This window comes from Channa argus, chromosome 1, assembly GCF_033026475.1.
Source record: "Channa argus isolate prfri chromosome 1, Channa argus male v1.0, whole genome shotgun sequence".
In the NCBI taxonomy this organism is placed as follows: domain Eukaryota; kingdom Metazoa; phylum Chordata; class Actinopteri; order Anabantiformes; family Channidae; genus Channa; species Channa argus.
This window is the reverse complement of record NC_090197.1, coordinates 49,894,926-50,004,280: the sequence shown is the minus strand read 5'-3', so window position 1 is coordinate 50,004,280 and position 109,355 is coordinate 49,894,926. Positions and strand designations below refer to the sequence as shown.

The 109,355-nt window shown below is 40.2% G+C and overlaps 4 protein-coding genes across 6 annotated transcripts; 1 reads left to right on the top strand and 3 right to left on the bottom strand.

The window, feature by feature from the left end:
- Positions 1–8,607: 8,607 nt before the first annotated feature.
- Positions 8,608–16,730, bottom strand: pwwp2b (PWWP domain containing 2B). The gene is made up of 3 exons (XM_067473963.1): positions 16,356–16,730; positions 12,414–14,139; positions 8,608–9,744 (listed from the first exon to the last, which is right to left on the bottom strand). Exons 1-2 carry the CDS (start codon positions 16,493–16,495, stop codon positions 12,414–12,416), a joined length of 1,866 nt encoding a protein of 621 aa, XP_067330064.1. The 5' UTR covers positions 16,496–16,730; the 3' UTR covers positions 8,608–9,744.
- A 384-nt stretch (positions 16,731–17,114) lies between these two features.
- Positions 17,115–23,245, bottom strand: LOC137098131 (leucine-rich repeat-containing protein 27-like). Of its 3 annotated transcripts, none has more exons than XM_067473990.1 (11): positions 22,738–23,245; positions 21,973–22,254; positions 21,651–21,781; positions 21,330–21,388; positions 20,924–21,076; positions 19,950–20,142; positions 19,353–19,493; positions 18,978–19,083; positions 18,371–18,465; positions 17,654–17,774; positions 17,115–17,548 (listed from the first exon to the last, which is right to left on the bottom strand). In XM_067473990.1, the coding sequence occupies exons 2-11, from the start codon at positions 22,186–22,188 to the stop codon at positions 17,435–17,437; spliced, it is 1,329 nt and encodes a 442-aa protein (XP_067330091.1). In that variant the 5' UTR covers positions 22,189–22,254; positions 22,738–23,245; the 3' UTR covers positions 17,115–17,434. The 3 variants fall into 3 exon arrangements, with proteins under 3 accessions (XP_067330091.1, XP_067330100.1, XP_067330110.1); XM_067473999.1 differs by lacking the exon at positions 22,738–23,245 and adding an exon at positions 22,437–22,682; XM_067474009.1 differs by lacking the exons at positions 20,924–21,076; positions 22,738–23,245 and having other exon boundaries at positions 21,973–22,681.
- A 136-nt stretch (positions 23,246–23,381) lies between these two features.
- Positions 23,382–98,557, top strand: LOC137098125 (serine/threonine-protein kinase 32C-like). The gene is made up of 12 exons (XM_067473976.1): positions 23,382–23,952; positions 50,052–50,107; positions 73,971–74,122; positions 80,764–80,937; positions 85,556–85,593; positions 86,327–86,416; positions 86,926–87,029; positions 87,156–87,272; positions 92,280–92,405; positions 92,673–92,801; positions 95,088–95,155; positions 96,566–98,557. Exons 1-12 carry the CDS (start codon positions 23,871–23,873, stop codon positions 96,771–96,773), a joined length of 1,344 nt encoding a protein of 447 aa, XP_067330077.1. The 5' UTR covers positions 23,382–23,870; the 3' UTR covers positions 96,774–98,557.
- Positions 98,558–99,998: 1,441 nt separating this feature from the next.
- On the bottom strand, positions 99,999–106,171 carry LOC137098138 (placenta-specific protein 9-like). Its single transcript, XM_067474023.1, has 3 exons — positions 105,913–106,171; positions 101,678–101,769; positions 99,999–101,269 (listed from the first exon to the last, which is right to left on the bottom strand). The coding sequence occupies exons 1-3, from the start codon at positions 105,974–105,976 to the stop codon at positions 101,120–101,122; spliced, it is 306 nt and encodes a 101-aa protein (XP_067330124.1). The 5' UTR covers positions 105,977–106,171; the 3' UTR covers positions 99,999–101,119.
- Positions 106,172–109,355: the final 3,184 nt, after the last annotated feature.

The window sequence follows — 109,355 nt, the reverse complement described above, 5'->3', positions numbered from 1 at the left end:
TATATAGGATACTGACACACTCTGAGTGCCAGGAATCCCCCTCCCCCCATATACGCACATTGTCCTCTCACACATTTGTGTTTCCTATGTGTCTGCCTGTCACAGTCCTGATGTGCGTGTCGTCAGGACACGTTTGATAGGCAGACACTTAAAACTGCTGAAGATATTATCAATTACAGACCAAGGTTAGAATATATTTTCAAACGAGTTTTATCTGCACACATTAGCACCTGCCCGGCTGAGATTAGTTCATTAAACACGAAATTGCACAACTGGAAAAGTAATAGATCATTTAGCTTAGACAGTATTTTTATTATTGAAGGATGGACATCAAACCAGACAACAGCCCGTTTTTGCTACAGCCAGTGCAGTTTGAACTCACAGCGAAACTGTTTGTTGTTTAAAATTGTAAATCTCTGATAGATAAGCGCGAGGTTGTCGTAGCTGGCAAAATTATATTATGGCAAAATTGTCTGGAATTTAGATTCCTTTAATGCTCTTAGGTGTCTGAATTCCTATCGAACTGAAAGAACCCAAACAAGATCCCGTTCCTGTTAAAAAAAAAAAAAAAAACCCAACAACTTTGAGCATGTTTTCTACAATGTGTCTGAATGTTGGTGTGATACTCGATTCAAAAAAAGGCCCCCGTTCCTCTCACATACTAAAGTTATAGGATTAGGTAACGTACATGTCCTGAATGAGAATGAGATAAAGTGGGTCAACCACGGTTTGATCCCTGGCTCTCGTCTCCTGGCCGTGTCCACATGGCGGACTGTCGAATGGAAAGGACATGAAAACCCCCCAAGCTGCTTCTCTCTTTATTTGTTTGGAATAAAAGCATCTGCTAACTTTGAATGAGGAGATATATTTACACTATCTTCAATTGTTAACGTGCTTTCATATGCTAATTGAACAGTTCCCAAAAGATTGGCCACCTTTGCAGGATGTATCCCGCCTTTTTCAGCGGTTTCATTTGACGGCAAATCCATTTATACTTGTCATTCAAGTATTTCAGCACTGACCATTTGCCCCTCGGGCCAACATTACAATCCCTGCTTCTCCGGCTAAAAACCAAATGTGCCTGTTTCATAAGGAACAATGCAACTTGTTGGGTCAAACTCACATACACAGACCCCCCCCAACTGACATCAGGTAAATTGTGCAATAGGCAAAAAAGTTATTCAATACTCGGTTTATATCTCCGTGGAACTGTTCTGACAGCAAACAGAGGTGTGGCAGATGATATTTCCTGTTTCAAAAACCTTATACAATGTGTGTTCGTATGGAAACCGACTACCGATCAGTGGTGGACAGTTTTCGTTAACTGGTGTGAGCACAACCATCTCCAGGTCCACATCAGTAAAACAAAGGAACTGGTGATGGACTTGAGTCCGTGGTAGCCAGCTCCATCTTCTATGCTGTGGTTTGCTGGGCCACAGACTGGACAAACTGACAAGGAGGGCTGGTTCTGTTCTGGGGGAGAGGCTGGACCCTCTGCATGTTATGGCTGAGAGGTGAATGTTGTCCAAATCTCCTCTGGGCCCTGGACCATCCCTTCCACCCGCTCCACTGCCTCTCTGGCTGCACAGAGGAGCACTTTCAGCCAGAGACTGATCACAGTCCAGTGCTCCACAGAACAACACAGGAGATTCTCAGGAGACTCAACTCATCGCCCTTCTGTAAAAAGGACGGGGACTAAATGGTCCAAATGGACAAATAGTAATGTTTTTATTTCATTTATTTTTACTCCTCTAGCCGGGTTTTTTCCTACTTATCGATCAGTAGTTTGTACTTGTACTCGTTTATTGTCTTGGTTTGGTGGAAGTTCTTTCCTTCCTTTTCTACTTTTCACGGGGGAGAAAAGCAGGGATCAATAACGTTGTTTGAATGTTGAAATAATGGCGTAACTTCACTTGCGTTGCTGACTTAACTGCATGGGGAGGGGGATGGGCAAGAAATAGCCATTCAAAACATGACTGATAAATAGCCCAGCATTTTAATTTTATATTGACTTCTATTATTAGATGGATCTTGCCATAGACACCAGCTACATTACTGTGCTATATTAAACTCATTTGATAAACAAAAACCTGTTTTAAAGCTGCACCAGTGTCCCAGATGAAGCCTAACAGCCTAATGGTTAAGGTGCACGTGTCTTCGGATCAAATCTAGTTCAGGATCTTTGCTGCCCCCTCCCCTACTGCCATACCCATTAAAAAAAAAATGTAATAAATAGATACGCTTTAAAATGTAGTCACTTTTCATTTCAAATATGACTCATAACCACTTATCTGTTCTAGTCTTTTAACATAACAAGTAACAAATTACAGCTTTGGAAAGGACAAACAGAAGGGTTGTTCACTACAAAGACAGAAACCTCCTTTTATTTCTTTGTCAATTAACAACCTTACTTCTGTCTTATTTGTTTCCATTCAAGGACAAATGGTAAAATGTTCTGCACTTATATTGCAATTTTCTACATATTTGCACTCAAAGCACTTTACACTGCTTCTTATTCACCCATTCACACTCACAATCACACACACACATTCATACACTGATGGGGGATCTGCTATGCAGCTGGCCAACACTCACCGGGAGCAACTAAGTTGGGCTTCAGCGTCTTGCTCAAGGACACTTCGACGTGTGACCGGAGGAGCCGGGGATTGAACCAAACAACCGTGAGATTGGTGGACAACCGCTCTACCTCCCTTTGCCACAGTCGACAAGCATCCCTACAGCTTGATCCTCTTTCTTTTTAAAATATTAAGACTCAGCCAGCTCTTGATAGATTCCCTGTGACCTTTAAACTGCTCTGCTTTTTTTTTTTTTTTTTTTTTTCTGTTGCATTTCCTTTAAAAAAAAAAAAACACAAGCTTGATGCATGCGGTTGTTATGCAATCATTAGTCAGCCTGGTGCACATTATCCTGGGAGTCTGTTATTCACACAGACACCACAGACTCTCTTCCTTCCTATGGTGACTCCGACATACTGGTGGTTGAAAACTGGTGGTTTCGCCGCGTTGTGGCTTTAGTAAAGAACAGCAAGCGGACAAAAGACGAGGTGGTAAACAAGAGGTTGAGAAAGAGAAGAAAGATAAGGCCAGATGGGAGGAAGAACACAGGGCTGAGGCAAAGGCCGATTATGGGTAAATGTATTTGGGAACAAGACAAAAAAAGGAAACGTGACGAGTTCCCGTCCACATCTATGAAACCTATTTTCATGAAGAGATGCTGAGGAGTTGCTCATGATTTCTCCATGTTCTATCTCTCTGTGTGAGCTCCCATCCCCCTTCAGTCGCTGCAGTAAGCACAGGCAAGCTAGTGATGTGGGGGGCAGGGCGTCTCTCTCTCTGTGTCTTTCTGCTTCCAGAACCCACTGACAGCTGCTCGGGGAGACCTGGGGCGGCTGCCTCTGGCTGGGCAGAGCCGCAGCCACATCCTGGAAGATTCAGCGAAGAAGTCATGCATGCTCACGGCCACAAACAACCACAGACCAGAGCGAACTGACAGAAAGACGGCCATAACAGAGACGTCCTAGCGCTTACTACAATTGTCCCCTTGTGTTAATATTTGTGGAATCCTTCTGTGGCTGAATGAGCCTTAAAAGAGAAATGACACGCAAACGCAAAGTGTTTAAAGGTTTAAATTCCATCATAAGTGACAGCTATTTCCTGTTTGGGTCCTAAGTGTGATTACCCAGATTACATGGCTTGACCCCCAGGCTGTCATGCAAATTATCAAGTGAAACTGCACCCAGATTCTTAAGAAATAGATGTCATCTCTTTTAGAACTCACGTCAAGCATGTTTCGGAAAAGCTGAACATTTGGCAAGATAAATTCAAGAATTGAGTGATTCAGCCATTGTTTTGGAACAATGGTGCAACAGCCTTTTAACCAGAATTAGAACCACTGTCATAGCTGGAAAACAGATGATTCAAACTAAAGGAAACTTGTAGAAAATTGTGAATTTTCTAATAAACCCCTTTCTATAAGGGGCAGATTGGTTTAGAAAAGCTGATGGGAATAAGGCAGGCGAGTTGCTGCTAAATGCAAATGAGAGACTGAAGTGATCAAACCCCAAAAGACTAACTTGGATCAATAAAATGATCCAACTTCAAAAGCCTGGCCAGCAAACTTAGGCTGTCAATACAGATGACAGGAGTGAGAAATGACCCTGAGGCATCAAGGACAGAGGAAGAGACAGCTCTTCCATATATGGCTCTGGAGACGTGCCAGGGCCTGTTTTTGAAGCCACCATGCCGCTTGCCTAGCAACTCCAGGGACAGGTGAAACACGTCAAATAAACACGGACAAGCCCTGGTGGGTGGTTTTCATTCTGTTTATGACTGTAGCATCGAGGGAGAACATTATCACACTCTAAGAACAAAGGTCCTGTTTAGGGTAAATGAACTACATCATCGGCAACATGCAGATTGTTTCTTCGGGTTCCACGTCTCTTTTATAAGCCAGGGTATAAATGTAATACACTCTATTTCAACGCTTTGTGATTCTGTGGTAGAGGCAAAAATATAAGATGGAAAGAAACAAATCACACATTTTTATAATACTAAGTCCTAATCCACTTACGTGCTAATTTTAATAGCACAATTCAGTGATCTTCCTGGTTAAATTCTATTATCACTGATCTCATTCCTGTCCACATTAACTTGCTAACCTCCAAAATCTAGTAACCTGGTTCATTCAACACACAGTCTTGAATAAATCCAAAGTTTTAGCTAGGTTCCGGAGAACAGTTTCTTTAACATCCACATTGGGTTACTCCTTGCACGGGACCACCCAACATGCCTAATCTGGGGTAGCAGACATGTTGTCTGAACAGTGTCAAGGCAGGTTTGCTTTCTTAGCCTTGGCTCTCGTTTGCTGCGCCTGTTCCGGGCGAGCATCCCCTTCGCGCAGAGCTCCGACAGGCCAGGCTTCCTCCAAAGTTAATTACGGCCACAGCTTGCATGGAGGCATATCATTAGCGGTAATTGCACACAGCATCCCACTGCCATGTGCCTCCCTTTTTCTATTTATTTGTCCCAGATACATGCTGCACTGGTCCACAAAGGAGCAGCTCACTGCTTCACATGCTGCGCATGGGAAAGAGGGGATGGAGCGATGTGACTCCAGGCCGTCTTTGTGCGAGCATGTGTTCACATCTGTCAACGGGAGGAAATCAGTGTCTAAGTCTGGGGCTGGGTTTCAAAGAGGCCGGGGCAAAAACTGCACATGTGGACGGATAGTGAACTTTCATGCCGGCTCCAGGAAATACAGGGATTATTGAGAGGGAGAGTGTTTGTTGTGTAAGCATGTGCATGTGAATAAGTGCGTGTTTTCATGTCAACAGTGAGGCAGTTGTCTCCTTCTACTTGGTTGTGAAACTGGTTGGTGCACGATGAGCCAGAAACTGGAGATTTTTTTTTTTTGAATCCAAATGCAATTAGCTTATTTTATCTGCACAGTCTGGGCAGGCAGATGGCCGAGGTCCACTTTGGAGAGAGCCCCTTTGCAAAGGAGACCACTGCTACACTATGGAGATGGAGGTCTGTGCTATTCATCACAGTAATAAACAGGGCGCAGGGACCATAAGAGCCCAATGCAATAAGGGACAAAAAAACCCATGCAAATAAAGAAAGTCCTAGCAAAAACATGTCGTCTCCACTGACATGGAAACACGTGCCGCATCAAAAAAATAACAATTGATCGTGTGCTCAGTAAAGCATTTGTATGCATGCAGAAACATAGATATTCTAAATACTGATGAATAAAAAGTCACCTCAGAATCACAGATAATGATGTGCACGCACAGATTGTGAATAAATTAGAGCCAGCAGATCCACAGTGGATGGCAACTCTGGCTCCACTTCAATAGAAACTGCCCCCAGCATGACAAATCCCTCCACAGTGGCTGCTGGTGCTGCTCCGCCTGCAGCTCTTCCACCGAACGCCTTCGGTTCATGCATTTTGCGCACAAGAAGAATGTGTTTATTTGCACGTGGGGCCATAGCTCGGTTGAGAAAATGCAGCGTGGCTGCTTCCATTCTCCCCCTACTCTCACCTGCACAGTGTGGAGGGTCAGCACCTCAGATGGTGAGGACCCGACTTAACACTAGCAGGAAAAACCCACACCCCGATGCGACATTTGAAAAAACATACACAAGTGCTGCTTCACTTAAACTGTAAACCAAATTATTTCCACTGAAAGTAAATTGCACGTGTGAACGTGGACATAATCTGAATCTATGCTTTTAAGGCCACAGATGATTTTTTTACTTAGTGTCACTGCATTTTCTCTGTCCAGGTTGCTAAATACAGGAACAACAGCATTTTGAATCATTTTTGGTAAAACAATGAAAGCTGTTCTCCAGGAAGCAGCAGTGACATTATATTTTCATTTGGGGGAAAAAAAACCCATTCACGTTTGGTCCTCAATTTAATACATATTTCAAATGGCATAAGTTATCATGACATGCAGCAGCAGGTCTCTAAATGGCCTAAAATTAGTGAGCCATTTTAACTGTGCCCTTTAAGGGAGAAGGAGTGAAGCTTTCCTTAAATTACCTTTACAAGTATAGCCATCTTCATGCAAGCACTTCTGTAGTTGCCTATTTGTGGACTATCCGTCTAATAAAACACACCCTTTTTTGGCCTACTCCTGCGGAATCAGTCCATTTACTTTGAGGAATTGTTGGTCCAAGGAAAACAAGAGCGGAGACTCATGAACTGTCTGGCTGCAGACACAGGTCAGATGTATGAGAAGAGAATGTACGTGGGTGGAACGCTGCAGCTGAGCCTCTATAATAAAATGATGTGATCAGGAGATAGTCAGATGAGGATCAGCTCAGCGTATTACCCACTCCTGTTTATGAGAGGCTACAAGTCAGCACGCGAGATTCGGCCACAGTGGAGGACAATCCGGGAAGTTGAACATAGGCAACTGGATAACAAGTGGTTGTGATACAGCCTAAAACCAACCCAAGGGTCATGTTGACACACAAGTCAGGCTTATCTTGGAAAGATTTAATCTGTAGTTAGACGTTTTTCTTAGTTACATGACAGCATCAAAGACCCTCCCTTACTTTCCAAGTAAAAACTGACCATAGCCAGCAGCTTAACTTAGCACAGAGACTCAAAACACTTAATACTAGCACATCTACAGCTTGACGACTGAAGGACATTGTTCATTTACGGGTTTTGACTTCATACTAAGCCAGACGGTCACTGGGAATAGCTGTATCCAACCGAAGAGAGATGAGAGTGGAGAAACACTCAATCAATGCAAGAAATGTAGCAAACTATTTCACTCAATATGCTAATACTTAATTCATTTCCCTTCCCTTTCAAATACGCCCATACATGTGGTGACATCCACAAATGTATTGAAGAACCACTTCAGAAATTCGGTTTTGCACTTATAGAGGGCAGAGATGACCAAACCGTAAGTAATGTGACCCCGAGTCCTAAGCAGAGGTTGTGAGTAACAAAGTCTATTTAATCAAGTACTTTTACTTCATTTAAATTCAGAGGGAAATGTTCATTTAACTGCATCACTGTACAGACTACAGACAAACACAATCAACTAAGAAATGTGTTATTACTTTTAAACGAAGTGGCTAAAACTGAAATCTAAAAAAAACAAAAAAAAAACAACAACAACTGTTGTAAAAAGTTGCCGTTTTCATCCTGCAGAGCAAACCGATTGTTAGTGGCCCTTCAAAAAGGGTAAAAGGAAAACTGAGTGATCAACAAACGTCATATTTTTGTCAAAAAGTTTCTAATACAAATAACCTGAGCAGCTACAGTAACACATTCGCTTCTGATCGTTGACAAAGTGACTGATCCAGAACAGGTATTGCTTGTATATTTTATTTTATGTACAGTACATGTAAAAAAAGAAAAGAAAACAAAAAAAAAAGTAGCCAATAACATTGACCATTGTGGGCAACAGTAGATAGCCATGTTGCACATACACGGGAAAAATCCCTCTCTGGCATACTTACATACATACATACATGTAGACTCTACCACTCCTCGTTGTGTAAGTTGGAAACTAGCCGGAATTCACGGCAAACCGTCAAAACACAGATGATCAGAATGGGAGGAGTGTATTACTTGCTCTCCTAATAAACACACTTCTCTCACTGACAAGCAATAAGCCAGTGATGAGCCTGGGTTTGAACACAAGGTTCCCTTATAGGCAGAAGGGAGTCGGGGCTGGTTGGCTGAGCGTGACAAGTGTGCAATCTTCAGTTGCTTTTTTAGAAAGCAGACCGGGGCTGACCTTGACAGTCGAGGCCTCTTGCCTTTGCCCCCCACGCCGCCCGTCCCATTTCAGCAGTCCTGCTTTACAACACAAAGGTCACTAAAGGTCAGCATTACAGTCAGCTTTTGCTGGATGACTCGATAGATCTGCAGGCTCCGACTAGTAGCGAGCTTTACTTCAGCACACTCAGCAGTTGAATTCACAGTATTCTTACAGCATGTTATTTTATTCTCCCAAAGTCACTCATAAAGCTTTAACTGATAATGCATAGGGGACTTTGACAACTTTGTTCACTTATGTCCAGTGGAAATGTTAAAAGCAGATTTTTGTAGTGTGTGTGTGTGTGTGTGTGTGTGTGTGTGTGTGTGTGTGTGTGTGTGTGTGTGTGTGTGTGTGGTAGATCAGCTGAGAGAGAAACACACCCAAGTAAAATGTGAGAATACAGTGTACACAACTATCTGTGTCTGGTGTCCCGAAAAATCGTACAACAGAATAGCATAGAGTTTAAAAAAAGAAAAGAAGAAAGTTTTTTGTTGTATCTCCAAGGCCATGGATAGTCAACTACGAAGACCTGCGGCCTATCAGGGCTGTATCTCGCAATAGTGTTTCAGCCAGTGAGCTTACAGCAGGCCACCAAGGTACAGATAAAGTGCTTTTTTTCAATGTGACACTGTCAATAATTAAAGTGAAGTAAAAATGGTTCTAAAAAACAAAAAAACAAAAAACAGCTGGTGGGGGGTGGGGGGGTGGATTGGGGGGTAAGTACACTGACGTGACAGTCCTAGAAGTTAAAAATGAAATGGAAGAGAGACACAACATGGTTCGGAAGAGGAACAAAGTCCAGTTTAAATACATCCACAAATCCAACTAATGTTGCAGGATGGAACGATGTTCCTTACTAGAAGGAGCTGGAACTACTCGTCTCTGGATGAAGAGGTTCACATTTTTTGAGAAGTTAGGAGGATTCAGGGTGAGACCTTTTTAAAACCATGGTTAAATGTCTCGTAGTCGGACCACATGATGAGTCCACTGGTGGTAAGGACCGAGGTCAGGACAGCAGCAGACTGGGAGGTTTTGAGCGACTCTAGTACAAAGGCGTACATAATGAAAAAATAATAAACCATTATAGATAATAAATACATTCGGGTCCTTGTAGTGTTGTTATTCAGCTCTATTGGAAATCTGATTAAATCTAGAAAATAAAAAAAAAGGAGGAATACTTTAGTTCATAGCAGACCATGAGATGCCAGGCCCTTTTTCCTTTTTTTGCTCCCTTATCCAGTCTTAACCACACTCCACCTTGGCGGCCATTTTCCACCAGCCTTGTGGGGGAAGAAAAAAAAAAAAAGAAAGAAAAAAAAGAAAAGGCATATAAATAGTAGCCGTGGCAACCGCACGTACTCCCTCCTGGGCCTTGATGACAGAGTCTGAGAATTCCGAAAAAACCTCGGAGACCTCGCTTCAGTTCTCGGCATCTACACAATACAGAAAGAAAAAGAAGGGAGAGAAGAAAGGGCACAAAGTGAGGACAATTGGGCAAACAAGGCAGGTCACGTATCCGGCGTAGGGAATTTTTTTTTAACTCAACACTATGAAGCACTGTGTAGTAAACGTCAGCTACTTTCCAGCTGGTTAAACGCTGACAGAGCAAGAAAAATACTTCCTTTATGAGCCCCGGTACCAAATATAGGCTTGTCTTTACCACTCGCTGTGTTTATTCTCAACTACAACCAACCTCTTCTTGGCTCCTGAGCCAACAACAGAATCAACACACGGAGTTGAGAACTGCTTCTTTGTTCCTCATATCACTCAAAGACAATATTTAACCTGTGAGCGTGAGCCGAGGGCCTGCTGCTTGGCTACATGGGGTCAATGCATTCGGAAACCAGGGGAACTGGACTGGACTCAAAGCCTGTTTTTATGCACTTGGACAAAAAAAAGTGGACAAAAATTGCTTTCACTGAGCTGAAGCAATACTGATATTGTCAAATCTTATTATAGAATGACCACTTTCGAAACAAGCGATTCAGCAGTTCAGCCCGTGTCCTCATTAAAGCTGGTATTAAGGTTTGTTTTGCAGCTTTGACACAGAAACTATTTCATGACAGGCTGCAATGTGCAGAACTTAAAGTGGTTGTTTTATAACCAGCTTTGTGGAGCATCAATTTCACTCAGCTCACCCTCCCCAAACTTCAACATGACCATCATTTAATTGAATATTTTTAAGAGGCTTTGAATTTGATCTGAAATTCAATTCATAATTAATAATCCCATTTACGCAGTGACGCTGAGGATGTCTTTACACACACACACACTTCTATAAACTGAAAAACACTGAATGCAACCGTGCATGTGAGAACATCTTAAATAGATTTGATCAGCTTTTGGATTTGGAGAGCAGGGAACTTTTTCCTATTCTTTTGTAATTTTAATCCTCCAGCCATTCACTCTTACGAGCTAGGAGCAGTCTAACAACCAGGTAGCAGCTTATTTCCAGCTGGCACAGCCTGTCATTTACAGCGGTTAAAATGGCAGAGCATCTGCTACTAATTAGTGCCAACTCCATGAATAAATTGATGAAAGGCCAAAATTAAACTTGGTTGTCGTAATTCTAGAGCACTAATCCTTTAATTAGAAAAACAAGAAAAAAAAAAAAAGACTTGAGTGAAAATTTACAGTTTCTAGAATTTTAAGCTGTTAGTTAATCTTCATTCATAATATCTGTAACTGAAGATAATCAACTTTATAGTTTTGAACCACGACTCCATATTTGGAAAAAATGTGTTTCGGCTTGTCCTTCAACTAACATGTGGTTGCTTCTATTCATGCTACGATTGGGCATTTTCCAAATATGTGCACCACAAAATGTGACGACAATTCTGCAAAGTAGCAACTAAATAACATAGAAAAGTGGAAAAAAAAACAAAAATAAAAACTGCACGACCCCATTTACATTTGGTTTTAAAAAAAAAAACAAACCCCAACATCTTTGTAAAAAGTGGACAGTATAGAGTGTAAACGCCCACCAAGAAGCTCTGTGATTCGATCATTCAAATCAGGTGGTCTTGGACACGTGACCACGCATCTTTTGTAATGTGAACGCTAATGGGTTCTGATGCATCCCCAACATGTACGCAAATGCAGAATGTAGTGGTTGTTTTGGTGAGAACACGCCTGAACCGCTGTAGAGACTTTAATCCAAATTTCAAGGTCTTGGTTGATGCACAATTTATTAGATAGATAGATATAGATCAAACATAAAGATAGACATAGATATAAAATATGAATTGACCTTTGGGGCAATCCAGATTTCAGTGTGTCATTTTATTAACATTAACATTTCACATATTCTGCTGCTATAAACTTAACCTTTATTACTACGTACACTGAACAAATTTGGGACACACACAAAACAATTTCATGTCATAAATTTGGGGAGTTTAAGATTATTCTCAGGTTGTAGCTACAGATTGCGAACAGCAATTAAGCAGAGACTAAAAATACTTTGACTCTTCAGCTTTGACATATTAACTTTGAGTCATTTGAGTCCGTTTTTTTTTTTTTAATGTTTAGTTTCTAACATTTAATACAGGATTTGTATGGATTCTGAAAAAAATAAAAAAGTTTGAAGACTGATGCATGAAGCACAATGCACCTTTGTTTTTATTTGGGTCCAAGCATATTTTGCTTCAGTATTATGCATTTTGTATGTTTTGTTTAAGAAAAGTGCCCCACGTTTTCCTTGTGTCACTGAAAATGAATAAAAGTGGTGAGTCCTGCACATGCTTATATAATAACGTTCTATGTCTTTGTTTCGTATGGCCTCAGTGTTTTCCAGGTGAGGAAACAAATGCTACCCCCCCCCCCACTCCCTTTTTTATTTTTTGTTTTTTTTTTTAAATATACATAGCTTTGTTTTGTTCTGTATCATGTTTAATCAGGCCCAAATACAACCACACCACTGTCGCAGATGCCTACTTTTTGTGCCATGACAACTCCTAGATTAATTTTTATTAAATGAGTGACTGAGAATATCTTTGGCAAACTTCCAAATAACTTCCAAACTCCATTTTAGTCTACTTGGTTTCAGTAATCAAACTACACTAGTGAAATATATAAATAAATGTAACTGCTATGAACTAACCTACGTATCGCAGTGGGACAGCAGCGATGTAATCTCCGGGCCCATGTGACCCACAGCCTTGGCTGCCTCCAGAATGGCTCTTCGATACATCCCTTTCTTCTTGCGGTTGAAGCGGGACCTAAAGAGCTCTCTGAAGGGTGACAATTTGGCAACCGAGAGCTGGGAGGTGGTGGGGGAACCGAACCATGCTACCTTTGCCTGGGGCCACTGCGCCTCACAACTAGGAGTCTCCTGTTTGCGAGTGCCGCTGATGCTGAGGACACGTGCTGGCCACCAGGGGAAACCGTGGATCTTTCCCCACACGATGTCACCTACCGCCACGGCGTGACCCTCCTCCGTTACACACTTGGTCATGCTGCGAGTGTGCAGCCGCACTGTAAGTGGCGGCACGGTCTTGCAGTCCTCCCGCGAAGACACGGAAGATGAGGTCACAGAAAGGTCTTCACCAGGAGCCAGATCGCACAGCTCTGGCGAGGTGCCGTCAGAGCTGAACGATTTGGACTCGTCTAGACTGTCGCTGCTGCAGACTGACAGGCTAGAAGAATCTGCCTTACGCTTACGAAAATTGATGAGCAGGGTGAGGTCACTGTGGCCTCGCTCCGCCTCCTCTCCAGAGCTCCCCGACCACAACTCCAGAGAGTTTTTGCCTTCTCCTGAGTCTTCAGAGAGGGGGAGGCATGGACCAGGTACCCTGGGGCTTCGTCTCCTAGTGCCTCCTACAAGTTCTGCTTCATACTCGACCAAGCTCTCCTCCCCCTCCCTCTGAGGGTGTCTCAAGCGAATCTTTGGAGAAGGCAGGTCTTGCCCCACAGTCGTAAAAGGCCTGGTTAGTTTGAGTTTGGGAATGGACACAGTGAGACCAGACCTTGTGGCATCTAGTATATGCCTTTGTTCCTTGGTGGGATCAGAAGGCGCCTTGCCATTTTCTCGCACACCATTTTGCATCAGCTGTTTAGGGCAGAACGGTTTCACTGAGCCGTGGACTCGCGAGGGGATCTTCATGACCTCCCCCTTGCCCTGTGGAGTGCTGTAGGAGATCTTTATGACAGGACTGTGGGGAATAACATCACCTCCGGGGAACTTCTCCACGTCAGCGTCCCCCCTTTTGTCCTTCCTGAGGCGTTTGCTGTCAAGGCTGGTGCCATTTTCGCGTCTTTTACTGTCCTTGGTGGCAACTTCATCCTCTTTTCTTGACAGCTTAGAGGGGATGTCCTTGTCATCGTCATCATCACTCTGTAGTGTGTTCTCTTTTCTAGAATTCTTGCTGTTGCTCATGCCATCTTTGCTGTCTTCGTCACTATTTAGTGTGTTCTTGCACTTTTCACATAGTACCTGCCGAGGTCGCAGACGGATAGTGCTAACAGTCATGCGGCCAGGTTCTCGCGCCCGCCTCCTCTTCCTTTTGATTGGTCGTGGAGGGGGTTGAGGTACCCATTGGCTGTAGCTGTGGCGCACCCATAAGGGCTGAGGGAAGGGGGCTCCTTCAAAATAAGGAGGGTAAGGAGTCTGTCCAGCTGGCACTGGTGTGGGTATTGGGCAGGGAGGAGGTGCAGTAGATATGCTGCTTTCAGGGAGAGTGTTTTCGTCCTTTGGCTGGGGTAGAGGCTGGCTAGGAGATTTGGGAACCTGCTCATCACTCAGAATTTCTGGGATTTCACAACCTGGTTTCGATATTTGACAGTCACTGGATTTTACTGTGATATCTGGCAGACAGAAAAGCCCAGTCCTACAGTGAAGAGGAAAAAAAAAAAAATCCACTTATGAAAGTGTCAAACGGATTTCCACAGTGCCACAGTGAACTTTATGCAAGCCAAAAACAAACCAACATTTTTGTTAAACATGACAAGCATTTCTAGAATTTTTTGCATAAGCAATTTCCTGAATGCTGTAACCCTGTGCTTGTGTTTCACAAAGTTAGATCATTTCCACCCAGTGGGACAGCACAAACACATAACTTGCCATATAGGTCAAACAGAAACACAGCCACCCAAAGCTGTACAAATGCTTTTCTACATCTTACTATTTTGTGACTGGACACAGTGACAGCACTGTCCCCGTCACCTGCATGTTGAAACTTCTTTACATGGGGGGGGGGGGGGGTCGTACTGTGCCAGCAGCCAGGCAACCTGCTGCCTTAGGGCACGCAAATCGAGTAATAGTATCACTCACTCTCTCTGAGTAATTTTACATATTCTTTTTCATACTCGGGGGGCCAGCAAACATGTCCATAGAAGGGCCCAGCTGCCAAGGAGTCTTTGAGAGGTGGCTGGCAGGCTACAGCAATATGCCTGTGGCGTCAAGAGACAGCAGACAAAGAGACTACAGGATGCCCAGGAAACCCCCCCCCCCCCACACCCTCCCCAACATCTGACTGAACAAAAACAATCCCATGAATCACTTGGGAATCAGAGAGGTAGGATAGGAACCAGGAGATTTCAGTTTGTTTTTGCATCTGTGTCTACTTGGGGCTTATGTGTAGTGAGATTATTAATTAGTGCACAATAGGGAGCCTGTTTGCCTCCCCAGGAGAGGTACCTGGCAGGCACCTCCAAATAATAGTGTCCCGGTGAGGTTTGTTTCTCTCACCGACACAGAACGCTCCTAAAACAGCGGAGTATAGCCTTCACGGGGATTGACGTGGTATAAACACTGGAGCCTGCGACAGGGAACACGCAGTGCCAGTTCAGTACAGTGCAAGGACACGGCATATGACCAGCCGTGATTAACTGCACAGTGGCCTTTTCACACCGTGTACAGTGTGACTAGAAGGGAGATCTGTCTGAATGATAAGTTTAGATGATGGCATTGAAGTAAACCCTGTTAGAGACAATGGCAGGAAATCTACTTGCCATGAGCTGAAAAGGAAGAAGTTGAATTTGGTCTGTGACAAGGCCTAGAATTTAGGCCTATTTTAAGTTATTCCAGGGGCCTCCGTTTTCCCATTAGGTGGGTTATTTTCAGTACAGTTTGAGCTTTCACATGAAAAACCATCTAAGCATACTAAGGGGCAAAGCTGGTCAAATTCTGGTTCTGCTAGTCTATAAATAGTCTAAAAGCCAATGGCTTTTAAGGTGTACACCACCAAGAGCAACACAAGGCTTATACATGTGACACACACCAACACGGGTAGATACAACATAGCATTGACATATCTTAAATGACCCTTTTCTGTTTTATTTTTTATTCTTATTTGAATAGGATTAAGCCGTCTTCAGTTTGGTGGCCTTTAACAGTCAACACACAGGGCCTCAGATGGTAACTGGATCATATTAGAAATTGTTTCAAACTACAGTGATAAGTACGCATTCCAGCAATTAATCAAACCCCACGTGTATCTTGAATGATGTAACGTTATAGTGATTTTCCATTGTTTCTACAGATCAAAGGTGACTGACTGGGAAGATCTATTTCTCAATACAGACAACTGCATTTCAGATGGTTTTAATTAAAAAACAATGCTCCACAAAACTGCTACACCATGCATTACCAGATGTATGTATAAATACATAAAAACACAAAAAAGGTTATACACTGTGTTGTTCACTCAAGGCCCATCTTTGTAGTGAATACGTCCTAGCAGCTCTGAATTTGATTAGGCTAACAATAAGCTATAGATGAACTCATTGACATTAGCTATTATTTTAGACAGGTCATTAACAATTTGTTTGGACAGCATCCCTATCTGGACACAAGGTCTTCAATCGCGGCGCAATAATGCATTTGGCCATCTCTAGATGTACTAAAATATCAGTTTGCATTAGCCAGCAAGCTAGCAGATAGCTACCTTGTCAGCTACAATAACCTCCTTAAGCTATATGAAGGCCCAGCTAGCTACGTAGCTAGCTTTGACTTAGCAACAAAGGTAGATTAGCCGTTAGCAGACTTTAGCAAATTAATTTCAGAGATAACTGTCAAAAAGAAATAAAAGGAAACAGCACTCACTTTTTGTTGCAATCGAGTAATATCCCGGTATAGTTCCTTTCTCGGTAGGTCAGCGTCACCACCAGAGTATCGTTAAGTATTTGATCGATAGTGACAGGTACCCGAGAACCGGCCCGCAGCTCCTCGGCCACAGCCTCCATGTTTCCCGGGGTGAAGTGTCCGGCTCGGCGGTGCTCGATCCCGGCCAAGGGAGCCACGGTCGCGTCGGCCAAAGAACCGTCTCCCCTTCGCTATTGGAGCAGGAGGCTACACCAGGGCATAAAATGACGCCATCACCCCCACCAAGTCAATTACAACAGTACTGCCACCGCTGACATCACGCTCCCTGTGCTAGAGGAGCAAAAAATCTCCCGAAGACAAGGCCTACCCTTTCCCCGTCTCACTTTGACTTGGTGCCATTCATTACTAGCGACTTTTATCTCGGGAAAGCCTCACTTTTCCCCGCCACAGCCCAGCCAGGCGTTTTGTTCTAAACAATCCTTTTACTGGAAAATGGAGATGATTGGGATGCAAATTCTAATACACTCCAAGCGACAACAGTCGTACATCTGACAGATGTAATTACCTGTATTTAAATGCAAACAAACAAACAACAACAACAACAACAACAAAAAATCCCACCTGGAATTATTTCTACCATCAACGTGCTTTAACATTTCCACTTGTACACTGTATTTTGTTGCGGTTGATTCCCCTTTAGGTCCTTACAATTTTAAGTTGAAATTCATGTGGTCACAAGTGACACAGGACATGTTGCCTGGTCAGACAAGGGAACTATTAAACAACATAATCCCTCATTTGACACATTCCACAGGCAACCATACCATATTTGTTTTGGACAGGATTGCGACACTAAATGTAAAAAAGGTGAATTTGACTGTCTTGCAGAGGTCTAAAGACAAAGTACAGAAAAACCCAACCCTTATAATTTTCATAATACTCCATAAGTAGTCTTGTGATCTTTATTTTAAGGACATGAGCATTACAGTTGGTTATTCATAAAGGTATTAGTCTTTACATGAAATTTCAGCATGAATTCAATTACACAAAACTGAAAGAGAGGGGACATGTAAACCCTGTCACTTGTCAAGGAAACATGGCCAGGTGTCTCCAGTGAAGATAGTAAAACTTTTTCCGGAATCTCGTCCCACATTTCTCTTCCTCTCAAGAAGCCGCCTCTGTAAGTTCCTCATCTGGTGTTAAAAAACAAAAAGAAATGGAGCAAAAAACAAATTCTGATCAATATCGCAGGAGTTCAATACAAATGAGTTGTGTGAATAATGCAGCATAGGACTGACCTCTTCCACATCTTGCTCTGTTGCTGCCATCTGCTCGCTGGTCGTGCCCCTGGGATTCCTGTATCTCTCATGCATGTTCTCAACACGGGCGCAGATCTGGCGCTGCAGCTCACGGACGAATCTGCGGGGCCAAACAGGTTAAAGGTCAAGAGTTACAATGAAATGACTTCATATTTAGGTGTTATGATATGGCCGCCGACATAAAAGCCTGTATACAGATGGTAAATCAACTAATTATAATGGCAATACATGAAACTAACCATTTTCTTCTTGGTTGAGATTCGCTATATCAGTGAAGGGGGAAAAGCTAAAGGTTTGCTACTGATTCTTGTTTATCATTTTTTTTTAAGACATAATGTTGTTTTAGAAGAACAAAGGAAAATATTTGATGCTGCGTGTACAGTCCCTCTTTATCCACTAGGTGCCTCTAGTGTTCCACTTGCATCCACATGACTCCTAATTGTAATCCAAGCACTTTGTGTTGGACCCATTACGGGCTTAGATCATATGCAGTGTGATTTCGCAGTGAGATGGATGTAAGTCTAAAGTATTATGCCTAACTGAGTTCAAAAGTAGACATTAATTGTCAAAGTTAAGAGGTATGCCTGAATTTAGTTGGAATGCAGCTTTATGCTGCAGCTTGTGGTAAATGTGTACTATGTTTTTGGTCATTAGTAGACAGTATCAGCACTGTGGTCACCCAAAGTTCCCAAATACCTGGTTTCTTCATGCTCTTTGATGGGCATGCTGAGGATCTGCCTCTGAGGAGAGCTGCTGTTCTGCACATCAAGTGTTGAATCTGCTTCTACTTCCTATGACAGAAGATTTTTTAATTATTGTGCACAGTGGGGCGATAACAGGTGTGGTGACGTCCTACACACAACCTGTGGCTGCAAACAGCCTCAGTGTATCAAATCCTTCAAACAGCTTCATTTTTTGCTGTAGTTCAGTGAAAATGATCACTAATGTTGCTGGCTGAGCTACACTGTATCTATATGCATAAAAATAGGCTTCTGTTGTTGGTGTGTGCATGCCTGGATGTACATTAAGCATGGTGTTGCTGTCTTAACACGGATGCAGCATGATCTATCACAGGCACAGGCTTACTGTGCTCAGCAGCACCAACCTAATCATTAAGGATCACTGACACCAACTCTGGTTGTGCCACTATCTGAAAACCCATTCACTTGTATCAAACTGATTTATCTTGTGGTGATTTAATTGTTTTAGCCCTCTGCCCATTGTGACAGAGGTGATGCTCCAGTGCCCCCTTGTGGTCTGCATGTTGACAGGTGGAAATTTAGGTGATGTATTCCACACGTACCTTTGGCTTTCTTTGTCTTTCATCCTGCTTCTGCTTGTGCGCTGACATTTTCTTCTGCTGTATGATCCTGGTTTGTGTACGCCACTTCTGAAGAGCCTCTTGGCTTCTATGGGAAAGGCAGGAAACCATGTCAAGGAAAATGAGTCTCAAGTAACTGTTTCTAAATGGTTGCACAGAGGTCTATAAACATTGATTGTCCCTTCCAGCCATACATAGTGTACATGATATCGACCCCTTAGGTCATTCACTTGGGTAAAGGTCAATTAGATACAGTGCAGCTCTGCTTCATGAGACAACATTCTATCTCACGTGTGCCTGTGTAATTCATCTGTAGTTTACACTGAGCCAAGAACCTTGAACCAGAAATCAGCTTACTTTTTCCTCTGCTCGAGAAGGGACTGTCTCTCTTTCAGCTCTTTCACTGCAGCCTGTCTCCTCTCCTCTGGCCTCTTCCAGTTGAGAGTGTCAAACAGGCAGAGCTCTGGAATTATCCCTGCCTTGGTAGTTGCCTTTTTTCTGACAAATAAATAGAATGTTTTTTTTCTTAATATTGCTCTCCTGCGTTTTGAGTCCCTGTGGAGAAAGTCTGGGAGATTGTTATCACCTAGTCTCCTCTATGGAGAATTTTATTAAAAACCTTGGCCACCACAACTACAGACCACAGCACAAAAGTCATCTACTGAAACAAATAACCTCCTCTGTTCTAGTATTAGACACTTAATTATATCTTCACTGCATTGCATAATATTTAGACAGGTAAAAAATGATTAATCTGTGGCTGATATTTTCTGCCTTTATAAAGCATTTGCGTTTGTTGTACCAATAAAAATTGCAGGAACAATTAGATAAGTAGTCATTTTGATTCTTCTAAGCTAAATTAAAAATATCTGATACTAACAAAGTTTGGCTTAAGCTTCATAATTTACTAACTTTGCTAACTCTGGTAAAGAAAGCACATTGACCACATCCGACCTTATGTATAACTTTGGGCTTCTATCTCTCCGGGCTACTAAGCCCAGCTCAGCTTTGTCCAGCAGGATCATCTTTTCTTTCAGTTCCTTGAACTTTTGCAGCTCATCCTCATCCTCATCTACTGACTCTTCCTCTTCCTCCATACTGGACCCCATCAGCTCTGACAGCTGGAGTTTCTCCACCTCGGGCAGCTCTACCAAAAAAACAAAAACAAAAAAAAGTAAAAAAGAGGTAGATAGAAGTAAGATGTGGGCGCATCCAAGTGGCAACGATATCACTGTCTACAGCTTCAGTGCCTACAGTGGAAGTGTATCATAGCTAGTTGACGATCAAGAATTGCTTATAGTTTGTTCTCCACCGAAACTGTAGCCACATATAATTTAGGTGGGTAGGATAATTGAATTGAATAGGGCTAAATATTCACTGTTATCACAGCTAAAAAAAGTTGATGACCATGCAGTATATGAATGAACGGTGTACGTTCAAATCTGTTACGCTTATACTTTAAGCCCATTAAATGAAAAGAGATTTCCCCCAGAGACCAGAGCCATGCCTATGTTAATAACCTTGTATGCAGGGAGATAAATAGTTGGATTGAAGGGGTTGGCTGTGCTCTTTGTGCAGCAGCAGCCACTCCTGTGGAGGGCTGTCTTGGACTTCTCACAGTGATTACCTCCAGACACTGCTTAGTGACAGTGAGCTCCTGTTTGGAGCCCACAGGTTATCGATCTTTTTCATCTGGCTAAAAATATTACAGTGCTGGAACGGGGATGGGGGAGGAGGGGGAGTCAGCTGAGAGGCACGCGCCGTCTCCAAGGGAACAGAAGTCACACCAGTGAAGTGGTACCAGGGCAGGGAGCTATTTTTGTGTCCAGCCGTCCTATCTTTGACAAAACGAGCAGATGGCTGGGAAGCACGTGCACACTGAACACCTTGCTGCTTTGCTGTTCAATGTTAAGGTGCCTTTGATTCACCTGAAGGGGTCTTTGTCATGCTAACTGGTCGCTTAGCCATAGCATTTCTCAGGTACTGAAGGATGCTCTGGAGCCCCTGGTGGACTATTTCTTGTGGAGGGAAAGTGATGGGACAGTTCCTCAGGTTCAGGCCTTTGAGAGTAATCACATTTCCTGGGAAAATTGGCAAATAAAGGTGTTTACAGTTTCTAATGCTAGCAGATGTGTAGTTGGAAAATTTAAATCGCATCCAGGATTAAAGTAAAACATTAAAAAACACACTGTATACCATAAATATTATTTCTTACTAGTTACGTAATCTAGATCTGCCTTTGTTGACAGCAAGTCTTATTTAAACTGATGTAACATGAGGCTTGGTATTTCAAAGAACAGAGACATTTTTCACTTGTGACTAAACTCAACTCACCCAGCTCCGGTGGAAGTTCCGAGATAGGATTCCCTTCAAGCAGTAATGTCCTTAGAGACCTAGATGATCCAGATGACAGACTATAAGATGGTGGCAAGGCTTTGTCTTGATTTGGATATGTGTGCAGTCCTAAACTGAATAAACTTGTATAAATTATGCTTTAGTCATAAAAACTCAAATGCAAATGCTACTAAACAAAACCAGAATAGAAACATTCCCACAAAATAGATTTTGCAGTCTGAGGAAGCAGCATATTGTACTTCCATGTTAGCTTAAGGGTGTGGAATCGATTTGCAAAGATTAGTTGCATCATCAGTTTACCTATGCATGCCAATTTCAGCAGGGAGTGACACAATTTGATTATTTCTGAGGTCCAGCCACTGCAGATTGGGCAACCTGAAGAACAGGAAATCTGGGATACTGGATATGTGGTTGCCTTCGAGATATAGATGCTGAAGATGATATCATGAACAGTTAAAATGAATTAAAAAAAATATTATAATGAGATATTAAATCATTTTCCATATGTAGTGGATGCAAGACTGATTTCTTTTTTTTTTTTTTTGCTTGAAAACCAATGCAGCACACAGTACTCCGCAGGATGGTTAGAGGTTATCAGAGACAAAGTGAAGTCCAATCTGACCTTTAGTGAGCTATTTTCCAAAATGCTTTCTGTCACATGTTTCAGCATAGTTCTGCTCAGACACAGCGTCTCTGTGGAATAACATTCAGCCAGTTCCGGGGGTCCAGTGTCCTCGGGTAGTAAGTAGGGTTTCTGTGGTTTATTGTCAACACTGTTCCCGAAGACAAAGCTTAGCTCCCGGCCAGGAGTCCCATCCTTCTCCAGCGGGGAAGACATTGTACAAGTGATGCTGAGATGCTTGTCCCAGGGGCTTCACGTCTTTTTTTCATTGGCGTTTTCTCGCTGTGCATAGGAATAACACATCTGATTTCTGTGTCTAGCTAAAACAGCAGAATTCTTTTCACCTGAGATTTTAACTTGCAGAGAGAGTTCAGTATGTCCTGCTGTCTAACGTTAGCTAACTTTACAGAACAGTTCCTTTACTATCTTACTACCTACTTTAGCCGAGCCCAGCCGTGTCTTACCCGGTATTTGTGTATAACCACTCGTAAACCTACCAACGAGACTCAGTGTCTTCCTAAATAAACACTTCATAAACCAAAAAAAGGAACTTGGAAAACATCGACTCAACGTAGCATTCGCCCGACTAGTTTGACGTAACTATGGCAACCATTAAACCTAAACTACGGCAAACCACGAGCTCACCTCTCTTTTACCATCATGATACTGTAAAAAGAAAATAGTTAATAAATGTATCCAATTAATTGATAAGTTTTATTAAGTTACATACTATAACTCAAATGAACAAAATAAAATATGTCATACTGTATAACTGTGCAATTGTTGTTGTTACAACAGGGGCAAAGACATCTAGTTTGTGTGTGAAGCCAAAGTGTTAAATCCGTCCCCCCACAGTGATCCGGCACCACCCATCCATCTTCTAATGAAATCACTCCCAAGGTTCATTTAGCCCGGAGAACGGCATCACTTCTCTGCTGATAATAAACGATTAAAAGTGCTGGGTATTTCTTGCTTCACACAAAGAGGCCGATCCCTACATGTTGATATGCATGACAGGCTGTGAGACTTACGTCGACCACAGACACTAGCCAGCCACTGTCACACTACTCTCATTCGTCAAGTTAGTCCGTGTGCTTGCGCGCGGCTTCCGGAAATCAATGTCAATATAAAAGTTGCCTTCCAAACCGTTAACTAAAAGTACAGTCGTACACCATGAAAGGATTAATACAAAATATGAATAATCATCGTTGTTTTTTCCTGTTTCACTAAGCTACTAATTACACACGTAAAACATGTTATTTTGTTGTCAGCATTGCATTTAGTAAGTTATAAATCGATTTTCCAAATCACTTTGTGCAATCGAATTGTAATGATTCAGCTATGCACTGGTACCTATTTAGGTGAACTTATCAGCGATCCTTCTATTAAGTTGTGTTCGCGTACTCTTCGCATTTGAAGCAGTCGTTTTGATCCATGTGATGCCGCCACCAATCGCTGCGTACCACAATATTTGGATGCTTTTATTTTCAATGCAAAACCGTTTGACTTCCTGTTTTGCGTTAGCGAAGATGTCGAACTCGGCGAGGTTTATACTCTCAGCTCCGACAAACGTAAGTCTCTCGGTTTATCTGGCAGGCTACGGAAGAAAACCGACCACCACCAGTGCCGAGTGATCATGTCAACCTCAGCCTGGAACTGAGCGAACACTATTTCTTTTAAATCACTTCACAGTCCGTCAGTACCAGCTCCACTTTTGTTCTCTGGTTCAGAAAGACTTGAACTCGCCGTGTTCACATTTTCGGCAGAATAAATAAAAACGAATTACGGACACGGTTTGAGGGAGATGCATGGTTATTATTACAATATTTTTCGGAGGGTGTCCGAGGCAGAGCTGTAGTTTCCCTCTTCAAAAGGCGAGGAATGCAATCTGAGCATCAATGTTTCACTGGGGCAAGTGGAAGAAGAGGATGGGGGCCAATAGTTCTTCAAAGAGACCAGTTTTCGACGAAAAGGAAGATGGTAAGTGGTGGAAAAGTACAACGCGGGTTCTCCAAAACCCGAGCAAAAAATAATACACGCTTGGAAGTTGTTGTAAATATTTAATCTGTGCTTTTGAGTATAGTTGGCGTAACGTTAACGCTACTTAAGGGTAGTTCTCTCGTTAGCTGTAGCCTGTAGCCTAACGTTACTATTAGGCTACTAAAGCTAAGTTGTCGAAGTTTCCTCTTCAAGCTAAATGTTGTCAGAAAAACACTGTTGCTTCTTATGCTGTATTGATACATAACGTTACATTTAAAAAAAGAATGTGTGTCTTTCTGTGTCTTGGAGGCGTCAAATTCAGCTTCCTATTCTCAGTGGATTTTAGTTTCCAATAAGAAATGAAGCAATGAAGCCACAAACACGACACATAAAGTTTCTACTTCAGATTATCTTATGTGCAGATATAGTCAATATCTTTCTCACGATGCAGAAAATGTAGTATTATGCCTCTATCATAGTGCTGCTTATACTAGTCAATGTCTAAATGAACTCTTTGAATTTGGGACTATTTGATTGCATAATTAAGACTAGATTCGTGTTATGCAGGGCATTAAGTTGAATTCATGATATCTAGTCAGTGTAGGGGAAATGGAAACCTAATAAGCTCAGCACTGAATCTCAGTGATTGACCACAGAAGTATAGTTACAGAGCTGTCACCAGTGTTCTAGCCAAGTCCCAGGCAAAACTTGACTAAATGAGGTCATTTATTGGGGTGATGTGGTCTCTCTCTCTCTCTCTCTCCCGTGTGTGTGTGTGTGTGTGTGTGTGTGTGTGTGTGTGTGTGTTGGTATGCGGTCCTACATACAGGGACAACCCAATTATTTTCGGTTTTTGTCAATAGCATTTAAGAAAGGTGTCCAGTACTAATTGAGATTACTATTAAGGGGAGTGGTTATTAAAAAGAATAAGAGTTGCCCATCAGCCAGAAGTGGTCTTGTGCTTTTGCACGAACTGCAGCTGATCAAAGCCAAGAACCACATTTATGTACTGCGCTTTACAGAGGTGTACTTGGCCAGGCTGTGTACCATTTAATCTCAGCTCTGCATGATGTAATTAAAAAACATTCGGCTCAGGGATGAAGCACTCCAAGGCTGATGTGGTGTGTTTGTCCACCCTGTAAGGAAAGATAGTGAGAGAGAGAGAGAGAGGTTCTGTTTCCATATCATCCTATTATTAATATGAGGCAGGTTCCCCGTATGTATGAGGTACAAACCACTAATACTGGCCATGCTTTAATTTAACTTTTTATCTGTGGTGGCAAAAGTCAGTGTGGCATTATCATCACGTCTGACTTAGTTATAAGCAGAGAGAGAAGAACACCAACTAAATTCTCTAGTAAAAGTGCAAGTACATGCCTGAAATAGTACAACACTATACAAGTACCCTTAATATTTTATACCAAGTTGAAGAAATAAGTATATGCTTTAAAATAATAACTAAGTAAATAACAAGTACTCTTCTATGGAGTCGATTTCTTTGGGCTTTCATCTGACTCTGTCACAGTTAAGAACAAATTATTTGAAACTTATATTGAAGTTGAGGTTGTTGAGATGAAGATTTGTTTCACATGTGCCTCATGAAAAGATTTCTGCTAAAATCTAAAATGTTCAGACCTTGGTAAGTTTAATTTATGTACAGATTCAAAATGAGATCCACCTTCGTTCTTAGAATTCCATCTAAAAAATGATCAACATTATTTTTTATTTCTTCTATTCATAAATGTACACTTTAGTTAGAGGTTACATACAAGTTTAATTTTTTAAAGGAAAAAATATTTGTTTTTAACTAATTTAAAATAAATTATTTGAAATAGACTATTTGTACTAATGGTTGCTTAATCCCTAATCAGACATCATATCCTAGCTGATTATGCACAGATTTGTTACAACATTAACACAACCTGGTGATTTTATAAAAAAAAATGTTGATATGAATCGTACAAAATATTATGACCTAATAAATGCTTATGTATCATTGTGGGTTAACTCCATTTCAGCACATAAAGTAGTTAAAATCAGTTCCAACTAAAATGTAAATAAAAACAGAATACAATGATTTGCAAATCTCATCAACCCATATTTTAGTCACAATATATCATAAACAACATATTAGATGTTGAAAAAGAGAGTTTAACATTTCATGGAAAAGATTAGCTCATTTTTAATTTGGTAGCAACACATTTCAAAAAAGCTGGAATAGGGTGATGTTTGCTATTGTGTAGCATCCCCTCTTCTTTTAACAACTGTCTGTAAATGTCTGGGAAGTGTGGAGACCAGTAGCCGGCTTTAGGAATCTTGTCCCATTCTTGTCTGATGCAGGATTCTAGCTGCTCAACAGTCCTTGGCCTCTGGATTTTTCGTTTATGATGCGCCAAATGTTTTCTATTGGTGAAAGGTCTGGACTGCAGGCAGCTCAGTTCAGCACCCAGACTCTTCTTCTGTGAAGTCATGCTATTGTGATGTATGCAGTATGTGTTTTTTTTCTAGCATTGATGGGACCTTTCCAGATGTGTAAGCTGCCCATGCTATAGGCACTAATGCACCCCCATACCTGCAGAGATGCAGGCTTTTGAACTGTCTGCACTGTTTTTAAATGAGCTTTGACCCAGAGAACACGACAGCGTTTCTGGATCGCGTTCACATTTGGCTCCTTCTTTGCACGGACTGCACGGTGAACTGTGTTCATAGACAGAGATTTCTGAAAGTGTTCCTAAGCCCATGCAGTGATGTCCATTCGAGAATCATGCCTGTTGTTAATGCAGTGCCACCAAGTGGCCCGAAGATCACACGCATCCAGTTTTGACCTTCGGCCTTGTCCCTTGCGCACAGAGATTCTTTTGAGGATATTAATTATTATTAATATTATTTACACTGAGTAACATTTTTCAGAAAATTTTTCGCAATTTTTGGTGGATTTGAGAGGCTCTGCCTCTCTGAAAGGCTACTTTTATACTCAGTCATGTTACTGACCTGTTGCCAATTAACCTAAGTAGTTGTCAAATGCTCCTCCATTTGTTTTTTTTAATTTGCGACAATTGCTTTTCCAGCCTTTTGGGGGCCTGGTGGATCAGTGGTAGAGCATTGGGTTGGGATGCAGAAGGACACAGATTCAAATCCCACCCCACCAGGTTTGGCCCCACCCAGCCAACAAGGGCCACCTTGGTACTGGTAATGAGCATGGATAAAATGGGGTTGTGGTAGGAAGGGTATCCGGCATAAAACCTCATGCCAAATCAACATGCGGAACATATTCCACTTTCGCGACCCCTGAAGGGACTAGCCGAAAGCCATTGATCAGCCTTTTGTTGCCCCTATTTCAACTTTTTTAAGATGTGTTGCTGCCATCAAATTTAATATGAGCTAATATTTTCCATGAACTGGTGAAATGTCTCAGTTTCAACATCTGATATGTTATTTATGTTGTGTTGGCAATAAACTATTGGTTGATGAGATTTGCAAATCATTGCATTAATATGTTATTTAGGTTTTACACATCATCCTGACTTTTTTTTTAAATTGGGGATGTACTTGCAGAAAAGATTTGAAGTGGTACCTGAAACTTGCACTTTTACTTGGTTTGTGTACTTTTACCACCTCTGTACACAGTGTATCACATTTTGCTGTTTATGGGGCTGTGTAGCAGCAGACTGCTCAGGGGGGGCCATGCCGACCCTTGATCACCATGACATTATTAAGACCACCTGTGTTTACGTTTTGGCTAATCTGTGTTTTTAATATTTAGAATCTGTCTCTTAAAAGTAAGTAAAGCTGTGAAATAAAAATTGCAGAGCAAAAAGTACAAAATATTCCTCTGAAATGTAGTGGAGTTTTAGTAACAGAATGGAAACACACTCTGAAAGTACAAGTACCTCAAAATTGTCAGTACGGTACCTAAATAAACGTACTTAGTTACTTAAGACCTTTGGCCATTATATTATTATATATTATAGACTAAGGTTAGATTTTTAACTGTTGTGAGAACATACAGAGACGAACTATGGACAGTGTCCCTTTTATGCAGCAAAAGAAACCACCTCTGCATGGTAATCAGTAGGTATGAAGTAAAGTTGGTGGAGGGCAAATATGCAATAAAAAGCGACAAGTGCTAATGTCAGTTGAATCACCTTGAACACTTGTGAAGTGTTGATTCTGCAAAGTTTACAGTCTTTGTAAAGCAGCTGCTTCTCTCTTACCCTGTTCATCTTTCAATGAGCTGCTTCGCTCCGAAAACACTGAGCGAACCACGGCGCACACTGCTGCGGATGCTGACTGAGCCTCTAAATGTCTCTTGCTGCCTGTCAGGACTCTTAGAAACAGAATCTCTTGGCTTCTTGGAAAACAGCATATGGCCTAAATTAGGCAGTAATATTAGAGAAGCATTTGGCTCAAAAGGGTGCAAAAATAATCAAGTGGTCAGGTTGACGTGTAAGCGTAGCTGCCAAAGGGATTTTTTTTTGGCACATAGTGTGATTAGCAATGGAAGGCTGTGGAATTGATTTAGGTGCAAATCGTGCCCATTCCCGCATTGCTTTTTTCACTGAAATTCTTTTAGGGTGAGAAATTGTAGGCAGCGACAGACAGGTGGATAGGCTGGTTTGGCCTATCAGACATTATCTGTTATGCATAATAATAATAAAAAAAAAACTATGAGCAACTATGTGCCCAGTGTTGAACTGTGGGGCATATTATCAGTCGATACCTTTAAGCCAACACTTCTCTTGCTTTTCTCTGTGGATTATTTGCTTGTTGGTCAGACAAGACAGCAATTTAGGCTTTGGTAGAGTGTTATGTGTCTTTTTTTTTATATTTTGTAAAATTATAACTGTTTGAGTGATAGAATTATCGATAAATGAATCCAACAGTTGGATACCTACAGAGTTTTACTCCACTAATTTGTTAACACAGTAGGAGCTGACTAAGTGTATAGTATTCAGTTCAACTGTTAGTCAGGCTCCAGACAAAGGAGCACTTCTCTCTCTCTCTCTCTCTCTCTCTCCAAGTCCTCATCTGACATTGGAACGGCACTAGCTTGTCACTTTTTGAAAGAGAACACTTGTTGTGAATGTGTTACAGTATTCAGGAGAAAGTGCAGAATTGACAAATGCCTGCTTTAATTGAACATCGGCACTAACTTAGTGTACTTGTTATTTTTTGTTCCAAAGAGTTTTCAAATTATTCGGAGTGTGTGCACGGTTGTGCATGCAAAACATGCTATTAATTATATTATCTGTTCATTGTTGGTATATTGTTGTCTATCCATTTGATCATCCTTCTTAAGCCAAAGGAAAATTTCCATTTCTGTGGACAGTAAACTAAACTATTCTTTGTGTAGGTGCATGTGTGTGTCTTATGGTTGAATGTTTGAGTGTGTGTGTGTGACTGCTCGTCCTGTCAAGGATAAGTGTCTGAGGCAATGAAAGCAGATTTGGTTGAGGATAAAGATAGATGCAGAGAGAGATGGCTGATTACTTGCACTGAATACTGAGGCGCTCGCTTTCTTTCATCTCTATTACAGCTCTCAGATTCTTTCATTCTCTTTATTCAACTCAACTTCATGGCTGCCTGGAGCTACTGGCCACTTGCCATAGTAAAAGTCTGCTGTAATTGGTCTTAGCAGTAACACAGGAGGTCGGGAAATACTGTCTTGGTCATATTGGGGTATTGTCTGATTGCAGATCATGGTCACACTTCGGAATAATTAATATTTCCTTTGTAGAAAGTTAAAGTAGGGGTGTAAACACTGGAAGCCAATGAACTTTCATTTAATTCTAAGTATTAGAAGCAGTGATAATGTAGATTAAGAGCCAGGACACACTAACCCGAGCATCTAACTAACAGGCCATCCATCTGCCTTGTCTTTGCGGTGTGCTGTGGTACAGTTGAATTGTTATTGTAACTTCTTATCAGACATATTCTCAATTAGATGTAGTTATTAACTATGTTGAGCCAGAGTGCCACGAGAATGGTAAACTTACTCCACATTCTTTACAGTTTGTATATATGCATTTCCTGGTCTTCTTCTTTTTCATACTCCCCTGCACACGACATGCCGCACACACTACATATTCATTGGCTCTTGTTTTTGCTGTGTGTTTTAGCGCCACTTGTCAGCTGAGACAAAGTTGATGTGACTTAATGCAGCAGTTAGTTTTTGTTGTTGCTAGTCCATCGAAACAGATGAAATGTCAGCTAATGTGTTACGTTCAGAGTTTTACTGTAGATTAGCCTGGTTCTTAGGTATTTGTTTAGTCTCTTTCACATTCATTAAGATACTAAATTAGCATTATTATACTTAACGGGTCAGCGTGCGTGGTTAGCACTGTTGCCTCACAGCTAGGACCGTGGTTTGAATCTGTCAGCTGGCCTTTCTGTATCAATTTGACCCTCTGTGTCAGCTTTGTGATGGGGTGTATCCTGCCTCTTGCCCAGTGACAGCTGGGATCAGCTCCAGTAATCCTGCGAGCCCTAACAGGACAGGTGGTGTACTGAATGGATGGTAGACCTGCCTGATATGAGAAAAATTAGAGATATGCGATCACATTGATCCATATTGAGATAACGATGTGACTTGGTATATTATTGCAGCGTGCATAATAGCTTAACAGTTATGCCTTTCTGTTTATAGGTACACTGCCAAAGAATTAAGAATATACCATTAGAAAAGAGTCACTATCATTAACTGATCATCTGTTCTCAGATGACATCATTTACTTCTGGACAGGTACAGCTATTGAAGGGGGCTGCCCCACCAACACACAGAGAGAAGCACCGCTATACTTTCAGATCTGCTAATCTTACTCACCAATAAAAGGATGATTCCCACTCGGGGTCGCCGCTCCATCCAAATAAATGTTTACATTTGCACGCTGTAAATGTTCAGTCACATATGCAATGATCTGATAGGTAAAATGTTCGCATGCAAAGTGTGACTACACCTACTGTTTCTGTTGGCAGCTTTTGGTGGAGCTTTTCTCCACAGCAGACATTTTGACAAAACCAGAGACCCTACTAATAACATTAATAATGGCTCTATTCTGTTTAGGTGTTCCAGTAATCTATGATGGCGTAACACCCCGAACAATCTGTATAAAACTAAAAATGAAGCAGCTTAATGGCATTAATTTAATGTTCAATACATGTGTCTGTGCTTTTCTTGCTGTGTTCTCTTAAGAGGGCCTTGTGTCTAATCAGTACTTACTATACCTTGAGCGTTACCTGGAGGTTTTTCGTTTTTGTAATGATACCTCACTTCACACTTCATAAAAGCAATTCACATGTGTAGTGCCTCAAATTTGTCATTTACTCCAGTGTTATTTGAGTTAATGTTTTTGTTGATTACGTGCAGCTGATGACAGTAACAGTCCTGCTGTAAGTCTGGAATGAGATGAACTCAGCTTGATGCTGAGCTGACAACAGAAAATAAAGGTCACTCTTGTTAACTTAGGTGTGTGTGTCTCCCTGTTTCTCTTCAGGGACGAAGAAATTGGGTCAAGGGGAATACAATTGAAGTAGGCCTAGTAGGTTGAAGGAGTGTGCGCATGTAATCCCGCACACCTGCTGATTGTCTTGTCTCTCCTTTCTGCAGTTTGTCTCACTGCGTCTGGATGTTCCCAACCTTAACATAGAGCATTAGGGTTGGGTAAGTTCACAGAGCGTCATTGCTGACTTTATGGTTCTCCATATATCCACTTGTCTTTGACACAGGGAACTGAAAGGCAGGAACATCTAAAAAAGCAAACAAAAGTGTGGCCTCTAGGACCCCCTGCAGCAGTGTGTGGAAGTTGATTCAGTATTTGGTTTATGGTTGTAGATTTCTTCTATAGAAAAATACGTTGCTGCTTTCAGTGTATAACGTGGCCTCTGAACAGCGTAATGAGACAAACCACATGTCATGTGTCAGGGTGCCCAGACATTACTGCCTATAGAAACCAATTAAACCTCATTTCAGGCTCAGGATCCCTGCAGTGTTTTAGTCTCAAATTTTTTTACACTTTTTTATATATGTATATTATATTTTAATGTTTCATTTAATAGATCCTTAATTTCCCCATCCACATATGGTATACATACTTTTGAATTTTCTGAAGTGTATTTATGATTTAAAATTTCTCATTTTGAGACTGAGCGGTATTAAAACTGTCAGTGTGTTTTCGTGGGCTTAAGTAACCAGGTTACAGTTTTCTTGGGAAAGCTGAATTCTAAAGTGTCATGCAAGCAGAAAAGCTTGTTTCTAAAATCGGGGTAGGGGATTAGGGAAACCAGGCTTCCCCAGGTAGATTTCTGTCAGAGAATTTGTTTTTGCTGTGTATATGCTTAACCAGGTTTTCTCCAAATGCACATGTGTGTAACAAAAGGCTGTAGACAGGAACTCACAGCTGAATGAAATGAGAGATAATTCACGGGTTGATATCACCTCATTTTTTTAAAAAGTGCCTTCTGATTAAAATTCAGACAGTTCCAGTTCCTACTGTGGATCACCTGCAATGTCTCTCCTCTTTATTTCCCTTCTTTCCCCCTGCGACACAAATTCACTGACAAACACAAAAAGTAAAGTCAGAAAACACCATTTTCTGTCACTATACAGTACAATTCTGTGTACAAAAATAAGTCAGAGATGGAGGAGACATTGGGTTACTCTGCTGCGGCATGGGTACGCGGATTTCCAGTAACCAGGTTTCTTAAGTACACCTTTCCCCCGATTACCCAAGAAAGCTGATTTCTCCGAGTACCTTAAACCCCTTTCACACATGAACAGGAATCCAGAAATCCCCCTTGACTTTTTCAGGAGAGAATGCAAATGTCCGAGTGAGACACTCCCGACATTATCCGGACTTTATCCTTCGAGGCACTTATAGTACAATGTTTGTATTATGTGTGTAAGCGCCTGCATGCAGTGTGCTGCTCTATCCCGAATTGTCGTGAGGATTAAAGACGAGCGAATGGGCGTGTTGATGACATTTCTGTTACTTTACTGATGTTGTAGTTGATATCACTCATGTGATGTCACAATGGGATCAGCTTCATCACTGCTTTCTCTCCAGGTGGGAGATTCTAAATTTTAAATAACTTAAAAACACAGTAGAGAAACAAACAATCAGTGTAATTCACCCCAGAGCCCCTTTTTTGTTTTGCTTGCTATCACAGCAGCTCTTTAATGTGCTCATTGGGACTGCAAATAGCTTGACTCTTAAACTTATAATCTAAATATTTAGTCATGCTAATGATTACCGCTTAGAACATGAAGCTATCCAAAATGTAACATACCTCTTAACCATGGCTGCTAAGCTATGCTTAGACGAGCACTTTTCTGTAAAGGGCAATGGAGAATGATAAGTTCCAATGACTTACTGATAAAGTTCATATGATGACGCATAGCCCATAAGTCCGTCCGTCTTAACTGCTTTCCTGTTCAGGGTCACGGGGGGCTGGAGCCTATCCTAGCTGTCATTGGGTGAGAAGCGGGATACACCCTGAACTGGTTGCTAGACTATCTCAGGGCCAGCACAGAGAGACGTACACAGACAGACAACTATTCACACTCACATTCATCCTTAAGGGCAATTTAGAGTCTTTGGACTGTGGGTTCGAAACCAGAGTACTGAGAGGAGACTCATGCAAGCACAAGGGAAAACATGCAAACTCCAGACAGAAATGCTGCAGGTGGCACAATGGCTTAATCTACTATTGTACGGTCCTAAATTGCAGTAATTCTTCTTCTTTGACAGCAGCTGTATTGCAGACCTGCATTTCTGCTGAATTGATCGTTTTGACCCTTTTATGGCTGTCGCTGAGTGATTCTATTATTGTTTTTCTTTTCCAAGTCATTTTGTAACTAAGAAAATTAGGTCACAGTAAGGTGACTCTCTTCTGCATATCACTGAGGGAGGACAGGAAAGTACTGGCAGACACCATTTCTGACATCAGAAATCACATTAACCAGCCCCACTATTCTACTTTTGTATTTTGATCATTTTCTTTAAAAACTTGCCAAAAGGGTTTGTCACACTCATTATGTTCACACGCACAAAATGTTATTTACAGAAATCAGGTTAAAGCAGCAGAGTCAGTGTTTACTTCTGTGTGACTCTAAAATCTGTGTTTACATGCATTGACCAGTAATCAGATTTCTCTTCTAGCCCCAAACATTTGTTTATACCAAGAGCTTTGGATTTAATTATTCTGGACATGGGGATGCACCACTACACTAATCTTTACTTTCATCCAGCTGCAGAAGGCAATATTTCCCCTGTCTAACGTATTTTTCATACACAAATGCTTTAGAAAAAAATCTTTTAAGAAGTGTACATGTAACTGAAAATAAGGTTTTCCAGATGAAATCAAGCCACAATAACCAGGTTCTCTATAGTAATAAACCAACTGAGCTTCCTATTTACATGACATTAGATAAATTAGATTACTCCAAATAGCCAACAGTAATCAGGTTACTTATAATCATGCACGACACAATGAGTCACTGGTGGTACACAGGCACACACATTCATATTTTCATCCTTGAAATGCTCTACAGTAAATGTGACACTATTAAATCTGACAGAGACTCCTCCCTTCCAGCTGCCTGGTATATCCCCTGGGAGTGTGTATGCAAACAGACCTCTTTCACTTCATAGATCAGGAAGATCAGAGTTCTATCAAAACTACGTATAGGTCTTGAAAGTAACATGTCTTAATTCATTTCAAGGAGTTAAAAAAAAAAAAAACGTGAATAACAATGTAGAGATTTTAAAATTGGGTTTGGACTGAGGCATCTTGTGAATGCACACCTGACTGGTGAACTGAATATACAGCTCTGTCCTAAATACCTGTGAGGACTAACAAATGTCAGGTGTATCTGGGCCAGAACACAATGTGTTCTGCTTCTGCCTCAGCTCGGAGCTGTTAAGGGGAAAGAACTAGGCCACAGTGTCCATTCCCTTTCACCGTAAACCTACAGTATGTTTAAATGCTTCCCTCAATGCTAAAGAATTGTATTGCAATGGAATTGCTTAAATGAAGCAGTTTTCTTTGTCCGTATGATGTATGACCTTCATCGTGGGTGTGCCTTATTACAAGGGAATACACTGATAATGGGTTTGTTCTTTTGTTTATACTAAGAAAAATGAATAAGGAAGCCTTCTGGCTTCCTTATACTTTAGATTACCGGCACATAGTAAAGCATTATTATTATTTAGCACTAATAACAACGCTACATGCTCAGTGTTGTTCATACTTTGTAAGTCCAAAGTTCAGAGATTAAAATGAAGTAGTTCGGGTTCATCGATCACAGTTTTAAAAGCTGAACATTCAAGTCCCAAAATTTAATTTCTGTGATATCACACCCTAAAATGTAATATTGTCACATACTGGAGGGCGGAGGTGTGGGGAGGATTAGTGGCTATTAGTGGTGATTGTCATTGACCATTTGCCGTTAGTGCTTCCGAATGCAACTGACCATTGTTCTGTATGGTCCATGAATGCCTCACACATTAAGTAAATACTATATGCAAACCTATAATACAAATGAATACAAGACAGAAGTGTTAATAAACAGTATATTACTATGTTTCACTTACTGTTGAAGTGTTGCTCCATCTACAGCAGCCATCTTGGATTTAGAGATTTACTGAGAGAGTTACTGAGATTCTTCTAAACTTCCGAGTCAGAAATATGACTTCAGAGGGCGTTTCAATTGAAATTCTCTACTGGGAACTCTGAAATCCCAACTTCCTGGTTTTAACAGAACATGCACTGAAACATGTAACTGCACTTTTGCTTTGTGCACTGTGTTCATATGAAGACAGCTGGTGTTGAAAATAAAGATGCTTTATTCATCCCCGCGTGTACTTTTCAGCTTTGAGGGGCTAAAAATAAAGCCTGAGCCGTTTTTTTTTTTTTTACATTCGAAATGGACAATATAGAACACTTTACAGCATTCTGCACCATCACAGTCTTTCTTCCCTTTTAGAGGCTCTAACTGCATACTGTAACATCACAATCTTTCTTTTCTCTTAGAGACTCTGACTGCTCTTCTCCCTCCTATCCCTATAATGCATTCCCTCCCACCACCTCTCACGAGGCTCTAAATAGATCCCTCTGTGTCCCTCTGTGAGGTTAGTATGGTATTTTAACCCTGGAGCGTGGGTCATTTCCTCACCACGATGCGTCACAGGCCACTGGTTTGTGAAACCTGCTGAGGATGCAGGATAGTGGAAACAGGGTTCACAGTGTTAACATCCAGGTCTTAATTGGAATAACTTTTTTCCAAACATATGGGCTGCATAGACTTTGAACCGACAACGCAGCTGTCTTAGTCACCCATGAGTTGGTGCTTGTTTATTGTGTTACCTATATGATGGAAGGTCTCTCCCAAAGGTTCTGCCAAACTTTACATTACCTGAAGCCTTCTTGAGAGTCCAACATTATTAATAATTCCCTTCAGAAATAGTTGGAGCTTATGGCTTTTACATTTTTTAAAAAATTTGTACAAGAAAGGAATTACCTGAATTTTGATTATTTGGGATTTTAACTTGTGAAAGGATTAATGGACCATCAATCAACAAATTGTTTGTCCTTTCTATGACACCCAACTGTGGTAGCTGTGTAGACAGTGACTAAGCTTCTGCTGTACCTTCAGCTTTAATGATTATGCATTAGCTGACCTGGTTTCATAGTGAAGGTTTGGAATGATGACCTTTGAAGAGTCAACAGGCCTGTCAAATAAATCCATAGATTTTTACTGGAGAAACTCAAAACTGTCCTAACGCTCTAATGTATTTGTATGACCTCAGATAATAATACTCTGAAGGTAAATCCAGTGCAATGCTGGACCGGTGTTTCATTAGTGAACCCAAACACGATGAATACACAATGTGCCAATGCTGGCCCAGGAGTTGTGAATCACAGTGAATTAATTAAGCCAATGCAGAGACTAGATGATGTGGCATCACTGTAACGTAACACACACAAACACACACAAAGGGACACATTACCATGGTAACCTTAGAAGTTTTCACAAGGTCCAGATGATGTTTCTTTGTGACAGTGCTGTGCGTGCGAGAGTCCCCATGCTGCAGTGCAGAATTATCCTCTAAAGTGTTCTCGCCTTGCTCCGTCTTTGGCTTGACAGCGTTTAGATGTACGATACAGCCTCCCATAGTGAGTTTTTACTGTGTGTAGAGGTCCAATTTCACACTTTGCCTTTCATTCTCTGTGGCATGACTCGCTGTTTCTGAAGATTTACTTGACATGTGTGGAGCTTTTTCATATCTCATTCAACTTTACAACTACAGAAGTGTGCATTCTCTCACACTCACTGCAAATACTTTTCTTAGTAAGAAAACCATACAAACATTGAATAGGAAACCATCATCATGCAAACTTTATGTCAACCACATAAGCACATTTCAGAAATCATTGCCAGCACACATATTCTACAACATATTCTTTTACAATTATATTCTTAAGTGTTCTAGTGTTTGTCTTTGTAGTGTATGTATGTAAAAAATGTACAGCATGCTGAGTTGTACTTGGACTTATTTCATAATTTTGATCTTTATAAATACATTGCCTGTATTATTGATGTGTTAGAGGGAGGTAGCGGGAATGGGTTGGGTCCGGGTTCCTTTAAACAAATTAGCCAGTCCTCAAAATGGTGGCTTGCTAGTCCAATGCAGAGTTTAAAAAAAATCAAGAATCCTGCACCAGGCCCACATGGGAGCCTTTTGCTGGCAGCTATGAGGCAGTTGCATACGTGGGGTTTTACGGCATCCAGTGTAAGTATGGGCTTAAGGGCAGTGACACCCTAAGCATTATCAAAGAACTAGAGACAACAAGGGTGAACTGCTGTTCCAGCTCACATTCCCTTTGTCTGGGCCAACAAGAGGCACTTCAACCTACCGCAATGATGAGAGCTGATGAGCAGGAATTAAAATGCTGGAGTGGGACATATTGCAAAAACTAGGCCAATTGACACTGGCCTGACTTTAGCCAACTGTTGACTGGTGTGTAGTGGCCCTAAGAGATAGACATGGCAAATCACAGATGGGAACTCGAAAAGCTTGTCTTTGGCAATTGATGTGTGTGTTCCTGGTCTTCTCTCTCAATTGATCCTCAAGGCACCTCAGTTTATTTTCCATGTAATTTGATGATTAACTTTAGCAACAAGTTATGATGTATGAATCACATGCCCATAGTTATGTTATTATAAAACCATTTCATTAGATGAATATCTAAAAGACGCTCTTAAACTTAAAGGTTGTATAATGACATGACAGTCCACCTGCAGGGTAACTGAATACTGTCGAGTTGTTCTGGTACAACCTTTATACACATGTGCCCATCATTGTACAATTATCAGTTCAGATCCACAGCTAAAACTGTTCACGCTTATAAAGACAATGAGCTCTATGGTGCTCATGAATATTAATGTGTTGTTCTGTTTAGAAAGTCTGCAATTAGGCTGTATTAATGCTCTAGTGTACAAGGAGAAAATTATGATGATGGCTGCTCAGTAATGATAGTGATTTAAGTAAACTGATTCATCTGGCCTTCAGCTCACAGGCATTTTTCATTTTTTTTTTAAAACTATGTTTATTCAGGGTAGATTTATTTAGAGGCCCCATTTCTGTTTCAGGAATACCCTGATCACATTCACACAGTTAGACACATACTCACCCGGAAGCTGCCCAATACAACTACAGTCTGATCTGTGATCACTGTGTAGCTCCACGGGATGTTGAAATTGCTCAGCAGTACATCATTTTATGTTTATGAGGGAGGAGACAGGTTCTGCATCTCACCTGCCCTACAAAGATTTTTGCCATGCCAGTACGGTGACCTACCGGCCACAAGTTTGCTTCTCTGGCCTTTAGATCGCGCTGTTGTTTGAAACAAAACTACAGCTATGTAAGTAAATTATGAAGTTATGTATCTGTATGAATTGATTGATATAGTGTTGTCATTTTCACCTGACAAATCTTTTGTTTCAACTCTAGAGCATCATCTTAAAACCAGCTTGAAATGAAGCATGCAACAATTTTTATGCAAGTCACAATATTCTTCCTTATCCAAACCCAAGCACATGCAGCCTTCCTTGTTCTTTTCAAATGACATATACAGTTTTTGCAATTATGTTGTAATAAGAGTCCCATCAACAAAAATCCAAGGCGACTGATGCAAAGCAAGATCGTGACAGGCTATACCCAGGGCTCAGCCTCTGTGATGGTTCGAGAAATGTAGAATACTAGTAGGAAAATCTCTGCCATTACAGTGAGTTGTACTGTAAAGATAGTCTTTCTGCATGTCAGTGCTTCAGTTGGATGCTCAATATCAAAGGCTCTGGTGTCTCCCAGTAGCAGCTCAATCACTACCGACCATGAAATATGGCTTACTATGGTGATGAAATATTTAGTAATCACGTGGGAGAAGAAGCTGCTATAAAGCAAGCAGGTCTTTCAGAGCAGACCTTACTATGATCCCAGTTGCACTCTAAAATGCACTTAGGCTCTGATCATTCTGCAAGTGTTTGTGTAAAGATATTAAACTAATATCAACTTGAGCAAAGCATGTAGCCCTCATATCATCAAGTGATGCCTGCTGCTGATGCTACAATTGCAAAACATATGGCACAGTCGTTGTGTGCGCTGTACATGTAAGTGGAAACCTGTCAGCAGAATCTGAGAAATAGCTTGTACGCAGGATGATAACATAGTAAAGTGGCAGACAGAATGGGATTGGATTAGAAGCAGAAGCAAATTCTCAAAAGACAGAACAGGAAGGGATCAATGCTAGGAGGTTTTTTGATCCCAGTCCAATGGGCTTTGTCCACACAGGGTGCATTCAATCAGTGTGATTTGATGGCTGGGATGTGCTCTAAATGTATTCTCCATTAACATTTTAGAGTTTACTTTGTCTGTTCTGTGTCAAACTGCTACCCTATTTTAGAAGGTTTAAGCCTGACTTCGATAGTTAGTAATTATTTTCATTAGTAGTAAAATTATAATAAATTTGGTGCCAGTTATGCTGGGCTTTGAGCAACCTGTGTAAATTATTAGAGGGTATGTTTACACTGTTCTGACAGCACCGAAATCATCAAAGCAAAATACTCAAAATATGCAGCTATTAATAATTTAAGAAATAATTAAAAGAGTTGTCAGTGTATTTTCTTTAAGCTAACTAATTCAATAATTTAATTACTATTGCATCTCTAAATCATACATATGTTTGACATAGGTTACAAGGTGTTTCTGTGAAAGTGCAGCAGTCTAGACAGCGTTTGATGGGTTTAGTTTTTTTATTGTGATCAAGATTGATTACTAATTTGACATAATTCTAATTAAATATTTTTGATTACTGTTTATGTCACAATCATTGATATGGGCAAGTATAACAAGATGATACTGTTTCACTATTTTAAGAATGGGACAGTTCAAGTTAAGAAAATCTGACCTGTTCTGTTTGCTAGTCATGATTTGGAGCATGTATGTACCGTTAAGTCCATTTAAAATAGGTTAAAACATGGGTGGAAAAAGCCACTAACCTATTAAAGCTGGTACAGATGAGGCCCTGAGTGCAGCTGTCACATACCGTCACATGCAAAAAAGTGTAAAACAAAATAATTTGAAAATTAATTTCTCAAGGGCTTGCAAACTTTGTTAAGGGTTAAGGTTATCTCTCCCTACACTACATGCACTTTCATTGTAAGGGGATCCAAACTTAACCCTTAACCTAAACCAAATAGTGCTGCACATTCAGCTGCTACAAATGTTCTTTCATCATCAGAAGTAACGCAATGGTAAAGAAGCGTAGAAAACATATATAGTAAAAAATGATAGATAAATATGCACAAAAGTTAGAGTTACTTAAGATAGTTGACATGAATGTAGGCTTGAAAAACAATCTGTTGTGCTTTAGGGGAGCGGTACTGATTTAGTATTATGGTGCCTATAACAATGATGCAAAGAATGTGGTGGATAAACTGCATCTGTTTGCAAGCACTGTGCAACATTTGTGCCTTATGCTAGCAGCAGCACCTATGCTATGCTTCAGTATGATGAACCACTGAAGAAGGGGGACTGTAGCTCAGTTTGAGAGGCACGTGTCCACGGACCACAGATTTGGTGATTCAACTCACAGTGTGCCTTGGCTACATCACAGGGGATTGTTTGAATCAATTGTTGGTATCATAAAGGTTCTTGGCGGAACTTGTTTTCCAAACTAGCCCTTTCAATACGCACCCCCACAACAGGTGCAAATAAATGAACATGGCTCCATTGCATTAAATCAATGTGTTCATGCTTTACTGACATCAAAGGTATTACGTTACTCTGCCCCCATTAGGATGGTGCTTTGCCTCCTTCGGTCCTAGGTAGCATTCTAGCTCATCCATTTTAGGTGACAGTGGAACTGTATCATTGGGTTGGTTTATTGATCATCAGATGGTTCTGCCAGTTAGATGTGGTCTCTTCAGGGAACCCTGGATAAAATTGGATGCTAGAGGATGGTGGAGAGCGACATGATCTCAGATGAGATGAGTTGTGGTGGTGTTTCGATTTACCTAAGAATGCATCAACACTTACTCTGCTCTCCCAGTAGTTTTAAATTTACCTGTTTTCTGTACTATGTCTAATGTATTTTCAGAGGACGACTCTGTGGTCTTATTGACTTAGTGCAGCTTTAATTTTAAACAATACGTTTTAAAAATGACACAGTTAGCCTAAGATGGAACCACAGTCTATACTATACTATACTAATATACATACTGAATATTTTGTTACATCACAGGTTCCAACACCTTTTAAAGAGTCAAAATATTTTGCAAATGCGACACAGACGGAGAACAATGAAGTACTAAGCATGTACTCATCGTGAAACATGACACAGCTTTCCATACTGCAGGTACTGGTAGAGCTAATAATTAATTAGCATCTGCACTCTTGATAAATTACCTCCCCTCGTCCCCTCACACGACCGTTAGTTTGCTGGGAGCATTGACTGTGAGGGTGATTAATGAAGAATGCCTCGGGAAAATTACATTATCTTAGGACTCATAATTAATGCCAAAATATGACTATAGAAACTTTGCACCATGCAGTAAATTCCTGCTAATTTGCATACTGGTATTGGGGGGTTTTACATGTGTCAGCATGTTTTGCCTGTGCTTTGTCTTTTTACAGGTTTAATATTAACCTTGTATTTTCAGTTGTTAAATTTTTTTAGATTTTTATGTTAGATTTCAGTTGAAGAGATTTGCTCCTCATTTTTCTTTTATCATCTACTGTATTACAAATTACTGTATTAACTGTGGTCATTATAGCTTGATCAAATTTGTGTAAAGCCCTCCACACCGGATGGTGTTACTTAAATGTAAACCCCACACTAAGGGAAATCATTCAGTTGCAGTCCAATTACAATATTTAATGTCCTCTCCAACCACCATCTTGAATAGATGGTACAGAAATACATGCAATCAACTTTTCGATTAGCTTCCTGATTAGCATCTGGTTTGCATCATCTGGCCTGAGGCACTTTACAAGAGCAGTATTGAGTTCAGCCAAACTGTTTCAAGTAAATACATTTGCCCTATTTAGTAAATATCTCTATATTGTATAATAAAGTGACAAAAAAGTTATTGTGACAGTATACATATGTAATATATATGTGAGATATTTTCCAAAGTTATCACTAAGTTCACAAGAGGTTGTACAGTGGTGGTGCATCTTCTCTAACAAATACCCTTTGTCTGTGTACAGCCACTGGCTTTAAACTGTATTCACATGTGCCAGTAAAGCCACAGAATTTACCATCTTAGAGAGGAAAATAAGGTGAGAGCTAAAGGCAGCTAGACAACAGGTACTTAAGGTGAAATCAAAGTCAAGATTAGACAATGGTAAGTAATACTTTGAATTACCTAGAGTAGTTACAGTAGATTCCCCTAAACTGTAAGAATGACAGACAACCTTTAGATTTAAAAAAAGTCAAAAGCAAAAAGCAAGTCGATATGTGAGGCTTAACACTTCATTAGTGACTGTATTGAGTCTGTTTTGCACTGCGCGTTCTTTCAAAACAGGGTTGCAGGTTTGATACCGCCACTGTCAAATTACCTCAATGTTGAGCTGAGATCTGTACTGATGCTTAGATCCCTGAAACAACAGGAGAACAGCCCATTTCATAGAGACAAGACGCGGTAAAGGGATAAAGGACGCTCACCGACTTTTGCCCAAAGAGCGAAGGGTCCCTCTCTGCACCCCATTCCAGATGAGGTGTGCTGCTTAATAACATGTGATCGCTGTGGTGACTCCTGAATCCCTTGTTTTAGCAACTCTACTCAGATTCTGAAAGACGTCAGGATTCCCTTAAGCTAGGCGCCTGCCCTACGCCGAGCAGATGTTGCACTTACTGGATATTTTTCCATCATTGATGGGATTTTTTTTTGTAACAATGACAGAAAAATCTGAAGACCTTCTGTCACTATAACACATCAGAAAACTGAAGGTGATCTACCCTAACTCTTAATTAAAGAGCCTTTTTGGGTTGAAGACCCACAGACTGGAGGAGACTTGGAGTGCGTCTGTGACTATGGATCGCAGGGCTGCAGCTGCAGCTGTACTACTGGTGCAGAAGGAGTGAATGGTGAAAGATTTCCTCCCAGTAAATGTAGTGCCGACATGATTGGGAAACCCCAGCAGGACCGGCCACAGCCACTGGGCAACATTTGCTGTAGTTCAGAGGGCAGCGCGGAGCATCGCTGCAGTGGTTCTGCCAAACGTTTGTTTTGGAACATTGTGGCTTTCAGACACTGTCTCACTCTGACAAACAAATGTAGAAACTAATTTTCCTTAACTTATATCTGTAACAGGATTGACTATTTATATCTCCAATATGTATGAGAGAGAAACGGTCCACAATTCACCCTCATCAATAATTTAAATGTTCTGTGTCTACAATAGACTTAAATATTTTCTTATGTAAAGCAAACGGGAAGCAAACAGGATGTTCATTCCAGATTAGTCTAGCTCCCTCTACATTTTATTTACAGCAAAAGTTAAAGTATTGTTTCCTTTGGAAAAGGAATGAATCAGGATTATTATTATTATTATTATTATTATTATTATTATTATATAAAAAGGTTTCATTTTTACAGTAGTGACATTACTGCAAGCTCATTCATCTAACGACCAAAGTATTTTGAAAATGGCATAAAATTTGCCTAGGGCAGCAACAGCAATGTGTGTGTCCTTCAAAATGACGGACAGCGACAAATTCTGCTGCCATGTGACGCAGGTGCTTCTCCGAAGATGACCATTCAATGTATTTACCTTTCCACATCCATCGCCCAGAGAGGCCAGTTTTGAAATGAAATTGTTCATCACTGAACTTGCTTGCGGCCTCATACACGTGCTCCTCTTCCAAAAAGATGTAAATCTACACTCTGAGCTTGTAGGGGGCCTGGTGGCTCAGTGGTAGAAGCATTGGGTTACGATGCACAAGGCCATGGGCTCAAATCCCACACCACCAGGTGGCTCCCATAAAATGGGAGGTGCATCTGGGTTAAAAACTCACGCCAAAGCATTGTGCGCAACACGGTGTCTTACACTTTGAGCTCAGAGACTCAGGGTCTGGCACCTTGACTCAGGGCATCCGAATAAACAGCTCTAACCCCTCACAAAATAAAAGATCTTTCTTTTGCCAAAGGTTCATCAGATTGATTTAGTAATTGCTGATTTATACTTTCCTACCTTTAAGTATCAACAGTTAAATTGTGAATATTTAATACTTGTATCCTCTCCCTTCACAACTTTGCTTTGAGTCTGAGGGTCAAGTATACTTGCTGTTAACTATAACTAACTCTCGTGTAGCCTACATTGATTTAGAGCTTTGGTTGTACACATTGTTAGGAATTATTGCACGTAAACAAACTCTCACTCTTTTTCATTCCCCTAAACATAGGCTTGGCACCAAGCCTATGTTTAGGGGGTGTTCTGCTCCTGTGGTGGAGCTGATCCCCCATTGAGGACACCCAATGAGGCTTAGTCAGCAGATCAACCCAGGGTTTCAGCAGCATCCAACCCCCAGAGAGGAAAAAATGTTGTTCTCCAACTGTTACTGTGATAGATTAAATCCACTCACACAACATGCTGTAGTTGTCTGCAGGAGTTGGACGTGGTGTGTTGTGCAGCAGCTGCTGTACCTGAGAGCACTTGATGGACCCATCATAGTGACTACAGATCCTTTTTTTTTTTCTATCCAGTGTCACTCACAATCAACTTGCTGACTTCTCTTAAGTACCACTTGACCATGACGCATATTATAAACGCTGTCAGTTGTGCTCCACGGATTTTAAATGATGTTAAAAAAAACCTCATAACAAGAGCAGATGAAGGTAATTGATGCCGTTCTTACTCAAGTGGCTGAAATGAACTGTCCTCTTGTAGGTCAGCAAATGAGCGTCCTCTGTCTAAAAATCATTTGGCTCAGCATCCACCGCAGCTAAAAACACAGCTTGACTAAATGGACTCATTGACATGTCTGCAAACATTCACTAGTAAATAGTTAATCACAATAAGCAACAGTTTGTGCTACTGTGAACCATTTTATTGACTGGATTGCAATGGCTTCACCTCTTCTGTCAGCATAAACCTTGTATGATGTCAAACATCTGCATTGCTTCCCATATAAATCTTACTCTTAGCATTTTGTTTCCTTCTCCTTACCCGATGAGTCATACTTCAAGGAAAACGCTGTAATGCTACGAACACCGATCTGTGATTTTCAAGGGGTTGTAGGGTTTTTTTTAACATGGCATTATACATCTTTTTTATCACAACTTGGACTTTTTTGACACCATCGGATACATATCTACAGTATGACTCAGTGTGGTGTGAAGGTTGGACTCTTTATACTGATGTCAGGGTTTAGTCAGGACTTAATGAAAACATTTTAAATGGATACAATGTACTGAAAACATAAACTTACTTTTATGTGCTATCTGTAATTTTCAAATACTTCAGTTTCAAAACTACTTAACATAACCGGTAAAGGATATAAATTGTCAGCAAAGCCACAGTGAAATGCTCCATTTTTCTCATCTGGCAAGAAATCACAGCATCTATGACCCTACTATGCAGTATATTCATTTTACTTTTTCCCCTTATCCCTTTTAATACCACATTAAAAGCTGTGCTCATGGTACAGTGTCTCTGTGCATCGGCACCAGGGTGCAGCCTGAGCTGTGCCATACGAGAGGATTAGTCATGTACAAAAGACCGAGCATGGAGAATCCACACTGGATTAGTCTTATTTTACCGACAAAACATGGAAACCACACCTTGTGTCTTTTGTCTGGAAGCAACTAGCATTGTTGGGTTTACCAGTACAGGGGTACAAAGGTCAGCTGGCAGTGGGTCTGCCTGGAGTAGCCCAGCATGTACTTTATTCTCTCCTGATTACTCCTTGTCTAAACAAAAAGGGGGCTGAGTAGGCCAATATGTGAGCTTCAGAAGCTCACTGACTTTGAAGGAGGAGCCGCATGAGTTAGCAGCACGAGTGCCCGCTGTGCTGCCAGGGGCCTGGGGAACTGCTACACTCGTACAGATGCAGACATAGCTGTGCCTTCTCAAGCCGTAGCAAATAAATGTTTTAAGCCGGCACTTATATAAATAAATTCAGATGTACTAATTCGTTACTTCTTTGAGTTGGATTTTTTCCAGTTATTAAGTTTTTTTTTTAATGTATCACAAACCCCATTTGCTTTAAAAAGGGTTGGACTTTGGGAGGATTGATTAAAAAAAGCATAAAAAATGTCGGTAGGATTTAAATCGATTGAATGACCATTTTGACAATCATTTATTTATTTATTATTATTATTATTATTTTTTAGATGCAAGGGTCTGATGTGTTGTAAACAAAACAAGAGTTTTCTATCATATTGTGGCTCCTTTGCGCGCTGACCCCACACTGGAATCAAGCAGAGTTTCCTGTAAGGATGCTCCTGACTTGCACGATCTCCCCTGATTTGTCCTGACATTGTCCCAGCTTCATATGTGAAACAGGCTTATGTTTCAGTTTTTTTTTTTTTTTTTAAAGAATGGACATCCAGACTGATATCAGACTGTTATCATCTAAATGTGTAAAACCACCTTCTGTGATAGTGTGGGGCTGCATCAGCGCATGCATATATTGGTCATTAAGGCAATGTCATTTCTTTGGAAGTCATCGTACATTTCAACAGGGCAAAGTCAGGCCTCTCTCTGGACATGCAGTTTGAGGCTTCACACCGTTGTAGCGTGTTATTGAGTGTGTACGCAACTGGCTTGCCTGCAGTACAGATTTATCTCCTTTTAAAAATGTATGACAGCACATGAAAAGGACAACAACGGACTGAGCAGCTGAGGTCTTGCAGCAACTACTAACATTTTCAGTCCACAGTCCCCAAATGATTAAAAAGTGTAACATAAAGGAAAAAAGATGTAGCACAGTACCATTGCCTCCGTCTTAACTTTTAATTTGGTTTCACATTTTAGTTCTCTATTTTTTTATATTTACGAAAACTGAGTAGTAAAAACACTGGAAATATTTTCTTTCTATTTTAAGTTTTTATTGCATTTTATAAATGCAAAAAAAAAAAAAAACTTTTTGAGGTTTTTATTTATACTTGGCCTTAGATGATTTTGTCAAAGAAGAAACATGATTCTGAGTCGGGATAATTCTGATGTCAGTTTGAAACTTGTAGCTAGCAGCTAATTAGTTTGGTAGTTGTCTCAGTTACCTGAGATGCCAGAATCTTCCATTTTATTAATGAAAACATCATATCATTCTTTTCAAGCTTATAAAACAATATACCATGTGCTTATGATAAAACAAGGTACACTATAGTTTTGTGCACAACCTAAATACAGGTGTTCACTTTTGAACACACACACACACACACACACACACACATATATATATATATATATATATATATATATATATATATATATTCGCAATTTGAATTGTGAATACTCCACAGTTGTTTAGAGGACAATTCAATCTGATATTTTTTTTTTTTGATAGATTAGAGAACTCATTGTCAGTATCTCCACAAACTTCTTTATTGCAGGGCTGTTCTGTTACAATCTGCAGGTTTTTCTTTTTCTACCACACACACAACAATCCATCAGAAGGGGACACACCCACTGGGGAAGGAAGTGAACCAAGACTTGCCATTACACGTATTGCTGTAGCAAAATAATAATAATAATAAAAGATTATTGCAGTGCAGTGAGCTGGGTGTTTTTCTAAACTTCAACTTCTTTGCCATTTATTCTGCTCTGATGTTCTCTCCACATAAGATGGGCAATTTCAAATTAAACCTTTTCTTCTAGAGATTATGGGCCATTTTGAATTTCATATCGTAAATCATATTGTATACCTTTCTTGGCATTAACCATTCCTGGATATCTGCCATGTGCTACTTGTGTACCATGGTACTGCTGCAGCACTGTGTGACCCACAGTCACAGGCACACTTAAGATCCACAGTTAGATGCATTGAGGTCAGCGAAGATGCCTACATGTGTCACAGAGAACCTTTTTTACCAAATATATTTTGTTGAACTTGTTGAATATGGCGGCCAAAAAAAGAAATGTGACTTGGTGAAATGGGTGAAAGACCTTAGTAGAATGATGCTGAATGACAGCGAGCTTATACTTCTGAAAACAAAACCAAGGACAGTCCTTGACAGGCCAAGTCAGTCGGGTTACTCAGTGGAGGACCAAAAGCAAAGTGCAAGCAAAATGTGAAAAAGGATGTAGTACAGACCTGCCAGAGAATCAATATGGAAGTGTGTGCGTGGTTCATAGCTTTCAGCCACTTATTGATTGCAGAAGATTTGCAGTTGACCATTAAATGTGCTGACTTTATTCTAACTTCCGTTACTTTCTGCCCTATTAAAGTGTGACAAATTGTAAACAAATGGCTACAATACCTGCATAATGAACAGTGTGAGCATCATTAATTTAACGTTACGTTCATTGTTTGAAGTTGTGGGAAAGAGTAGTGGACGCTCGGCTAAGGGCAGAGGTGAACATTTGTGAGCAGCAATATGGTTACGGCTCTGAGCCCCTTCTTGTTTGCTCTGGTGATGGACAGGCTGACAGATGAGGTTAGACAGGAATCTCCATGGACTATGATGTTTGCAGATGACATTGTGATTTGTAGTGAGAGCAAGGAGCAGGTGGAGGAAAATCTAGAGGTGGAGGTCTGCTCTGGAAAACAGAGGAATGAAGCTTAGCCACAGCAAGACAGAATACATGTGTGTGAATGAGAGGGACCCAGGTGGAACGGTGAGGTTACAGGGAGCAGAGGTGAAAAAGGTGCAGGACTTTAAGTACTTAGGGTCAACGGTTCAGAGCAGTGGAGAGTGTGGAAAAGAGATGAAGAGGCGAGTGCAGGCAGGTTGGAACGGGTGGAGAAAAGTGTCAGGTGTGTTGTGTGATAAAAGAGTATAAGCGAGAATGAAAGGAAAGATGTTCAAGATGGTGGTGAGACCAGAGATGTTGTTCGGCTTAGAGACAGTGGCACTGAAGAAAAGACAGGAGGCAGAGCTGAAGGTACCAGAGCTTAAGATGTTGAGGTTCTCTTTGGGAGGGACGAGGATGGACAGGATCAGGAATGAGGACATCAGAGGGACAGATCATGTTAGATGTGTTGGAGATAAAGTCAGAGAGGACAGATTGAGGTGGTTTGGACATGTTCAGAGAAGACATTGTGAATATATCGGTAGAAGGATGCTGAGGTTGGAGCTGCCAGGCAGGAGGTCTAGAGGAAGAGCAAAGAGGAGATTTATGGATGTAGTGAGAGAGGACATGAAGTTAGTTGGTGTGAGAGAAGAGGATGCAGAGGACAGAGTTAGATGGAGGCACATGATTCAATGTGGCGACTCCTGAAAGGGAACAGCCCAAAGGAAAAGAAGAAGTCCTGCAGCTAAAACAACAAATGTCTCCATGTGATGCAACTTAATAATTGTGCTGTGTCATGTTCTCTGTCCTGAAGTGTTGCTAAAGTTTTCTGTCTTTCTTTGTCTCTCTCCTTTTTCTCAACAGTGAACTTTGACCACTTTCAGATATTGCGGGCCATTGGAAAAGGGAGCTTTGGAAAGGTATTGTAAACTCTGTTGATCTTCAGTTACCCAGCAGATTAATTATCTCCTGTTACAGAGGAGCGGGCCAGTTCTCAAATTATAGTGCCTAAAAGGAAAATAGTTTTTTTTTCTTTCAATAATAGTTATAAATATAAATTATGTAATTCTGTCTGTAAAGTCACAGAGCCAATTTGCCTTTCATTTTATGCCAGTGAACCTGTTCGAAGTTTTGACCCAACGTCCATTTAATTACAGAGCCGCGTAACACTGTGGCTGCATTTGTCATCAGGCTCAGTAGTGGGTCTGAAAACAGCGAGTAAGACAACTTGGCGTGTGTGTGTGTGTGATGTGTGTGTTGCATATTGTGAAACCAAATTACCACAGCTCTTTTCTGACATGACTCAGGTGCCAATATCATTATTAAAAGCAAGTGTTGATAAAACAGCCATTTTGAATTAACTTATGAGCCATTTGTCAGTGGAAACATTCCTTTGGGTTCATACGGAATTGAGCCTTCAGAAATGAATTCAGAGCCTAGAGTGTGTGTGCTGACACACAGTCAGGCTCCAGAGAATGTGATAGTTTGTCTTCATTTTGAATCCCAAATATCACTGTTAATATTTGTTAATTATACTTGTGTCTGTGTATCTGCTTTGGTTCTCAAAAGACACAATCTTTTCTACAAAAACATGTCCCACTGTTATATGGAAAGTAATTGTCTGAATACATTACCATGTGAATTTATGTTAATTTTTAAGTTATGGCTTTGTTCCCTCAAGCTGCTGTCACTGTCCTTATGATACTGAAGGGAATCTGCAATGGAAGATGGAGGGAATACACTGTGTATAGTGTCAGAGACTGAAGCTGTACATCCAAAATGAAAAAAATAAATAAACATTGACTAATCATCCTAGTTTTAAAATTTAAATAGAAATAACTTGAACTTCTAAGAATGAAAAAGCTTTGACAATTGCATTTCGGTGGCAAGGTCACTTCTATTTGTGACACTTTCTTCCCCATTAGATACGAGGAGGCAACTGTTTCATCCAAAAGACCTGAGAGCTGCCACTCAGTAGCATAATATCTATAATACAGTCATGTTTTTATGTACATTTATGGAAACAGGTGCATGTACAAAAACAGCCATGTGCCCCAGCTTTCCAGCGTCCAGACAAAGTTTGTCTTTGTTGGAGGTCATCAGATTTATTTATTTATTATTGCCTTGTGTGGCCGTACTCTGCGTTTCTGCTTTTTTGAAAAACTTAACAGCATGAGTCTTTAGCTTCCCGCAGAGCACACTTAAGCCTGTTGGTGTGTGTGTGTGTGTGTGTGTGTGTGTGTGTGTGTGTGTGTGTGTGAGCTAAGAGACAGACATAAAGCGTTGTTCAAACCATGACCTCTGGTTAGTGTTTATTAAAAGACAAAATAAGCTTAAATAGATAGAATGATTTAAACTGTAATTAATTAAAAATAAACCACTAAAACCGAATAAACTACAACATAAAGTGATTGTATTTATAACAAATTTAAAGAATGAACCACAAAATCAGCTGTGCTGTGTGTTTTCCTTGCATTCACAGTGCTATGTGCAACATGATCTGTATATTCCAGTTTGTGTAGGTGCTGTAAGAAAATTATCATTTTTTTGTGTGTGTGTATGCGTGAAGTGCTGTAGATGTGTGTATGCTTTGTAAAAGTTAGAGAATCTGTGTTGTGGGACGTGTTCTCACGCAGCAGGAAGCTGTGAGGTTGGTTGGAGCTGAGAAGAGGGAGGCTGCCAAAGGGGAAGTGGAAGAAGCCTCCTCCTTCAAAGCGTTTTCCAAACATTGCTACCACTATTTTTTCTCTTCATCTCTGTCATTCTTTCTGTTACCATTTCTTCTTTTTTTAATGTACTGTACATGTTGAAGTAAGGTTGGTATCTTTCCTTTCCTTTAACTATACAGTATATTTGTATTGATTGAAAATTTAAAGATATTTATTTTTTCTATAATTAAAAACAAGCAGCTCAGGTAGGCTGCAGACACACTGTGTTTGCATTATGAAGTAATCCAGCAGGTTGGCACAACTACACGTGACAATTTTCTTGCTCTTGCAGAATCTGGGGATGTCTATCTCCAGAACATCCAGTCACTCTTGACAAGTGGTTGTCAAGTGTGTTGCGCCCAGTTTACTGAGTCATCCTATTTGTGCCACTTCTAGACTGTCAGAGACCAGAAATCTGTGAACGTTGGTCAAAACAGTCTTTATGTCTTTTCTAGTCTTCAGGTGTGTCCCCACTTTAAATAGTCAGAGTCAAAAATAACCTGTGGGAAAATATAACTTTTTTTTTTTTACAGTTTCTTAAAGATGACACAGAAACAATATAACTACAGAAGGTATTGCCATCTTTCAAAGGTTGAAAATATTGTTTTATCATTTACATGTGTCTTTATAATTATCTATCCTTTTTTGTAGCCAGTGTCAGCATCAACTTCATTTTCTTCTTCTGAAAAGGTGACTTTTGCCTAAGCCAGTGTATGTCAGGAAGCACATAATTAAAAGGCTCAATCCACTGCAGATAACTTCCAATCAATAGGTAGATGTTCACCAGCCTCTTTTTTGATATTCTGGCTATAGTTCACCAAACAGTACCACAACTTTTTCATTTCACATACTTTCTGGATTCCTGGATTTATGTTTTGACACATAAATTTGTAAACTGTACAACAAGTGACTTTACAAGACAACACAGTGATTGAAGTATTGAATTAGTTACTTCAGGACACGTTATGCACCCGCATGAGCAACGATTGGTTATTTCACATAAACACTTTGTATTAATTTTTAAACATTTATAACACATCTGTTGATCTGAGCACAATACTGTAGAGCAACCTTCTGAGTTTTTAATTTCACATCAAGTACAGCATTGAATTATTTAAAAGCTTGACTGTAATCTGACTGGCATTTAGTCGCAATGGTTAGATTTGTGATTGTTTGGCTTTTTTTTTTTCATTTATTGGGGATTGGAGCTTGAAATCCAGTCCTTTGATATTTGAAATGTGTTGTCTGCTGCTGCTGCAGCAGATGTTTCCCTTCAACATTTCCCATCAACAACAAACATAAAGATTGTATTTCTTTAAAAGTCTAAGTAAAAAATGCAAACCTAATGTAAATCTGGGTTGGTAAAAGAATGGCCCCAGCCTCAAATCACTTTCTAATTTAAGCACGACACTGAGAGCACTGCTGTGTTACATTTATACAGGACCTATTTTTGTTGGTCGTTGATCACAGCAGCCAACCTGCCTAGTGATTACTACTGATCTGCCTCTAAGCAAAACGTTATACCAAGGTTGGTTAATATCCATATCACAGGCCTGTCCTTGTCCTTGGTCTTGGACTCAAGTTTGAGTTTCCAGTATATTTTCAGTTGTTGTGCATTGAAAGATGAGACTTATTAACACTGACACACCAAAAGCATGTAAAAGCTCAAAGCTCTGTGTTTTATAGGTTTTGTCATAGGCCACCTCCTTTGTTAACACAGGTTCATCTCTATCCAGAATGTGGACATTGCTATGTTCACTTTAGTCCTGCAGCTGGGCCACTGAGTTTCGTCCCGAGGACCTGGCTCTCCTGTGTTGTGCCATGCATTCGTGAAATGGCTGCTTAGTTTCTCTAGTGTACAAATTTGTACATTCCTCCCTGCATTGGACCCTATGTACTGCAGTGAACATTAGTGAATGCTACTTCCCTGAACCAGATGGCCAGAACTGATAAATCCTTTTGGATAAGAGGTGAAACACCTTCAAGAACTACAAGCAAGTCCAGCCACTGAATAGCACCTTTGTGATAACAATTACCTGAATAACTAAGAATCTTTACGTACAAAGTTTAGGATGAACACCCTTCGACTACAGGAACCACTTGCACTTCAACTTGAGATGCAGGCAACACAGGCTCATCTGCAAGAGTCTATGCCTAAGCTCCATTGCGAAGTGCCACAGAGCTGAGAAGATCTTACAGAAGGCCCAGCACGAGCTTCTCAATGATGGACTGAAACAGGTTCATTTCACAATGGAGGCATTGTGACAACACTCAACTCCAAGACAAGTGGGTTAAGAAATTGTCTCACAGAGAGCCTACACAACTGGAAAAGAACTCTTTACAGTAACACTAGTACAGATCTAGTGTTAGACCACATCACAGTCATGGAGTCCGCCATCAGGGGCAACAAACTGTCAGAAGAAGAGGCGGAGCAACTCGAGGACGAAGCTATCAGCTTCACTAGCTAGTGCCGAAACAACAATTTCCCATCTTACCATTCAAGGAAAGGAAGGCAGTGGTATTGCCTGTCTTTTATCATTGGAGATGATAAACGACAGCATGTTTGTTGACAGGATCAACTTAAACCCAAACCACATATGTGCCCTACTTGATCTCCCCTTATTCTAATCTATTTCATATAATTATGAGAATTTTTACAGACAGAAACTGATTGTGGCCAGTTTAATGCGGAAAAACTAGATAACTAAGCCTTAAGCTTTTACGGGCACAGCACCCAACACCATTGGTTCAGGTAAGGGGATGCACCTGGATCATAATCTATTGGAAAATATTATTGGAAAAACACATTACTGCAGTGGAAAAAATATCAAGTTCTCATGGGAGGACGTCACAAGCCTGGCCTTCTTGGTTTGTAAAGTACACATCAAAGAAAACAGAATCCTAAACACGAAAACTCTGAGAGGCTGAGTGTGCCGACAAGGGTGGGGGAGAAAGGAGAAGGGAAACAATTACATCAAGGAGGCACTCAAAACTTGTGGCTACCAAAAAAGGGCCTTTATCAAATCCCCAAAAAGATCCAGTTGAAGCCCTTTCATAACAGATAAACGTAACGCATCCATTCCCTATGTTGCTGGAGTATCTTAAATAAACACCACATCTCTATACCTTTTGAAATCCACTAACACACTAAGGCAGAAACACCCAAACGTAGGCAGAGCAATGTAGTTCCAGTTTTTCTTCAAAGCTTGAAAGCATACAGTAGATAAATTCTGTGAATCGATGTCCGCTTGCAGATGGCCGTCCACCCTGAGCCTGGTTCTGCTGGAGGTTTCTTCCGTTAAAGGGAGTTTTTCCTCTCCACTGTTGCCTATGGCTTGCTCCAGGGGGAATCGTTGGGTTCTCTTTATACATCTTTATAATCTTGACTGTATTCTGTAAAGTGCCCTGAGATGACTTTGTTGTGAATTGGCGCTATATAAACAAAGTCGAATTGAAATTGGATTGAATTTACCAAGCACACATTGCACCAATTGACATGCTTCTGGTTACCTTTTGATAAACGGAAATCAAACAGTTCGATACATGTTGCAGTCAAGACTGTATTAGAATGGTGATGCATATGAAATTAATGGTGGAAAATGAAATATTGTACATTGCCACCTTGATAAAAGCTGTGCAACACTATTCTAGTGGAAAAACTTTCATAAAATTACATACTGCTCATCTTCTCCATTAAATTCCTCTCCAATTGAATCGAGCTATTGTACGAGAGACTCATCAAACTAACACCGCTTTCGTACCACCTAAAGAAAAAATAATAATTGTGGGGTAAGGAAAATCATGGTGAATGCGCAACTTGATTGTGTCATGGTGAATGTGTTGTTTAGTCTGAACCAGGCTGTAATCAAAACTCACTCTGTGCTGTGTATTTCCCCTTGTGATATATCAGCTGAGATATCTCCTTCCCTCTCCATCACCCTCTGCTCCTCTCACAGTTCAATTCCTGTGTTTTATGCGAAACCTGTTTTGGCAAAACAATATAGTATTATGAAAAATACATTATGGCCATAATGCTGTTGGAAATTCCACTCCGACGCTCTCGCTGTACTTCTCTCTTTGATATTTTGACTCATGTGTCCCCTGTTAGAGAGGGTATAGCTCATTTGTAACATGCTTGCTACAGGTCTGGTTGGCCATATACAGCCACAAAGTAAGGATAATTGCTTGCTTCCCTGTTGCTCTCTTGTGTCTGCTACCCTTTTCCCATAAGCATCACATTCTTGCCCCCGTGTTTCACTCAATCTTGTCAGCTCAGGCTGTATAGAAGACTGCTATTTCTGCTGCAGGGCTCATTAAGGCTTGAGCTTTGAGAGCTTGAGGGTGAAGTTTACAGTCGGGGGGGGGGGGGAGGGGGGAATGATAATCATTGACAGCAGCACTGACAGTGGGTTAGTGACAGCTCTGTAGTGCTAACAGTCAGATTGACAGGTATACATCTAAACAAAAAGAGGAGAGTTTTCAGGAAGTGGATGGAGGTTAAAAGACGGACGGACAGAGACAGGAGGTGAAAAGAACTAGGAGTGGAAGAGGGAAGGAGTTAAAAAGGACAGTGAGAGGGAAGCTGTGGCTCCCTCGTCAAACCAGGGAAGGTGCCTGCATGTGTGGAAAGGTCAGAAGATAATGGAGTCTTTGTTAGTGTCTTCTCTTTACATTACTCCGCGGGGCACCCAGGCAGCACACTGAGAGTCCTTCTGCCTCTAAAGACAGTTGAGCCTCATCTTACTCACAAGAACTTCTCCCTGTTCTTTACCTTTGAAAGCGAAGGATTGGTCCTGCAGAGCTCAGATGTTCAGCACAGCCCAGTCACTGTGTGGCCCTCTGCAACCTACATGCATTAGCCCAGACATGTATGCAAAGCTCTAGTGCAGCTACTAAATGACGCAGGGGCCACATTGCTAAAATAGTGTAAGGACTTTAAAGCTTCTTGAGCCAATGTTTTTTTTATTTTAAAACGTTATAGAGCTGCTTTTGGCAATAAATTGAGTAGATTTACAATCTGCAGGAAAAAATAGGCCATTTGGAGGCGTTAATATTAACATTGCTGCCAAGAATATATACATGGTAGAAAACAAGAGTGGCAGCAATGTTATAAGCCAGAAAGAAACCATGATCTCAAAATGGTGACGTTGTAATGCAACATTTTTCATGACTGTCCAGCTTGTCTTTGTACTTTGTACATCACTGCTCACATTAATGACCTGAGATTGTAGCATTTCCATTAATAATGGGGTTAAAGTTTTGCTTGTATTCGCTATCATTCCAACAATATTCCCCTGAGACTACGACAAATCTCAGTGTTCACATGCATGTGTCGTTGTGCGACTTCACTGTCTGTGTTAGCCAGCAACAGGAGAAAGACAGTTTTGTTCCACCTCCACATTTTTAAAATGTGCAGCACCATGGAGAATGAATTCCAAAACTGTGACAGTATCTAGCTTATTTTCCTTAGGATAAAGTTACATTTCTGATTAAATGTGATCTAGAACTATGATAAAAAATGACTAATTTGGCTTTAAAAATTTAGATAAGAATTCCATCAACCTACAAACTTAGTGTCCTTTCATCATTGGTGCTGCTGCCTTAGACTTCACATCAGATTAGAGACATGACAAGACATTAGATTTATACCCTTGCAAATGATATTATTTGACATTTTTAGTCATGAGGTGGTTGCATTTGGTCAGGAGTACCAGTGAAAATCTGTATCTAAAGACTTGGTGGTGTCTGTTTTTTTTTTTTTTTTTTTTTTTTTAAAAGCCTAAAAATCTAATTCTATTAATCAAAAATTTCATTCATAAACCGAAACTGGTTAGAATTTTATTTTAAGTAACTTAAAATAAAAAGCAAGAAACCCACGGAAGCACAGCGAGAACAGGCAAACTCGGCTGCAATCTTCTAGCTATCCTGCCCCCAGCTAGAGCTGAGAAGACTATTTGTATTACTTGTCTTGTGTTGCTTCTGCTATGTTACAGTGGCAATAATCACCGTTGTTGAAAGTTGCTTCGTTTTTCTTCCCCTTAATTTTGAAATGACAAATGCTAAAGTTGGTTGATGGCCCCTTACAACCAGCATGTAAGCTACCGTATTTCCATTTTCTTGATAGAGAACACATATCAGATAATGGCGTCCAATTTATACAACGCTGATGAATATGTATGAGATATTTCACCTTTAATGAAACCTGCAGTTACAGCTCTAACACCCTCAGTAAACCTGAAGAAAATAAGCCTTAGGCTCTTTTTGTTCAGTTTAGTCTTCTTATCGTTCTGTTACGCTTGTAATCCTCGTTATGCCATCCTTACATTTTCTCACCTTTATACACAAATGGCTATAAAGTCTTTCTTTGTTGGAGATAAGCATAGGCTTCAGGCAACTTTTATTCCTTAAGAGCAGTTTCCTGCCATGTAGTAACTTTCCCCAGTGGGCATTTTGTATATCAGTAAGCTATGTCTATGCAGTTTTAATTTAAAGTTAATTATAAAATGGTACCAGAGTAAGTCAATACCAAACGCAGTCTGACCAACTAGGTTTGGTATCAGGCCACACAGTGAACCTATTAGTGACAGATTTCACAATCAGTCCACATTAAGATTTTGTTACATTATCATACATATTTATATTACATATCAGTTACATTAGGGCACAGTGATCCATTGATTTAGTATTTAAAGTTACAGCTAGATCTTAATTGACTGGTCATTTAGAGGATGCCTAAAGGGAATTTTGGTGGTTTTTAAATTTGTTGTATTTGTTTTACTTATCCAAAAGCCAAACGTACTTACCAAAATAGACAAATTTAGGAGAATTCAGTGTTGTATCTGTATTTTTTGTTTTTGTTACTAGTGTTATAGTGAAGCATAAATACTGATCACAGGCCAGGATAAAGCCAGAAAATCAGATGAACAGAAAAAATTATGTTAATAAAAAATAATAATGTTGAATAAATATGTATCTGACACATTATAGCATCTGTAGTCTGACTTTACATCTTATATTTAACAAAGTAACTGAGTTTTATTCCAGCCTCGAAATTAAACGGAGTCAATAATGTGACATTGTAAATGTAAAAAGACATTTTTAACAGGAAAAGAAAATCCATCTTGCCTAAAATCATTTACCCATTTTTCTGTTGTTACAGATGTCAGTAAATGGCAGATGGCCCTTTACTATATACAGCTCTACCTGCAGTAATTCATAGTAAAATATCCTGCCTTATAGTAAAGATTTACTGTAACAATTTCCAGCAATCTAGTAAAAATGGTAAGCAATGGACTTTCTGGATGTCATGTTTGGAGACCAGGTTTGCTGCAGTCTGTTTCCATTTATTTTTTAGGTTAGTGATGGCATTTAAAATCATCTTGATGTAGTAGAATGTGTTTTATTGATAAATAAAAAGACAAGTTTACTACTTATTACTGTTAACTGCAGCACAGCTATACTGCTATGGCAGTTTAACATAAAATAACCAAAACGTTCAGGCAGCTTCGTTCATCTTGAGTTGAGTTTGGTCCCCTCAGATGGAAGGGGGTTTAAAGACTATCTGTGCATTTTTTTCAGTTCAATTATAACCACAAATAGTATAGATCAGTGCTAAACAATCAGGACATTGTGAAGCTACTCCATAAATATTTTCTACACAAAACACAAATAATTTCCAACAATAACACAGTATAAATGTGACTGGCAGGCTCCAGCTGATGTCTAGAAAAAGATGGAAGGACACTTGATGGGTCTTTGGAAAGCTGATAATATGACCATTAAAATAGGGTGAAGTCTTCGATTGTAGCGCGGATCAACATTAAATGCTTCATGAAATTATGATGAAGTTAGTAAATGGGGTAGGACAGCAGCTAATGAAAAATAAAATGATCTAGTTTCTGGTTCACATGAAATGAGATTGTGGATACTTTAAGATCAAACAAGCTGTGCACAGTTACATTAAAACAAGAAAAGAGTGGTGCAATTATGGTAATGCAGAGCATTTGGTGGAATACTTTTTCAAATATCCTGATCAGTGTTATAGAATGAAGAAACAGGTCACCCAGTGGAACAATGTGTCTGTCTGTCTAGTTTGTAATTGTTTTTGGACAATAACAGAAGTCTATGGCACAGGGGCGGCAGTGGATCGGTAGGAAGAGTGGCCGCCCACTGGCCATAGGGTCGGAGGTTTGTGCCTAGCTTTTCCCCGCCACATGTCGAAGTAGAAACTGAAGCCCCATCGGCCCCTCCCCAGCCCTGCAGTGCCGGTTCTAAGCCCGGTAGAAATTGGGGAGGGTTGGGTCAGGAAGGGCATCCGGCGTAAAAACCGGGAGGACAAAGCTGAAAGGACGGAGGGAAAAAAAAAGGTCTATGGCACAAACAAAAATAATTAATCCAGGTTGCAGATGAACAGAATTTAACTGCCAGTGTAGGCAATTAATTGTTGGTTTTAGTGTCACATGGGGATTGTTGAAAGTAGGCTTAATTTAGAAAATGGCCCAAGCTATTTTTTTAACGACCAAGTGTTTAATGAACAAGCCAAAAACTCACTGGCAACAGGTTGTCAAATTGGGTTTTGGGGCTCTTTTTAGATATTATAGTTAAATAATATGTTGATGAAATGATTAGTGAAGAAAATACTTGTTAAAGCTTAAAAAATGATTCCAGTTGAATTCCACACAGCAAGGTACACAGATTTGAAAAGTGGGGAAAAGTGTGCACTGGGATGTGATTGTTTTTTTTGTATTAGCAGATTGTAAGAGGCATCAGGCTTTCGTGCACCCTGACTCAGACTGTTTTGACTTTTCCCTTAGTGACACCAAATCCCTTTTAATTTTCAGTAACTGTCAGAAGAGACAGCTTCAGAGACTGAAGCACTGTCAGGCTATCAGACAAGTGTGTATTTGTGGAAAGGAGGTCTTGTGCTTGCACTGCAAGTGTCAACATATATTTTAAAGTTATTTATAATCTTATGCACTTGAGATTATTATAATTTTTTTTTTTTTGCACAGAAACACCTACTTTTTTCTTTTGTACTATGAAACCTCACTTTTCTAAGCTCAGTCTCTGAAAATCTGCTTATTAATGGACATGCCTGCTGTAATAATGCATCATGGAGCTGTGCAAATGGATGCTCAAGCTCAGTAAACACTTTCATTTCCTGCAGGCTGACAGCAGCCGCTGTGGAGCAGAAGACATCCAGTGGAATGAACCAAATGAAAGAGCAAATTATTCCTTCTTCTCCCTGGATGACATGTTCATCAGACCCTGAAAGTGTGTTTGCCTTACTCGCCTCTCTTAGAGCACTCTCGCCCAAATGCAGCATTAGCAAGAGTCTCAATGTGTGCGTGATCGAGTATGTGTGCTCTGTTGTGTTCTCAGGTTATCTTATACAACAAATCTTTCAAACACAGCTTAATAACAATGGTCGTTGAACCATCGCACAACAGAAACCTCTTAATATAGAATATATTTTCTCTCACATCCTAAGAGAAGAGACATAAGCTGTTCTCTCTCCCCTCAGGCAGTGGTCTTCTATCTGTTTCCCCATGTGTCTCAGAGGCTTTTGGCCGACTTGGCACTTACCTGACCTAGAAAACAGAAAATCCGCTGCTTCCTGACTGAGACCACTAAATTTAACACCCATGCCTTCTTCTCCTCTCTGCAGTCCTCGCGTCCCAGGAGATTTAGACCTTCTGACAACAACTGATAGGACTTCTAACTATAGTAGAACAGTGGAGGGATGAGGAGGAAGAAAAACGTTGATTGTAAAGGCAAACAACATGCAGCCACCCCTTGGTTTTAACAGTGATGCTCTGCTTTGAAGCTCAACATGAAAGCCTCTTTTGTGACAGAATTACACTTTCAGCTAAAAGGCATTCGATAAGTGCATGTGTTTAAGGAGTGTGCGACACTGAGATTAAGGGAGGTCTAGGTAGAGAAAGCAGAACTGCAGGCTGAGGTTTATGTTTAATTAATGAATTAATGTTTTTACTATTAACTGAAGACATTTTGGTTTGATCAATCAAAAAATGGATATCGGATGAAACATCAGAATTTGATGGTATTTACATCTTGAAAAGATAAAACACCACAAATCTGATTATTATCTCTTCCAAAATTATTGGAACATGACACTGACAGGTGTGTCATGTGAGATTTGAGTTTAAAAAAACAACAAAAAACCCAAATATCTCAAAATATCTCTTATGCATTTTGCTCTGTTGCTTTACCTGTGACAACTGTAATTGTTGATGAAAGAAAAAAAATAAATAAATCAACAAATGAACCGGAGAGCTGTCTATGGGGGAATAAAGCAAGTTATTTTGAGTCTATGCAAAAGCCTATGGTCGTTTTACCCTCTTTTCTTAAACATTTCAAAATGGAGAAACGGCTTACTCAGCAGGATGCCCAGGATGCGTCGGCAAACAGAAAGCAACATCATTGTTGGTGTGTGAAGACAAATCCAAAAGCAGTCAGTGCCATCACCTACTAACTCCACAAAGGAGGGGTAAAGGGATTCAGCAGATCCTCCAAGTTTAAGTTGTTTTTTCCCTACGCTCTCATACAACCCAATCAGTCATCTGTTGAAATGGCACCCATTTGGCATCACACAACAAAATGGCGGATAGCATTGTCTATAATGGAGCCAGCTTCTTGTTTTTGACTGTAAACAATTAAATTAAATTAATTAATACAGTTTGGTTAGTGTGGTTAATGGAAAAGTGTCATGTCTTCAGCTGCATGGCAGCTTCTGGAACAGGTTTACTCCTCTTTACTGATCGTTTACCTCAAGATGTTCACATCAGAATACATTCAATGGTGTACAGAAACATTTTGTCTACAAAAATACAGAGAAATGCATCACAACTAATTAGGAAGAACTTCATTATGCAGCAAGACACTGATCCAAAACATGCTGCCAATAAAGGACTTCAAAGGGAAAATGGGGAAGGGTTTGGACTGTCTTGAGTCAATTACCAGACTTTAACCCAATTAAACATACATTTCAGATGCTGAAGAGGAGACTATTAAAGGGAGAATTAACTAACAATTTGCTGATGTCATTGTTATTGCAAATAAGGAATTTGTATTGTAATGGGGTTTATTAACACTTTATTAATTCAAGTAACAGAATAGATACTTGGGTAATTTATTGGGTGTTGGGTAATTTGTGGATTGTGCTATAATGCTTAATGTGTCGAGGTGAAAATGGCATCAAATGAAAGCAGAAATTCAGAATTTTCATTGGCTATCTATCTTTGACCTTAAACCCAAATTTATTCAGTATATAGCAGAAAATTACTTTGCACTTTCAGTACCTTTGGAAGGAACTGAATATCTTTTTTTTTTTTTTTATACATATGAAAGATTTAGACCAGCAAAAAGGGAATGTTATTTTATTTTGAGATTTACTTTGCCTAGAGGCCAGACACACAAGGACAGAGATGTCATCTTATTGGTAATATGACATAACACATAACACCTGTTACTCTATAAGGGTGGCCAAGTGCTAAGAGAATCTGTCCCAAGATCTTGTGTAAACCTTTATTTCTTCAAATTATTGCCTAAACATAATGTTGTAGTACTGTAAATACTGTACATAAATGGCTAATCTATGAATTTGATCATGTGAAGATAAAATATTAGGTTTACATGTCTATACAGTAACACAGAATTTTCTTCTGCAAGTCAGAAAATAACTTAAGTGACATTACTTGGGTTTGTTGGGTTGTGTTGACAGACAAGTATTACAGACTAAGGACTATTTTCTGATGTATAAACTTTTTTTTTTATTTTTATGAGTGATTTCAGGGTCGCCACAGCAGATCAATGTCCGCATGTTGATTTGGCACAGTTTTTACGCCGGATGCCCTTCCTGACGCAACCCTCCCCAATTTTTGGGGGGAGGGTTTTAGGGGTTCAGTGTCTTGCCCAGGGACATTTCGACATGTAACTTTCCCTTGGCTAATCAGGCACTTAATTAACAGTAGGCCATGTACAGCAGCTTGTGCCTTTTTTTTTTTTACAGTAGATATAGTTGGTAGGCTGAAAAATAATTTAATATGTTTAACCATCTATGTCGACAGCACATCATTTCCCATAAATCCTAGATGTTTGTAGGCCAAACTTTACAACTCAGCAGAAGGAATGTGTTCACAAGTCAAGGGGAAGCAGCTAATTTAGAGATGTATGTAATAGCAGCAGAACAGAGAAAAACAAATCCTGTGAAAGTTTGTAGACAGCAGAAATATACAGCTGGAAATGGAAAAATGATTTTAGAACAGGGACGGCGATTTTACAGTAAGTACTCTGCCAGGCTTGTACTATTGATTGTTCTGTGCTCACAAAGCATAAGTTTAACTTTAAGAAACATACCATTGATTTTTGCATAAATAAACCAAACCGTTCTTAAACTATCATCCACTTATCATCCACTGTGCATTAGGTCCAGTAACTCCACAAAACATCCATCTATTTTTTAGCGTTGGAAAGCTTAGAGAATTCACTTTACTTTACAAGAAAAAAACTGAAACTAATTGCCAGGATGTGTGAGTCCAACATCCAGAGTTTTCCAATCCAGAACTTTTTTTTGTTTTTTAGTACAGCTGTGTTAAACAGTCCATTGCACTGTGTGCCCAATAAAGTACAGGACTGTATCTTTTCATAAGGCAGAAACATAATGAAACAAACAAAAAGCTATGACCACAACAGTATGATAAGCGAACAGCATTACAACTACCACCGTTGCAGCAGATCAGTAGTTTACTAGCCAAAAACCCATTAACAAAATTAATTTATTCTCATAACCCAAGCTCATACAAAATTAATTGTATGGTCTGCTACCCAACTGTTGTACTTCAGTTACTGTCTACAAAACACAACTCTCTGAGCTGTGAGCTCTAACTATAAAGATAAATGCCTGTAATATAATGTACAGTATATTGTAGAAGTCATGAAGACTGCGATAGTAGGAAAGATTTATTATCTTCTCTGTTACTGATAAAACACATTATTAAAGGATCGCAGTGAACTTTCTACGTCCCTATTTTTAGCACAGTTTGAGGCCTTTGCCAATAGGCCTGTCAGTTCTGCTCATAACTCTCATAACTCTGGCCACATAATTCTCAATTGTTTGGCATCCCCAAATTAATAAGTGAGGGTCCAAGGCGCTCTTTGTCCTAATTCAGCTTTTTAATACCACAGAACGTATCTCTGTACCAGGACTATTGATGCCTGCAGTACAAAGTTTAATAGACCTGAAAAAGAGAGAGCACCTCTTGGGTTTAATTAAGCTAAAGAAAATAATTATAACTGTATAACTGAATAATTGGTGTTCTTCTGAATGGTATTATTACTAAGACAACAATTTCTTCTACCTCCCTCAAAAATATGATTGTCCTTCGGAATTATTATTCACTGACCTCCCAAATGGACATCATCCACCCGTCCAGAGACCGAGTAAAAAGGCGGGACACGGCATCTCCGTAGAATATATAATTAGTTTTATGATCTGCCATCGATGGGTCTTATTAGCACGTAGGCACTTTCCCACCAAGTTCAGACTGTTTTATGAAATCACAGGCTTTCTTCTACAGCAGCCTGACAGAAACTGACTGCTATTCACATAGCCTTGCTAATTAGTTCAGTTCTCCCACACAACTGTGGGATCAGCTGGTCATGGTACTGTGATATTAGTCAGAACCTGTTCACATTTGTGTTTTATTATATTTCTATAACAATATGATATCACAACAGAAGTTATCTCGGTGTGGCCATTTAAAAAGTGCAATAATATTTCTTCATTCAAAACAGAGTTGCACTGAAGACCTGCTTAGGGACACTGTTGCGTTTTGGGTAATTGTAAATTAATAATTATATTCATTATTCCAAACTGTGATATCAGTACTGTATATTACTTAGTTGGTTGAACAGTTGTACTTTAACGTCTTATTGGCTGCTGGAATATAGTTTACAGTATCTTACATTTCACCAGGGTGTTATGCAATCTTCCTGGTTCACTGTGCACTCTCATGGTCTGTTGAATATGAAATAGTGAATTATTAATGAATTACTGTTGCCTTTTTAATGGATGACTGCTGCTTTTAAGTCAGACTTTACATGGAGCAGTTCCCATCACAAACCATGGAAAAGACAGTATTGGTATTCTGTAAATGCCACTCATATTGCCTCATTAGGTACGCTAGAAAGTTTTGGACCATATGGGTGAATATGTGGTGGCTTTATTTAGAATAGTGCATGTTTTAATGTGTTGCTCAATCACAGGAGCGTGTTTCTCTGCCTGCCAGGCATCCCTGGCTGACCCTATGGAGATTAACAGCGTGTGGGAAGTGCAGGAAACAGCCTCTCGGAGTCCTTGTTATTCGCGCCATTTTCCTTTTCTTAGCCGTGATTAAATAACGATTGTATTGCAGAAAAACAGTTAGTTTCATGCTTCAGAGCTCAAAACTATTAAAAGTGAGCACTGAAGCTGTTGTGATGCGAAGGAGGCCTTTTTGGGGTGCGTGTCTTTAAGGATGAGACGGGCAGGTGCTCTCGTCTGTGACATTATAATACCCTGCATCGTACTCGCCTTTGAATTCCTACACATCAAATGACTCCACACCTCTACAAAGTCCACAGAGAAATTGATAGCCGTTACCTTTACATCTAGAGCAAATGTGTGGCTGTGTGACTACCTCTGAAAAGCTCTTTTTAGGGGAGATAACCAGGTGCAAGGTGCAGCTGGTGCTAAGAGATTACAGCAGTTGCGACAGCATCTCGCTCTAGGCGAGCGCCGTTGTCCTGTCTTGTGCTCATGGAGACACTGGATCTGGAGCCGAGTAGAAACCACAAACACAGCCCATAAGAATGGCTTGTTTTTCTTCAATTGTATTTGCTCACTAACCCAAACACCGTTTCAGTTATTTGGGACCAGAAAAATGTGACAGCTGCAGTGCGGAATTCATTTTCACCTGGACTGCAACACAGAGTTTGCTCATGTGCAGTATTTAATTACAGCTGGTCCAAAAATACTACTGTACATTCACTGTTTTTCTCATAAACAAGGCCCCGTGTAAATTGTAATGGTTATAGTGAAAGCAGCTGACAAAATGTTCTTTTTATATTTCATGTGCATTGTGAATAAAGACAAGGGGATGAGATGGAAAAAGGTGATGCAATGTTCTCCTACGCACCAATACAGTTTTGGTCAATGCCAATCAAATCGGATTACCACATTCACACAGCCTTGATGTAGTAAATGAATTGGTATTTCATTGTGAAATTCACAATAAAACAAAATAAAAGCGTTTTTTATTCTAACTTGAATGCTACTAATTTATTTAATAATATGTTTTTATAACTTTAGTTTTCATAAGGCTAGAAAAATGATTAAATTGTTTAATGAATGACCGAATATTGATTATTTAAAGGCCAAAATTGATCTATGATTTGATTATACATAACTTTTGAAGTAATCCACAAATCTTTTTTTAATAACACCAATTTGTTGTGGGTTAAGTGGCCCAGCATTATAATAACATGTCAGTATTATCACTGGGACTGTTTTATTCTGGTGCCAGACTCTGCACCTTCATACTGTTAAGTTATGCAATCAAATTAATGAAATATGCATTGACCCACACTTTTGTACCCAGGTGAAATACAGTGATACATTCTGAAAAGCACTTTATGCAGGACTAGTATTTATCTCATGTAACAGAATTGCCAATAATTGAATTTTAAAAAATTTAAATTAGTTATGGATTTTTTTGAATCAAATTCTAATAGGAAAATCAGTGTTGATATGCAGCCATGTTGTGCTGAGTGGCTCCTGCTGACTTGAGCCTAGAAAATTCCGAGCCTGTTCAGGATTCGCCAATTTATAAGCCAGTTCTTCAGAGAAACTTGGCGATATCCTTAGTGTCTCCTCAAGCTTCCACCCGATCTGTTCTACAACAAAATGACCTTTATCTCTGACAAATATTAAACAGCAATCTGAATAGCAGGTGTTCCAAAATTGTAATTTAACACTGGAAAAAAGGAGAAAAAAAAAAAATCCGAAGGCCGATTCATGCTGGCCATTAGCATTTTGGAGATAGTGTTACAGAATTAATTAGGGACACTTTATTGTCAATTACTGTTAAAAGAGAACTGGTCCCAGCAGCCATAACTATGTCAGTGCCTCAGTCCTAAGCCAGCACATCACAGCGATAGCCAGAATCCTCCATCTCAACTGATTTCAATCTAGGAGGAAATGTCTCCATTCATATGCAAATTGCTCGCCAAACATTCTGTCCCACATCGCTCACCTCAAAATTGTTACACTTTTCTCCTCTATACTAAACTGGTCTGATGCATTGAATTGCTAATATGGTCTATGAATAAATGAATAAATCTTTATTTTAAAGTCCCCATTTTACTATACGGCCTTCTAAGGAATCAAGATAAGACATGACTGGTTGGTAATGATTGACAGGGTGATATTTCGGTGGTTGGGGAAACTCTGGGTTTCCTACAGCTGTCACAGTTTTTTAATAAATAAAATAAAATGAAATAAAAGCTGGATATAATGCAGTGTTACTGTACCTAAATTAGAAAGATTGGCAACATAAACACAGAGAATGTAGCAAAAGCACATAAACCAAAGTTTTACGTCTACAGTCTGACAATATACAGGAGATGTGCACAGATGCTTTGGCTGGCAGTAGCATTAAATTAACAGAGTAACAAGATGTTTGACTTATGAAGATTCACCTGGCGCCTGGCTGCTGCTTTGAAATCAGATTTGTAAAACTGTTGGAATTGCCTTTCTTAAATCTTTCTCTCTCTGTCTCTGTCAGCTCTTTAAGAAAATACCACCATTAAAATTCCCTTTTTTGCATGAAGCCTTATTTATTCAAGGCAACCACCAGTCAACCATTAGCCTTTTTACACTACTAAGCAGCCAGCTTGGAGGTCATCTGTGCTAAAGTCAGTGATACACAGTTTACAATAAGTAAGTATAAATAAGTAATTATAAATCTGGGTAGGACGAGTAAAAAAAGCCCTTGCTCAGTCCCTTTTAGACAGAGGTCATGAAACTTTGGTGCTAAGTTGACCCTTCTTTAAAACTCACAATAAACTCTGATAAGCAGCCTGGATTTGCACATATACTACATGATTTGAACTAAAAAAAAAAAAAAAAGTTGCCTCGTCATTATTATGATCAAGACTTTATGAGCAACAATCTAACCTCACATGGGAAGAGAAACATAGAGACTCACAAAAGTGCTTGGGCTACATTACCGAGGAGCAGTGTACCGTTTTTATGATTTCCTTGCTGCTTGCACATTGTAGCAGTCCGTTGCAAATCTCTGTGTTGCTACTTCAACACACCTCTTATTGCCCCAGCACATTGTTTACACAATGTGAAGCCAATAATCAATACATCACACACAATGGACAAAAAATTTGCTGTGTTTATCTTTTAAAATGTAATTGAAATTCCATACCCCTTCCCCCGGCTCCTGAATCTGCCTCTGTCCTTGTACACAGGAAGCAAGACTGTCTTTGTTTAACTGCTGCTAAAATAAAGAACTGTACCCAATTCGCTGCCATCGCCCTTTTGTTACCATTTAATATGTGGCAGCAAAATGATGTATATGACTCGTCAACGCTGCTGTGGTGCCCTTGAGCAAGGCACTTATCTCCACTGCTCCAGTCAGTACAGATCAGGCTTTGGGTTCACCGACCAACTTGCATGAACGTGTATAACTGTGTAAATGTGGTCAGTGTGTTCCTGTGAAAGAGAGGTGGCCTCTCAGTGAAAGTACTGTACAAGTAAAGGTTAAAATGGCATAAAATTATTTGGAGCTCACTTACGTTTACCACTGGAAAAGTTTACTTTCTGCATCCGTGTTAAGTTGCATTACACTCACGTAGAAGCTAATGGAGTTGTGTGCAGCAGCCATTTTTTTAAAGCACTCTCCTCAGCGGTGCTTTCAAGTTAACAGATCACATCTGTTAGAAAATTGTTTTCTGGACCAATGGTAGAAAATAAATGTAATGTCCACTGAGTGCTGCGCTATGGTTACAGCTATCATTTCTACTTATCCAGACAGGGTTCTGGCTTTCATCTGTTACTAAATGCCCTGATAGAATCTTCTATCTCAAGTTATGTCCCACACGACATTACTGTCACTTGCACAAGACTTCGGGTGGTACATTTAGTATACACAATGCTCTCCCTGTCTTGCTCTCTGTATGTAGGACATGCTTTTTTTTTTTTTTTTAAAGAATTTCAGCTCTTTTTCTCCCACCAGAGCCATAAAGATGTACAAAATACTCTGTAACCCAGTGCAATCAGCACCTTCTTATTCCCACAGAAAGCTGACATAGAAAAATTGTGTGGAACGCGTGGAGAAGAGAAGCCTGAAAGAAGAATGGAAATGTGTGAAAGACCCTTTGGGTTGTTATTTTCAGGGTTTAAATTTGTTTAGCCCACCTTTTAGCACAGTACAGATCGACTTGGCAGAGAGCAAAAGGAAACTGGGTCTGTGTCGAGCTCGGTGAGGGAGATGGAAAAAAAGGGGGGGGGGGGCCTGGAGCCGCGGGTTATTATGCTGAGGGCTAAAAATGAGGTATGGAGGATGGTTGGACTGATAGGGAGGAAACTTGGAATTCAATATTTATCTTATTTTTAGATTCAATCTGGCAAAAACAAACCTTTATCTGCATGTTTTTATAGACATTTTACATGTTGCATTTGGCTCATTCCTTTTCCAAAGAAATTGTATCTTTTCTTTACAAATTAAACTTCTATGTCATTTCTTTTTTTTAACCTTCAAGCAATTACTTAAAAGCCTGCAGTGACCAAAAATGGTAATGAGGATAGAATTGAGTGCTTCTCTACCATTCTTTATGTAGGCAGACCATTAGAAAAGTAAAGCTGCTTTCTCCAACTCTGCCTATCTTACTAAACTTTTTAATGACCGAGGATACTGAGCATATCAAGAGCTGCACTCATTTGTAGGGTTATCATAAGAACTGATACTTTGGTACCAAGATTGTACCAAAATTCTGAAAACATACTTGTTTTCTGTGGCAATGAACTTATCATAGGTGCTGTCGTGGGCAATGGAGAATGAGATTTTTGCCAGAATAATAACCCTACAACTGTAGTAGAAGCAAAGACAAGATGGATGGTGTGTGCAGTTGCAGGAGCAGAACAGGTCTGCTGCAACTCGTGGAACAAACAGTTGCCAACTATTTGGAGTGTAAAATCGGACACTGCATGATAAAATGCTCACGACGTGCAACAACTGAAAGCTTCACAGATGTAGCAACTGTAGCAATGTTTTAGCAAGTGGTCAATTAGACAACAAATATGGTAGACGTGGTTTATTTCCTGTTAAATACACCAGACCGTGCAGGTTTCCTGCCAGTTTGATGGCCTGCTAAGACCCCACCACCCACCCCGTTGAATAAATGGTGAAGGGTCTCAGCCGTCTTAAGTGTGATCTGATTCCTCAAAAAGCATTTTAAAAATCAGGTCTAGACAGTGTTAGTGAGAATAACTTGACACTTTATGAAGGAAGAGGTAAATTTGTGATGAATTTTAGCTGTGAAAGTGACAAAAGTAAAGGAAACCCGAACTTGGAAGAGATCCAGAGAAAAGAAATTGGAGACGCAGCCGAGTCAAATCTAAAACTCATTTGAGCTTTGTGCTTGAGGGGAAACCACAAGTACAATTAAATAGAAGGTGTTTTACGTGGTAATAGATTTCCTCTTGTCATCAGACACATAATATTCATTTTAACACCCCATTTAGCTTGGTGGTTATTCTTAAAATAATTTTTTTCCACATTTAATGAAGTTGGACAAAATCTAATTGCAACGGAAAAATCTGTATCAGCAACACATTTTCAGATCATTTGGTTTTAATGCAGAGGTAATTTGAATATAGAAGACAGCTGCATGTTAAAGTAACCCATTAGAAGATGATATCATCATATTCATCAAAACTGCCCTAACACCCATCTGCATGGAAACAAGGGGGGATTTCCCTTCTGAAATTTGTTCTGTCTTTGGTTGGACTTGGACTGAACAATTGAGAAAATGACCCGCTGAGTTGGGTGTTTTTGCAGTACATCAGGGCCAGAGTGTAAATAGCCATCTGTCTGGCTCAAGCTGCAATGAAGAGACCTGTTGGACAGATCAGTCCAGCTAAGGCCTTCTGTCTATAATAGAAATAGCAGAGGGAGGTTATGTGTGTGTGTGTGTGTGTGTGTGTGTGTGTAGATAGATGGATGGATAGATAGTGAAAACACTAGTGAAGGATGGTGCTTTTTTTTCTTCTCGGATCTTTTCACATTGACGGCACACTGTAAGTAGCTTGCTCAAAGGGTAAATGACAGTGATAGGTGATCCAATCCCATCATAACTCCCTACCTATTCTTTAAGAACAAGGCAGGCTTATTTTATTTTTTTTATTGTTTCCTGGCGCACTGCTACCAAAGCAATATCTTCTCTGTCTCAGTATTTGTTGGATATTTACTCCTGTAAAAACCCAGATAAATGTGTGGTACAAAACACCCAGAAATCACAGATCTACCCAACTAATCCCTTTCAGATCCCTAAGAAAATCAGGGCTAGTGTATAGATTGTATTGAAAAAAAAAATCAGGTTAAATGAAACAAGGCTCAACAATAATATTATATCTTGTTAGTTATTTTGCATTTGAAGCAAATGTGTTTTCTCCCTCTGGCCCACTTAAGCATTTTACTGACAGTGTTGTTGAGCGCGTTGGTGGCATCCCTGCTCAACATTCATGCAAATTAGATCTTACTACCCTTTGGGAATTGCTGTAAAGCCACATTAAAGGATACACTCAGATTTCTATTTTAATACAGTGCACATATGACATATGAGAGAGTTCTTGGCTACTGTATCCATTCAAATAATAATTTTAATTGGTGTATTTAAATTGGCCATTTTAAGATAAAGTGCTTCACAAGAAAAAAGTGCTTCACAGTATTTGCATGTGACTTCTCCCAAATATCCTGTCTTCATATAGTACTGGATGTGCACTTATATAGCGCTTTTCTACCTATTGGTGTTCAAAGTGCTTTAAACATTAAAGTATATTATACCTTTTAGTAAAAGTAAAATCTTCCCAAAAAGTAAATATCAGCGCTACAATGCCCTGAGAGTAGCACTTGACCGGCCTGTGAAGCAGTAAACACTAAAAATCCCTCTGCTATTTCGGTTGTGGGCAGACGGCCTTAGCAGGTTGAATTGTCTACCATGACTTGTCATTACAACCTGAGCCAGATGTGCTGTTTAACACAACACTCTGACACTGATGTACTGCAAAATCACCTTTAAGTGTCCCCATGCTATTTCACGATATAGTAATTCAACAATACAGTTTACTGACTCTGATAATAAGGTGATAATGAAAACCAGAATGAGTGAAGATAGACAAGCAGTCTTGAATAATGAACTCGGTGTCTGCAAGGCATCTCTTGCAGCAGATCCATGTTAAGTTTAATAACTGCAGTGAAGACAGTGATATTACAGTAATGACTCTGACGTCTCCAGAGTCTTGTCTAGCTCCTGACCTTTTGCAACCTTTTCCTGACAAAACCACAAACCTGTGATAAATAAATAACGAGGTGATTTGTTTGAAGGTGGCTTCTGCCTCAAATTTCTGTTCATTAGAGCTACTTAAGGATTCAGCATTTTGTGCATGGGCATAGGATATCCAACACAACGATCCCATTATTCAACAGCTGAAAGATGCTGTGGGCTATTTTGAAAGCATATTTTATTTGCATAACAGCGTGGCTGTACTCGTGGAGCGTCGAGACCTCAGCAATAGAGCAATCCAGTATACTGTAATTCTATCACTGTAACCAACATCTATGTTAGTTAATGTCTATCAGCACAATGTGAATGCAGACTGTTTATAGATGGGTTAATCATGTACAGATCCTTTTCATTTTTTCTCTCTCTTCCCCCCCCCCCCCCCCATTTCTTTCCTCCTTCTATTCCCTTCTTTTCGCCCATTTTCCTCTCTCGTTTGCTGCAGGTATGCATCGTGCAAAAGAGGGACACAGAGAAGATGTACGCCATGAAGTACATGAACAAGCAACAGTGCATAGAGAGAGATGAGGTCCGAAACGTCTTTAGAGAGCTTGAGATCCTACAGGAAATTGAACATGTTTTTTTAGTAAATCTCTGGTGACTATCCTATGTTCTTACACTTTCAGTGTGGTCTGCTCTGCCTGTGTCAGTGGCCTGCTTTGTCTGTCTGTTATGTACTCCAAGACATTCTCAATAGATAAGTGCATGTTCAACCTGATGCAGCCCTAAAATAAACCTAGGTTTTCATGGTTAATATATCTGCTGTACGTAGTGTTGCATGAACCTATTTTCTGCATTTGGCACCTAAAGAAAAAAAAAAAAAGGGTTTTATACTTTTATTATGATTTGAAACAAATGGTCCTCTTGTACCCAGCATCTCTCCCCTTAAGAAAAAATGTACACAGGAGAGATATTTTGGGATATTAATTTTGAATCTGAGCCCATAAAGCACACATTTGATAATTACTGTGGTTTGAAATGACCTTACTCTTCCCTTGAGTCTGATATGTGGGTGAATGGAAGCCGCTTTCATTATTCAACGCTCATCTCCAAGCGGGACACATTTCTAAATGTAATTGGGGACCTCGCACGGCATTCACAGCATATTACACAAAGCACTTTACTCCTCTGTAATTGGTAGAATGATATTGCACGCGTCTGTCTTCACTCAGCAATCACCAGCAGATTATTCAGTTATTCACATAGTCCATGATGGATTGATTATGTTTAGATAGTGAGTCGATGATTCAAGACTAAGTTGTGTCCTGTGTGCTTGTTCCCTCATCAACTTGATTCCCATTTGATTTCCACATCCAACAATTTAAGTTTGATCTACATTTTTTTTTTTTGCCTGCTAGAAAGCTTCTGTATTGGAACAAACTGAGGGCATTTTAATGAGCATACACTTCTAGGCCCAATGTGTTTTTTTTTTATAGTGTAATTCCCTGTAGGTGTGTATTGCTGCCAGAGCCTTCTGTGTTCTAATTTTCTATGTGCTGTGCTGCTCCACTCTCTTTCTCTTATACTCAGCATTCAGGACTACTTCAAATGCCCATTAGATGCTGAACTGTATGATTGTGAGTACGTGGGAATGAGAAGTTTCACACTTCACACCTCCTCTCCTCAGCTTTCTAAGACAGCTTTGCAGAGATGCTCCAAAATAGGATCCTGTCCATCTTAACGAGAACACACAGTCTCAGCTTCCCTTATACTGAAGCTGTAATGGTCTCATATTCAGCTCTCAGTCTTACTCTGGATAATTCACATGCTCGTTGACATCTGTAATTCTAATAGTTGTTTACGAGGGACTGTTTCCACATATTATAACATAATTGGAGACAGCCTTGTTTTATTTTACTTCCATTTCAATTTCACTTAAATGTGCTGCTTTACTTGACAATCCACAAGACAATCTGTCAGTGGATTCTAAGAGCATTTTCTTAGGGTGCAAATAGTACCAGCAAACACTGTCCCTTGTGAGAACTGTAAAGTTTTCATACTGACGGGGGCATTTGACTTAGTTTTTAAACTTTAGTTTCTCAAAAAAGATTTCCATTCACTCGCATTATATCAGACGCTGAGGGAAATCGGTGGAAAATCTGAAAAAAACAAAAAACAAAACCATCTGCAAAGTCTAATAAACATTAAAAGGAAGTGTGTTTTTGGATTTTGTTGCTTGGTACGCAAACAAAAGGTTGTAGCTCCTTCCTTTAGACTTCGGTTTGCACAGTATTTGGCTGACCCTCATAAAAAAAAAAAAAACAGAGAAAAGCTGTCAAAGATGCAAGACATGCCTAACCATCAGATTGTGTGTGATTGATACAACCAGCTGTGTTATAGTGTGTGTGTGTGTGCATGCAGCCTTTATTTTACAAGTCTGTTGGTGTAGGCCACACAGACCAGGAGCTTGATGTTTTTTGTGTAATCATATTTGTCCCGTGCAAAGTCACCAGAAAGAATGACAAAATGTCGTCCTCCACAATCAAACAATGTGATAGTCTTATTTTACAAACCTACAGTCAAAAGCTGGTTGAAAATACAGTTAGATATTTGGCTCCATTCTCATCAAGGAACAGAGCTTTGAAGAGCATCTGCAGTCCTCCAATGTTGAGCACTCTCTGTGCTCAAAAATATATAATTGAAGGAAAGTTCTGCTCAAGCTGGTGAGAAGAGAACACAAGTGAGAGATAAAAGAAATCAATTCATAACTCGAGTCTATGGTATGGTTATTATTTCTGCCCTAGTTTATGCAGAGACTTTGTGAGCATCTGCGTGACAGCATTGTTATGTGTTGCGCCTGTATGCATCTCATAAACTGTCTGCTTCATTTAGTCGCTGCTTGAGACAACACCTCAGCTGGGCATGGAATGAAACAGGACTATTGAGATCTCTGCTCCATCTTTCAGTCATCTCCTGTACTGTGTATAACACCTGTGAACCTAATTGGTACATGACGTGTATCTGCTGTTTAACTCATTCCCTGTAGATCAGGGAATAAGCAGGGAATGTAGCTTGGCGTTTTAGCATTTCAGAATATTATCAATGTGATGTGCAATAGACTAGCTGGGGTTTTTGGTAACTGCCTGTTCTTAAAAGCAGACAAAAAAACGTGCAACTCACGAGACATTTTGATGGGGAATGATTTTATGGATTCTGTGCCGGGGGAAGCTGATGAGACAGACAGACAGACAGAGTTGAGAATAGTAATGCAGTAATGATTTCTACAACCAAAGACAGGGTTCATGTACATGACAGCACAAAAAAAAGTATTTGGCATTGATTTGTTTTGTCAAAAAAAAAAGTGTAGACTAAGGATTTGTAAGATTTTCCTTTAACTTCCACTTTAACCAACACACTCTTTTTGTCTCGAAGCAGGTTTTGACTTTAGTTGAGGCATCCTGTGTTTTACGTTCGTATCTTCAGAGGATATTCATTAGGAAGCAACCTTGTGCAAGCCCACACTGAATCCCATCAGCTGGTTAAAGGCTGTTTCTAACTGGGCGAATGTCAAGTTTGCAGCCCACAGTAATTGCAGCGACCATTCCCTTGCTGCATAGATATGATGTGTGGGAGTCGAGGGTACACTGAATGGATTACCTTGGAGGAGGAAAAATTAACTATCATCTGCTGCATACACCAGATCCACGCAAATCCCTGTAAGGATTTCAGACGTGTGAAGACGATGACATCTTGTTTCTCTCACATATTCTTGAAGCCCTATAGAGCAGGGGTCACCTGCTCTACGTCCATTTCCAAAACACACGGAAATGGGTTCTGCAATTAATTTGATCCGCTCGTCCGCATAGTGCATTGTTATTAAAGCAACACAACAGATCCAGTCCCCACTTTCTCCCACCTTACGGGTTCAGCCACATAGTGGTGAGTCATGATCAAATGGACACTTTTTATTTTTTTTAATTTTTTTTTTTGGTGCTGTTGAAAACAGAGTCTTCAGATTTTCTTAAAGCACTTTGAACGTCTAAAAAAAACCAAAGGAGGGGCTGAGTCACTTGGCGAAGCGGCATGTGGTATTGGTTATTGTGCGTCCCTTCAACAGAGTCAGAAAGAGAGCAAGACGAGTGGGGAGGAGGCATCTGTCGTATCCTCTTTAGTCTCCATTAGGAATATTGATTTCAGGCATGGATGGAATGAGGCCTTGGGAGACTGTGGAACAGATTAGCCTCTACCCCCTCAGTCAGCAGTTATCACAAGCTCTGTGAAGAGGCTTAGCCCTAAATCATCCTCATAAAAGGTGAAGTGTGGCGTAAGTATTTGCAACACTACAGCATTTTGTTGCTCTATAAGGGCATCGCACATCTACAGATAATTTTGCCCTGGATTTGCATGCAGGCCTGAAGGACGTTGGACTGCCCCATACACTGCTTTTAAAAAACTTTTTTTGTAGGACATCGCTTTGGAAGTGTGAAAGCAGGCCAGTGGAGGTGTTGTGTCTTAAGGCGATCGGTTTGAGGGCGCCGAGAGGAGAGGCAGCGTTCCCTCACACCATTGTTGCAGCAATCCTCTGAGGACAACGTGAATGTCTCGTGATTGACTCATGCAGCCAACTCTAGGCAGTCCATCTCTATCATCAACTTTATTTAGGCCAGTGAAACTTTGCAGACCTACACGAGCCAACAGAATCACAAGCTCTCTTTTACCTCAGAACTCTTCTCCTCTTCCTCTCTCCCGCTATTTCCCTCGGTCCACCCTTCATCCCTGGGCTCATTTGTCTTTGTGTCCTGATTATTTCAGCTTGTTCTTGTACTTCTTCCAGCCGGCTAACCTTCATGTCTTAGTCATTGTGACTGTCGCAGGCAAGTGCTGTTCCCCTGAATTTGGACAGTAACAGTTTTGCCCAGATCCCAAATTACCCCTAGACATATTCTTTCATCCTCAAGGGTTTGGCTTGCAGCTCCACTGTTATCAAGCACCACTCAATAAATTGTGCTAATTTTTCAGTATGAGCAGCAGCACATCTATTTGGAATAATGGGACAAAAATGTTCATAGAGATGAGTAAGACAGACTGACCCCTCTAAATGCTTTCTCACCTTAGTTGATGGACACAATATTGCACTTTATTGGACATATGAAAAATGGCAGGATGTGGAGCATGAGACACATGTTGAAATTGTGGTTAATTCTCGACGTCTAGGACGCTAGCATGTGCAGTAGGCAGCTTTAATTTTCAACGAGCCATCAAACAATTTGACTAAACCATACTTGGCCCTTCAACCAGTTTTACTGAGATCTAAAAAAAGTGCCAGAAAATAAGTGGAGGCACTGGATGGATGCCTTTAAAACAAGTTCCCTCTCAACTAATACTTGCTTTAGTGCTTTTGTATTTCTTTCCTATTTTGTTTAACCACTGTTGCTTTTTTTATTTCCAAACAATCTGAGTCCTTCATTTGAGAACTGTCAGATTTGCAGACTTCACAACGCATTTATTGGAAGTGAAGTGTTTGCAATAAATGAAAAACAGAATTGTTTGTATTCATTCTCGGTCCCGTCAATGGTGAGAGTCTTAAAGATGACAAGGCTTGTCAGCGCCGGATCTTTCATATGCTCCAGTTGTTGTGATGTGTCTGACGTTTCCTTGTCACCTCAGCGAAAGCGGGTAAGGAAGTGACAACAGGGCTGAGACACTGCTGTCTCAGTCTTAGGAGCCCATATATTTTGGCAACGGATTGGGAAGACCATTTTGTGGAACACCCAGATAGCAAGTGATGCCCCCGGAGGAAGCTCAGCCGTCAAGTGGATACCGGGAAGCAGGCTGTGACAATGAAGTGATAAAAAGGTGACATTGAGGAATCCCTGCCAACAGCCAACAACATCCTGGGGCCTGCCATCTGTCGGGGCTTCTTTGTGTTTTAACAGTGTGGCTGATCTCTAAAGGGTTGGTTTACTGTGTACGATCCACGTGGCTCAACAGTCATTTCCGAATGAGCCCTTGCTAGAGGAGGGGTGGAAGGAAATCAGACAAGTTTCTTGATAGTAATACCAAAATACAAGCTGAACATTGATGCCAATATTGCACTATTTACAGTGCAATATATGAGCAAATGTTTTTTTTTTTTTTATGTTCACTGTGGATTGTGCTTTCCAGCCATTATCCATCCCATCCTATCTACCCTGTCGCATTAAAGTCGAGGCCATTTTATCAATTAATATGTGGCATTTGAGGAGAAAAGAAACCCCTGACAGTGCTGCAAATGGGCTTTTTTCCCTGCAGCGGAATTAGCGGATCTGTGGATCGAATATAATGATTTTCACTCTACGGCAAACGTAGGCCCAATTTCTCTCTTACAGATAGTCAGGAAATTGCACCTGAATAGGACCAATCAGAATGTCCCCCCTGAGTGTTTAGAGCCTCACCTGGACACACAGAGGGAAGCTGCAGCTATAAATACCACAAATTAAAAGAACTGGCTCTGTATCAGCCACAACAAATTGAGTTTGATGGGCGAAATCACTAAAGCTCAGTTTATATTCCCTCCTCTGCTGCAAATTACCTTGGGGGAACTATTAAGGTATTATTCTGCCTTTATTGTTCTTCACTTCTTCATGAGAAATTCGTTTAGGTTGTACACAACAATTTGTTCATCCGTGTGGCTTATTGTTTATTTTAGTGTCTGGGGCAGAAATTGTGGAGTGGAGTGTTGCAAATCCCCACCCCGATTACTCAGAGGCTGTGTTTTAATTTGATGTGCATGATTAGTAAGCCTGATTGACAAAAATGTTTAGTGGACCACAAGAAGCCCGTCAATTAAGCCGCGCCAAGCATTTGGTTCACAATTACTTCTTTTGTTGCATTCCTTCAAATAAGTGGCATGTTAGCAGGATAATAATGGACACTTGTGTAATGCTATACAATGTGCATGGGTCGACCCTGCCAGGAGGTGCACATTCATACAGACAACTCCTGAAGCACACGCTGACATGCATTATGCATAAAGGTTACAGTTTCAAAGTGGTTTGTTTGTAGAAGGCAGAGAACGATGCATGAAAAGTACATGTTTGCCTGTGGTTCTACACAGATATATGTGTGGCTTTCTATAAACATGCATGTGTGTGTGGTTGTTTACTGTGAAAGCTTTGCACTTGTAATTTCATGTTTGTACTGCATGCAAGAGCATATAAGCCCCTATACAAGATGTACGGTTTATGTGCTTAGCCTCTGTTTGTATAGCATGTTTATTATTCGAAGTGTTGACTAAGCGCTGTGTTCCACCGTCCCAGGTACTCATTCCAGGATGAAGAGGACATGTTCATGGTCGTGGACCTCCTGCTGGGAGGAGACCTGCGCTACCACCTGCAGCAGAGCGTCCAGTTTAGCGAAGACGCTGTCAAACTCTACGTCTGTGAGATGACGCTGGCACTGGACTACCTGCAGAGCCAGCACATCATCCATAGGTACAAATCTAGCTTTCTCATTTCCTTTCAAGGTGTTCTGCAGCATCCAAGCTTCTTATGAATGCACTTCCTAGAGTGCGTTTGCTTTCAAATTGTTATTTACTGTACACAGCCAAACACAGTTACTCTGTATATTATGTAGAAGGGACATAGTAAAAGAAAAAATCAGCTCAACATGGCCACGTTCTAACTAAATAAACTTAGTATTAAAATGTTATTAATGAAACGGCAACATTACCATTCATTTGGAGCAATGGTTCTGTCCTCTAGTTTAAGTCTAATATTTATTTCCCCTCTGCATTCATGAATTAGTTTTTTTGTCACCAGCAGTGAAAAGAGGTTGTTTATCTTCTATTATGGGGTATATTGATTTACTGCTTGGATTTTTTTATCAGAATGCCAACAATTCAGTCACCTTCAAATTATTGCTTAATCTTTTTTCTCTGTAAAAGTGTCTGGAAATACAAATTCTTCTACAGTCTTAGTGTTCAAGTTTAACTTGGAAAAAAAAAAAGACATAATCCTTAAATGCTGTGCAGTGATCACAGGTCTCAATTAATGGGTTTCATTCCTAGAAACAGCAGCTCAGAGAGGGATAGAAAAATTCCTGAAATCACTCGTTTAAGTGTTTGTATCTATGATATGTACTTTCACTGCTCTTCAAATACACACCGAGCATCAGTGTCCGCCTCTTACATCATTATATTTTGTTAAATCAAACAGACTAAGCATCACTTTCAGTTCAAAGCCTCGAATTTATGCTGCATTGAAAGAACTCTAAAGATCAGCTCAAGGTTGTGTCTATAAGTTTTGGTGTTCAAGAAGTTTTAATTATTGTGTCATTGCCACTGCAGCTTGCAGCAATTTGATTTTTAGTTTATGAATATAATGATTTATTCTTCACGCCATTCACTCGTCATGACGAATGAATTATCTATTCTTTATTTCAGAGGGAATAGTGCAATGGGTCTTCTCTTGTGTATAAGCAGATCCAAAGTCACGATGGCTTTCTGACTATTACATGCAGTTCTTAGGCTGTAAAAATGACTGAGATGTCCCAATGTACAGTAAATACACCAATCAGCCACAACATTATCACTCGTGGTCTTAATAATATTATGGACAATGGACAACAAGGCCACTCTGACCCGTCTCTGGCTACACAATTCCATACTCAGCAAAATGTGATACACAGATGTTTGCAGAGGTGGTAGAAATGACCAAGCTCAAAAGCAAAAGTGCGAGTATCGGCGTAAAAACGTAGTACTTAACCTAAGTAAACGTACTAAGTAGATTATCTACATTTTACTTGAATTACAAAAGTAAACGTTCTCCAATAAAGAAAACAATGTACTTACAACAATAATTATTATGACTGTGGTTGATGTGTGTACAGTTTTACAACCTTCTTTATCGCGCCTGCTGTCCAATTTCACCTGCTTTCCCTCAGATTTAGAAAGGCTGTAATCACGTCAGCTGACACGCTGTTATTGTAGAGGAATACACGCTGCCCTACAGCTCGCTAGAACGTAGTGTAAAATGGGTTAGTCATGATTTTTATGTTGACTGCCCTCAGTCTACCCTCAGAGTTTTCTCTTTTTAGAGATCATCTATCATCATCATAATCATTTATGACTTATATTCAGAGACTCATGGCCACAGTATGAAGAGTATCTCATCATTATGTTAGAAAGGCCACTTAACACTTGTTAATGCTTTTCTTTTTTTTCATGCACTTATATGTTCATGGAGTCTTGCAGGCTGACTTGTGTCACAAGTTTTAATAATTTAGGCATCCCTGTTTTTATTTATATATTTTATTCAGATATCTAAAAATAGCGTTTGCGTGTGTAGCTTCCATAATTGTTACTATCCATCCTCTTCAACCAAGATGGACTCTTTGTTCAAATACGCTGAAAGCAGCAGTGTCTGTGCCGTCCAGTAAGTAAAATAGCAGGATCCCTGCAGAATTTTTTTTTCCCACAAATGGCTGAAAAACAGTTTGAACCTCGTAAGGGCTGCATTTCTTCCTACAGACAGCAGTATACAGGCTGTGTGCATATACTGTAGGTGTGTATGTGTTTTACACAATTATAATAAAAAAATAACTTATAATTTGTAAAACAGTATGTTTTGAACAATGTTAATCGAACATTTTTGCACACAAACATACTTTAATCCATAAGAATACTGCATATATTAAAAGGAATTGATTGATGTTTAAGGAAATACTGTTATCTGCTTTTTCCTGAGAATTTCTCCTGAGAATGAAATAAAGATGTTGATTGTAACGCTCACATGATGACACTGAGAGCTAATCTACTGCAACTTAAGAAGACGTATGAAAATACACAAAGCAAAGTAGGAAAACTCCTTCAACAATTAGACAAGACGTGCAGTACACAACCACATGGATGAACACAATGCAAACAGCACAGAAGAAAACTGGAACGATTCTGGCGATCAAGCAGACTCCAGTATTTTAAGTAACCATAACAACAAAGTGTGTCCTAGACATGGTCGTCATGGTGTCCCCCCCCCCCCCAGTAAACCAGTAAACAGCTAGTCTGGCTGTGTCCAAATGTAAAAAAACAAATACCTGCTGACTTATTAAAATTCACAAATGTACATTTCTTTCTTGTTAATAAATCTGCATAAAAAATAGGGAACAGTGTGTAAGAATGTAGGTTTTCTGGGTTTTGGTGTACACACTAGAAGCCATGACTTCTCTCGCTGGGTCACTGGTTGGTTGCCTGACAACTTCACAGTGAGGACAAGACTTCATCAAGTCTTCAATAATTACTGATATCTATTTTCAAACTATTTAACTAACAAGTGCAAAGAAAGGTATTTTCCAAAATGTTCATCGTTTAAATTGCTACACATTCAGGACCATGTAGATGTACTTATAGCACTGAGATGTATTACTACACTGATTCACATATGTAATCATTCTCATGTATCCCCTATATATTATGTAACATGACAGTATACGTCACAGTTTATAAAGTTATGTATATTACATATTTTACAGTATGTCATTGAGTCAGTTACCTTCCCAGATTTTGCTACATGACAGGTAGCCAGTTTTTTCTTGTTGGCAAATATGCCCATAATTTATATTGTAAAATTGTCATTACAAACTAGTAACACGCACTGCCTGCTGTATTTATGCTTTTCTTTCATCCTCTCTTTGACATCAACTGTGCTGCTTTTGACACAATTGTGTCTGCACTCAGAGCTGTAATCCAATCCCTGGGTATCCATGGCGGTCCCCAGCTCTGCAATTTTGTTCCACCCTGTACGTTTTTGACAGGAGAATACTATACAATTATTTTGTTGCACCAACTGAAGGAAGAAGGGTCTCCGGTCTCCTAGCAACAGTCAGCTGCCACCATGCCCAAGGAGAGGTAAAATTAGTCTATGAGAAGAAAGGGAGCACAACTGGGGAGTTCCTTTCTCCTCTGTTGTCTGCACAGACCACAGGGTTGCTGGATTTGTCTTACCGTATACTCAACATGTTAAAAAATTCTGCTTGTTGGATCGCGTCACGCAGCGGAGTCGTTCCTGCTCAAAATACAAATTCACTCGACACGCCGTATCACGCTGAAAGCTGTCTCCTACAAACAGCTTTGGCAAATGATATTAGTATCAGCTTAGTGTTAACTTAGCCAAGGCGAACACATGCGTCCTATGGGTGTGTAGATGCTCTCTGTGGGCCACATGTATTCTCCACACCAGCGTGATGTGGGGCATAATTAAATAAGCTGTGTGCGTGCACCGTTAATTGCCTGTGGAGGGCTCGGATGGGCTGGGAAATGTTGGCTGTGCGTGTGTGTGTGTGTGTGTGTGTGTGTGTGTGTGTGTGTGTGTGTGTGTGTGTCAACTGCATGGGTGCCCACTAGTGATGCACTATGGTAGCACCACTCTGGCAACGTTTAAATGCAAGAAATGAGAATTTCACCTCTACACACACCCACAGAACATGTTGCACCAACATGTCATTCACACATGCATGAGTCTGCAAACACCTCCTACAGACTTTCACATCCACACATACTGTGCATATCCACGTAAACCTGACCAGTACATAACCTAAAGCACTCTTGAACTTGATATAACAAAGAATTGTAGGAACAAATTCGGCATTTAGCAAATGGCCTGAATCTGAAGGATTCTAACTAATTTCCAGGGGGATGGAGATTAGTTTCACTTTTAGTGAAAATAAAAAGTCGGCATTTTGGAAAAGTTGACATGCTGATAAAAATAAAATGTGACAACGCTCAATGGCAAGAGAGAAAATACAGTCCAGCTTTGCAGTTGTCCAGTGAAGCCTCTACTAAATAGATACAATTAAAAACCATGTTTCTGTGTGGAGTTTTCTCCCTGTGCTTTTGTGGGTTTCCTCCGGGTCAGCATAATTCAGTTCTCATTCACGTTGGTAATAAACACATACTAAAAACCCAACAGTACTATTAAAAGCTTAGCTGTAGCTCTTACAGTTTTACAGTTTTGCAAAGTGCAAACACATACATAGAAATAAAGGAATAACATTAGAGTAGGGGGTTTACATCAAAAGTTGTCTAATTTGTGTTTTTTGCCTCTCTCTCTTTTTCAGAGATGTTAAACCAGACAATATCCTGCTGGATGAGCAAGGTAACAATAATGTATTCATATCTCTCCTGCATATTAGTCTGAGAGAAGAGTATCTCTACTGATGCTTTTCCCCCCTCTATCTCTCAGCTTGGTTTCATGCTGAAGGGTGTATCACACTATTCTGTGCTTGTTCTATTACCATTTACAATCTACACAAACAGTACTATTACTCCAGTGCAGACTCAAAATGTCCATTTTTATGCAGCTGATACAATCTCGGATGTGCCATTGTGCGTCTGCCAAATGACTAAGTGATTACAGGCTACTTTCTTCTGATATCTCTGCAGAACCCCAACCGTTTACTGCATGCTGATAAGACAAAATGTGTTGTCTCCTGAAAATCCTATAATTCTGTCTTACTATTGAGGCTTATCTGCTTCCATCCATACACATTCTACCTAAAAACAACTTGATTTTACAGCGTTGTACGTGCGTGTGATTTTTATCTATAAATGTTTCCTACCTCAATATATCCCATCTTTTCTCAAGCTTCAAACTGTCCATCACTGTAGATCTGAGGACTACTTAGCTCTTGATACTCATGAAAAGACTTACATTCTAGTACATTACAAAAAGAATATAAAAGTTGACCTTCTCATCTGCATTCACACCCATTCAAACCTGGGCGTCACACCAAACCATATGCACATTGATCCACTTTGCAGAAATATGTGAATTCCTTTCGTTTAAAAATACTAAAGTTTGTATCACTCTTGTGCTTGTTTCTTCTCAGGCCATGCTCACCTGACAGACTTCAACATAGCTACAATAATCAAGGATGGAGAGAGAGCCACAGCCTTAGCTGGAACCAAGCCCTACATGGGTAACTCTGATTTGCTTCTCCATCCTTTCAATCATGTCGTGCCGCCATCATGGACAAATAAAACAAACAGAAGCTGGTTACAAGAAAAAGCTTAGTATATTCAGGGACCTGTATTATTTTACAGGATGTTCTCTAAAATTGTATAGCTGACGATGTCTAAGATGTGATTAAGCACTCAGATACAGTTGTATGCATGTGACAAGCTTATCGTAGAAACACTGTGTTCAAATTAGATACTGCTGCTGGAAGTTGCCAGACTGAGATTTCCGCTTATTTCTAAGCACATGTTTTCACTCTAATCATCAGTAAAGAGACACTCGTGTGAATCAAATGATAGAAATTACAGCTCTTGAGTTTATTTTTGAAAAGCTGATGCAAAAAATTTTAATTTTGTGATTAGTGAGGACAAGATGAGTGGCTTTTGCTGACATTTTGCAAAGAAACACTTGCTTTTTACCGCATGAAAAAGGCTTTTTCTTCTCCAGAAGTGACTGTATATGTGCTTTCAGCCCCAGAGATCTTCCAGTCCTTTGTAAGTGGAGGGACGGGCTACGCCTTTGAAGTAGATTGGTGGTCATTAGGGGTCACAGTCTTCGAAGTGCTGCGTGGATGGGTGAGGCTTGATGGGACTTTGACTTACAGTATATGTTATTAGGCTGCAAAACTGAACTGGCCTCAATCTATCCACCCTGGTGTCTCTTCATTTTATATTCTCTTTGCTTTCCTGTCCTCAATCCAGAGGCCCTATGACATCCATGCCAGTAACTCGGTAGAGTCCCTGATTCAGCTTTTCAGTACAGTTAGTGTCCAATACAACCCAGCCTGGCCCAAGGACCTGGTTTCTCTTTTAAGGAAGGTAAGTTGGATGCTTTACTTTTAGCACTGTTAGTTAAACCTGCAGATATTTTCCTTTTAAGTAATTCAGCATGGGGCAGTGGACAGTAATTTCCATCTTGTTTTCTTTCTGTTTTCAAAATTTCAATACAAACGGTAGATGTTGCATTGGTTAAAGAGAACTGCTTTGATTTTGAGAAGCTTCGAAGATGCTTTGCCTTTTCTCAATAACAATGTGGTATTTGCATCCAGTACCTTGTGTGCAGAAGTTGCAGACATTTTGTGATCCACATTTGTTGAATACAAGTTTTTAACACATGCTTGTTAGATGCACATTTTTGTGTAAATCAAACTTCCTAAAAAAAAATTCTCAAAGTCTTGAATTTGGCTTTTTATAAAATCCAGGTATACTCAGATCCAAACTACAGCATCATCTAATTGTGTAAGTTTCATGTTACATTTTTGGTTAACAACATTGTAATTTGAACCTGACCCTGGTGACTGGACACAGATTGTCGAACCTTAAAAAAGAAAACCGTATATAAAGGGGGTGTGGGGATACAAATTGAGGAAAAAAAGCCACTAAAGCCACAGGAACAGAGGATGCAGGTAATGTAGAGGGACTGAAGCTGGAGGGAGGGAGAATGAGCCAAGACCCTCAGGGCAAAGGAGAAGAAAAACGACAGATGGGAATCTGAAGGATGGAAACACAGAAACAGAGCAAATGGTTGAGAGAAGAGAATATGTGTGCCAACCACTGTATTTCTGCTGATAATATTCATCTCTACAAGTAATTTCACCTCTTACTGGAGCTCAAAGTGAAATCTGCCAGTTTCCCCTTTCTGCAATTCAAGGTACATCTGCCTGGCACTTTTCTTGAACCAGGATGATTTACCTTCTGTCAATATGTCATCAGAACAAGTAAAACTACTTGGAAAAATATCATCTCATCGACTTCGGCAGTTTTCCTTTATTAAGATTTTGGAGTGAGTAGGAGAAAATGTGACTTGTTAAAAAATATTTTTTAAGCAGAGTATGCAAGTGTGAGCATGAGTGTGTGGCATGTTGTCCGTGTCTGAGTGACTGAGCGTTCTGGATGGAGCGTTGGTCTCTTCCGCTCTGCTGCTGATCGATTACCGTGTCTGGACTCCACTGAGACAGACCTAACAGGCCCTGCAGGAGAAAACCGAATCAGTCTGTGACCAAAAGAAGAGGATGCAGCACTGGAAAAGAGTTAACATGATAACAAAAGCCAGATCCCATTATCATTTCCAGTGTTTACCCCCAGGTGGAAAATGAAACAGATGGTATTCCATTAAAACATAACTGTATCAGCTCCAGTTTTATTTTTCCTCCCAGGAATAAGTAACTGCACTCATGTGTGACATTCATATGTCTTGCTTGGAGTAGGAGTTTTGATTCAAACCTGATGGGAAACTGATGTGATTAACAGTGCCCTCTGTTGGTTAGTCCGTCAACAAATGCATAAAATCACCAGGTGTCCCATTGTTGAAGTTTAGTGGAACATACTCACATTAATCCACATTAACCCCCAAAGTTTATTAAATAAGTGGTCATAGACATTTTATTTCAATATAGAAATGTCAATTTCAGAATAACCTTTTTCACAAATCAGTTTTTTTCAGGCCTGTTTAACTCTTTAATTTTCCCATATGTTTTTCCATTACTTTTCATGGCAGTGGAGTCACCACTCACTCATCTTTCTACCAATCACAATCAAGCAAGCTCATCCTTCTTCTTCTTTTCCTTTGGGCTGTTCCCTTTCAGGAGTCTCCACAGTGAATCATGTGCCTCCATCTAACTCTGTCCTCTGCATCCTCTTCTCTCACACCAACTAACTTCATGTCCTCTCTCACTACATCCATAAATCTCCTCTTTGTTCTTCCTCTAGACCTCCTGCCTGGCAGCTCCAACCTCAGCATCCTTCTACCGATATATTCAAAGTTTCTCCTCTGAACCACCAAACCACCTCAGTCTGCCCTTCCATACTTTATCTCCAACACATCTAACATAAGCTGTCCCTCTGATGTCCTCATTCCTGATCCTGTCCATCCTCGTCCCTCCCAAACAGAACCTCAACATCTTAAGCTCTGGTACCTCCAGCTCTGTCTCCTGTCTTTTCTTCAGTGCCACTGTCATCTTAAGCTCTGGTACCTCCAGCTCTGTCTCCTGTCTTTTCTTCAGTGCCACTGTCTCTAAGCCAAACAACATCGCTGGTCTCACCACCGTCTTGAACATCTTTCCTTTCATTCTCGCTGATACTCTTTTATCTCACCACGGTCTTACAGCTCTCATACATGTCCTGCACCAGTCTAACATACTTCTCTGCCACTCCAGACGTCCTCAGGCCACAATTCTCTCACTCCCCAAGATCTTGTTAAATAAACTAGTCAGAAACTCTACTGCCACCTCTCCTAGACACCATACCTCCACAGGTGTAGCCTTGCTACCTTTCCACCTGGACTTCTGGGCACACAGTAAAGCCATCGTCCCTCTCTGCATCATGTCAACCAACTTTCTAGCTTTCCCTGTACCAGTCCCAACATTCCCTATTGTCAGTTGTACACTCTTGGGTTTCCTCTTCTCTCTTTACCTTGCTCTCCTCCAACAGCAGCCCAATTTCCACCGGCACCCTGTAGGTCAACAGCACCGGTGGTGGTAGTTGTTAACCCGGGCCCGGACCGACCCAATATGGAAATCAGATTCGGTGTGGAAGTCATGGTTTGCATGTTTAATTTGGCATGTGTTTCATCGGATGCCCTTCCTGACACAGCCCTCTGCGTTTATCCAGACTTGGGACTGGCACAAGAAGACACTGGCTTGTGCCCACTTGTGGTTGCACTCAAGCAAGCTCATCCACTGCCACCAAATTTAGCGAGTTAGCTCCCGTGAACTTAAACAGCTACAGTGTCAAACTACACACATTTTTCGCAGTATCCCTTGTGTCCTGCCCTTGCAGGAAAAATAACTGCAGTTCATTTAGGGTCCTGGTATTGTGAATGCTGGCTCACTGTCATGGCTAACTGGGACTTTTGATGGGACTGAATCACCATTAACAAAACAAAAATGTTTCACCTACACCTCTCCTGCTATGGCAACTCAAAATATCTGGTCTGAATAAATTGCATACAGAATAAACTTATACTGACCTGAATCTGCTTCTGTAAATAAACACAGTATTCAGGCAATTATTAGTTACTAATGCTTCCCTTTCTATCAATTTCTAAAAGTATACACAAAGATAATGCAACTGGCTAATTAAGTCTTTGAAAAGCAAAATCAAGCTAACAGGAACTGTACATTTAAGATGTTTTATTTTGAAATGTTTTAAGTTAATTGTACTTGTAGTAAAAGTATAAATACACAAACAAAAAACACTGACATTTCTACTTAAGTGAACACGATTTGCCATTTCTTTAAAGTATTGAAAGTACTTGACTTTTTTTCCCCTCCATCCTTTTCTAAGTACCAGTGCTGCTTTATATTTGTTGTTAAATGCATGTAAATCATTGTGCTATTTTAATTAATTCTACTAAAATCCCTAACAATCACAAATCGTATCCCCTTGCTGTGTTTTGCCCCATAATACACTTCACACTTTATTTTTTATTTTATTTTACAACATACCTTCTACTTGAAATAACCTTAAACTAAATAATGGCAATGAATAATTTTTTAATAAACTGCAAAAAGCAATCTGATCAAGTCATCACTCAAATAATTGTAGTATAGATTGCATAAAACAAAACATTATGGCCTTATAGCATTAAAGACATCACTTGAATTAGGCACTGATGCTAAACAATGCTAAAACTAAAGTTTTGTTATTTCCAGACCTTCACCACGGTGCAAACATTTATGAGTAAAAATTAGCATCCAAAGGTGAAAACCTTCCAGTCGGTTCTAAACTGGGAGCATTTTATCGATGTTTTAGGCTAGAGAGTGAGATTAGCATTTTGGAAAATCTGCTTTTGGAGTTAATGGTGCATGGTGGCAGGTCCCAGCTACACACAGACAGCAGAGCAGAGAAGCTGTGGAGGAGAAAATGACATCAGCTGTGAAAAAAGTTAGCTGAAGCGAAACAACTGCAAATGGCCAAATAGGCTTTGAATAGACAATGACTGTGATCTTCATTTGAACCTTATATGTCAGTCATATACTGATTGGTTTAATGAAGCGATTTCTGTCTCGCTCTTAATTCATTTTCATTAAAAACAGTGCTGTATTGTCAAATGTGTAAAATAATGTGCAACAAAACGCTGATTAAAATATACAGTAATAGAAAGTAAAGATATTTCCTCTTTAGATGTAGCTGACTAAAAGTAAAAGAAGAGCGTAAAGTAAAGCACTTGTACCTTGTTACTTTCCACAACTGGTGCCTAACCCACCCAGAGATATTTCAAGTTACGATATGCAGCTTTTGGACATCAATCTAGCTGCACCATGAGACTACTTGAGACCACTTTTTCACAGCTGATTGGTTATAAGGTTGAGCCTCAGTCAATACCTTTCACAAAAAACAAGTCTGACTTAAGAGTTATCTCTAATAAATAAATATTACTTTGGAACACTTTACGGGTCTATTTTCTTACGTATGCGTAGAGACAATTAAAACTTGAAATGTCAAGAAGTATCCGTAACATCTCCATCTGCCATTCAAAAAACAACACAGCAGTATTTTTATCAAGACATCTGTTTATATATCAATGTCAAACCTTAATAGTGGTGTGGCAGTATAATTTCAGGGAAGGCAGAAAGTAGGACCACAATATTTTTGGCTCCTTGTTACGTCCACTTGTATGTATGCAGTGAATATACCTCTTTATGCGAGCTGCTCTTTGAAGCTACAAAATAAAAAGGAAAGAAACCATCAGACTGATTTTTAGTGTTCACCCACAATTTGTTTATTTCACCACCCACAGAGAAAAGCCTGGCTAACGAGGGAAGTTGTGAAAGTGACATGGTGTAGGTGATATTACTGTTTCTGTGCGTGTCCCTTTCCTTCCAGCTACTAACAGTGAACCCAGAGCATCGTTTCTCCAGCTTGTCTCACATGCAGACATCTCCCTACCTCGCTGATGTCAACTGGGACGCCGTGTCGGAGAAGAAGATTGAGGCCGGATTTGTTCCTAATGTTAGTGCGAAGCCATCAGATATCAGCTTACATGCACAACACTCACAGTATACACACGAACAATAAACACAAACACAGGTACTATTTCACAAGTGTCTGTAGCAAATAATACTGCAAAAGAAACTGACTGCACCATTTTCATCATGTCACTGTTGTGTGTGTATACAATACATTTGTTCACTTTGAGGCTCTGTGTGTAATGCAGTTGATTTATGACCCTGCATGTGAGTGTTTGCACTTGTAATTATCTGACTCTCCATCCTGCAGAAAGGTCGACTCCACTGCGACCCTACCTTTGAGCTGGAGGAGATGATCCTGGAGTCACGTCCCCTTCACAAGAAGAAGAAGAGGCTGGCCAAGAACCGGTCTCGAGATAACAGCAAGGATTCCCAGTCTGTGAGTGACATCTTCCTCTGCGTAGACGTATAAATCATCCAGAGGTCTGGCACTGGATGTCAATAAGCAAGTACTCTGGGTGTTACAACACTGCCTCCCTATGATGCAACACTTTGTGAGGTTTTTTTGTAATATCGTTATCGTTACAAATAAAATATCAGCCTTATTATTTTGATCTTTGTCCCTGCTGCTTCCACCATCCGCTAATCTTTTCTAGGATGGTGACGGGCATTACACATCTGACCTACAGTTGGATAAAAAAATGTTGGTATCCCCTTACGTTGAAATGGCAAAAAGAGTGATTTGTTTTTCCAGCAACACAATTTTTAATGCATGTTTAGTTAGTACACATCATCAGAAGTAGTGAAAATAGTCAAGGAAATTAATAGTCCACATCTCCATTGATTGCACAAGTCACTTATTACTTCTAGACATAAGGCAGCCTCCTTGGAGTACGCTAAGCAGCATATGAACAAGCCAAATAGGATTTGGAATAAGTTTCTGGGGTCTGATGAGGACAATGATCCAAAGCACAAAGCAAAGTCAACTCAGGAATGGTTTAAAAATAGACAAATCATTTATCATGACTTTCCAAAGTCTCCAAGCTTAAATATCATTGAAAACCTGTGGATAGATTTATATATATTTTTTATCAATTTCCTTTGATGACAGAGGGGCCTAATTTCAGCTTGTTCACATTTAAAATGCTTATTTACCATTATACACTGATGTGCTTTGCTCTTTGCTGCTAATTTGATCTTTGTAGCCTCATGCAGTGTTTTCTCAGGATGTAGGTGCTAAAAGCACATTATTATGAAAAGGGCACCAGCACACACACTTATCTGAGTAAACGAGCTTCATTTTCACGGCCATCATGTGTCACATGTAGAAAAAACAGATCATACCCAAGCCAGAAGGGCAGACTGAATATAGCAAACCTATATAAAGCAGGCACGTGCACGTCAAGTGTTGGGCCTTTGTCTATTTGTAATGCTAACAAAGTAAGTACACACTTACTGACCACTGTATGAGGCAGACCTGTATAATCTAATGGAATCCAATACGGCAGCATTTTAAATACAATGGCAAAAACATTAGCACCATCTCTCTCCAGTAAAACCGATTGTGCAGCTGTACCTAATAAAATGTCCAGTATTACACCAGATCACAAAAAGCAAAACGTGGCCTCTTTAATGATCCCGGGCAGTTACTTAGCCTGGATCACTATGTATGAGTCACCACTGGTTGCCTGGCAACTGCTTGGCGACAATTAGTAAATTTGCCATTTTTATTTAACATGTTCATGGTGCTTTTTGCATTGTCTGTTACCTTTGGACAGCGCGAGCAAGCCTCCATCCCCCAAATCCCTCTTTTCACTCTTTATGCTTAACAAAGCTTCGTAACTAGCTACTGATGTGACAACTAAATGTGACAAACCAGTTACCTGGTTTGAGTTTGTCAAAAAATGTGTTGGATGTCATAATTCTGTGGTGTTTTTATGGGATTTTTAGTCCAAACAATGAATCAATGATGAAAACAGTATTTTTAACTCCGATAGTATTTACTCCTTTTTAATAATCTCCATTACGTAAACTGGAAAAAATAAATATATTGCAGACGGTTTCACCAAAGTTCTGAAACAATATAATTCTGAGATAAAAGATACATACACAAGACAGTCTGCACCTGTCCAGATGTGGACTGTGAGAATCCATGGACGGCATGTCTCTTCATGTATCTTGCCTTGTTACTCTGGAATGAGACGATATTAAACTCGGGCAGAAAATATCTTCTCTGTATTTATGAGAAACAGTCTGTTCCCATCAGACAGTCATCATAACACTGGAGTTAGTAATATCAGTCCTGAGTGTGTTTGTCACGTTGTCATTGTGGAGCTGTACGTGCAAGAAGTGTGGACCTCTAACAAAAGCAGGGTTGTGAGACTTGCACGTGGCACATACATACAAGTGTGTGTTCCTGCAGTGTGTGCTCATACTGTGTTATTACCACTGAGATTATTAAATTATGAAGCCTTCAGTGCTGTTGTCATGGCCTCAAGTGCTTTCAGAAATATGAGCTTCTATTTTTGTCTTGGGCCAAACATCCAATTTGAGGACGGCTCACAAACAATTTATGACTTGTTTAAAAAGAGCAATGAAGGGAAATAAAAAGGAAATGAGGAAAAAGACATTTTTGCTCCAAAGTTGTAGATTTAGATGGCTGATGTTGATGTGGAAGATGATGCTGATGATGATGATGATGTGTTTTTCGGTTGACTCCCTGCAGGAGAATGACTACCTACAGGAGTGCCTTGAAGTGGTGCAGCAAGAGTTCATGATCTTCAACCGCGAAAAGTAAGAGAACACAACAACACAGCAGACATCTGTTCGGATTCAAAATAAAACCGGAGCTTCCTGTTTGAGCCGTCCAATAGTTGCACACCAGCGCAGTCACAACATGACCAAAGAGATGCTGCTTAAAGTTGTACTCAGTGTTTAAACCAACGGTTTAGTTAAACTAGCTGCCACTTTATTTGGCGCTAAAACCAAAGGTCAGTATAGTCGTAGTGTTAATAATACTCACCATGTACATGCATCCTATCTATAAACAAATTGTATATTTTCTTTTGTTTTCCAAGATCCATGAGCGTATTGCATTTTCCAAAAAATAACAAACACTCTAAAATGTAGCATTTTATTGTTTGGTAACTAACTTTTTCAAGGTTATTCCATTAGCTTTCCAGTGTGAACACACTGCTGTGCAAACTTAAAACTGGCTTAAAAATAGCGTGTACAGTGAAATAAGGACACAGTGACGTACATTAATTCTGGTGAGAACACTAGGTCAAAGTTGAAGTCATAGGTGGATGTTTACTGTGGACAGTTTGGGTTATATTAATACCCCTTTTTGCCATTGTTTTCTTTTCCAAATCATTTTGGCTGATCTGACTCCAGTCTGCGCTCATCTCAGCATGTTTGTTGTCCAACCAGATTTCTCGCTGCGTTCCCAGATCTAAGCAATTACAGAAGTTTGTGATGATGCGATAGAAAAATAAAAGCCAGTTTATAATAAACTGTGGTTTGCTTTTAGTCAGAAATTGCAATTCGAAAGTGCACAATTATAGTTTCCTTCATAGTCACCTGCACTTAAGCTATGACTGTGATTAAAGCATGGAACTCGTGAAAAGACTTGAATAGGATGTACAAAGACAGAATGTTACTCTTTTGAGGCTAAGTATTAAAATCTACTTTTCAGTGTAGGTCATTGAAATATGCACGGTACATCATAAATAAAGACCATGAGATCTGTATATCATAGATTATGTGTTTAGGGCAGAATATCTGTTCAGCACTGCTCTAAAACTTATTGCCACATTTATTATGGGCCAGTTCCTGCCACTACAGTGTTATTGAAATCCTTCCATATGGTAAATGTCTTATTATATCCTATGTATCTAATTATTTGGCCATCTGACTCTATGCATAGTAAGGTCCATGATATGTAGAATTATGCAGAACAGAAAGGGAAACTCTGTGAATCATACAAGGCCTCATTTTGTTCAACTTCTTTCTGGTTCTTTGTGCATGTGCGTCTTTGATTTTTCTACTTTCCCGATAACAAGGGCAGAAAATCAGCAACACCTAAACAACCTGATAATAGTTTGGCTGCCACATTTTCTCTACATCGGGTTCAATTTTAAAATTAGGGTTGAGATGAGGTTTACGCAAGCTGCGTTTCTATGACTTATTCTTCATTTGTCTCAGATTGAAAAAGCGCCAGGAGGGTCAATCGGAGGCTGGGGGTGATGATGTCAGTGCCGACGGCGATGGGGAGGCGGAAGCTGGGGCCACAGACGATGATGCTGCGGAGCCAGAACCAGACCCAGCGCCGGATCCAGAGCCAGATCCAGAGCCCGAGTCCTCCAAACGGAGCATGTGCGGCTCGGTCTGCTCGTCCCCCGGCAGCTGCTAGCGCCACATCGCCTCACAGTGACTATCTTATGTCTCTCTGGCTACTGCAGTGTTTGTGCCATGCCAATAGATACATTCTCACCTCTGTCGTAGCCAGGAGCCGAGGAAACAGCAGGGCGACATGACGCACAGCAGGACCCCAAACATCTCCCACCATCCCCCTCGTCATTTATTTTTCCCTGTAACATTCAGGCATGAATGAAGCAGATTTCCAATGAGCCCCCACCTTCCGTACCCATCTGCCCTAACTTCTATGCAATGTTACAGTACCGCATGATAAATAAAGCATCACTTACTAGGAGGTGTTGTTCAGGAGCAGAGAGCATGATGACACCCCGAGCATGAGAAGTCGGCGGTTTTTGCGGGGGCTGGTGGCCATGGTGGAGACCCCTCCCCACTCAGCCTCCCTGTCCAAAATCTGATGGCCGCGACTGAATTATTTAGCACACACTCACATTTTGTTAGTGCCTGTGTCTTCAGTTCATTTTCCCCACAGCCTCTTTCGTGTGCCATGTGCCCTATTTTGGAACAATTGTTCATCGCTGTCTCCTGGACGGGCCTTCGTTCTGTTGCAACACCTTCCTGAGAAACATTTACAGTGAGTGTTTAAGGCTGTTTTTAGTCAACCAAGGAGGTGTGCTTGGTTTTTATGTTGTAAACCTGTTTAAAGTGGTGCCTGTATTCTTTAATCATGTTGTAGCCATGGATGCATTATAGACCAGAACGCTAGTTTGATTTTCCTCTTTAAGTGTTACCAAACTATTTTTGCAAGCTTTTTTAGGATGATAAGATACTTTAATTAATGAGAAATCACTACGGCAATCAGACTGAAAGGTTTTGCTCGTCACTGTGTCGGCGTTAGTTACCGAGATTTAGTGTTTTAGCTCCACACCGCGCTCGGATTTCGAGAGCATTCAGAAACTCCGCTGTGGGGAATAAATAACCATCACCAACGATCACATCGTTTGACAGCCTATTAAAATGCTCTGTTTGCTTCACTAGACACCTCTTTAAGAACTTGGTTTGTGTAAAGATCATCTCCCTGTAGGGTTCGTTTTGGAGCTGTACTTAAATGTGTAGCTGTGCCCTGTTGGTCCTTCAAATTGTATAGACGAGCTAGTCTCTTACTGTCATAGAGATAGTGCTACATTTAAGGTGGCACCATAAATCTCAGTGTGAACACCTGGGAACTTGTAGCAAAAGTCCACCTCGATAAAACTAAGGCCTAATAAAACGAACACCATGTAAATAGCACACAGTGTAGGTAATTCTGATCACCACAGTTTTATGTGGGACTGCGAACACGACATAGAAACTAAAAGGAAGAGCTGTGTGAAGCTTCATATTGCTGCATTCTGCTCTTCTTTCCAAGTGTGCAGGCACAACTTGTGGGCAAAATATGCCAAAGCTTTTCTACCATTTGCATAACCATTTCTAAGGAACTTTTAATGTATGTCTTGTTGTCCCAGTATAACATGGTATAGTCAGCGTTGCTTCTGTAAGTGAAAAAAAATACTAATCATTTATAAGACCATATGGTGATTATGTATGAAGTATCTATTCCAGGTAAGCGGGGACCTTATAGTAAAAGACATTCAGGAGAACAAAGCCTTTTTTGCTGTCTTTACCAGAATGAAATGAGACAATTGGTGCCACTCTGATGTCTGTGTTTTACAATTAGTGTGGAACTGGATTTGACAGGGAGGCAGCCTGCAGTAGCTTAGGGAAAGCGCCGACTACGGTTCTTTCTACAGCGGGGGGGAAAAAAAAAAAAGCCACCTAAAAGCTCACTGATTAGCACTTATCCTCTGGGTGTGATTTACATCCAAGCAATGATGTAAAAATCAATCGTTTCAGGTAAGGCTGCTTGTTGTGGGGTGAAAAACTGACTGGATGGGCAAAGAGTTCTTCATTCAGGCCACACAACACCAGAAAAATGTGCTGTAAAAGTATAAATTGCTGCTTTTTGCAGAATGTAATTTTCACAGTTTCATTTTCTCATTTCTCATTTTTTTTTTATCGGTTTCCTTTCACAGCTTGACTCTCGGCCTCTATCGAAATTTCAAAACTTTGTAGTTGCCTCCCTCCTTTGTCAAATCTCAAAGTTTGCATCTGGGTGCAACCACTCATTCGGCCATATTGTCCCCCTCCAACAATTGATCTTTAAATGCAGCCTTCAAACAATGCAGCCCCTGAATTGAGACGCAGCTTCCGTTTACAGAGCTTCCTTACTAGCTGAGCTACAGTTAGGGACACTTCTGGCCGCTTACATAGGTCGTTTTATCCTTTCTGTTTTGCTGTTTCAGGGCCTCCAGTGTCTCTTCACTGTCTCTTAGATAAAAAAAGGTGTCCAGTAACAGATTGGCCAAATATCGAATGATTAAAAACACCAACTCTCGATTCTGTTTTTGAAGATTATTTCACATTTTATTGGATGATTATACTGAGATTAAAACTCAAAAATACACAGCAAATAATCTAATTTTCCAAGCTCCTTTTCTGTGGCCAGCACTGCTCATATAGCAGTGACTCTACTCTTATCAAACTGCTAAGTAGCTCCCTCTGCCAGCTGTTCGACCCTCATTTTGTCTTGACCCTGCCTCGCAGAGTAAGTTTTCAGAATGACCTTACAGACATGGGAGTGGTTTCAATCTTCTCGCCTCACCCTCAGAAAGAAAGCAAAAAAAGCAAGTTTCCACAGATGTTGAACTGCTGAACTATACATTATGCTTTTTAGGTTAAGAAGCTTCTTTAAAAGGGCACAAAGTGGCACCTTCCAAGTCTGCCCAACTATATGATACATTTACATTTTTTTTTTTTCTTTTTGCATGTACCTCTACAGTATAAGCCTGTTTTTGCCTAAGCCTGGAGCTTGAGCCTTACTGCCTGATTTGTGCATGCACAAGCTTATACTAATAGCATACCTCAGTGCTCACCTGATTATTGACAGCGTCCAAAACCGGAGTATAAACAGGTCTGCGTGACTATTTCTTGACAGTGAGTTTTGTGAACTTTAAATTGTACAAAATCGTATAATACCAGTGTTACATGGGTGGCATGACATTTTTAGATGATATGCAGTACCTATTGGCATCCTGTCAGTTTGTCTCAATCATTTGTTCAAGTGTACAGGCTTGTGGCCTTGCTGTGAGTGTGGAATGAGGTCTGTTGTGGGTTAAATGTTGTGTTATTGTCTGCAGCAAAAGAAGAAGACATTGAAACCGGCACAGGTTTTTTTTTTACTTCACCCCAACATAGAATTTGCTGCATTACTGAAACACTTGTATGTCTCCATGTGTGGAAAGAAAAACTCAAGTTATTTTTAACTCACGTCAAATCCATCGACACAACATCAGAATAAACGTAGGCTTGAAGTGTGATTATATGTTAACCATGTAACCTTGTAAATGGATACAGGCAGATTTATGATTGTTAATTTAAAAGTAGCTTTTCACCAAGTTACAAGACTAATCTACAGTTTTGAGATTTGTTCTTTGATATCAGTGCTCATTCTTGATTGGACCGTGCTTGCAAACCCTTCGGACTTGTTTATTAATGTGTTAATGTTCTGGATGCCGCTAGGTGCTTCAAAAAAATGGCATTGTGCTAGTGTTTGACCAGCAACAGCATGTCTCCTATTCAGTCATTTCCTGACTGGTGCGCTTAAGGTTTACCATGATGTAGTTGTCTTAACTCTGTGGATACAAATTGAAACTCAGTGCCCTGTTGAGAAAAGAAATCAAGAAGAACATGTTATTTATGCCACTATTTTCCTTGTTGTGATCCTATTTTGCATAATCTTGTGCGGCGGGATTTTTACAGGGATTCAGTAAAGGCATCGTCAGTGTACTAGCTGAACCTGCTCCGTGTGTTTAAAACATGCTGCTTTAACTGCTTTGATAAAGAAATAAAACTTCTTCCAGCCATGTGTCTGTCGTCTTTCTCTCTCTTGGCCAGTTCCTACTCGGATGCACTGTTTGCGTGCAGACAGTAGAGGGCATTGAAGAGCAGGGGGGGATTTAAATTCAAAATGAATCCGTTTGCACAACAGTGTAAACATGAGCGGCTCAAATATCAAACTACAGGAGGGAGAATCTTGTGTAGGACTGAAAAGAGATTAAGGCGCATTAGGATAAGTATGAGGAAATAATGCAGATGTACTTAGATTTGTTTGTGCAAAAAACAACCTCCTATTTCAGATAAATTCATTTGCATATACAAAAGAAAAAATACTGTACATATCTGCACAATTTTGAAAAAATATTTTTTTGCATTAACTCATCGAAACATGTTTTCTAACAAAGTTAAAAGTTGAAAGTTGTTTTTCACTTAAGGGTTTTTTTAATTTTAGGACTGGCCCCTTTGCACTGGCTCTTCCAGGATGTCCACATGTGTCTTTCCTATATTGTCCAACAGTGGGCGCCACATTGGATTCTCAATGGCATCCAGAAGAGCAGCCAGCTCAACCTCCAGCTTCTCAACTGTGTCCTCCACTTTCTGTAAAAAAAAATACATTGATAAGTTGCAGTATAAATAATAGAATCACTCATGAATAATACAATCACACATTTATATGACTAACAGAGGTGGCTAGTAAGGTAACGGCAGAGTCTGGGGTTTTTCAGATGAGAATAATGTGGAGACTTGGAGTAGCTTATCAGCATTTTGGAAAAAGTCTAAGAATGTTTTAACTTCATTATTTTTGCAATAAGTGAGACTGAAGCCACAACTTTGCTGAAATCCTATCCCCCAAAGGAAATGCTGAGCATTTCTTGGCAGGCTCAGATGGAGAGAAAGCTGACATTTAATAATAAATTTGACAACACCACAGGGGAAAAACATCGCAGACCCATGTGGTTTCAAACCACTGTGGGTAGAATGGGGAGGTCGGTTTGGAAGCAGCACCTTCTCAACTACATCCATGCGGTGGTGAAGGTTTGTGTGTTCCTGACAAGCACTGGAACGCACCGCTCGAGGCTGCAGGTCAGACTCAGGGCCTGAAAACAAAGTTTTAAAATCCAGAATTAGAGGAAATATCAAAGTCTGCTGTGGAACTCGTCCAATCACACAGATTGTACACACAAAATGACTTGGTGGCTCATTAAAGGAGCAATGAAAAAGCTATAAACTCTCATTTGGAATTTATGACATTGGGGAAATTTTCTTAGGTGAGACGATCATTAGCACTGTTACGGCTGTGAGACTACCTGCGGCCGCAACTAAGTTTAGGGGAAACCGGAAACGGTCCAACCTGACTCCGTCCAAAGCCACTTACATCTGCTCTCCAGCTTGGTTATAGCTAATTTAAAGGTTGTATCCAGTTTGTTTAGTCCATGCAAAACTGTGTCAAAATGACCCAGGGAGACTTCAGGACATCTCTTTTCTAATTTCCAGGAGATTTGAAGATAAAAAGAATAGAATAGAATAAAATAAGAATGTTTTATACCAGACATTTAACATCTTTTCTTCAAAACGCTATTAAGCAAAAACTTGAAATGCTGCAGTGGGATATATAAGAACACAACACTTTAACATCACAACACAGTCAAATTAAACTTCCCTTTATGTGTAAATATACCTTTAAAAGCTGATTTTGTTACTTTTCAGCCAAAGGCTTTACCTGCTGCAGGGTCTGCCTCCTGTTAAAGCATTGCTACATTGGTGTCATGTTCTTCAGCAAAGAAACTGCTATTAAACTGTTACTATATTACAAGATTAAAAAAACAGTAGAGGTAGATCAAGTACATCACAACATTGATTTATGTGATGTAAAAACTAATGTAGTGTTACACCACACAATATAATTAGAGGACATTAACTTGTCACAATAATAAACAATATGATGCTGATGCCTGCTCTCACTTGCAGGAACTGTCGTTATTATTATTATTATTATTATTATGATTGTTGTACTTTTTTTTTCTGCATCTCCCTTTAACTCGTAAATGTTATGCCTTTAACAAAAGCCCTTAGAACACACACACCTCAGACCTACTCGTTTCTGATCTCACGTCTCCTTCCCCTGTGCTTTCGTAAAAGCTCTGCCCTCGCTATTGTCTTTCATGCCCTGGGTTCTGTGTTTCAATAATTAAAGGGAAAAAAAAACAAGCATTTTTTGTTTGAATAACTTTGCTTGTTTTCAGCACAAATAATCATTTAAATGCGCTTTGTTTTGTTGGATTAAGTGACCTTTTCCTCATGATGTCAGGAGAGTGACTGCACAGCTCTCCCAAGAAAAGCGTTACGCTGCTGATGTGAACCCACTTCCACCATGTAGGGCGGGGGGGCCACATGCATTGTTCCTGCCAATTTCCCCTTATGGCTGTGTTTCCAATTATCGGTTTCTCTTTGAAGCCACCATATTGGAGGAGAAGCCTGCATTCTCTCACAGGACTCTGTTTCCATTTTTTAACACCTTCTTTGTGGCTGCAGGCCAAACTCCCGTTGACAGTATTTATAAATGAGTGAGCTCTTCAATCATTCAGTAAATGCTGGCGGCAATACGCTTCCTGTTATTTGGATGAAACATTTAGAGAGCGTGTGAATATTACTGAACATTAATGATGCCAACGCAGTATTATCGTACGTTGCTTCTTCAGACTCAGTACTGCTACTTTTTCACCATAGATTCCTGCCAGTGACCAAATATGTACTTTTCAGATATATTTTAATTAGAAACTCAGTCCCTGCAAAAACAATTTATGTCCTATTATGATATTTGTTTTTTATTTTATTATGCAGCCTTGAACAAGCCGGTAACTTCCAGTAACTAGAATATCTTCAATACCTTGAGCTTGAATTTTGAATTCAGTGGTGAATTCAGGAATATTTCTCTTTGTCTCACTCTGAAACAGGATCCACCAGTCCACCATTTACCCTGAACATCCTTTATTCCTTAAAGGCTGTGCCAGCAGAGTCAGACAGAAAGTGATTGCCGTATCTCATTCTGCATGTTGTTCTCCCATGCACACTTGTGCGCGAGCATCAAGCTGCCTTCATTTTTACAACGATATCGCCTGGAAACATTTTACAAGCTCCATTACTCAGACTGGAGGGGTGCCAAGTTCAGCACATGCAGGAAAGAGACCAAGAAAAACTGATGGATGAATGGAAGGCACAGCAAGCTCATCAGATTTTCTCACTAACGTCTCTGCCACAGTGTCCTCAAAGATGGAGCTTTTGTTTAACTCGTGTGAAGACTTGACAAACATGTGACTGATCTGGCTGCTGCTAAAGAACCGAGTGTTTCAGGTGTAGCAATATCACCAACGCTGTTGTGATGTTGTTGCTATGTTTCTGCCTGCTTCACATTCACTAGTTGGCAAAAAGTTTAATACAGAGCTAGTATCCTCTCCAGTAAATGCACAGGTCTTTACAACAATTCCCACAAATAAGGTGAAAAGCCTGTGCAACAAACTTGAAGATAAGGACAATACTCCAGTTTCTGTGGGAATACTGCATCATCATGAAGCCACTTACAGCAACATAACACATCCTGCAAGAAGATAATGGGTCCTGTAAGAGTTTATTAGTGACTCTCGAATCCCTCATGTCAAGAACACAGCTCTCACCCTCTCAAGGATGAGAGCTGACCTTCCAAATTGCATCCTTTGCACCTTCCGTAGGGAATTCTGTAGAAGATCGGGCCAAATAAAGGGCTTAGGACAACAAGTCTAACAAGGTGAAATCTCCCACCATGATAATTATAAACTTAGCAATCATTCAAATGATATTTTTCAGACCACTGAGTCTTGTTTTCAAGACGTGAGGTAGCGTCACGCAACTTCTACTGCAGAGGTCCCTGCCTGAGTAATGCTGACGGCGTCAGCCAGGCATGAAACGGTCTGCTTTGCATCCAAAACCAGCTCTACATTGTAAGGAGACACATTAGCCTTCATACTGAGTAACAAGTAAAATAATCAGATGACTTTTTAAGTAAATAGCCAATAAGGGTGATTTGTTCCTGTTTGTGCAGATTTTTTTTCTTTTTGTCCAGCTCCACTTAATTTCCCCATTGCCAGAGCTGTTCCAGGAGGTTAAGCAATTGCACAACACGGGAAAAAGCAAACATAGATGTGATGATCTAACTCACCAACTCCACCCGAGGACAGAGATTAATGTGTGTGTTTGTGTGTGTGTGTAGTTTTTTCTGGGTTTGTGCACCTTCATCTCTCTTTGTCTCTACAGGAGAGCAGGAGTTCAGTGAAGTGCAAAATTGAGAAGTCAGTGCAGGTCAGAGCGTCAGTTCACAACAAGTACTGTACAAAGCCGACTGTGGCCTGACAGACAGCATTAGAAAACAACAAATGATAAAGTCCTGTGATAAGAAGCGTGTACTGCTTAGTAGGCTGCTTGAATATGTGACCTCGAACATCATTCCATATTTTTTAGCAAAACGTTTCAATTTAGCACAAGTGACCAATTTTCTTAAAAAAAAAAAATAAAAAATTATCATTTCTACATTTAATTTTCACTGGAAGTTAACTTTGTGAATGGAAACGATGAATGAAGTTAAATGGAATGAGCCCAAACCGCTGCTGTATTTGCATTTACTTGCAAGCGAGTGTGTGCTCAATGTGCTGCACGCTGCCTGCAGTTGGCCATTCTTGCAGTATGAAGTCAGTGCAGTTCACGCTCCTTGAGGCCGTCACTGACAGATTTGGCTCCAGAGGATCGGCTACATTTTTTGTGAATTTCCACTGCTCTGCATTAACACTGGTAAACAGACTCGAAACACTGGTTGGAAACAGGCAGAAGAATGGAGAAGAGTAATTGTTTCAAACTATGATGACAGCGCATACATTGGAGGAAGTGTAGCCAGAGCTTATTAGATTACTAACAGATGTGCTGGGAAACCCCAGAACACACACACACATGCCCACATGTGTGCGTGTGCACACAAATGATATCAGCTCTGGCTCTGTGTGTGTTCATTCATTCTACACACACGAACGCACATCTGTGAACCCCTTAAAATGTATCATCCGAGAAAGAGATAATATACAGACTGGAAAATACATTTTAAATACATAGATTTTCTGATCTATGAATCATCTGTTCTCAGCAAAGCTTCAACACTCTGACCACTTTACTCTTTACCAGCTGTGTATCCTCCCCACCCATCAGCACACATCTCTTACCTGCCACAGCATAGCCAATCAGGAGGAGGACTAGTCCGACTGAAGAGGTTGGGGAGTGCGTCATGGCAAAGACGGATGGTGGAGACAAAGACTTGGAGCAAGAGACAGAGTCAGACCCACAATATACAACAACCGATTTCTTCTCCTCCACAGCTCTTCTTCCTCGCTTCCTTTTTTCTCGGTCGCTTGTTCTCTAATCCTTCCCTCCGTCACTTGGTTGCGCCCACTTTCCTAATGAAAACATTAACCGCTGAACAAAAAGCTCAGTATCTGGGAGGGGGCAGGACGGATGTGCTGGGGAGGGGACTCATTTCTGACAGCAGCTACACACACACTGGCTTTGTAAAGAGATGAATTCTGGGTATAATGTGTTCTACGTTTCGTTAAACTATTTGTGTTTATACCTTATTGAAATGCACTATGGGTCATTATTAGGATTTTTTAATAAAGACAGCATGATACCTTGGGGACCTAATCCTCCTCAACAATAAGATTTCAGTGTAGTCCAGCATCGTATTACAGTCTCACACACACCAAAGTGAAGTTATTTTGAGGTGAGATTTCCCTCATATGTTTAGTGTCATTATTTCAGCTGCACTTTTTCGATAAAATCAGGAGAGTAATATAAAGAACTGGAGGCTGCTGAGCTCTTTCTGGGGAACTCAGACGCTGCTTGCGTTCAGCGGGAAGTCAAGCAAATCAAAATCAATTCGGCAGCACACAATGCCCTTTATGATCACATTGATTGGTTCCTGCTGGATTGACTTCTCTTACTCTTTGTCTGAGAGACTCTCTCTCTCTCAAACACACACACACACACACACACACACACACACACACACACACACACACACACACACACGCACGCACACATGCACACTGTCTATTGAGACAGAGACTATTACGTAGAAAACGTGGCCATCTTCACTGTCCTTCTCTCAGGCAGATCTGCAGGTTAAACAGCAGAAAGTGGAAGAAAAGTTAGTGAAGAGATCAATGAAGTAAGGAAGAGAAGAGGAAGAGGAAGAGGAAGAGGAAGGAGGCGTTTCTGTCTGATCGCAGGTGAAATACAGACATACAGACAAAAAAGGAAAATATTTGATATATTTTATTGATCCTGTGGAGTCTGAGCAGTGTGGAGACATTCAAACCACTACTACTATGATACTTTGATGAATCAGGAAACAAATCACTGACCCTGCTTGTGGGCGACTGAGCCCCAGCAGCCCCCACATGCCACCAACTCCTACATGTACAATATCTCACACAGAAACAACAATGTTGGACAGTGGGTGATCATAGTTTTACAATACCACATACAAATGAGTCTCCTGAGAGACTGAACGCGGCATTATAGTAAAGCCGAACGTGTGCCAAAGTCCATCCTGTGAGCCGTCTTTCAGGTACTGAACGTTAGTTCAGGTTCGGCCGGAGAGTCTACACCAACACAGGGCCAGGGGATCGTAGCGTCCAGTCGGCCGGCGTCACGCTGATCTGTGGTGTGACTGACTGCTGGAGGCGGGGTCACCTTCTCCCAGTCTATTTCTGTCTCGTGCCCTGCTCTCTGCTGTCTGTACGTCTGGGTTTGTTTTGCTCGCCTGCCAGCAGCTTTTTTTTTTTTTTTTTTGAATACCAACCAGCCTCACAGGCGTGGACAGCTGAAGGAGACCCTCACAAGCACAAGCTGACGCTTTGTTATTCACACTACCGGTTCCCCTTACTTCATTAAAGCTTGTGCGCTGGCAAGAAGTGAGCTCAGCTCTCGGTAACGATCTGGGCCCTGGCACACACCCACAGTGTACCCACGGCCTTCCTGTCACTTTTTAAAGGAGCTAAATCTAATTTGGGGGATGAGTGGTTGTGTGTGAAGTCTGGTCTCCATCAAAAGAAAAGCTGACCTTTGGTTTCCCCTGATTGTGTCTTAATCCAATTGTGGATTAACACAAAGTGTCAACAGCTTACTCAATAAATGATACCTGCTTGAGACGCATGTGTGTCCGGTAGACAGTTTGTCTTAGTGCTGTATATTTACAATGATAATTCTTTTAGCCCAGTTATTCTCATCCTATATTTTCAACCTTTACTGTCTGTAGACATTCAGTGAAAAAGTACATTACTTTGTAAAAATTTTCCAGGCTATAATAACTTTCTGTCAGTTGTTAATTTAAATTCTCAACATCTTTTAAATGAAAAAGTTCAACTTTCAATGTGTTGTTCAACTTTATTTATATAGCTTGAATTCACAAGTCATCTCAAGGCACTTTACAGAATAAAGTCAAGATTATAAAGATGTAGAGAGAGAACCCAACAATTCCCCCTTAAGCAAGCCATAGGCAACAGTGGAGAGGACAAACTCCCTTTAACGGGAGAAACCTGCAGCAGAACCAGGCTCAGGGTGGACGACCATCAGCCTCGACCGGTTGGGGTGAGTGGAAAGTGGAGAGAGAAAAGAAAAGAGGCACAAAAGCAACAACAAGACATCGGGCAGGTTGGTAGGACCAGTAGCTGCACACTGGAAGACACACAACTTAAAAGCTGGGGGACACCTGGAAACAGGGACAGAGAAGGACAAACACAACTACGGAAGAGAACACACAGAGTTAATGTCATACAGTGCAGTTCTTTCATGTTCCAGTCTCTGTAATAAAATGTTGCGATCAATGGTATCGAATGCAGCACCAAGATCTAACAGAACAAGTGTAGAGCCCGTCTGTATACTTGTTCTGTTCTGTTCCACTATCTGAGGCCATGAGAAGATCATTGGTGACTTTTACCAGTGCTGTTTCTGTACTATGATGAACTCTAAATCCTGACTGAAAGTCTTCATACAAATTATTTCTATGAAGGTGATCACATAATTGTTTTGCAACTACTTTTCCAATTATTTTAGAAATAAAGGGGAGAATAGATATTGGTCTGTAATTGGCTAAAACACCTGGGTTTTTGAAGTAGTGGTTTAATTACAGCTACCTTATAGGCCTGTGGTACATAACCTGCTTCTAGATAGATTGACATATCAAATACGAATGTATTACCCTATTAAGGGTAAAGCTTCCTTGAACAGTCTAGTTGGAATAGGGTCTAGCAAACAGGTTGTGGGTTTAGATGAGGTAATAATTGAAGTGAGCTGATGATTTTGATGATTCTAGCACGACTTTATGTGAAGATCTATCTGTAATTTTTTGATGGGAGGATCTGGTGAATTCTTTCTCTAATAGCTACAATTTTATTCATAAAGAAAGTCATGAAGTCATTGCTGCTCAGAGTTAAGGGAAAACTAGGCTCAACAGAACCATGGCTCTTAGTCAGCCTGGCTACAGTGCTGAACAGAAACCGGGGGTTGTTCTTGTTCTTCTTCTATTAATGATGAATGATATGTTGTTCTGGTATCACGGAGAGCTTTTTTTACATTTTTAAACTATTTTTCCAGCCTAAATGACATT

What these genes read in the sequence shown, in the direction of transcription:
- pwwp2b (XM_067473963.1), bottom strand. Translation starts at nt 16,495, where the DNA reads ATGGAGGCTGTGGCCGAGGAGCTGCGGGCCGGTTCTCGGGTACCTGTC. An exon ending in TTACTCGATTGCAACAAAAA is followed by an intron (nt 14,140 to 16,355) that starts GTGAGTGCTGTT and finishes TCTTCACTGTAG; the next exon opens with GACTGGGCTTTTCTGTCTGC.
- LOC137098131 (XM_067473990.1), bottom strand. Translation starts at nt 22,188, where the DNA reads ATGTCTTCCCCGCTGGAGAAGGATGGGACTCCTGGCCGGGAGCTAAGC. An exon ending in GGAACTTCCACCGGAGCTGG is followed by an intron (nt 21,077 to 21,329) that starts GTGAGTTGAGTT and finishes CAATTTTCCCAG; the next exon opens with GAAATGTGATTACTCTCAAA. An exon ending in AAAGACAAAGAAAGCCAAAG is followed by an intron (nt 18,466 to 18,977) that starts GTACGTGTGGAA and finishes CTTCTGTCATAG; the next exon opens with GAAGTAGAAGCAGATTCAAC.
- LOC137098125 (XM_067473976.1), top strand. Translation starts at nt 23,871, where the DNA reads ATGTTTCACTGGGGCAAGTGGAAGAAGAGGATGGGGGCCAATAGTTCT. An exon ending in TCGAAGTGCTGCGTGGATGG is followed by an intron (nt 87,030 to 87,155) that starts GTGAGGCTTGAT and finishes TCCTCAATCCAG; the next exon opens with AGGCCCTATGACATCCATGC. An exon ending in AGGCCGGATTTGTTCCTAAT is followed by an intron (nt 92,406 to 92,672) that starts GTTAGTGCGAAG and finishes TCCATCCTGCAG; the next exon opens with AAAGGTCGACTCCACTGCGA.
- LOC137098138 (XM_067474023.1), bottom strand. Translation starts at nt 105,976, where the DNA reads ATGACGCACTCCCCAACCTCTTCAGTCGGACTAGTCCTCCTCCTGATT. An exon ending in GATTGGCTATGCTGTGGCAG is followed by an intron (nt 101,770 to 105,912) that starts GTAAGAGATGTG and finishes CTTTGTTTTCAG; the next exon opens with GCCCTGAGTCTGACCTGCAG. An exon ending in GCATGGATGTAGTTGAGAAG is followed by an intron (nt 101,270 to 101,677) that starts GTGCTGCTTCCA and finishes TTTTTTTTACAG; the next exon opens with AAAGTGGAGGACACAGTTGA.